Below are 140,708 nucleotides of genomic sequence, written 5' to 3'. Positions count from 1 at the left end.
TTAGCAATATAAAATATAATTCATAATAAAAGCCAAAACCATTATAAAATAAACCAAAGCAGTATAAAGCCCTCTCCTTACCACCACCAAATGAAAATATTTCAGCACAAAACCCAGTTGCTAAAATGATTGAAAACCCAGCAAGAGATAGTTTGGTATGAAAAACGGAAACACCAGATAGGTTGTGTCTGAGAGAGCGCTAAACTCTCTACATTGTGCCAAGAAGACTATAGCATGGTTGCCAGACAAGCTTCTCTATAGGACATTCTGTAATCAGGGCACCACCACTGAAAAAGCCCACTTAATATTTCTATTTATTCTTAATGTGCCTGTTTCTTGAAGAGAAATGGAACTCTGGGAAAAGAAGAGATAAACCAACAGACCCTCCAAGTGTCCCTGTTTTCAAGGGACACTCCTGGGCTCACAGAAGCTGTCACGGTTTCTGATTTGATCCCAGAATGCCCCGGTTTTCCTTAGGACGTCCCTATTTTTATCAGAGAAATGTTGGAGAATATGACCCCCGCGTCAAGGAGATACAACCATTAGAAGACATCTGAAGGCAGTTTTTAATGTTTAATTTTTTTAAATGTTTTTATATATGTTGGAAGCTGCCCAGAGTGGCTGGGGCAACCCAGTCAGATGGGCGGGTGTACATAATAAAATCGTTGTTATTAAATAGTAAATATCTGTTTTCATTGGAGAAATTTTGGAGGGTATGTAGAGCTATTATGTTACAGTCATATTTATTTAATTTATATCCCACCCTTCCCAAAGAGCCCAGGACCACAAAACAGATATACAATTAAAAACGTAAACAAAGCAAAAGCATTCTAAAGCAGATTAAAACATTCTAAAAACTATTACAATTAAAAACTCGGGGACATTATTTCAGTCAAACCACAATTCATGTTTTGCCAGATGGGCACATGAAGGAGCTGAGGCTCACAGAGCTTTCTTGTAAAAAATTCCTAGCGAGAACTCTCTGAGATAACTTCCTTTATCTTCCTTGACAGGAAGCTGTAACACTACATATTTCCTGCCTGCTTGCACATATTTTTTCTCTCCATCATGCTTCCAAGCTGACCACGTGTACATGTCTGAGCTCTGCAGATCACTCACCATTTTTGAACATATTTTTGTACTTTTGTAACTTAAATAGTACTTATAAACCTGTCTTCATTATGCCTTCATACCTACATATTATGTAGGTAAATACTACTTTTCTTTCTTCACAGAACTCTGTGTGTGATTGTTGTTTTAAGGTAGAGAAAAGGAGTAATATCCAATGTGCCTGAAAGCATCTCGCATTATTGCTTCTAGAAGGTTAAATCAACCTTATCTTTGCTTCCCAGTTTAAGCTGCGAAAGATGGTACTCTGCTGATCTCACTAACGTAGACAAGGAAAAGTACTAGCTAAATATATTCTTTGCTGGTGTCTAAATCCATTCCTACAAAAACAACGAAAGGCAGTTCCAGTTCCAGGCAAAGGTCTAGCTACCAGGACATGGCTGCCTTGTTCAGCAGCTACCCAGGCCTTCCTCTTAGAGCCATCTCAGGAGATTTGGAAAGTGAACATGAAAGAAAAGACCTTTCTGTTGTAATGTAGCAATTCAGCAACACCCTTCCAATTGAAGTACTCTTTGTCCAGCTTCCTTTTGTGTCTCTTGCTAGAAGTTGGAGATGTTTTTATTTTGACACATGTTTAATCAGCAAGACTCAGTTCTGTTGCTGTGTAACATTTTTTACTTTTGCTGCTGTTAGATTTTTATTTTGGGTGTAAGTGTGTATGTATGTATATGTGTATGTATGTGTAAGTATGTGTATGTATGTGTAAGTGTGTATGTATGTATGTATGTATATGTTATTTGCTATTATTTGTATAACCTTGGCAGAGTTAAGGTGTGAAGGTCCATGGTTTTCATGTAGACACAATTCAAGCCAAATGGCTTCTACTGTGAAACTGAGATTACAAAGTCCCCCTTATGTGAGGACTCGTGTCACTTCAGAAGGACATATGAATTTGACACACTGATGCAGTCATTTGGCAACCATAGCTGAGGTATACGTACAAAGCATTTTCATAAAAGAGATAATATAGTGCTTTCCTAAATGCCATCTGCAACTTTCTCTTTGTTATAACTTCATGTATAGGGTAAGTGTACTGCCTTAAATAGCAGGAACTGAATTGGGCTTTGTACACATGTTGTTAAAATTCTTAAGATTGCCTAAATTATAGAAAAAGTGACAGTTACAAGTGACATCTGCAAGTGCTTGCACTGTCGTTGAAAAGAGCATAATGTGTTTGTGTATCGTTTATGAGACTAATGCAACTAAGGACAGAAAGGGCCTTTTGACAAATGCTGTGCTACAATTGGAGATCTGTTTGTCAAAGAGACGGCTCTTTATTATTCAACTGGGTAACCAGAGTGTTTGGTCATCTGCCGAGTGAACCTCTGCAGTAGCTCTGCACAGTAGCTATTAACTCATAATCAAATCATAGCAGAAATAAACACATGGACTACTCTTCAGTACTGTGAAAGTCACTGTATAAGTTGAACGAAATACTGAAATAATCTGGTCATTTCTTGGGCTATAAAAAAAAGAGAAAATGAGAGAACAATGCTTTCATTTACAACTTAACAACTGTAATGACATTTTGGAACTGCAGTGGGGGGGGAGCAAATTTCTAGTGCTTCAATAAAACTGTGCTAGAAATATGCACAGTTGCCTGTATGTCACACAATTCCCTACACTTCATTTCACTGCTTAATTCTAAAAGGGAGAGGTACCAGGGCTCCACCTTGCTTGAAAGTGACTACCTCTGACTTGGAAATCGCTGTCTTAAAATACAGGTGTTTTCAAGCAGGGTGTGAGTAGTCTATGGTGGAAAACAACTCTGTGTGTGAGTTAAGGAGCCCTCTTTATTACTGCTTTAGAAGCTGGTGGCTGCCAATTTTGATGGACACATATTCTACCTACCCCTCTCCCCCAGTCTTTTGCCCTCTGCTTTGGACTGACATCAGGTAACTCAGAAGAAACTCACAGCTTGGTGCAGCTTGAGTTGTTTTCCTGTCAACCACCTCCACAGGTATACCTAGGCTCCCTTCTGCCCTTGGCAAGGAGCTGTATCAGCACCCTCTGTCCATTGTGCCCTTGGCAAGGAGCTCCATCAAGACTCCCAGAGGAGCCTGTGTGCCTCGCCTGGTCACCCAGAGCAGTGGAAGAGTGGTCTGGGGAGTGCACAGATTGGTGGATGGGTTCTGTTATAAGAAGAAGGAAAAAAAAACCTCCTTTTCCCTTATGGGGTACCCAAGGGCCCATATAGTGTCCTTTTGTAGGTTCTCTATCAGCAGGAGAAAATAACAGAGGGCAACCAGAGAATATTGAGAAGCAAAGCAGCTGGTAAGCCTGATCTTTATTAACTGTTGCAACAGGGTGCTCACAAACCACATGCTGGAGGCAGGAGGGACCCCAAACAATGGTGCGCAAACCCTTATATATGTTAGGATATTTCAGTTCCACCTTAAAAAGGGAGCAGAATGTTTTGTGTCACAGCCTGCATATTTCCTGTTCACAGGATGTTTCTGTTGTGTCTGTTGCTTTCGTTTCTCTCTCTGTGCCTGAGACATCGAAGTAGGCAGTCATGTTTTTTTCTTTGTTCTGACCAACGCTGAATAAACTTGTAAATATGCTCTCCTGAGTGCATCTTTCGCTGTGCGAACTCTGCTGATAGAGCGTGCACGAGCTCTGGAATGTGGCAAGTTATTTCTGAGGCTTCGTGTTGCTAATTGACTGATACTGTATCTACGGGAGATCGATGGATCGTCCGGCATCGGCATGGGGGCATGATGGACTTTGTCTCCCTGGCAGTATCCCAACAATATAGACACATTTGAAATTGTCCACCCTGGAGCCCAAGACCACCACCCCTCCATACATTATACATCAGGGGTCAGCAACCTTTTTCAGCCATGGGCTGGTCCACTGTCCCTCAGTGCATGTGGTGCGCCAGACTATTTTTTTTTTGGGGGGGGGAACGAATTCCTATGCCCCACAAATAACCCAGAGATGCATTTTAAATAAAAGGACCCATTCTACTCATGTAAAAACATGCTGATTCCCAGACTGTCCGTGGGCTGGATTGAGAAGGCGATTGGGCCACATCCGGCCCCCGGGCCTTAGGTTGCCTACCCGTTATACATACATCACAGAAGGGGTGTCTACAACAGAAATCTGAGTATGTTGTTTTTCTCCTGTCTACCAGGATACCTGATAATGGATCATTGATTGCATTACCTGGGCCATTTGGCCACTCTTTTGTGATGATAACTACTTAATTCCTGAATCCAGGTCACAGGCTCACCCTATTCATACACAGACACACCCTTAAGGCAGGATTTGTGAACAAAGAGACAATGGGGAGGTTTTTCTCATTTCCTCCCTGCTTGCAGAGAAATATTTGAGGTCAGTTTGGGAGAGACGAAATGGTTTCAGGACTTTTTCCTGTACTGTTTTCAGACATGTGGTATGTATGTATATATATATATATCTCCTTAAAATTATTATAACAGTTCCTAACCACTCCAAGCCAGAATTGAGAGGCACCTATGAGATTAATCCCACTCAATGGACCAGAATGTGGTCTAAACCCCCCTTTAAATCCATATCAACGAAAAGAAAAGAACTCACTCTGAAACTCACCTACAGGTGGTACCTAACACCAAGAAAACTAGCGCTAATACGCCCAGGAACCTCACCAAAATGCTGGAGAGGGTGCACCTCCACAGGCACATACCTCCACATGTAGTGGGAGTGCCCCAAAATCCAACTATTCTGGATGACAGCCATATGAGAAATATGTAAAATAACTAAGCAAGTATTAGACATCACCCCAGAAATGGCCCTACTAAACATCTTCCAAGACAACAATGCCCATTTACACCACAAAGAACTCATAACCCACCTACTTTCAGCAGCCAGAAACACCATAACCAGACACTGGAGAGACCTGTCAGGAGTAAGCATGGACCAATGGTACCAAATAGTATGGGAAACAGCCCTACTAGAAAAATTAACCAATAAACTGAAACTGACACGGGGACAAACAGAAGAAGACGCCTTTACCCCAGTATGGCTCCCCTTTATCACATACACAGCCCAACAAGACAATGACAATAATCCACCAACAGCATACAAATCAATATGGCTAACCTGATCCAAAACACCCACCCACCCTACTCACACACGAAAACAAAGATCACCACAGCCAATCACAAACAACCACACCCTAGGCCAACCCCAACCTCTCTCACTACCAAAGAAACACAAATGAACAGCACGAGCAACGCTGACACCAAACCCTACATACATTAAGCAAAATTGCCACCCTCCCCCCCATCTTTGCCCTCCCCCAATGTCTCAACAAATGAAATTGATTTGTAAAAATGTTACATGGAAAAATACGAGAGACATTACACATACTTCTGTAAAACAAGAAAATCTTTAATAAAAAAATAATAATTATAATAAAGAGTTGAGAGGCACAGTTTTTCTGCCACCACCCCTCCCACTGGCCTATGCCCTTGGCAGGGGCCAACTTGGTCAAACCCTAGGTACTCTCTTGACCACCTCATATATAAGCTACACATATTATTCACACCTTTTAAAAAGATGCTTAACCTGGCCACTTCTGTGTTGGAGAAAAAGCAACCTGATCAGGGCCCTGTGTTCATTTTCTGCTGAAAACCACCCCCTGGCTGCTATTTGCCCCAAAAGGCACTGTTTCCTGCAATCAGCAAAAAGCAGCAGAAGGAGTTGTTTCTGTGGAGTGAAAGGCACTACTCATTTGTCATCTCATACCAGGTTCCTTTGATCCATTGTGTTCCTTTAATGACTCATACCCCATCTCATGAGGATGTTAGCCTGGCTTAATTAGCCTTTAACACACGCTAATTTCATATTTCTAGCTTAATTTGCTTTTAATGCTTGCTGATTACAGGATTTAGAAGTGTCTAACACACAACTTAATACACCCAAGTCTGGCTTAGTACACATGTGTCTGGACATAGCTGTCAACGTTTCCCCTTTTTAAAGGGAAATTCCCTTATTCCAAATAGGATTCCTCGCAAGAAAAGGGAAAAGTTGACAGCTATGCATCTGGTACCCAGACTTAACACCTAGCCTTAACTCCTACTAGATCCAGGAATATAACAAACTCATAACAATATCCCTACTATCAAATTTCTTGGACTGTCACCATGCCTTCAGCGTTTTAGGCAGCAATCCTAAACAAACTATGGAGAAAGTATGCATAGTACTACGCTATCAGGATGTCTGAGTAATGAAAAGGATGGATTCCCCCCCTCTCCATGTTATCATGTAGGAAAGCATGCAAAAGATATTCAAAATGATACACATCCAATATTTATCATCTTTAGAAAAACTGAATTTGGAAGTACAACTCCATCCCAAGGGAAGTTTATTTCTTTCCACAACTTTAATTATATAATTAAGCACTGCTTCCTCTCTTCCTGTAGCTGCAAAGAGCAATCTGCAGAAAATTGCTTTCAGCTGTATAATATGGGAACAAACCTAGTAGCAGTATTTGCTCTTACTATAGCTGTTCAAAGAGCTCTTTCATAATAAGAAAATAATAATGACAAAAACAACCTGACACATGAAACAAATATTAGTTCAGGTTCAAGCAAAAAATAATAATAATAATTATATACTCTGGGTATACTCTGAGTGCCTTTGTTGTTGTTGTTGTTGTTTCCACATGGTTTCTGTATGAAAAGTTGCTTATTGTTTTTGTGTAAATGTTGGATAGGAAAAAGTTCCATAACTTATTAATTCTAGTCAACATTGTATTTACACTCTTGGACTAGAAGGCTGTTAATTCACCATCGTTCAGAAACGTCACCAATTGCAAGTGTGATTTGATACTTTATGAGCCTAGGATACATGCAGATAATAACTGGAAAATCAGTAAAGCTAGTTATTTATTATTTCTATTTATTTATGAATTGCTTCTTATGAAGCATCTCAAAGTGATTTCACAACATAATTTTAAAAAATGCATTTATAAAAGCAGTGGCTTGCATCTAATGCAGCCCTAGAGAAGTGTCCTGTCGGCACAAGGTTGTTCACTTTCCACTGGTGCCTCCCCTAAATCTGTTCTAGGGGTTCCCTTGATACTCTGGAGCAGATTTGAAGAGGGTGTGGGAGGAGCAGGGTGGGGAAAGCAGGAAGCCTTGCGCTGACGGGAGCTTACTTAGTGCTGCACTGGATACAAGCCAGTTAAAACAAACATATGAAAACAATTACATATACTGTTGAAACAATTTCAAGTCCAGTGCTGACACCAACTGGGATAAAAAGTTATCCACGTCCTGTGAACAACACAGGGCACTCAACACTGTAGCAACAACCCGTATGTGACAGTAGCATTTAAGCAATAAAAATGATCAGAACAATGATTCATGATACTTCAAAATATTCATTTTTTTACAGCTGCCTCAATAATATAATTGGTATACTTGCCACATGACTGGCTGCTTGCTGACTGGGTATTTCCGATAATTCATAAATTATGTTACACTTAAAAGTTCTTTTTAGCTTTCTGTTGGCGTACTTTGCCCTGTTCCAAACACACACACACACTTTCATTCTCTCTCTCTCTCTCTCTCTCTCTCTCTCTCTCTCTCTCACACACACACACACACTGAAATATACTTGGAGTTGAGAGTGGATTTCATTCTCTTTATTCAGCTCATAGTGGTGAGGAGGAATGGAAGTTCCCCCAGAATGTCTGCTTTATATACATTATTTACACAATGGGCCCCACGTGATTGGCTAATTCACCTGTAGGCCAATCAGGTTGCGGATTCACTTCCACCTGGAGCTGGATTGGGTGGCTCCTGTGGACCAATCAGACTGCTGCATTCTGGATCCTATTGTTCTAGGGCCAATCAGACTTCTGCATTCTGAATCCTATTGTTCTAGGACCAATCAGACTGCTGCATTTTGGATCCTATTCAACTCAGTACATAACACACACCCACACACCCACACACCGCATTACCATTTTAACCAGTGCTTCTGCCTGACAATCTAGCAGTGCAATTGGTTCCATGTTCTATCCACCCACCCCACTTCCCAGAAGCCAGGATGGCTGAGCTTCTGCTTTCGGGTTTAACAGCCAGCCATTTGACTTGAGACTGCCTAGATCAGGCATGGCCAAACTTGGCCCTCCATCTGTTTTGGGACTACAATGCCCATCATCCCTGACCACTGGTCCTGTTAGCTAGGGATGATGGGAGTTGTAAACCCAAAACAACTGGAGAGCCAAGTTTGGCCATGCCTGGCCTAGATATTTGATCCAGCATGTCATCATGTCAGCACCTTACTTAAAAACAGGATGATACTGCCTTCCTTTTCTGTTATCTACGACTCTTCTGTTTTCTGTGCCTGCCTTTCCTTTAATTCTTTCTTTGGACTGGTTTGTTTGTTTTTGGCTGCCCTTGTTTCCTTTCCCCTATAACTGGAATTCTTCCTCTTGCGACACGCTATCACAGGCCTTTTCCTTTAAAGTGCACGTTAAAAACCTAACTTTTTTTTTTGTTCTCCTTCCTAAATATGTTGGTTTTATTTTTGTAAATTGGAAAAAGAGTTGCCATTGATTGAAGTGCCATTTTCTACAAATCACCCCTTTTAACTTTTAAACATTAAAAAGTGCAAACGTAACAAAAAGAAAGAGAGCAAACACACACAAAATGTAAACCATAAAGAGCCACATCCTGGAAGGAGAAAAGTATAAAGATATAGCACAGCTCCAAAGGGATAGCTCATACAAAGATCCCTTTACAAATAACAAAGATATGTAAAGACAAAAGTATTCTCCATCTGTTAGTTCTTTATGTGCATTATTACACATAAAGGTTCTAAAACATCTTAGTTGAGCCAAACATTTGCATGTACTGGTGACACTGAGCGACTGTGTACCTTACAATTTGTATAAGAAATAAAACCATGCCATATAGCAGGGATGTCCAACTTCCAAGAGATTGTGATCTACTCCTACTAAAAAAAACCTAGCAGTGATCTAACCATTGTATTGACCAAAGTTGTTGAGCTTTTTTGGGGGAGCACTGATCATGATCAGGAATACGCAATCGACCAGGATCAACCAAGGATGCCCTGCAATCAACCGGTAGATTACGATCGACCTGTTGAGCATCCCTGCCATATAGCATAAACAAAAACAGTAATTTGAGCTCTGTTTACAGTGGTACCTTGGGTTAAGTACGTAATTCGTTCTGGAGGTCCGTTCTTAACCTGAACTGTTCTTAACCTGAAGCACCACTTTAGCTAATGGGGCCTCCTGCTGCTGCCGGAGCACGATTTCTGTTCTCTTCCTGAAGCAAAGTTCTTAACCCGAGGTACTATTTCTGGGTTAGCAGAGTCTGTAACCTGAAGCATCTGTAACCTGAAGCGTCTGTAACCTGAGGTACCACTGTATTTTATCTTTTTACATATTCTTACCTCCTCCTCCTGTCCTTTGTCTGAAGAACTTGCTGGATCTGATCCAAGGCCCCTCTAATCCAGCATCCTGTTCTCACAGTGGCCAACCAGATGTTTTAGAGATGCTTAGAAGGAGAACATGAACACAACAGCACTGTCCCACTTGTGATCCCCAACAACTACTGTTTGGAAACATGCTGCCTCTGATTCTGAGGTAGCATATAGTCATCATGGCTAGAAGATTTTGATATGCCATGAGTTTATCTCCCCTTTTGAAACCATCTGAATTGGTGGCCATTGCCACATCTTGTGGTAGCGAATCTCATAGTTTAACTATGCACAGTGTTTGAAGGCATCCCTTTTGTCTGTCCTGAATCTTCTACCATTCAATTTCATGGATGACACTGGCTCTTTCATGTCAGTGCCTAGACTGTCAGTCATCAGGCAGGAGGTGTCTTTGAAATTTTTTGATCCCCTTCACACCTCTTATTTGGCGATATTCATGTCTGTGAGTGATCCTGTTTGCATTCCTTGGAAATCTGGAGTCAGTTCTGCATATTTTTCTGTGCATGAATGATGGCTATTTATGTGAGAAGCCTAACCTAATTGTCTGTGAGCACATTTACTCCATATGTCATTTCAGGTCTCCAAAAATCTCATTTGATGTTCTAATTAGTTGCTTTCAGAATATGCAGCCATTATCTTAACAACATTCTAGATTTCACATGATAACCTGAGTCCAAAGTTTGCTGCAGGCAACAATACCCAGCATCTTTCAGAACAAATGCCTGTCAAGAACTTATCTGAAAAGATAATAATGTGACACTTATTATATTATTGGTCTCTTTTTTCCTTATATTGTTATACAATACAAGTTAAGGAACCATTATGTTTCATTTCTAGGATTAGAAATCAATCCACTAGGTGGAGAACTTGCCTCAAGTATGTATCTAACACTGAAGTATAGCCATATTAATTCAATGAAATTATATTTTTAGTAAGTGAATCTTAGTATGTCAGTCTTTTATCTACTGTATTTTCTAGCAAAGCGTTCTTGCAAGTTCCTGGGCAATATTAATTGATTAATTCCTGAATTATATGCATATAATAGAAGGCTTAACTGCTGGTGCCTAGGAAAAATTACTTGAGTTGTTATTTTTCATTTTTCAAGCATACTATTTGGTTTATTTACTGAAGATGTCAGACACCATCCAGCCAACATAAAGCATGTTGGAATCCAACAATATCTAGTTCTCCATTCCTGTTCTCTGAGCATAAACAGGACTCTGAATCCATATGATTGTGTTTACTGCTATGTGAACTTTCATATGTAGCTAGCATTATGGCGCTGAAAAGCACAGCGGAACATTTGCCAAGGAAAGAAATAGTCGCAAATTAGAATATATGTGTAATGAACTTCTTTACTTTGCAAAGATTTTGGCTGGCACCATCATTTTGTGCAAGGATAAATAAAGCCATTGCAAGAGTAAACTCTTAATAGCGTTGTCACTGAATTCATGTGGATACGAACAGCTAAACTGCAGTGAAAACCAGCTGGAAATGAGATAATGGAAGACAAGAAAGTGTTTCCCCTGAGGAATCTTGAATGAAAAAGTCAGTTATAGTGTGGGGTTTTTGTGGGGGGGGGGGGGGAAAGGCTTCTGGCAATTCTTAGTGTTAAGATAAAGCTCAGGTTGCACTCTCTTGGGAAAGTTTGAGAGGATAGCTATAGATTAAGGGATGTTATGTAGTATTTGCACATTTTTAACAAGTACATTTTTGCTAAAGAACATCTATAACTAGGAAGTATCATCTACAGCCTATCATCCCTGCATATTTGTCATGCTGGCTGGGGCAGATGGGCATTGTAAGGGCAGCACATTGGCTACTCCTAATCTAGAGGCATTAGGGAAAGGAAACCATATTAAGAAGGAAGGAAGCAGGGGCACACAATCTTAAAATTCCTTAACACTTAACTACACAATGCATTAATTATGTGGCTTGCTGCAGCAGTATCAGGTGATCTTTAAAAAATTAATCCCTAGCAATAATTAGCAATAATTAAAAATTTGATTAAAAATGAAATACAAGCAAGGTCATGAAATGGCACAAGGCTTATAGTGAACCAATGATATACTGCCCAGTGATCTTCGGATGAAGGGTGGTATACAAATTTAGATAAACTGCAAATGGCTCCCCACAGCAGCCATGTCACACCCACTTTTGTGGACAGAACACAGTGAGGTGTCTTAATAGAAAAATGCAATATTCCTGATAGTGTGGAAAGTGCAATTGTCCTTATAGCTTATAACAGAACAGCAATTATTGGGTAGTGCTAGGAGCCACATGGGCTCTGACTTCTTCTATGCTTATCTGTCAAAAGCAAACATGAAAGCCCCATTATCATTGGCTTTCGAGAGCAAGGAAGGTCCATTAATTACCCTGGCACTTCAGCAGATGACATCATCATTTCTGTTTTGGAGGAAAAGGTCCCAGAGGGAGCTGTTCTCGCCCAAGTTCCCCTTCCACTATACTGCTGTATGTGTAATACTGCAAGTCAAGGATCTCTTCTACCGTTGCTGAAAGTGGAGATTATTTTGTAGCAAGGAGCATTGCCAGAGACATCAGTTTAGCTGAGCATGTGATGCAAAGTCTCCAGGAGAAGCTCAGGATGCTGACCACCTCTTCCTCAACATGCTCAGGGTTGGATCCCAAAGGGTAATCATCCTTCATACAACATGACCACCAGTCTTCATCCACAGAGGGTGCCTGCGTGTAGAATTCCAACTGACACGTATATAACACAGCAATAGGCTCTGGCATTTTGATACAAATTGTTTGAAGGAACTAGTGAGGAAAAGCAAATCCGAATTACTCCCCCCCCTCCATGCATTTTGAAAAGTTTAATTCAAAGGAAAAAATTAAGGAAGTGCGCATTCAGTTTCAATTTTGCATTCTACAATGTATCCCAGTGTTGATACAGGTCTGTATCAAGCCACATTGCATGAGGAGAATATATGTGAAAAATAGGCCATGAGAAGGTCTGGAGCAGGGAAAGTAAATGAAGGCTTTATTACATATTTCTAACCTAATGTGGAGTCCACCTAGTATGATGAATGTGACAATATGACGATTGATCTAGTGATGAAGAGCAATGTCTTTTTAAGAGTGTTCCTATGGTGTTGATAAATATGCAGCTTCCAACCAAAGCCTATTCCTTTGATTTATTAACTAATATTAAAATGATTTAAATGAGGAAATGAGGTTAATATAAGCAATCAATCCTGCTGGATTTTCGCTTAATATTTCTGCTTCTCAGGCTGTGTTGGCTTGGAGCTCTTCTTATGACAAAAGCACTTTCTCATACTGAGCAGCCCCCTTTTGCATGCCTAACTCCTACTGGCAGGTATAAACAATGAAAAGTGGAGATGGCAAGACATCCCCAGAGACTGTGTGCATTGTCAAACCTGTGGTCACTTGCTGTATGAAAGAAATGCTACGGCTAACAACACCTTTGGCTATGCAGAGCATATCTATGGCTACCGTGCAATACGTACATAATGCTAAGAATAAAAGCAGGGGCTGCCCAGAAGTGAAATAGCCTCTGTTATGAATAACTAAAATCTTTGTTGGTCATGTGCGTCTTACACAAAAAAGGAGCTGTTCCCTCAAGTACACTGGTACCTCAGGTTCTGCCCATCACTCCCAATCTTTAAGGCCGATTTAAAATCCACAAGGGAAGGGAGGGGTTTAAAATCTCATCTGCTTCTGTAACTGAAATAAAATAAATTATTTTGACATTGAAATAAGCATGTATATAATGAAGTGAAGGAGTAAGAGCCGGAACTATACTCAGCTAATAAATACTGTATTTTGAGATATATAGTGACCTCAACGTAGCATTCCAGTTTGGCAGAACACAAACGTCTTCTGTTTTAAAATCCCATTCATTATGCCTATGGTTTCAAGGAAGATTACTTGCAAAAACAAAAACAAAACCCCTTCCCTTGGGGTCCTAGCAGGAAAGGTGGGGTGTGCTCTTATCTTTCTCACTTGCTGAATGCTTCAGTGAGCTGGTCTAATGCCATTAGGCTGCATAGATCATGTGCATGCCAGACATGAATGCTTCCTTTGTCTTCCTACAGCAGCAAAGCCTGTAAACCTGATAGAACTGCTTTTCATTGCTGAGTACGGTTGCAGTAGTGGAAAGTCACCCTCAATTTAATGTCTTCTGATCTTGCTCTTATTGAGGAATAGTTAATAGAAGCTAAATATAACAACTGTTAAAAAGCGTATTGTGCATGCCATGGTTAAATTGCTTCACACATCAGGGGAAAGCAGAGATGCACAGAAGCTGTTCTGGCAATCATTGTGTACTTTTCTTTTCTTTTCTTTTTTCTAAAGAAGGTTGTGTGTATTTGTGCAGAGGGGAGGCAATCAAATGAAAATATATAACTTGTGAAGAGGCAATTGTGATCATGGTGAACAACTCTGGAAATTTTGAATCAAGGGGGTATAGAAATGTATTAAATGAATCAATAGATTAGACGGTTAGATGAGTTTGAATCTGACCCTGGAACACTTCTAGATAGCAATTTATCCTGGAAGACATTTAAACAACTTCACAACTGCTCCAGGAGAGCCAGATGGCGCTGTAGCTTGAATCCTGCAGCATAAGAAGAAAGGCACCAGCTGCGTGATCCCTGTCTAGTTTGCATGGCTGACATCTACAACATAGAGTGTAGAGTATCCATGCAAGGCAGGAATGGGGAACATGTGGTTATCCAGATGTTGTTGAGTTACAAAACCATAATCTCTGGCCCTTCTGGCTCTGGACTCCACCAGCGTTTGGAAGGCTGCAACTTCCCAATCCTTGCTGTAAGTAATTGCCTCTTCAGTTTCAGCAAAGGGAAATTAGGAACCTTTTGCTTCTTGTCATGATGAAGAGGCAACAGCAGATGAAATGCTTGCAGAGAGATGTTTGCTTCAATTGGATGGATTTCTCCTATCTGCCCAGCCCTGTCCAATTGGCCGCAGAAATCAAAGGTGGCAATATAAAAGTCTGGTCATGTAAGCCCCTCAGTTCTACCTAATCCGGGGTTGTGAGTGGCTTTAGTCAGGGGCTGGCTGGGCGAAGAGGAGTGGTGGGAGGCAGCAGCGAGGGAACCCTCAAGGGAACCCCCAGAGGGGGAAGGCTCAGAGCCAGGGACTTGGTGGTGGGACACTGAGGAGAGTTCAGAGGGGGAAGATTGGGAGGAGGGGCTGGATGCTGAAAGGGAAACAGGGTTTACTGAGCAGGAAGAGCTAGTGACAGGGAGCAGTTCAGACTCGGAGGCTGAAGCAGAGGAAGGTGGTCAAGAGGCTGCTGAAGAATCCAGGGTGTGCCCCTCTCCTGCTGTGACAAGCTCTCCTCCCCCTGGGCTTCAAGAATGTGCAGAATAATGAGGAGAGCAGAACGGAGGTCGCGAACCTTCCTCATGCATTTTCCCCAAACTTTCAGATAACCCATCTAAGCTTTCCTGGCACCTCTGAGCTGAGCTGGACAGGAAGCCTCAGGTGGAGCTCCAGGTGCAGTTCACCCTTGAGCTCCTTAACTGCCACATCTGCCTGAAATGCAGGTATAGGATGTGATCTTCAGTGGGCACCAGTATTCCACTTTTGTGCCACCAATGCCAGCTATTTATTGTTCTTCTTCCTTTCCAAGGGCTGGTGGCACCCCGAGTTGGTCTGACTTCCCCATCCCGCCTCTGCACATTCCTCAATGTGATCCAGGCTATGGCAACATCAGTTCAAGGCCATGTGGTTTGTGTTCTCAATCTGTGGCTGTTTGTCTACAGCATTTGCCATGTCTCGGCCAAGTTCGTTTCACAGCCCTGCTGCAGTCTTGCTGGGTGAAAGGTGAGTGATTCTTTTATAAAACTGCTTTATGTCAATTGTGTGCTAGGTGTTGGTACACAAACGATTTATATATGAATACTGAGCACACACCCACACTCTAATAGCGCAGAAGCAATTTCTAACTAAACAGAAGCACAAACAGCTAAACAAGCATTGCAATGTGAACTGGCAAACTTTTTTCTGAAAAACAAGCTTGAATGTGAGTTGTTCTGAGTGTGCTTATGGGGGAGGAATAATCCTCCAAAAATAAAAATAGAAACCTCTGGCACCACTGCACACTAAAAAAAACTAATTCCCAGTCAAGTGTACAATTGTGCATATAGGGATTAAGAAGTGGTTGACAATCTGGCTACAAGTTGATTTAAACTTGCTTCTGCCCTCCTAGTCTCCACTGAAAACTTTGTTGGTGTGGGGCACAGAATACGTTGGAGGCTGTAGGGCAAGGATAGGAAAACTGTGGCCATCCATATGCTTCTAGACGACAACTCACATTAGCACCAGCTAGCTTGGTCTACGTTCAGGGATGATGGGAGTTCCACTCCAGCAACATCTGGAGGGCCACTGCCTCTCAATTCCTGGTGTAGTGACATTAGTGATGGACAGCTTTCTGAAGGAGCCCTTCCCTCACTTGAGTGCCTTCCTCACCATTTTATTCCACCCACTGTGGACTCACACCAACCCTGCTTATATATTTTTGTTTATGTGCATGTGCCATTAAACCTTATAGTGTGGTGATTTCATTCAGCCCTGTGAAATATGTAAATTAGGAGCTCAGATCTGCGAGTTTTACAATTTCCACATCTTAAGATGCAAGCAGCATGTTTTGACAAGGCACGCTGAACATTAGACACACTGTTTTCCTTTGCCTCAGCACACTACAAGAAAAGCAGTGTGTGAAATTAGTGCTTCAAAACAACAAGAAACGGAACAGGCAGGCTTGCAAATGTCAATTTCTCAAAGCTTTCATCACTATTTAGTACAGAATTGTAGTGTAGTTCTCATGGGCAACATGACTGTGGATATGCTATAGGTGTGTAGAAAGCACCCAGACAGGCAGGGCCTCTGTTCAGGATGCACCCTAAATGACATATATCACACTCTTCCTACCAGCCTGTCCCCACCCAGATGGCTATTGGAAAAGCACAGACAAAGTAGCCCCAAACAGTGAAACACCTGTTGGTCCTTCACAGCTAATGTTTTATACTCCCCATTTTACAAGGAGCAGGATGGTTCAAGAAGCAGATTTTTTCAACTTCCATTTCATTATGAGAAGACAATACAGTGGTACCTTGTGTTAAGAACTCAATTCGTTCCGGAGGTCCGTTCTTAACCTGAAACTGTTCTTAACCTGAGGTACCACTTTAGCTAATAGGGCCTCCCGCTGCCGCCACATGGCTGCCGTGTGATTTCTGTTCTCATCCTGAACTAAAGTTCTTAATCCGAGGTACTATTTCTGGGTTAGTGGAGTCTGTAACCTGAAGCGTCTGTAACCTGAGGTACCACTGTACTGGAATACAAGAGTGCTGTTTGTAACATCTGTTTATCTGGAAATATACAAGCTGAGCTCAGGGGAGGAGACAAGGATTAGCGGAGTACTGTTAAGTCTTCAAACCAGTGTCAGTTTCTGCCAAAGCAAACAATAAGAGTGTGCACCAACCACAGTGTAGGGTTTAGACTCAACTTTGTCACTTCATGGAGCACTCCACTTTGGTCTGAGGTGTTTTGACTTCTGCCCAGGGCCTAATCTGAGCCTACTTCATTTCTCAATACCACCTCTGCCACCTTTGGCTATTGAGAAATCAAAAATAGCTATAATGTTTTTCATTTTGGCAGAAGCTGATAAAATTTGCAGGCAGTGTCTCCCCTTCTAAATACTTGATTTTCCTTTAAGGGTAGTCAATGCAGTGTAAAAAAATAGAGAGAAATAAAAGAAATAACTTAACCTCCCCATGTGTCTTGTGAGCAATTGGTCTGTAAGGTGCCCCTGGAAAAGAAATCTGCCAAATTGCAGGCAGATAGGTTCACAAGCTTTTGAACTCAGTTTATTTGGGGTTAAGAGGAACTCAAAGAAATTCACAGTCTGGGTGAATTTATCCCCCCTTGACTACAAGCCAGGGCTATTAGTTGCAAAGGAATTCCCCCTCCTGCCTTCTGGTTCTTGTGTTTTCCTTAAACTCCAGTTGTAGGTATTAGTTTTGCAAAGTTGCTTCCTCCTCCACCCCATCCACACTCTGGTCTTTTCCTCACACAATAAGCTTATAAACTTAGAGACATTGTTTCCCTTTTAGTAGACAGTTGTCTGTAGCTTTTTGGAAAAAAAATACGGATTGCCTAAATCACCACAAAGTGCTTCAGGACTTTTCCTGCTTCAACTAGTGAAAAAGCATAAAGATCCTGCTTTGTCTTGGGCCAGCTCAAAATCCCTCTGCCTCAGTGCAGGATTTATTTGAATCCTCTACACATCCCTAGTAAACAACATACCCTTGGATCTCCTCAGGCTTCTCCTTGATAGATAGTTGTAAAACACCCCGTTTCACCATCTTTGCTTTCAGAAACTACAAATTGTATTTCTCCAGCTTCCACTCAAGCAGCTAAGGTGTGCTTGGTAGCTATAAGCTAAAAGAAACCCACTATTGCTTGTTTAACCAAGCCTTTTGTAGTTGTCAGTTCCCCATGAACTGACCCTTTTAGCCAGTCAGATCTGCAGAAAGCCCAGAGAAAAGGTAATATCCTCACTTCAGATGGCCATAGTAATCAAAGTCTTGAGCCTGGCTGAGAACAATGTGACCCTAGTGGACAGACAGTGTATAGCAGGGGAGTGACGGGTGATAAGAAGATCAGCAGCCCTCGTCCTTGTCCCCATTTGTATTTTAAGCCACCTGCCTTACATTCCAGCCCTCCTGCCCGCCTGCCTGCCTATGACTGGGGCAAAGCTGCATTTAGAGACATGGGTCTGCCACTGTCATGTGTCCCCTAACAACAACTCAGGGTGGGGGAGGGCAAGTACCGACAAAAATAAAGCAGGTCATTCACATGCCTATTCATTCCTAGAAATACAGTAACAGATTTGTGGTATTGTGTTCTGCACTGCTCACACAGATGCTAACAACAATTAAACTATGTTTCCATAGTAGGTTTCTTTGCTTTGTTTTACAGATAAAGAAATTTTGCAGACTAACATTTCACCCATTCGTAATCTTGGCTAGCTTGGCAAAGTCTATCAGCACTACGATTACCCCACCCTCCATTAAAGTTTGTTTGGTTTTTTTTAAAGAAAATGAGAGAGAGAGAGAGAGAGAGAGAAAGAAAGAAAGAGAGAGAGAGAGACAGAACGCAGCAGAAAGAACACAGCTTCAGTGAACATTGCCATTTGTTATATTTGTGGCACATGGCTCTTTCTGCCTTTATAGGGGTGATTTTCGGCATTGCCCTTCAGAAAGATAAGATTTCATTTCAAATTTGTCAACAAGAAGGTTTAATGTCACTTTGGAACTCTGTTCATTAGAGTTTTTTATATTACTTATAAATGCTGAGTACATTAATGTTTTGGAATATAACATCTCATCATCACACAGGCAAATGAAAAGAACCCAAATAAGACTCTCCGTACTTGCAGTTGCTCTAAATTTAAAGCCAGTTAACAAGCTAGAACATGAACAATTAATTATAAATGTTAGCAATAATATCCAGCACTTTAGTATTTTAGAGTGCTCAGAGGTACCCAACTAAAATGGAATTTTAACTGCTATACCAATTTACATTGTTAAGAATCCAAGAACTGAGGATTGAAGTATGAAGAAATGGTGTGCCAGACCAGCTGCAGGATATTCTGCCTCCCTGTTCTACAATCTTCTGTTTAGCATTTTGAGTTGTGCAGAAGCAATTTGTGTTTCACTGATGAAGCAGATGGTCCTCTATAATGATGATCAGGTTCAGAAGTAACACTAAAACATGAATAGGAAACCTGTGGCTTTTCAGAAGTTGGTTTATTACAGCTGCCATCATCCTTGACTATTGGGAATAACAAGAATGAGAGTCTGATAACACTTGGGAAGGGTGGACTTGGGTAATCTTTAGTAATATGGGGCCCTAAAAAGGAAAGAACCCCTGACAGTTAAGTCCAGTCACGAACAACTCTGGGGTTGCGGCGCTTATCTTGCTTTACTGGCCGAGGGAGCTGACGTTTATCTGCAGTTTTTCCAGGCCATGTGGCCAGCATGACTAAGCCGCTTCTGGCGAAACCAGAGGAGTGCACAAAAATGCTGTTTACCTTTCCGCTGGAGTGGTACCTATTTATCTCCTTGCACTTTGACATGCTTTCGAACTGCTAGGTTGGCAGGAGCTGGGACAGAGCAACGGGAGCTCATCCTGTTGCGGGGATTCGAACTGCTGACCTTCCGATTGGCAAGCCCAAGGCTCAGTGGTTTAGACCACAGCGCCACCCGCATCCCTAATATGGGGCCCTGTGTGAGGCCAAAATTTGGTGCCCGCAAATGGATCTTCTCAGTTTTGTTCAGCATCCTGTGTGGGGGAACCGCCTGCACTGCCCTAAATCTGGCGCTGTACCTGAAGAACCACAGGTTCTTCACTGAGCTAAACCATAGTTTAATGCTATATGTATGAGCCTGCTCCCCAGTTCCATCTCCTTCAGTGTAGATGCAAAAGAGGAGATGGGAAGCGTCCACTTCTGTTTTAAACTAACCATTTTGTTGTTGTGTTCAAACTAAAAGCCGTGGTTAGTTTTAATTGAGGTTTATCTGAACAAGGCAGGATCTTGGTTTGGTCTTGGCTTGTTCTAGCAAACCATAGTTCAGATGAAACAACGTTTGCTAGCTTAAAATGGGAGCAGATGGTTCTGATCTCCTACATGCAGAGGAGGAAAAGAGTAGTGGGGGAAACAGATGAGATTGAGGGTCATGTACATAACATTAAACTGGTTTATCACTGCATATCACTATATGTCCAAGGGCAACTTTTGCACATTAGCAAACAGCCCGATGAGGCAGAAAATTGCTTCATCTCAGCTAGGTGGGCCTGATCAGCTTTATACATTACTGTGAAGCACATCATATCTCTATGCTCCCAAGTAACGTCTGAGGAAGCAGGCACCACTGTGAGCTAAATGTCTCCTAATGGAGAAGTGCAAGCCACAACCGGTTCTTACTCGGAAGCATGAAAAGTTGTGTCGCTTTTTGATGCTTCTGTGTTATGTCCTAATAAGCAATATTTACTTGATGGGGCATCTCACCCTTGTTCTCACTACCTGTGTTATACCCAAAGTATTTTGCTCTCTTAATATGTTCAACAAGTGGGTTTCCTTCATTAAAAATGGTCAGAGACCATGGCTGTTAAATAAGTATTATGTAAACAGACAAAACAGGAGGCAGGCTAGGCAATAATTAATTCTAATATTTGAAATTCATTATTTCTTTGGTTTTCAAAACTGCACTTATATTATGTGACCTTTTACTCCAGCCCTTGTTTGTTCACATGAATTTTTAGCTTCTCCCAGCTCACTCAGTTATTTTAGGTAATATTTAATTTCTGACACCACCACAATAAATAAAAAGACCAACTGAAGCCAAGAGTGTCCCAAATGACCTGATTAGTCTCCCTAATTCTTTCAGGAATCCCTTCTGGCTTTCAACCTGATTAAGATTAGGCAAATGATCTTTCAGGACCTCATGACGGCAGTTTTTGTTTAGAAAATCTCATTCTATTCCTTTTATTGAGTTTGAGTTATGGTAAAGGCCATAGCTTAGTGATAAAGCACATACTTTTATTGCAAAAAGATCTCCAGGTAGGACTGGTGACTCCTGTCTGAAACCCAGGGCAGGTGCTACCTCCAGACAGCATAGACAAGCTACGTGGACCAAAGGTCTGATCTGGTACAAGGCAACTTTCTGCATCCTATGTTGCTGTGCATTTTGTATCCTGCATCTTTCCTACAAAGACATCATGGATGAAATTCAGCATCATGCTATGACAGACATTCCATTTGCATCAGCATTTCAGTTTTCCAAACAGAATGATCCTCGCTCTCCTCCCCCTGTGTGTTGTTCTGTGGTTTCTACTGACCCCCTGAGCCAATTAAGTGGAAGTCTCTGCACTAGTCTACTGTTTGGTTAATCTTGCTCCATATTGCTATTTCATACCCCTTGTTGTGTGTCATCCCCTTCCCTTGCTCTGCATTACAAAGTTCTTGTTTCCACTTTTGTTTTCCTCTTTGGCTAAACATTTTAGAAAGTCTTTCAACTATCTTGCCAAACTGAATTTTGTTGTAGCTGTAGCTTTCCCCCTCCCATAGTGTTCTTCAGATTTAGCATTGCCTTGTTAAACATGGAACTGAATCACTGCTTGTATATATGCATATTGGTAGGTCATCACACACACTATAAAGCAATGGATGTATCCTTCATATTTGATAGCCACCAGGGTTACTAGCCTGAGTCTACTAACCAGCAGTCACATACTATAAAGATAGCCTAGGGGTGTGTAACAGATTCCCCCTTTTCCCCTTTAGAAACGTAGCTTTGATCGACTGGGATCATGTGGGTCAAGCAGGGAAGACTCACAACCATATGTCTATTCCAAAACTCCCTACCCTTAATGTTCAAAATGAGTGCTTTGTGCAGGCAGTAACACTTCTGAAACCTCTTGGGAGAGCAAAAAAGGGCAATTTGGAGAGGGGTGTTGAGATGATTAAACACTGTTTCCCTCACATAATTCCTCCACTCCCAACCATCTCCTCCCAGAGCTGCTTTTCTTAAAAACAAGTAGAAATGACGGTTATCTACTATACGTAAGTGTACACATTGTGTAATCCATGCTGGTGGGCAGTACAATAAAATTCCCCCTGAGTTCTGGCCCAGAGACAACCTTGAATAAGCAATGTTACCTTCTTTATTATGGTAAACCCCTATTATATAAGGTATGCATTTCTGTTTTTGTTTTTCTGAAAAGTTAATCTTTCCCCCAAGCTTTGTTTACACAGCCTCACTGCCCTTGTGGCCATGTAGACTTATAGTTGGGCACATCCTTGTTTAAAGCAAATGTAGAAAGAGGAATAACCTTCTGGTCCCCAAAGGGTCAAATTAGATTCAGCACATTGACTCACTTCAGAGTCTTGCTCGTTGATCAAAGAACAAACAACAAAGGTCCTGCAAAAAGAAGCTTGTGTTGACATTTCTGTTTCAGGGTTTGGTGTTCTTTGTCTTCTTCCTTTTTGCACCTTCCTCTAATAAAAATGTACAAGCACAAAATGTAGTTCATAATTTGTTCTCATGTTTCTGAGCACCTTCTGCAGCTGTGTATAATGTGTCTACAATTTTCACTGCCAAGATGCACGCTAAGGGAAACTTTGGAAGTCACTCAGGACACTATACATCATTGCTACGAAACAGCCATGTTGAAGTCCATTTTTAAATGATGTTTGTGGCATGTGTAAAGAACTACTGGCAGGGCTTTTTGAAGGGTTCAGCTGGGCTTGTTCAGTACATCAGATTGTGTATGGCAAGCAATGTTGATCTGTTCCACAATAGGTTGACTAAGCAGTGGCTTCAGGATAGGCCCACTACCTGCATAGCCTGGTGTGAAGAGGCCCTACAGCACTGTATTTTATTTACTGTTGCTACTAGGAACTTCTCCTAAATTTCCAGTTTGGTTCCAAGGCATGCACAGCCTAAGATATGGTTATTAAGGTGTTTTCTTATAAAATTAACCCGGGAAGTCATCCTGCTCTCCACAGTGATCATTACAGGCTGGAGGTTTAGGATAATTGGTACCTAAGTAAAGTCCTGTCAAATTGGACATGCATATGAGTGTGGCAATTTAGTTATAAGACAATGAGCATTTGTCTTGCTCATTCATCCTGATATGCTTGTAGGGCCTTTACACATGTCTTCCCACTAGTCGTTCATTCACCCCACATGTTTCAGTGCATTTTCACCATCACTTTCCAAACGGCAAAAAGTCATGCTTTTTAAAAAATGATTTTGTTGCAGCAGGGTTTTAATCCGTTTTTATTACACAAACATAAACTTCAGATATGTACTTGAACCCCTCCCTCAAAACAATGAGGGTCTGGAATGCTTAGTAATAGCATTCTAGGGCATGAAAAAGAAGTAGTCTTCCTTTCTTAAAATGCAAGTGAGTCTAAATCAAGACAGATCGCTAGAGGCTCTCCAGCATACAGACTAAACTTGCTACTCTGGAGTCATGTGGTCAGTGCTTTGGTCATTGTGCCCCGGGATTTTGCAACATATCTTTCACCAGCCTTTCCACATAGCAATACAGTGGTACCTCGGGTTACATACGCTTCAGGTTACACACTTCGCTAACCCAGAAATAGTGCTTCAGGTTAATAACTTTGCTTCAGGATAAGAACAGAAATCGGGCTCTGGCAGTGCGGCGGCAGCAGGAGGCCCCATTAGCTAAAGTGGTGCTTCAGGTTAAAAACAGTTTCAGGTTAAGAATGGACCTCTGGAACGAATTAAGTACTTAACCCGAGGTACCACTGCACTTTGTTCTAACATGGGACAGTTCCTGCTCAAATGTTGTCGGCTTAGCTACAAGTCTAGACACAGCTGGACACACACGTCACAGTTCTCCAGTGTGGTTGTTTTCAAACAGGGAAGTTGTGGCCCTTCAGATGTTGTTGTCCCTTTCCATTGACCATGCAGGCAGGGGCTGATTTGAGTTGAACTCCAACAACATTTGGGTCCTCACCCCTGTTTTAGAGGCTCCTGGAGGCAAACAAATCCCTTCACCTTGTAGAGCATCTATCTTTCTTCACAGCCTAATTGTTTGCCTTAAATGCCTGGATTTGATTGCTCCACCTACCCACCCATCCCTGTACTGTATTATATTTCATTAACCCATATCATACACTGACTAATAATACCATCACATTTCAGGATTCTTTAGAAATGCATATAAAAGTGACAGGGGCCAAACAAACATCAACCAAGCTTCCTGACTCTCGTATTTGTTTGTTACACGCAGTCATAGACGAGCTGTTCTCCAGTGCAAGTCTCCAGCTCCTGCTTTGCACACACACACACACACACAGAGCCTGGCTGCCTGCGGAGAACAGACTTCCGCAAGGCAGCCTTCCAGAGACAGCCAGAGTGCTCAGAGGGACGGAGCTGCTGGAGAGCGCCTGGGAATGGCTGACAACTACATTGAGGAATCGGATCTCTTTCCTGAGAAAGAGGAGACTTTGGAGTGGGGTTATGAAGAAGGTAAGGAGGCTGGGGCTTGAAACTGTGAGCTGCTAGGTGGGCTGAGCGAGTGAAGCATTTTCATTGTGTGCCTGAGTGTGCGTGTGTGAGAAAGAAAACTTAAATATAAAGTTCACATTTACTCTTGTCACCAATATGCCTTGGAAATACTGTTTGAAGATCAGGTGTCATTTTAGCACATTGAAAAAGGGTGTGTGTGCAAACTATCGGGTTAAGAAAAGCATGTTATTTAATTTTAGGTTAAAAAAAAAACCAACCAACACAAAACACAGAAACTCTAGAACTGCTTCAGCAGTAAGCCCTTCTCTTTCTGAAGGCAAAGATGCAGCATTTCCACAAATAAGTTGCACATTCCCTCGCTGTGTTTGAAAGTCAAACACTGTAGCTCTGACAGCACCACTGGCTGTACACACAAAAAGCTGGATTGCTTTTGTTGCTTTTTACTGTCCAGTGAGCACAGACTGAGGGAAATCAAAAGGGATTTCTAATCTCCACACACATTTGATAATCCAAGCTGAATTTAATAACATGGGTACAGAAATGTTTGTGGCTAGGACTCACAAATGGCAGCAATGTGTAAATGAAGCACACAGTCACAGTTGTATATGAGTTGTGGAAATGATGGTCTTGTGACAGAAGGCTAAGAAAAACAAAAATTGCTGGTTAGATGTGTTAGCCCACTAGTGGGGGATCCTAAAAGTTAGCAGCTGGGTAATACCTCTTTATTGAAGCCAACTAAACCTTCACGAACTAGTGGGTGAACTTTCAAGCTTACGGAGTGTGTGGGGGGTGGGTATGGGTATTACCTGCAATGTTGCTTGGATATGGTGAAAAGATCCCAGTCTACATTTCTATGATGAAGTGAAGATGTTATGAAAACTTAATGAGATTAGTAAAATCAAGACCTTGGGTGCAAGCATAGTCTGACATTTTCTTCAATCCGAAGAAGCATTCTGGTGAACACAGATACTTGCTTATTTGCTTCATGATGTTTTATTTGAAACTGATTTTGTCCCAGCAAAGTTTCTCTTCAAAACCAGAACTGGGTTTCCATGATTTGGGCTTAACTGAATCAGATGCTGGTTAAAAAGGCATTGCTGTCCAGTTCAGATGGGTCATTGATCATGGCAAGCATTTTACATTTGCTTCTTGGAATATAGAAATGTTAATTTCTTTTATCAAATATATTTTGTCCCCTAATGAAACTTATTTGGCATGTTTCACAGCCACCTGGACCAAATTAAATGTGCCCTTTCATTTAACGTGCATGTTTTAAAAAATATGAATGGCAGGAGCTGGGCTGGGGGACTGCAGTTGATAGGTAGGAAAGAATAACCTGATGAAAATTGCTCTTTGAAGTTTCTGTTTTCATGGCAAATGTAAATTTCCTCCTAATGCAAACAGCAGCTTTCAATGAGTGTTTTCCCATCAGGACTGCAGCAGGGGAGGAGAGGGTTAAAATCCACTTCCCTATCTGCTGTGGATCTTATTACTTTTAGCACCCTAACAGTTTTAAAATATAGGCACAGTAAGTGTAAAGATTCACTTAACTAGTAGTGGCTAGGGTGGTGTTGCAGAACCACCCTCCTAACACTGTCATTACTACCATTTATTTGGATGGTGTAGGGAGGCAGGGGACAAGGTGTCACTGGTCATGTCAGGGCTGTGTTGGCACTGATGGAGCCAATCCTGCACTCCTGCAAATGTGCCTACACAGCTCCGAACATCACCACTGCCCTGCCCCACCAGTGACACTAGGGTCAGGAGGCCAACAACACTCCCCACTATGAGGACCGATTCTGCATTTAATATCATTCATATATATGTGTGTGTGTGTGTGTGTGTGTGTGTGTGTGTGTGTGTGTGTGTAAAGGACTCCTGACAGTTAAGTCCAGTCGTGAACGACTCTGGGGTTGTGGCGCTCATCTCGCTTTACTGGCTGAGGGAGCTGACGTTTGTCCACAGACAGTTTTTCCGGGTCATGTGGCCAGCATGACTAAGTTGCTTCTGGCGAAACCAGAGCAGCACACGGAAACACCGTTTACCTTCCCGCCGGAGCAGCACCTATTTATCTACTTGCACTTTTACGTGCTTTCGAACTGCTAGGTTGGCAGGAGCAGGGACTGAGCAATGGGAGCTCACCCCATCGCAGGGATTCGAACCGCCGACCTTCCGATCAGCAAGCCCTAGGCTCTGTGGTTTAGACCACAGCGCCACCCGCGTCTCCTGATATCACATATAGTTTGGCCTGTTTTGTACTTTGGACATCCAGAATGAACAGGATGATTTGGGCAAATCCTTTTAAGAGTTTTGAGAAACTTGCATCAGCATAAGGATGTAGATGAAATATATTTTAGGGCTCATGATTTGAAGAGCATATAGAAATACTTTAATATTTAATTTCAAACAAGTATGTTTTCTTTTGTCCTAGGAGTTGAGTGGGGATTAGTCTTTCCTGATGCTAATGGAGAATACCAGTCTCCTATTAACCTGAATTCAAGAGAAGCAAAATTTGACCCCTTGCTGTTGGAAGTATGTTTATCACCAAACTATGTTGTGTGCCGTGACTGTGAGGTCATCAATGATGGACACTCGGTTCAGATCCTCTTAAAGTCCAAATCAGGTATGCTTTCCTATTCTTTATTGTTTGCTTGGGGATATGTCCAAACCATCATTGCTGTCACATTTTTAAATTATCCTATCCTTATCAACAACAAAAAGCAGACAGTTTCATACACATTAGCTCAATATTCTCACAAGCACCCTGTAAGGTCGGTGTTATTATCCCCATATTACAGGTGTGAAGACTGAGGCTGAGAATGGCTTGCCTAAGGCCACCTAGCAAGTCTACGGCTGAGGTGAGCATTGAACAAGGGACTGACTGACATGCTTCACACTCTTAGCTACTTCAGACACAGGCTCCCATTTCATTTTCCCCCTTCATTGTGCAAGTCATAAACCCCCGACATACCCTTCTTTTTTCTTTATTGAAAAACTCTCAGAGAAAACTCTGTGGATGGTTGTTTGTAACATAAAAATAGTCAGGTACAAGTCATAAGACCGCAAAGAAGGTCCCAGAAGCGTTCAGGCAAGGAGTGCAATACTTCAAGCATATGTGCTTTCAGCCACTTTCTGGCTGCCTTCCTCTGGTTTAGACACATAAAATAGGGAGAAATAATGCTAGAATTGGCTTCTAACCAACAGAATTGTAATAATCTGTAACAGTGATGGAAACTGGCTTGGCAATAATGGGCAACACTTAAGATGCCCTCTCCATAATCATGGGTCTTTGCGTGCCTGTCCCATCCCCAAATTTAAAACTGTCTCTATGGTTTGTTTTTTTTACTTCTATTAAAAAGAGAATTCTCCAACTTGCCACTATATGCTGACATACGACACCAGCATCAAGAGTTAGCAATAGGAAGAAAGCCTTTTATTTATCATATTCTTGGCAGTCTCTAAATGCTACGAAGCAGCTGGGAGACCACAAGGAAAGTTCTCACTGTGTCTCTAGCTGGCTGGTCAGCAGGAAATATTTGTCAATGGACCTGGACCGGATGCTTGCAACTCTTAGGTTGGGAAGAACACAGGAAGGCGGCTCAATCCTTTGGTCTATCCAGCTCAGTATTGTCTGCACTTACCAGAAGCAGTTATCCAGATTTTCAGGCAGGGGGCATTCAAGGACTGAACCCAATACCTTCTGCATAGCTCTACCTACTGAGTCCCTACCTGCAGGCTCACAATTGAATAGACATGATTCCAAGGGGAAAAGGAATGGGAGGGAAGAGGAAAACCTTTGGCGCAGCTGCTCCTTCAGTGGCCAATGGATAAAGCCAGTTCAGTCTCTCTTCCCCTTGCCAATTTTCTTCCTGAGAGGCAGAGGGTGCTGATGTTACAAGAGCCCTTTATCCCACAGTTGCTGGTGGGGATATTTGAGGGAGGCTCCCTTTCTGCTGCTCTTCTTAGAGCCACTTAAAATATTCTGCAGAAGTGACAGGAAAGGAAGTACAATTGACTTGTGCTTCATCTGCCTGCACTTGCAGGCCATGTCCAAATTGGAGAAAAGCATCTAACTTGTATGGGAAAATATCTTCAAATTCAGGGCAGAATGCACATCCTCAGGGATGCGCATAGATTTCCCCCCAGCAATATTATCTGGAAGCATAGCAGATCCTCCTTCTCTTACCTTATGTGGAAAATGCCTGAAATGGTCCACGGTATTTCAATATCAGGAAGAGGGCTATAAAAATCCCTAACTTTTTCACTGCTGCTAGTATCTCATGGGAAAAAACCTAACATTTCAGACATTCCCCACTGAAAATGTCCTTACTGCACCTCTAGAACTGATCATTCATGTACAGTATATATCTACTTTTTCAGCAGAGAGCAAACCATGAATAGATAATATGGGTAGAGTTAACTTTTAATAGCAAAAGAGATGTGTTATATGGTTAAAGGTGGAAATGTGCATATTCTGTCTAGATATTCTATTCATGTTCTGGAGGAGCAGCCTTATTACAGTGAAGCAGATGAAGAGTCTTATAGCACCTAAAAGACTATCTGATTTGCTGCAACGTAAGTATTTGACAATGAAAGCCAGTATTCAGCAGTTCCTGCTGCAATAAACGAGTTAGTCTTTGAGGTGCTATAGAACTTCCTTTACCAGTTTGGAAATTTGCATTCAGTTTTCAAAGGGAGAAAAACTATGAAGAGGAAGCTGACTGTCAGCCTTAAAGGTAGCAGTTTTATATACAGGATCCAAGACAGTCTCGTGTTTTGCCACAGACTCTGCCAGTTTCCGTAACCAGGGGAACACAGGATCACTAATTGCTCATGTAATGGCTTTTCTATAGACCATCCTCTGAGTCTCAGCCCTGAATCTACCGGAAGCCATCCTGGATGAAGTGCTTCTAGCATGGGACTCATAAAATACCCATTAGAATTGAAAGTAGTTCTTCAAAGCCCTGTGCCTACTGAGTCTACAGGCATGTGGCAAAATAATGTCTTTTGAAAAGTCAGCCTTGGGAGATCTTCCTTACTTTCTCTGCTCTGAAAGGACTGAATCAACTCTCTGAAGAACGTCATGGTTACTTTTCTATTATCATCCATTCGTATCCCTTCCTTCTGCATATCTCATTACAATCTGTGTCAGTCAAACCTGGGTCACTTTGGTGCTTTTATGTAGACATGTAAAAAAACCCAGTGTTCTTGGCAATATTCCAAATATATAATGCTGTGACTTGTAGATCCAGGCCATATCACTGTAGATCATTCACTCAGTGTTCTAGTTCTTGTAGAAATTATATGCAGATATATATATTGATTTTCTTCTTCTGGGCTCTGACATTTGGATATGCTGGGTTTGTGAAAGATTAGCAAGTTTATACTTTTTTAAAAGCATGGCCATAGAATAATAGACAGTTTATTTCATGCATAAGATGATATTGCTGAGGATTCAAGCTTATCTTATCTATCTATGTCTGTCAGTTAGGACAAGCTGTTAGTTTGTTGGCCGTTATGGGCCCAATTCAGATGAGCATGGATGCAGCACCCATGTTCAGAGGGACCCTGCCAGGCTCAATAGACACATGTTTTCTCCCAACATGCTGGATGGGGAAAACAGGGCTCCATTAATCTCTTTAATGCATACAGGTGCTGTGACTGCACTTGACTAGACTTGGCCCATATATGACTAAAATGGTTGAGAATCTGTTTTGTTTTTTCATGTTCAGCTTCCTCACAACAAACGTAAGTTACAGAGTATGCACAGAACTCCATCAGCTAGTAAAGCTGCAGGCCTGATGTATGGATATGTACACATTCACGCTTAGAAGAGATAAATACAGACCAGAAAATTTTTCTTCATGAAAACTGCTCTGCCTCATCAAATTAAGAGCGCAACAAGAAGTGTGCAGCCATGGAGCACTGTTTGTCACATGTGACCTCTCTCTCATTCTCACTAAATGGAAGAACTATTGTTCTGTTGGCTGAGAAAATCTTCAGAAAATGGCAGGCTATGAATGTCACCTGCTATTATTTGTGTTCTTTTGCAGCGTTAGCAGGAGGACCCTTGCCTCGAGGGCATGAATTTGAACTGCACGATGTCCGGTTTCATTGGGGGAGAGAAAATCAGCGTGGCTCTGAACACACTGTTAATTTCAAAGCTTTCCCCATGGAGGTAAGAGTGGTCTTGCCCTTATCTAGCCTTACACTTTTCCTTTGAATTTGAAACCAATGTCTTAAAAACCTGTTGGTTTGATTTTAACCCTGCAGCTTATTGATTTATAGTCACTTTTAAAGGCTGTCATCTTAAGTATGCATTGGGAACTTATAATTAACGTGTATAGCATTGTGCCTCTGGTGCAAATTCTACTGCATGATTAATCGGTCATAAAGTTAACCTTCAGCACTATTAACTTCTGCATTAATAATATTCTAACAACCTCTGCTAAACTTAGCATTTCCTTGACTACTAGCTGGAACATGGGCAGAGGCACACCTGGCTTCCTGTTTTTTTATGGACAAATAAACGTAAACCAAGCCAAAATCATCAATGGATTTGTTCGTAAACAGTTTTCACTACTTAAAAGGAAGGTCTTGAATGGTACTGATCCACAGTGGGTTTCCAGTTTTTAGTGAAATGCAACTTTTAAAAACAGGTATAGGGTTACTGCAGTCCGCAATGTGAGCTATGCACGGTAGTCCAACTCCATGCGTGCATTTACGGTGCTGGTTGGTGATATTCAAGTGTTTCCTCATGCTATGCAGTTAATCTTTTTATATTATAAAAGCTCTTTCAGTGCATATTTGTTTGGCTTTAAATATTTTCATGCTATTTATCTTAATCCCCTTAGAAGCTTGAAAACAAATTTCCTTGCCATTTTAATTCTTTGTGGGATTTGTTACGAAGCACTGAGCTGCTGCGATAAAGGCTTGTTTTTAAGTACTATGCCAAAAGGATTTTGGGCCCACTTCAGACATTAGCTCTGCTCTGTCACTAAAAGGGAAACATTAAAACAGTTGAAAATCTGCACAAAACCTTGGGCAGTTAATTGAGAAAATTAAAAGTGGGAAGGGCCAGTTCTGTTCCTTTAGAACGTCAGGAACTTCATTGTCATTTGTTCTGAAAATGAGCATAAATCACAGTGCAGAGGTCTACTCAGGTGTAAATCCCATTGAGATCTAGGTAAGTGTGCCTACTCAGAAGTAAGTCCTATTGAATTCAGTGGTGCTTACTTCCAAGTATGTGGTGTTAAGATCACATCCTTGATGTATGATGTATGAAGGTGGAGTAGCACAACTGGCTTTGGATCTCTGCAACCTATATACACAGATGAAATTGCATGTTATCATCCCCCACCTCTGGGTGTATACCTAGGTACCTAGGGATGCGAACGGGATCCGTTCCGGAGCCCCGTTCGCATCCTGAAGCGAACGCAACCTGTGTCTGTGCGTGCGCGGGTCGTGTTTCGCTGCTTCCGTGCATGCGTGTGACGTCATTTTGACCGTCTGCGCATGCGTGCACGGTGAAACCCGGAAGTAACGCGCTTCATTACTTCTGGGTCACCGTGGAGCGCAACCCGAAAATACTTAACTTGAAGCACATTTATCCTGAGGTATGACTGTACTCATAATATACATGTAGGTGTGTACTCACTAATTTCATAACTTGTGAACCTCAGGTCTTCATGTATCTCTGTCTCCTCTAGTTGTACAAAAATTAAAAAGAACATTAGCTTAATTTACAGAATTATAGGCCCTAAAATTCCTAGCTAATATAGCATAATGTTAAAATACATTTCTAAAATACTTTTTTGGGGGGCCTTTGAAACCTGGAATATATTTTAAAGATTGACAATGAATAATCTGGATAAAGTTTTAAGGAGAAAGCTAATCATGTGGTACAAAAAGAGATTTAGCTAAATCTGTGAACAGCTTTAAGACGGGAACCGCAGGCTTTAGCTACTGAATGTTAGATATGTTAGATATCTAAATCTACTGAAGCCAATGGAGCAAATGACAAAAGATTCTAGCTTTGCATATTCACTTGCTTTTTCATTTTAGTTTCTGTCAGAAAGCTGCAGAATACCAAAAATATATCCATATAGAAACATTGAGAAGAATGTTATTATTATTTTTTCCAAAACTTGGAGAAGCTCAATACTGCCAAGTTCCATGTTATTTTTCATTTTTTAAATGAGAATAAAACAACATCCTGTATCTTTAAGTGAAACAATGTAATTTCATTCTTCCTGCATATCTGGGAAACTGGTACTCAAGGTTAGGACTTTTTGGTTCATGGCTTAACAGATTAGCTAACTAGAGGTTTCCAGTATGACCCCTGGAAACTGACATGCTCAAAATTAATTATTGCGTTGTCTATTGACCAACTCTCCTTATGAAATTCAGAAGTTGTTCTTGGTTGTATTTGTTAACCTTCAGTAAAATCTTCACAAAAATGCTCTGGACAGCTGCAGCCAGGCATGGTAGACCAGGGGTAGGCTGAAGGTAGATTGGAATCTCCTGGTAGACCTCTGGATGACTTGCAGTAGATAGTCAAGGGTATCTGCTTCCCAGTTGCTTACTCATAGCCACAACTAAAAAAGCTCAGCCCTCTCCCACAAAAATTAGCATGCTGACAAAGAATGCTTTACTCCTTTGCCCCACCATGGTCCCAATCAAAACTAGGACCCCCAGTACCTGCCAGTTGCTCCAGGAGGAAAGCTTCCATTCAGGGAAAGCTCCCCTCCCCCTGGAAAAATAGCAAAAGCTTGGTGTCCAAATTCAGATTAGAACTGGGTGGGGGACAAAGGGTTAAAGCTCCCCTCCTCCTCCCCAGGCCATTGTCCCTTTCCCATCCCACCCTCCACCCCTGTTGAAAGGCATTTTTAAAGTCACTAATGTAAGGGCTCATGACACACTTAATACCCCATCTTGTTTGACCCTTAGAGCAGGCATAGAGAACAGCGCAACAGCAGATGTTTCACAGTCTTACGTTCACAGTTGTTAAATGCATTCAATGTTTTCCTAGTAGCAGATTGTAGAGAATGGTAAATTGTATGCTTTATAAAATTGAAGTCTTATCCTTAACCTTCTGTCACAGAATGAAAAGTGTGTGTGTGTGTGTGTGTGTGTGTGTGTGTGGGAAGCAGTTGATACCACCTTTAAATACAAAGAAGAGGCATGAGAGCGTAGCAGTTATTTTATTATCTGTTGATAAGGTCTTCAGAATATTGGGTTTGTTTGATCAGGTTTTATTTGATGCAAGTGGTACATTCGCAGGGCCTGAGATGGACTTTGGTTTCAGGTAATTGAGTAATGAGGGTACTGAATACTGCAGCTGCTAATTAACTAAGACATATTAACGACACATATTACTTGCAGATAGAACACTTAACAACTTGGCGCTGCACTGCTGTCAGGGGCTGACCTGGGGCATGTTCAAAAACTGGTCTCCTTTCCTGAGAAATGTTGCAAGAAAAGCTAGGGTGGCCTCAAAAGCTAAGTCATCATCCAAAGAAGAGGACAAGGAGTATACAGATATGTATAACATGCATATATATATATATATATGCTAATTTATATGCATCGATGCTAATTTAAAATACTTCAAATAATATTTTAAATAGCAATATAATAGCATAGTGAAAAAGGCCATGAATTAGGAACCCATCTGCACTATACATTTAAAGCAGTATTATACCACTCAAAGCAGTATCAAACCCTATGGAAGTAAGCAGATCACAGAAGAGCTGAAAGTGAAAATACATATCATTTTAAGGCTCCATGTTCTCCATATTTTCCAGAGCTATTTCTTTGCACAGATAAAGACAGATGCTGCAAACCTACAGAGGCACACAGAACAAACAACAGATCCTTCTAACTGCTCTACGGCTACTTTTGAAACAATAACATTAGAATTTTGATCAGAAGTGGTGTGTTTTTCTTTCGATCTGTTCTGCACATAAAATTTAAGACGAGAGAGTGAGAATGATGCAATTTAAATCTAACACAGCAATATTGCCACAGCTACGCTGCTGAAATATTGCAGGGAATTGCAGAGCAGAGATTTATGGTGGTACCCTCACTGCCCCTCTTTCCCCTCTTCTCAACTTTTTGTGGCACCTCGGGTTTCTAAGCAAAACCAGAATAAAAGGGTTTGTGTGGAGGGATTAAAAGGGGTTTGTGGATGAATGAGTCATCTATCCTTCCTTCCTCCAAGTCAGGGCAGCAGGGCAACGGGGATATGTGAATGCAGCTAGTGAAGTGTGCAGACTGGCATGAAAGCATAACCTCTCTGTGCTGCACATTCAAAGAGGAAGCCTTCGGTGGTTGGCTGCCCTTCCAGAGGGACTGATTGTTAGGAGTAGGCTTCGTATCCTATCGCCATGCTCAGTGTTATTCCTCTTACATTAGCCGAGGCAGCAATGGGTCTGAAGATAAAGAAAGCAGTGGTGTGTAGCTTCTCATAAGAAGCCACACAGCTTCTGATTGCCTTCCAGAAGTGGATAAGGTGACATGAGACGTTTCATGCTTTGCTGAAAATTAACAGTGTGCTACAAAAGTAGCCGGAACAGATCTACCCCAGGGTGCTTTATTCATTAGACCATGTTGCCTAAGTCAAAAGCATAGTCTCTAATCTCATATTCATGAAAAATAAAATTTCCTCCTGCCACATAGTATGCTAGGCTGAAAACTTCTTTCCAGCATTACATGGCAGTCCCATTAGGTGTGTGCTGTACAAATTAAGCCGATCCACCCTCAGGAAATGGGAGCTGAGGAAAGGAAACAGATCTTAGGTAGTGCCAAAGAACCGAGACTGTGGAAACCTGTTCCCTGACAAGGTGTCTAGCCTGGACTGGCCTGGACTAGCATAAAACAGCTTACCATATTAAATCTCTGCCCTTGTGGGAAGTTCTTCTGATAATGCCATACTACTTAAAAAAAAATATTTATTCTGTTTGGTTTGAGATGAGGTTACTAACATGTACACTCTTTGATTAAAGTAAAGATATCCCACTTCTACTTTATCTTCCACAATTGTTTCCCTGCACTAGAACTTTTGTTGTTGCTGTTGCAGTTGTTAACACTGTACATAGAACTTTTCCTGAAGTGTTAAGAAGAGCGAATGGATGAGGTCAGTTTATTTCTTGAAATCTTTTGAATTTCAGGCAAGCATTCTGTCTGACCATTTGCTCCAAATCCACAACAAATCTTAACTTCATTGCCTGTAAAACTGTTGCAGCTGCTCTGTGGATAGGAATGGTGTAAATTCTGTGCTGTGTGTGGTGCTTAATGCCCCATTCAATTAAGCACAAATTAATTCCAGTGGTCTCTGAGATTTCCATATCATTAACTATTCATCGTTTCCCCAAAACCAATGTTCTGAACAAACACTGATTTGGCAGTATCCCATCAACAAATCCATTCTCTCAAACTGGCCATTTTTCCTATTCAGAGCTTTCCTGCTTTTGCCCACTTTATCATTCCAGACATATAATCAGCTTCATCTCACCGAGTTGCTGCTATGTTTACTGCAATAACATTTCACTGTTAGTTTGAGGCTTGTCTATTGTATTTGCTTGCTATCTCTCATTTCAAGTTGTAAGCTCACTCATGCCTGGCATTTCTGGGTGTGCGCTGCTATCTTTCATAATTTGGCATGTCATGGGCTTAGATCATTATACACGGCTGGGCTTACTTTTCAAGGGGATTTACTCCCAGGTAAGTGGGACGCAGGTGGCGCTGTGGTCTAAACCACAGAGCCTAGGGCTTGCCGATTAGAAGGTCGGTGGTTCAAATCCCCGCAGTGGAGTGAGCTCCCGTTCTTCGGTCCCTGCTCCTGCCAAACTAGCAGTTCGAAAGCACATCAAAGTGTAAGTAGATAAATAGGTACCGTTCCTGCGGGAAGGTAAACGGCATTTCCATGCACTGCTCTGGTTCGCCAGAAGTGGCTTAGTCATGCTGGCCACATGACTGTCTGTGGACAAACGCTGGTTCCCTTGACCTATAGAGTAAGATGAGTGTGCAACGCCAGAGTTATCCGCGACTGGACCTAATGGTCAGGGGTACCTTTACCTTTACCTTTAAGTGGGTGTATAGAATTGCAGAAGACAGGAGTGCCTGGCGTGCTCTGGTCCATGGGGTCACAAAGAGTCGGACATGACTAAACGACTAAACAACAACAACAACAACAACAACAACAACAACAACAACAACAACAACAACAACAACAATAGAATTGCAGCCTAAACAGAGTGATCTTTAGCAGGATTTCGTTATAAGTCCTTTGAAAACGGATAGCTTTTATATTCAATGGGGATCCTTTTCCTGCAAAGCTTTCAGTGAGTCAGGAGGCTGAGAACTTGTGGTTCTTTAAGGCAATTATTGGAAAGAGTTTTTGTGAGAGGGGATGGTGGCAACCTAGGGGCCACCCCCTCTCCTTACTGCATAGTTGGCACTGAAGCTCGATGCTGCCATGCCAGAGAGCAACTGGCTGTGAAGCATGCTGCTCAGTCAGCTCCAAACTGGCGAGACACTGTATGCATCTGCTTTATTGTAATGTTTAACTTTTTGTGAGCTGTCCTGGGAGACAAAGTATAAATAAACTGAATAAAATGCATAGTTCTGAGGATGAGCCCCAAAGTGCTGTAGGCTGGCAGGACTGATTGCACAGTAAGCTAGCCATCTACATGAGCAGTAGAGTTTTATCAGAGTTACTTGATCCATCTCTAAGGATAGGGGGAGAAAGTGAAGCAGACCGCCTTTCTTCTGCATCAATATTTTTAACTGTTTATAATAGTCTGTTCTTTTGGGAAGGCTTTGTTCATGTGTATTCCTCATGACAGTTTGGGAGAAGATTTGTATATCCTTTTTAAAAAAATCTATTTTTTTAAGGTGTGAACAATTTTTTGTTCATACATAACAACTCTTCAAAGGGCTCTTCCATGCTGGTGGGCTTTTTTGGGTGTGTGTGTGTGAATTTGGCAACATGTCATTGATGTACATGTGCTTTGATGTGCATAAATGTGAGATTATACTGGACTGTCTACAAATCGTTCCGTTAAATTGTTCTGCAATGCTTCCCCAATGAGACAGCATTATTGCTGTCTGGAGGAGGAGCACCATTGTGCTACAGCACAATGAAAGTGGGACAAAAGCACACCCCAAAAATATTTGTGGTATGAAAAGTCGCAGAGTTTCAGCAACAACTGGGAACAAAGCAGCATGTCTACCCTGAAACTTTTGTGAGCCAGAAAAAGTATTGAAAATAGGATTGCCTAGAATCCACAGGGATGCTCACCACTTCGGAGAGAAGTGATGGTGCAACAGAGGAGGTCAGTAGTTCCTGACTGGCAAGGCAAAGCTTTGGAGATGGAGTCAAGGTGTTGGTTCAGGACTACCAACTGTGCCCCTGAAGCTGGGGTCAAACATTCAAGTTGTTTTAGTGAGGTCTGGGAGCAACTGGTTGAATTTATTGGCAGGAATACATAGTCTTTGACTGGAGGCCTCACCGCTTGACATTTAAAGGCCTGGAACCTTCTTTTGTCATTCCTTTGAGGTGGGGAGCTGTGCAGTTCCCATCTCTGGGCTCTCTGGAGCCCCTAAGGAGTCTGTGGACCAGCCCATCAGAGTCTGGTGGCACCAATGTCTTCTCATGGCTCAGAGGAAGGGAGGCAGGCTCTGGTGCCTGCAGACCCACATTGTACAAACCAGGGGGTGGATCCATTTCCTCCTCAGAGCTGCAGCTGTTGAAGGACATTGCCTCCAAGGAGTCCTGGTCAATGGCCATGACAATGAGCACCTGTACTCATTCAGAATTTGAGCAGAAGCTTGAAATAAATGGAAGACATGGTGCCATAATATCTTTTGAAAAATTTCCCATAGACTCAATAAATGGCAATTATATGGAATCAAAGAGACACTTTGCCAGGAATCCAGCTGTAAGGTGGGATGGAGTCAGTCAGCCTACTACCCAGAACACTGACATGTTCAGATCGAAGATTTGGATTGCATAGGATTTTGTTTTCATAAAGTGCCTTGAGGTTCAGAATGGAACAAATTGTCCAGAGTTTAAATAAGATGATTTAGTTCCACTTAATTCCTTAGGATGACATGGGCTGGAATCTCTATTGTCCAATGAAGCAAAAACAATTCAAATTCTGCTACTTTGAGATGACTATATAAGAATACTTAATCAGGTGTTGAACCATGATTTCTTTAATTTCTTTTTCAGTTATAACCACTAACACTAAGATCCATATAATATGTAAGAAATTTCCAATGGTTTTACAGACTGGCAGTGTGATGTTATGCTCCCAGTTCAGCTGCAACACTTCAGGGAGGAACTTTGCCCAGTTGCAAGTTACATACAGCGGGCAGAACCCTACAGTTTTTCTCCACTTGCTTGTTGAAAATGCTTTGCTGCGATGCCTTTTCACTGGCACAGTGCAGGCAAGTTCTGGGAAAGTTGCCATGTAATTATCTATTGCAGCTAACAGAACAAAGATTCCCGTGGCCAGCTGGGAAAACTAACTAATTTATTGCAGCTTGAACTTTTGTAGAGTCTACAATCAATGCATCATGCATGGAGGCAGGGGTGCTCCGGTGGCTTTTGGAAAGCTGTAAGGAACTGTTGTTGGCACTGCAGTTTCCTTCCTTGTCCCATTTCCATGCTCATCTGTGCCATGTAGTTACTTAGATGGACTGCTGCTATAGTAATGCTTGTGGCTACAGCTACACCAGTCTTCTTCTTTGGCGATCACTCATAGCCAAGTAAGATTGTCTTCCATAAACACAGTTTTAACAGTGAGTCCATAAGTGGCTGTGGAGGCCAATTCTGGATCCACACGTCCTTCCACTGTGGAGGCATAGGTTTCCAGGTGGGAGTTGATCATGGTGAGGGTTTGCCAAGCATGCCTTCTCCCTTTTGTCCTGAGTTTGAGCATCTTCAAAGCCCATGACATCTTTAATAAAGGCTGTTCTCCAACTGGAGCGCTCGCAGGCCAGTGTTTCCCAGTTGTTGGTGTTTATACTACATTTTTAAAGATTTGCCTTGAGAGAGTCTTTGAACCTCTTATGTTGACTACCAGCATTACGCTTACCAATTTTAAGTTGGGAGTAGAGTAGTTGCTTTGGAAGATGATAATCAGGCATCCACACAACATGGCCAGTCCAACGAAGTTGATGTTGAAGAATCATTGCTTCAGCACTGGTGATCTTTGCTTCTTTCAGTACACTGGCATTAGTTCGCCTGTCTTCCCAGGTGATGTGCAAAATTTTTCAGAAACACCATTGATGGAATCTTTCGAGGAGTTGGAGATGACATTTATAAGTGGTCCATGTTTCACAAGCATGCAGTTAGGTTGGTAGTACAATAACTTTGTAAACAAGCATTTTTGTTTCCCTGCAAATGTTCCAGTCCTCAAACACTCTGCACTTCAGGATGAGAACAGAAATCACACAGCGGGAGGCCCCCTTAGCTAAAGTGGTACCTCAGGTTAAGAGCAGTTTCAGGTTAAGAACGGACCTCCATAACAAATTAAGTTCTTAACCCGAGGTACCACTGTACAGTGCTTGGAGACAGACCGTCAGATTGTGTATCCACAGCAGTGACCAGAGGAGAAATGACCACTGGGAGGAGTGCAGAGAAAACAAGCATCTGCCCCAGCTTCAACAAAACATGTCTCTTCTGTATTGGTCTCTACCCAAAGTGGGCACTGGAACTCTCCAACGATTTGACTTCATCCCCAAAGGTGCACTCCTCCATTTTCTCCCGAGACAGACAGATGCCAGCTATAAGGCCTACTATTTTCTACCTAGTGTCCCACAGAGAATTTTCCCAATTTTGCTGCATTTCAGCTGGAGAGATAATGGACTGAACTTATGAATACAAAGCACATGGTCTACAATTAAGCTATGAGTCCATCACAGCTTAGGAGCTTTGCTGATAATACTGGATTCTGTAGTTCACCAAAACAAAGGGTCAGGTTGCCCAATGGTTATTCTTTCCGCACTTCATAGACCATGTGGGCTTCAGTCACAGCCCCCTCTAATGCAACAGAATCAGTGTTGCTCCCACAGCCTGTAAAATATCTGCTGCCATAGAGAAAGGAGAACAGGAAAAACAGCCTACATTTCCCCAGATTTGCATTTGTTCAGTTTTATTTCTCTTTGGCTAAATTTCACTTTTAAAACATGCATCTTTTGTTCTGCTGAACTCTTGCCCCTTGCCATTCTCCATTTGCTCTTTGATGCAAAATGCTTTTTTTTTTGTTTTGGGCAATGCCAATATACCACTACGCTGTTTTCTTAAGCAGCCCACATACTGATTCTATGAATTTTAATTCTGTTCCTTTCGTCCTCCAGGCGGTTAATGGCTAACATATATTGTTTTAAATCACCTTTATTGAAATTGAATGCTCTAGTATCACCAAGTCAGAATGAACTCCTGTGAAGATATGGAGCTCAGTTATCATATCAGGATCCTTAGTGGCTTTCTCAATTGATCTAGATAAGTTTTCAACTTGGTACTGATGTAGATTCTTGTAAATTACTAGATGTTATTTTTATTTATAGAAGCTGGTTTTCCAACTTTACATTTTGCTAAAATGTTAAGTAGTTTATAATAGCTATTGATCAACAGATATAGCTTCCCACCATTGCTTCTATTAGGCTAAATAGCAAAGGCTTTTAAAATCACTGTAGCACTTGTAGGTTCAAGAGGTCATCTAGGTATTACTACTATGCTGAAGTCAACTCCTATATTTAGCTCAATAAGCCCCAAAGGTCTCCAAGAGATTTACTTACAATTAAAAACATACCATAGAAAAAATACTGTAATAGAAAACACTAACAGTTCATACAACAAACAATACAACCCCCCCCCCCCCAAGCAATGAGAAGCTCTGACAGCACACTAACAATAAAACAAAAACAACAGCATTTCAAAGTCCTGGGGAAAAGGTAAGATTTTATTTGGCACCAAAAAGCTGTTTAAGGTAAAGGACCCCTGACAGCTAAGTCCAGTTGCAGACGACTCTGGGGTTACGGCGCTCATCTCGCTTTATAGGCTGAGGCAGCCGGCACTTGTCCGCAGACAGTTTTTCCGGGTCATGTGGCTAGCATGACTAAGCCGCTTCTGGTGAACCAGAGCAGCACACAGAAATGCCGTTTACCTTCCCGCCGGAGTGGTACCTATTTATCTACTTGCACTTTGACGTGCTTTCGAACTGCTAGGTTGGCAGGAGCAGGGACTGAGCAACAGGAGCTCACCCCATCATGGGGATTCAAACCGCCGACCTTCTGATCGGCAAGCCCTAGGCTCTGTGGTTTAGACCATGGCGCCACCCGCATCCCCTGTGAGGATCGAACTCACAACCCCTCGTTTACAAGACCAGTGCTCTAACCACTGAGCTATGGAGCCACCCATACATGCTGTTAGTGCCCTGCAAATCTCACTGGGGAGAGCATTCTACAGACAGGGAGCTACAGCTGAGGTGGGACCTCCGATGACAATCTAAGGGTTTAGGTAGGTTCATATTAGCACACCATTAAAGTCACTTGTTTGCAATGTATTCCCAATTCAACACCTTAACTTGCAAGAAACCCAGCCTTATTAGCTCAAATAATAATGCCTATAGTATTAGCATTTATGCATCTACTTAAAATTTATCTGTTCACATAAGCTTTCCCTGAGGGGTGATCTAGTTATGTTGCTGTATTAATCTGATCTAGTGTTTACATGTCTTGTATTTGTTTTATGAATGCAATTGATTTTATGCTGTTCACTGCCACAATTCCCCCCCTTAATGTTGGCAGCACAGAATTTTAAATAAAGAAGTTAGAAAACAGAGTGTAAGGCAGGAATGGTGAACCTGTGGCCCTCCAGCTGTTGTTGGACTCCGACTCTAATAAACAAAGCTGGCTGGGGCTGATGGGAGTTGTCAAAACAACATCTGAAGAGCCACAGTGTGTCTATCCCTGGTGTAATGATATCTACCACAGAATAAATTTACAAACATATTTGTCCAGATGTGTTTCAGATTCTCCCTATACATTAAAGCACATCCAAGAATCCTGGGGACTGTAGTTCTTTGTTCGTTAAGGGTGCTGGCAAATGTATTTCTGTAAGGACAAAACTACAGTTCCCAGGATTCTTTGAGGAATGTCATGTGTTTTAAAAGTGCATTGGATGATCTTTGAATTTTTGTTGTGGATCTACCCATCATTTAACCGTATGATGCAAAAGGCAGAAAAATGTTTTGGAGCATCCAGAATTTTGTCATCCTACTTCACAATGGTGTATTTCTCAATAGCTGCTTCTTCCTACACCTATAGCACCAAGGCTATAGGTGTAAGTAGGCATATGCAAACTCGGCCCTCCAGATGTCTTGGGACTACAACTCCCATCATCCCTAGCTAACAGGAGCAGTGGTCAGGGATGATGGGAATTGTAGTCTCAAAACATCTGGAGGGTCGAGTTTGCCTATGCCTGGTTTAAGTGTATACACCATACGTTTAAAGCACATCACTTCCCCCAAAGAACCCTGGGAACCATAGTTCCAAACACCCTTAACAAACTACTGCTTCCAGGACTTGGGGGGGGGGGGAGTCATGTGCTTTAAAATAAATGCTGAAGGAAATGTGCTTCTAGGAAGAGGAAGGACCTACGATCTGAATCCTTCCACTAGTCTTGGTTTAGTGCAATGGGTGCTGAAACCGCTGCACTAAGCCTCTTCAGTCCATCTGGACTAATGGCGTGGAATTGCCGCAGACTTCCTGTGATGTGCTGGCGTCTGGTGCCCAGATCCAGGGTCAGTGTGTCCTTACCAGTTTCTTATACTTCTAGCAAATGATGTGAACCGACCTTTCAAAGGGGGTGGGAGAGAAACAGCTGAACTTATTGAGTCAGCTTCCTACCATAGTTTCTGTTTCATGTCCTGCTCATATACCATAAATGTGACGAAAACTCCTTGAGCTTGGGCCTGAATATTTATACCTCTGGGATTCTTAAAGAAGAGGTAGGCACCAGGACCCCCTGGAGAAGCACCCCCAGCTTCTTGTCTCCTACTTGCCTTTCCTCCAATACTCATTGCTTCCACGCAGTGTCTCTTTCCTCCATTCCCTTCAAATTCCAGGAAAGGAAAAGGAAGAAGCAAACTAATGAGAAGCAAACGTCTACCCAGGTCTCTCTTTTTTTGGCCAGGGGCTCCTTGGTGGTGGTGGTGGGCTTTGTGTCTTCTACCTGTGGTTTTTCTTTCCTTTTGTGTTTTTGCCAGCAGCAAATTTGATTCAACTGTCTCCATTTGAATTGCATCAATGGAACAAAATCTGCACCCCTTAAAACCATTGTCAGGGACAAATGCCCACACCTAGCGAAAGGGATCGTGAGCCTTTGTCCCACACTGTGTGGTTTTCTTTGCGGTAGTCCCTTTCTGTGCACTACTCTGAGAATTCCAGTGTCAAAGCTTTTGAAAGAGAGACCTTATTCGGCTGTACTAACTTGTCCAAAGCTCCCATGATCTCTGGCTGCCTGCATATTACTCTGCACCAGGCCCGTGCAAAGCTTGTCTGAGGCCCAAGGAAGGAGTCTTGTTTGAATGCAGTTATAAACTCAAACAGAAAAGCAGCCGGTTCCTGGCAGGACCCCCGTGGGCTTAGCCCTCTGAGGCCCAGGACAAGTGTACCTGGTTGTGTCCCACTCTGCACAGGCCTGTTTTGCACTGCTAGGAGACTTTAATCTCCTGCTTGGTGAAGCTGTCCTTTGAGGTGGTAGATCAAATTCAGATTGGCCTGGAAAGGAAGCAAGCTTTTTCCTGCATTCAGGGAAGAAATGCTTCCACTTGCTTCCAGTCCAATGCAGTGTGAGAGATGAGTGGCTCATCTTTCCCTGGGTACAATCCCTAATTGCAGAGCTAAGTATCAACGTTCTTGCCTTAGTGTGCAAATTGCAATATGCTTACATTTGTTTGGGGTGCTGTAGTAAGAGGAAACAAGCTGTGGCTTTTTCATAGGGCATTGCTACATAGAAGCTTGTCACAAATGATGTACTTTTCAAGAATGACGGAAGGAAATGAGAGAGGCGGGGTTCATATTGACCTCATTGCTCTTTGGAGGATATGGTCAGCTAGGAACAGTTTGGAGGAACAAGAGAGCTACATTTCAATCTTCAGTTTGTATTCCTGGATGTCTGAGTTCAGGCACCTGAGACAGTATTTCCTGGCTGGGCTTCTTGGTGTGTATTCTGGTAACAGGGTTAAAGTGCATGCTCTTAGATCTTAATATAATATTTCTGTTCTCTGAATTCACAACCTTTGCAAGCCCCGCATTAAAAAAATGAAACTTATTTTTCAAAAGCAAATACTGTCTAAATACCGTAAGCTTTGTTTTAAATGAGAAAAACTTCCCCTGAAACTTCATCAGTAGTACTGAGAGTCCATTTAAAGAACTGCTTTTCCCCAGGCCATTTTCTTTTGATATTGAAAATATGGTAATTGTTCTGTTATTCCAAAATAAAGAGCACTTCTAAATGGCTCATTGGATATTGCAAGCAGGTAAGTGGGAGCAGCATTTTTAAACTTGCCATCTTTTCAGAGGGTAAATCCAGATTAAATGGAGGGGGGGGGGAATGCAGGCTGGCATTTTGATGCCAATGCCCCCACAGAAATTCTGCCAAAATACACACACACAAAAAACCCTTTCATGCATGAGCAGCACTGATCCTACAATAAATCCTCATGTGGAAGCACCCATAAAAGTCTGAAGCCATAGAACTGTAGAGCTGGAAGAGCCCCCAAGGGTCATCTAGTCCAACCCCCTGCAACTAAAGCATCCATGACAAATGGCCGTCCAACCTTAAAAGGAAGGATTAAAAACCTTCAAGGAGGGAGAGTCCATAATCTCCCCAGGGAACTATGCTATTTGCATGTAATTTTTCTAAAGAAGAAACATTCCCCCCCCCTCCTACATTTCCAATTTTGTACCAGCCACAACTTGGATATTTAGTCGCTTAAAATTTCTTATTTCCCTGTATTTTAAACACAAACCACTGTATGGCATAGAAGACCCTCTCTCAAATATTGTAACCATTTTCTGTAAATGTTTGCTGATTCAGCCAAATATTTTTTTCAGAACCCAATCCACTTCTACTTGAAATAATTCAGTAGCACAATAGCTGTGTGGCTTTTTGTGTATGTTTTTGTTCCCTAGTAACTTTGGAGCTACTGTAAATCAAAGTCTTAGATTGAGCAACTTGTACATAACCTTCACTTGTTTTCCTGGTATCTCTGGCTTGTTTGTACTGTGAATGATGGATGACCCAGTGCAACATAATGGCAAATTCCTGGAATCTGAGTCTGCTATTTGAAAAGATGCATGTTCATATTCACATCAGTTATTGATGTTTACTAGCCATATAGTCAAATCAGTGCAATATGTATATGTGTGTATTATATGTGTATAATATATGTGTATTATATCTCCATGCATCCATGTTGCACGCCGCATCTATTCAAAGATGAATTGGATGATTTCATGAACAGCTGCAACAGGTTAAATATTGCTGTGAATTTCAGAAGGGTTGTACAGCTTAATTATCTAACAGACCCACTATCTAAAAAGAGGTGTTAGGCTAAGCTGTAGTGTCTGACAACCCCTAGAGCCGGTAGGGTGGCCTGTGCTCAAAGTGGCCATGTAGGCAGGGCCAATGTGGTCACATGGGCAGGCCAAAGTTCTGGTTTTCTTCCCATTCTCATTCTATGCAAAGGTGTAGACAAAACAGGCCTCAGTGCCTAACTCACCTGAAGAATGTCCAACCTTAACTATTTGAAAATGATTCATAGATGGTACCTAACTCCAAGTAGGTTGGCTATGATATATAAAGTACAACCAGATATGTGTTGGACATGTACAGAAAAGGAGGGGGCCTTTTTCATATGTGGTGGACATGTAAAAAAGTAAAAGAATATTGGGAAATGATTTATAATGAGTTGGAAAAAATGTTTACAATTACCTTCCCCAAAAGACCAGAGTCCTTTTTATTAGGAATAACCCAGACAGAAATTCCTAGGTGTCAGAAAAGCTTATTTATGTATGTAATAGCAGTGGTCTGTGTTTTGTTAGCCCCCAAATGTAAAATAAGCGAGGTCCCAGACAAAGAGGATTGGCAATTTAAGATGTTAGAATATGCACAACTTGCAGGTTTAACACATAGAATAAGAGAACAATAAGTACTTATATTTAAAGAAGAGTGGAAAACACTTATTGAATATATGGAAAATAATTGTACACAATTGAAAACGCTGGTTGCATTAAGATAAATTCAACAGTGTAATTAATGTTTGAATGGTGTAAAAATGCAAAACTGACTTGAATAGTTATAGTAAAATATGCAGGAATGGAAGATATATAAAATGATCTCTCTCTCTCTCTCTCTCTCTCTCTCTCTCTCTCTCTCTGTGTGTGTGTGTGTGTCCAACCTTGGTTTAGAAGTGGTCCCTGCTGTCACAATGTCTAGTATGGGATAATGGGATAATGTTGCAATAACCATATATTGCTCAGAAGTAAGCCCCATTAAATTCCATGGGGATAGCTCCCAGATAGGACTGGAGCCTGAACTGGTTAGTCTTAAAGCTGCCACAGAGAACTATTAACAAAGTCCCCTCTAAACTTTTATTCTTCCTGCCACCAACTTACTCACTTCTATGCCTCCTTTCCAGAATGTGGGGTGATAGTAAATGGATTAGAGTGCAGGAGGACAGGGTTAAAATCACCACTCATTTATGAAATCTCCCTGGGTGACCTTGGGCTATTCCCTGTCAGCCTAGGTCTCAGGGTTGCGAGGGTAAAATGTGGAAGAGGAGAGTCATGAACGCAACGTAAGTTCCTTGTAGGACAGAAATGAAATGGTTTAATTGGAGAACATATGTCCTCAAAAAATATTGCCTTACTGGCAAAATGAGGAATTAGGAAGGGGCCAAGTGCTCTGCTGGAGTTAGCAGAAGACCTCTCAAGGCCACGGATGACAAGAAAGATGTAGCAGAATTAATATCAGTAGGAAGAGGACCAAATGTTCTAAGTAGGATTGGGTATGCACACACCCACCCAACAGAACTTTATGTGCAGGAAAGGAAACCAGACTTGCTTGTTTTTAGTTGGTTCAATGTGGAATTTCTGGCCATGGGAGGGTAGCAACATGGACAAGCCAGTTACATTGGGTCTGTTCATGTATTAACTACATTTATATCACTTCCCTAAACAGGAATTCTCTGGGTGTGTCCCAAAGCAAAGCAAAACAGTTAAAACTGTAAATTAAAATCAAAGCGACAACCAGTGCCCATCTCAGTACAACGTTACCTGCTTAAAGCAAAGCTAAGAAACAACAGGATCGCTATGGTGACTAGCGCTTCCCAAACCAGCAGCAGGAGTGCCCCGGATGCAGATTAAACAGGACAGTGTATACAGAGCCTTACTCTCAAGTTTTTGGGGAGTATTATAAGTAAGTTTTGTGTTTCAGGTTAAAAGATAAAATGTGATTGCCCTGCACAAAGTAGTTAGGCTCTTTTTAATGGGGAGTGCAACATTTTCTCTCATTTATGGAGCACACACACAAACATACTTTTCTTGTAAGAATCCTAAAATAACTCCCAGATATATATTAGTTTTGGGGACTTTGGTGCGGGGGTGGGGAGGGAGTCTGCTTCAGATCCTTACCTCTCAAATGTGACCCATCATGAAAGTCGTGGTAGCTCCATCCAAGAGGTGGCAATGGCACTCAGGAAAGTGGTCACTCTAAACTTGGCTATTGTCCATTGGAGCATTGTTACAGCCGCTGGTGGCAAGGTATATGTTGACCTTAACAAGATAACAATAGGAGTGGAACTGAGCATTGTTTTCCCAATAGGGTCAGTAGCTAAGACGTTAACTCTTTAATTCAATGAGTTTCTTTCCATACATGGGGTTTCTTTTTCGTGCTGTATATATTATGCTCATACGCTCACAAGGCGGCATGAGTGCCCTCTTGTGGCGATCAAGAGCAAAAGCAATCGATAAAAGGCACAACCCTAGACAATCCATTCATTCAGCATTAATCTTGATTTCTTTGCACAAAGTTTTCCAGGAGATTAGATGCAGGTTGCTTCCAGATGGACCTGCTTATTAAGCGTGCATCCTGATTTCTTTTTGACTATTTAATAAGCATTCCTTCCGAATCATTTGCAGAGAGGTCAGATGACGGTCACTCCGGGTTCGTGTCTCCGCTCCTCCACATGCAGCTGCTGGGTGACCTTGGGCCAGTCACACTTCTCTGAAGTCTCTCAGTCTCACTCACCTCACAGAGTGTTTGTTGTGGGGAAGGAAGGGAAAGGAGAATGTGAGCCGCTTTGAGACTCCTTAAAGGGAGTGAAAGGCGGGATATCAAATCCAAACTCTTCTTCTCTTAGGCCACATGCACACCATACAATTAAAGCACTATGATACCACTTTAAAGAGTCATGGCTTCCACCAAATTATACTGGGAATTACAAATCCCAGAATTCTCTGTGAAGAGAGTTAAATCGCTCTGCACATTGCTCTGGGATGGGAAATGTAGCTTTGTGTGATCAGCACCTTTAAACTGCAGTTTGTAGGATTCCCTATGACACTGAAAGCAGGATAATCGTTCTTTAAATGTGTAGTGCAGATGTGACTGACACTGCATATCCTACACTTTCAAGTTCATTTCCCCATTACTTTCCTTGTCTGATTTGGGAGCAGAGGAGAAACTGGGTTTGTTCTGCAAGAGACCAAATCAACCGTAATTGTGCAACCTAAATTTGCCATTTTGTCTTGGGGCACCCATTACACATAGACTTCAATATCCCGCCTGAATAATGTGGTTTCATTTCTATTGCTTTTCCTGTAGAAGAGAGTGGGGCTGAAATGTCAACATAGGATCTGGTATTTAAATGGATAATTTAACATTAGTCAAAGGTAGAATTAAGTATGCTTGTAAAATTGACAAACAATTCAAAAGAGCAAAGTATAACAGCATAATTTGCTTCTTCATATTCATTCAACATGCCACACTTTCTGAATACCAAGCTGGGTAATAAGTACCTGATGTTTAATTGTATATTGTTTAATCTGAAGATATATATATATATATATATATATATATATATATATATATATATAAAACAAAAGGAAAGCATACTATGATTACAGGTGAAGATTTTTCATTGTCCAGCACTTAACTAGCTGGTGGCGAGTAGGGCCAGCCCAAGACATTTTGGTGCCTGAGGTGAACCACAAAATGGCGTCCCTCTCTCTGCCAGGAAAGTAGGGGCAAGTGAAGAAATACATCAGGAACGGGGGGGGGGGGGGAGACATACGATTCAGACTCCGCTGACCCAGAAATAGTACCTCGGGTTAAGAACTTTACCTCAGGATGAGAACAGAAATCGTGCTCCGGCGGCGTGGTGGCAGCGGGAGGCCCCATTAGCTAAAGTGGTGCTTCAGGTTAAGAACAGTTTCAGGTTAAGAACAGTTTCAGGTTAAGAACAGACCTCCAGAACGAATTAAGTTCTTAACCCGAGGTACCACTGTATTGGGATCTGTGGCCCCTGTGGCCTCTGTTGCCTAAGGTGGTTGCCTGAGGCAGTTGCCTCACCTTGCCTTTATGGGTGGATTAGCCCTGGTGGCGAGTACTTTAGAATTAGGCACTTAAATTTTGGAAGCTTGGGTTTCACTATTCATTTTTCATCTTGTAACATATACTTGATTAAGACACTTACACACCTTTATCACATGTTAACAAGACTTGCAAAAGATTATTGCAAATTCTGAGAGTGGATGCAGTGATATACTCTTCCTTCACACCTAGCAGCCAATTCCGGCCTCTGGTAGGCAGCAGCAGGGCTTAATGGCACAAGGGAGCCATTCCTGCATATGGACGCTTGCCTCTCACCCTGGGCAAAGCTCAAGGGGGAATGGGGCAGATAAGATCTGCACGTTAGCTGCCAGCTACTGTCGGTGGGACTACAACTGAGAAAGCCCTAAACACTCCAGGGCTGGATTTATGCTCACTCTTTAAATGTTCTTAGAACAAATTTTTTTTTATATCACTTTAAAACATAAGGTCTACCCACTTATTTGACGGGGCAAGCTCTGCAGCACCCTCTGGTGTCACATTCTGATAACACATCATTAACATTTTAAAGAACATTACAGTGGTACCTCAGGTTACATACACTTCAGGTTACAGACTCCACTAACCCAGAAATAGTACCTTGGGTTAAGAACTTTGCTTCAGGATAAGAACAGAAATTGCACGGTGGCGTCACGGCGGCAGCGGGAGGCCCCATTAGCTAAAGTGGTGCTTCAGGTTAAGAACAGTTTCAGGTTAAGAACAGACTTCCAGAACGAGTTAAGTACTTAACCTGAGGTACCACTGTATATGGCTATATCAGGGGCCAGCAAACTTTTTCAGCAGGGGGCCGGTCCACTGTCCCTCAGACCTTGTGGGGGGCCGGAATATATTTTGAAAAAAATATATGAATGAATTCCTATGCCCCACAAATAACCCAGAGATGCATTTTAAATAAAAGCACACATTCTACTCATGTAAAAATACCAGGCAGGCCCCACAAATAACCCAGAGATGCATTTAAATAAAAGGACACATTCTACTCATGTAAAAACACGCTGATTCCCAGACCATCCGTGGGCTGGATTTATAAGGTGCTTGGGCCGGATCCAGCCCCGGGGCCTTAGTTTGCCTACCCACGGGCTATATCATAACCCTTTAAAACTCAGTTTTAGCGTTAAAAACCACGAGTGTAGAGGAGTCCCAGGGCTAGGGTATCTGAAGGGTGTCCTTTTTCTATGTAAACTTGGCCAAATTTACTGATATTATTAGAAGGCCTGCTATAGCTTCCCGTTCCCTTTTGTGCTTAGGTGGGTGGCTACTAGACAAGGATTTTTCTGATGCAGCATCCCAAATTCCAAAAGAGTAATCAGGCGCAATCTCGGTTTTTTCAGGTGGAGCGGGGAAAAAAATATTTTCCCGTAAGGAGCGTGCTGATTTATTATGGCTTTTACAGTGTTTGCTTGGGTTTTTTTTTTTAGTATATTTGATGATGCTATATTACTGTTCCTGTGTAATAGTTTTAAAATTGTTTTGTGAACCATTTTGGAAATTCCTCTGCTAAGATAGGACAAAAATATTGTAACTCCCTCTCTGTTTCTCTCTCTAGCTCCATCTAGTTCACTGGAACTCCACAATGTACCACAACATTGATGAAGCAGTGGGGAAGAAGAACGGCATAGCCATTATTGCTTTATTTGTGCAGGTAACTTTCTGCTGTCTTTGTCATAATCATAATCATCATTAAATCCATTAGTTGCTTTTTTGCCACAGGCAGCTCATGACCATTTATCATGACTATTTCTTTTAAACGGTGTGTTCAAAAAAAATGTCATAATGTGTGCAGTAGAATATTATGAAATACTAGGTTTAAGAGAAGAAAGAGAAGGGCATTCTGAACATAGTCAAACTTAGGTTATAAATTGTCCCTGGAAATGAAAATGATTGTGTGGGGGTTATTAGTGGGCTGGTGAGAAAATAACATTATTTTTTATTTTGTAGTGGGCATTAGAACAATTCTACACTTTAGAAAGATCAAAATGGATCAGATTTAATAACTTGGTTAAAGAAACTTAGGATTTGCAGTGATAATATTTCAAATAAGGACAGCTGCAAATGGACTTATTTTTTATGATATGGCAGAGCTTATCTCTTTGCAGAAGAGCATGAATATGGTTTTCAAAGTTCAGCTTTGTGGCTTATTTGAGTTTGTAGATGACATTCAGCAATCAGAACAGGAATAATGCAATGAATGAATGAATGAATGAATGAATGAATGAATGAAGGCAGCAATTCCCATTCTGATCTGTTTTCATCTCCATCAGCACTGTTTCCATTCCACTGCACTTTGGTTTCTGCCAAATACTGTGTTAATCATCTTGCTGTCTGCTATTTAATGTAAGTTGGATGATTTGTGTAACTATTTATGTAACTTCCTTTCATTTCCACGTAAAGGAAATGCCAAAATGTTTTTTAAGTCATTAATTACGTATTGTATGTGTACTAACAAGGATGATGTGAACTACTACCAATCGCTGAAGAGACTTCTGTTCCTGACCACAGACAAACATGCAAACTGATGCCAATTTCCCTTCCTCTTTCCATTTTCCCCCCAGAATTCTCCAACATTCCTAAGTGAGAATGGCGTTTTATATTAAGATATAAATTGCCAATCTAAATCCAACTTTACACAAAACATGCTGCTTATCTATTTAAATGCTTGGAATATATACAGAGAAAGAATGGTTTGATTATGTCAAAGTGAAAGGGATGTGGGCAGTGCTTCCCCCCCCAAAAAAAAAATGTTTAGGGGTACTCTCATTTTCCTACTCATATTGAAATAATGCCCCTCAATGAGGCCAAACTTAGATTCAGAAAATGTTTAGGGGTATGCGTCCCCTGTGTCCCCCTAGAAAAAAGCACTGGATATGAGTGTAGTGGTCGTCTGAGGTTTCTGTGAAAAACAGCTTCATTCCAGAAGAATTCACGAGTGTTTATTGCTTTAAGTACTAGGCAAATGCTCCTTTATGAACCATATTTGTGCACCATGACCCTAACTATGTTTATGTGGAAGTAAGCCCTACTGATTTCAATTTACTTCCAAGTAAGTATGCTGAGGATTGCAGTTTTAGCCAGAACAAATTACGTTGTACGCTACGGAAGCAGAGTTGCCAAAGAAGACGGCACAAATCTTGTTCTAAGACTTCTATGCAGCCCCTCTGCCCTTCACATATTTTGAGCTTCAATTATAATAATAATAATAATAATTTATTATTTGTACCCCGCCCATCTGGCTGGGCCTCCCCAGCCACTCTGGGCAGCTTCCAACAAAGATGAAAGATACACTAAAATGTCACATATTAAAAACTTCCCTGAACAGGGCTGCCTTCAGATGTCTTCTGAATGTCAGGTAGATATTTATCGCTTTGACATCTGCTGGGAGGGCGTTCCACAGGGCGGGCGCCACTACCGAGAAGGCCCTCTGCCTGGTTCCCTGTAACTTGGCCTCTCGCAGTGAGGGAACTGCCAGAAGGCCCTCGGAGCTGGACCTCAGTGTCCGGGCAGAACGATGGGGGAGGAGACGCTCCTTCAGATATACTGGACCGAGGCCGTTTAGGGCTTTAAAGGTCAGCACCAACACTTTGAATTGTGCTCGGAAACGTACTGGGAGCCAATGTAGGTCTTTCAAGACCGGTGTTATATGGTCTTGGCGGCCGCTCCCAGTCACCAGTCTAGTTGCCGCATTCTGGATTAGTTGTAGTTTCCGGGTCACCTTCAAAGGTAGCCCCACGTAGAGCGCATTGCAGTAGTCCAACCGGGAGATAACCAGAGCATGTACCACTCTGGCGAGACAGTCTGCAGGCAGATAGGGTCTCAGCCTACGTACCAGATGGAGCTGGTAAACAGCTGCCCTGGATACAGATTTGACCTGTGCCTCCATGGACAGCTGTGAGTCCAAAATGACTCCCAGGCTGCGTACCTGGTCCTTCAGGGGCACAATTACCCCATTCAGGACCAGGGAATCCTCCACACCTGCCCGCCTCCTGTCCCCCAAAAACAGTACTTCTGTCTTGTCAGGATTCAACCTCAATCTGTTAGCCGCCATCCATCCTCCAACCGCTTCCAGACACTCACACAGGACCTTCACCACCTTCACTGGTTCTGATTTAAAAGAGAGGTAGAGCTGGGTATCATCCGCATACTGATGAACACCCAGCCCAAACCTCCTGATGATCTCTCCCAGTGGCTGCATGTAAATGTTGAAAAGCATGGGGGAGAGGACAGAACCCTGAGGCACCCCACAATTGAGAGCCCAGGGGTCTGAACACTCATCCCCCACCACCACTTTCTGAACACGGCCCAGGAGGAAGGAGCGGAACCACTGTATGACAGTGCCCCCAGCTCCCAGCCCCTCAAGACGGTCCAGAAAGATGTTATGGTCGATGGTATCAAATGCCGCTGAGAGATCCAGCAGAACTAGGCAACAGCTCTCACCTTTGTCCCTAGCCCGCCGGAGATCATCAACCAGTGTGACCAAGGCAGTTTCAGTCCCATGATGAGGCCTGAATCCCGACTGGAAGGGATCCAAATGGTCCGCTTCTTCCAGGCGTGCCTGGAGTTGTTCAGCAACCACTCGCTCAATCACCTCAATTCCCATCAGCCCAAGCCAGCAAGAACACGTTGATGCTGGTTGATGGGAGTTGTAGTCTCAAATATCCAGGGGGCACCAGGTTGGTGAAGGCTGCCTTTTCATAACTAGTTGTGCCGTTTCAATATTGTATGGATGGGGTGGGGAAAGTTGTCCTTTATGTTTCAAATTGATTCTGGGTTAGGTTATTTTTTTTTGCTTCTATTAATTTGTCATGTTTTATAATATGATTATAAATGCCTCCAAGACTGTTTGAATGTAAAAGTGTATTGATTATGGTCTTGATGCAGAAATAGGACCGTTAAAAATAATGGAAGCAGCTCTCAGTTCACTCGGTTTTGTATCCTAGAGGACTCTTCCATAATTGCTTCTGAAGCGGCCTTCCAATTTCAGCAGAACTCACCTTGGAGTTACTCAGAAAGTTATGTAAAATTGTTAAATAAAACTCTTTAGCTTAATAATCTTTCTCCACTTTTTCGATTCGATTTAATCAAGGGGCTCCCACCCACCCCTTTTTTCTTTTTTGCGTTGCTCAGTATTTTTATTTTAATTGAAAATGTTTCTGCACTGCATCCTTAAACTTGATGGAGAGTTGGGTGCCCTTTGCTTAATGGCCTACTAGAAGAAAGCCAACTTCACTCAGTGGATTTCATCCAGCTGTAGTTGTCCTGTTTCAGTCCCCAGCATCTCCAGGCAGGGCTAGGAGACATCTTTGCCTGAAATCCTGGGGAGCTGCTGCTGTCAGTCAGTGCCAGACAGAACTGAGCAAGATGAAGCAGTGGTGTCACTCAGTATGAGACAGTTTCCTACATTACATTGAAATATTCAAGGAATAGCTTTCTTATCAAGCCGTTGAAAAATGAGGAATATTGGTCAACACTGCACAAAATTAGAATTTCTTCTGGCCAATGAAAACAAAGGCATTCCTGGCACCATGGCTACTTTTGCCTTGACAGCCACAAAACAATGACAGATCCATTACAATTCTCATAAATGGATTGTAATCAAGAAGCAAGCTCTTAAAGAACTTTCTGTGTACATTTCAAAGTTGCTGTTTGTGTCTCTGTTCCCTGATAGCTGAGATTTATTTATTGCTTAAGTGGTTACTTTTGTCTGACATTTTTCTTGTTATGGCCTATGGCTTAAAGCAAATCTGATGCTAAGCTGAACAGATGGCAATCTGCACTGGTACGTCTGCACTGGCAACACATGTATAAGGTTGTTTAACCATACGGATCCCTCTTGCTGGGTTGGGGTGGATGTTTTGACACTTGAAATGCTTCTAAACATGTTGTTTGAATTTGGCATCTGAAACAAATTTATCTAAAGTAACAGAAATCTTCTCTTGGCCTGACAAGAGTCCCGTGTACCCTGCAATGTTGAGATGGGAGTGTCCTCCATTTACTTTACCATGTGAATGGATCCCTTCATCCTCATGAGGGGTGAGGGAAGGCTTGGTACATTTGAGTTTTCTTAGTTTCTAATTTTTATCAATCTTAAATTCAGTTCTCCACATTTGTCCAGCAAGTTGTGATTTTTTCTTTTTTAAAAATCCTGAAGGATTTCTCCTAAAAACCACAGTTCTGGATGCAGTTTTGACCAACATACACATTTTTGCAAGCAATTTCCCCTAACATAACACATTTCTGTAAGTTATTTTCACCAATGCATTCATTTTTATTTACATTTCCCCTGATTTACACATGTTCATAAGTGTTGTTGGGTTGGAGAATTACACTGCAAAATTCTGATAAGTGCAACTGCTGACGAATGTCTTTGATATGGTTCTCATATTATTATTATTATTATTTTGGAAAGTGCAAATTGGACAAATTCAATTTTAAATGTGAACTGATTGAATTTCTCCTCCAGCCCTACTCATGAGTTATGGAAGCCCCATATGTACACAGGACCCCCCCCAACATGATTGAGGTGACTGAAATGCTGGCTTCCTGGCCTTCTCTGGATACATGGTATAAGGCAGCTTTCAGTGAAACCATGCTGACTTCTTCAGCCACAATGAACCAGCTCTCTGTATAGACTTCTAGCTCTCAAAAGCCCGAGTGAGGTGTATGGTGTTGGCATGCACATTATCCTCATGGTTCATAGCGTATGGTCTTCAGCTACCTGTGTAGTAGTTAGTTGTGCTAGTTGTGTAGTAGGTTATATCAGATTTGAACTGGGGCTCAAACTCTGCAATGAGGCTCCCTAGGGTTGACCTTGGGCTAGTCACCTAAGGTGGTTGTGAGGATAAGATGGGGGCGGGGAGAGGATATACATATATATATATATATATATATATAGAGAGAGAGAGAGAGAGAGAGAGAGGCCACCTTGAACTGCTCAGAGGAAGGGCAGGATACAGTGCCAGGAGTAAAATAATTTACTCTTGCCCTCTTTGTAATGTGCAGATCCACTCAGAACAAGAGGAGCCAAAGATCTGAACTTTATCTGTGTACTTTTCAGAGCTGAGCAAACGGTAACCTTGCTCTCTATGTCACGCAATGATGCTTGATTATGACCTGACATATGATAATTACTGAAACATTAAGGCAAAAATAGGCAAGTTGGCTTATCCTGAAGTTTGATACCTTGGTACTCTTGTTTTTATCTTGTCCACTCTATTTACCTTTCTGTAAGTTACTTCATTCTGCATCTTTGCTTGAACTTCATGCAAAAGGCCATCCAATTTGGTGGAAATGAGTACGGAACTGACTTCACTTGTTGAGAACTTTGAAACCTGTGTTTCATCAGAGGAGGGAATACTGTGTGTTTATCTTTATTTATTGTGCATTATGTTTCAGATAGGAAAAGAGCATTCAGGCCTGAAGGCTGTTACTGAAATTCTGCAAGACATCCAATATAAGGTAAAGCTGTTAATTCTCCTTTCTAAAAATGTTTTGAAATGAACTAAGTATGATAGCTGCAGGCTGCATTTGAGTTCTCCGATTTATTAAGTAGCTTAGCTATATCCAACATAGGCGGCATCATTTTGTAAAAATAGAAACTTTTTTTTTTTAAAAAAGAGAGAGTTTGATAAATAATTTATCTTATAATTTGGTATTTTTATTAGATAGTCAATTGTTTCAAAATCTGCTCTCTCTTAAAAACTAGAGAGACAAGACTGATTTCTGTTAAATTTTCAGGGAAAGTCCAAGACAATACCGTGTTTTAATCCCAACACATTATTACCAGGTAAGTGCTTATTTGTATGCCACAAAACCATGCATGCACAAAAGACTATAGAGGCTAAGAGTGGTGCTGGCGGTGCCTGCAGCCAGACCCTGAAAGCTTTGATAGAGGCAAACCCATGGCTGTACCATGGCTGCTCTAGGCATGTTTCCTCTTTAGAAGGTAGTTACCTGGCCATGGAATGCACCTTGCACAATGATGGCAGCAAGCACAGGCTGACCTTCATATTTGACATGCTTAGACTGCCTGGATTTGGGGAAATCTGGGCTTTACTGAGGAAAGCCCTCATTATGGTGTTGCGCAGAGAGACACATAAACTGAGAAGGGGCATGCTAGTGAAAGCCCTTGCTGGTAGTCCGTGACGAGAGGAGAGTATCCCACGCCAGAGGGGATTGCAGCCCATCTTAGACCCTTCTTGGGAAAAGCATTCAGATGCAGTTTGCTGCAGTCTGATGTTCCATTCCACATCTCTTTGCAGGGATGTAGTTTGGGGATGAAGTGCCTGCAGCAAAGACTTGTTTTCCAACATGCTCCCCGCCGGCTGCACCTGGCACAGCTCTAGACTGAAGACAGGATTGTGCCCTTGATTTTGAAAAGAAAGATGGAGCATAATGGCAGGTTTTCAAACCAATCTCCTCCATTTAATTTCAGACCCCCTGCTACGAGATTACTGGGTGTACGAAGGCTCTCTCACGGTTCCCCCCTGCAGCGAAGGTGTTACATGGATCTTATTTAGATATCCTTTAACTGTATCCCAACTTCAGGTAATGGCTGTGCTTATAATGACCTTAGAATGTAATTCCCAGCGAAAGGTTATAGCGTGCAAAATATATTTCAGGGCAGGATACCTGCTTCATCTTGAAGATCTCATTAGATCAGTTGGAGCATGGCTTTTAAAATAAAGGTTAAATCTTTTGTGTCACTGAAAGCAATAGAAGGGTCAGAAATGGAAAAAAGAACTCTGTTGACTTTTATTCTATGCGCCAAATATATATATATATATATATATATATATATATATATATATATATATATGTGGAAAAGACAAAAAAAGATCACAGAGTAAAAAAGAAATGTAGTCCCTTGTTATTGTCTGCCTTTAAATAATTACTGCTAGTTGTTTGAACAAAGGCACACAATAGCTCTGTTTGTGCAGTGAGGGTTCCTGTGGGTACTGAACATGCCCGCCTGCTTATGTCTGACCCCCCCCCCAGACACAGGGCTCCTGTTCTATTGGGGATGCATTATGCAACATAGTATTGACAAAATAACAGTGCATTAGCGGTAGATTCCTTCAGCTTTACTTTGTTCTTCAACATTTCCGCAATGCTACCACGTTAATGGTATCCAGAGGGGCTGTAGCGCAACAAAACCAAAATTAAACCAGGATATTTGTGCTATAAAAAGCTATGGGATTTCAGCAGGGTGCTACAAGAGATGAGCTAATGTGAAATGAAGCAATGTAACCACCGCAAAATCTTTGCTGGCATGTGTGTTTGTGAGAGTGCTTCTACATTAAGCATTTAACTTCCAATGGTATCCTGCAACCTGCTGCACTTTGGGTGGGTGCAGCAGAGGCCCCCATGGGGGTGGCCAGTGTGGTCACTGGACTAAGGGGACTAGGCTAGTCCCCTAAATGTTCCCCTGGTGTCTCCTTTCCAAAGCCTGGGAAGCTTCTGCCCGGCTTAGGGAGGCAGGCGCAAGTCTCTGATAGGTCCAAGAGCTGTCCTGCCATCTTCCCAAAGCCCATCTGGCTTTTGGAAGGAGGCAGGGGGGTTCAGTCATCCTGTCAGAGCCCTGGCAGCTCCTTCACAAAGCCTGGGAAGCTTCTGCCTGGCTTAGGGAGGGAGGCATAATGCTCACGTGCACGACGTCAGGACGTCACAACATCCCACGCATGACACTGACCCCCCCATGCCCCTTGCAAGCTGGCACCTCTGGCCCTAACTGTTCCCCTATGAAAAATTTCACTGCGTGCCACTGGTGGTGGAGTCACCTCATCAGAAGAACCCAGTGAAGGGGCACCTCTGCCAGATCCTCCCCCTGCTAACCACCTTAGGATTTCTCTGCCCATTTATGTTCTGTTATGGTTGTCCGGAGTAAACAGTTGTTAAGTATATCTGGTATTTACTTCTCCTACTGAAGTAAGGACTGAGAAGTGCTTCCCACTGAATGATGTTGACTCTCTCCCTTATCAAAAACATCATTAAAATAAAGCTTTTGTTACAAGTGTGAGGCACTCTATTCAACATGCATTTATTTGAAGGTCTCCTAGTACTACTCAGAAGTACTGCAACTGTGATGGAGCTTTTTTCTCATCTCATTTTTGTTTGCTTTATCTCTCCAAGACTCCAAAGATTGAAACTTTTGAAGTGTGTTGGAAAAATCATTTTTTCCTAAACTGCAATGACATCAACCTATCTTAGTGAAGTTTCAGTTCAGGTTTCATTTGAAGCATGTTACCTCTCTGTAAGATACTCAAAATCTTACTATTCTTCTGTAAGATAGGTTTTCAGAGAAACTTATTTTTTTTCTTAATCCACTTAAATAGACATAAAATCAATGAACATCTTCACAATCTGAACTTTTCCTTTTAAGTATCTCCCAAGAACCTCCATCATCTTCCTTCCTTTCATCTCTTCTATGAAAGCTGCTCCATTCTGCCTTTCAAAGCTAAAAAGAAACAATATGGATTTCAAAAGCACTACTCTGAGGAACAATAATCTTAGCAACCCAAGCTGTTCATCAAATAAACAAGCGTATTGAAAGAAGTCAGTTTTGAAGTAGATGGCAACCATAATTATAGTTATCTTCTGAAATGTCATTGTCCTTGCACTGTACCAATGTGAAGATAAAACTTGAGTTGAATCTGATCCTACACTGACTTGCACACAGAGAAGCCTCCTGTCCCCATTCTTAAACCTTGGCAATATTTTCTATGAGGAGTAAAATTTGTCATCTGGGTAAGGGCAAGAACAGATTATTGTTGTTGTTGTTTTTAAAGCATGGGGTGTGAACGTACCTCCTGTGGAATATATGATACACCTAATAGAAATGCTATCTATTTTAGGGGTGATTTTCCCCCTTAATTTTGGGTTCAAAAAAATAGGGGTTGTCTTATACGTGGGGACTTCTTATACATGGAAAAATACGGTACAGTCGTACCTTGATTGTCGAACAGAATTCATTCCAGAAGTCCATTTGAAAACGTTCAACAACCAAGGCGCAGCTTCCGATTGGCTGCAGGAGCTTCCTGTACTCAGTCGGAAGCTGCGGAAGCCGCATCAGATGTTCGGGTTCCAAAGAATATTTGCAAACCGGAACACTCGCTTCCGGGTTTGTGAAATTCAGGAACCAAAATGTTTGAGTTGCAAGGCATTCGAGATCCAAGGTACGCCTGTACTTGCTTAGCATATAACCCACATTTTCATAAAAATATATCAAGAAGGTGTAAACCTAATAAGAATAAAATCAGAAAAAATGCATTAAAATATAATTGAAGATATTAATAAGAACCAAGTGGTTGAAAAGAGAAAATTCATATTGCAGAGGTTTGTCTAAGCAATATATATTTAACATCTCAGCTATTGTGTGGATCCCAAAGCAAATGGCTCATTATGGAGTGGGAGCTTTGGGAGAAAGAAGCTTAAGGAAGAGCTTAGTAGCAAATCACATGCTTTGTATGGTGAAAGTGTCAGGTTCATTTCCTGGCTTTCCAAGCAAAGTGTGGAAGGGAAGCACTTCTGAAGCCCTGGCAAGCTGCTGCTCATCAATGTAAAGAAGTTGTTGTTGTTGTTCCTGTTGCTTCTATACAACCTGGCTTCCCATTGGAACCCAGGGCAGTGAACATCATAAAAACAATCCATGAAAATGTGTTACAATACCACAAAAAAAACAACAACAACCCATATGCTAAAAGAATACCACCAGCTGAAATTGCAGTCAACACTCATGTCTCAAAGGCCCAGGAGAACTGATATGCTTTTCATTTGTGTTTAAAAGTCTGTATGGGGACAGACGTACCTTCCCAGGGAGGGAGTTCCACAAGCTGGGCATTATCACAAAGAATGCCCTGTCAAAATGCGGCAAGGCAACTTGTGGGATCTACTTTGGTTTTTTTAGAACCCTGAGATCTGCCAACCACAGTCTGGTGCAAAAGACACAAGGCACTTAAAGAATTCTGGGCCTAGGAATTTGTACCAGCACTGAACTGGTGTCACAGTCCTTCCATATGAAAACTCACTTGTAAACAAAACCCTGTTTTCTGTGGGATTTGGAGTAGGAATGTGTAGGGATTATAATAAAATTCCTGATTTTATAAGGTTTTCTAAAAAGAAAAGAAAAAAAGCCATAGCACAAATAGTAGAATGGTGGGATATAGTTTAGAGAGAGAGAAAAATAAACAGTATTAACATTTCCTTACAATGGAGCTGATGTATAAAACAACAACTGTTTTCTTGTTTTTATTAGATAGAAGAGTTTCGAAGACTGAGGACACATGTTAAAGGGGCAGAACTGCTAGAAGGCAGCGATGGAACACTAGGAGATAACTTTAGACCCACACAGCCACTAAGTGACAGAGTCATAAGGGCTGCCTTCCAGTAGCAAAGACAAATAATGAAAATAATCATAATGTAGGTAAGTAAAAACAAAATAGAAAGGGACATGTGGGAGTGGAGACCAAATGCAAAGGGGGCAGAACTCTTTAAGGTTTGTGTCCAACTTAGATTTTGGGCAGGTGTAGTTTGCTTCCATCCTTACAGGACAAGCTGCACCTGTCAAAATTCACTCTTCCACACAACTGTTGAAGGCCTACAGATAGAGGAGTGCTGTCTCCCCTATCATGAGCAGAGAAGAAAAGAGAGAGTCATGCATGTCATAGAAATAGCAGTGTTTCTTGCATTGGCACTCAGTTCAATGTGAGTCCCACATCTGAAGACTTTGCAGATGACTGCATAAGCCAAGGAGCCACTGCCCTCTCTTCCTGAATTTTTGCTTGTTCTCCCGTTGTGTGCCTACCCTTCACCATATTGGAATTTCAATTATATAGTACTCTTCTGCACTTTCAGTGGCGTAGCGTGGGTTGTCAGCACCCGGGGCAAGGCAAGCAATTTGCGCCCCCTAACCCATGGATTTTAGTAGGGGCAGAGAGCTGCGAGTGCGAGCGCCCCCCCAGATGTTGCGCCCGGTGAGGCCGGCCCCCCCTGCACCCCCCACGCTATGCCACTGTGCAGTTCCACAATATAATTACTTTGTTTTTGGAAGGAGTGATTTCAAATGCATCTGGAATCCTGCATAGAGATTACTTGAGAGGGAAGTCACAGACATACTCATGTAAATTTTATTTGTGAGAGAATGAATAATGTCCTAAGGCCACTGCCGGTAATTCAAATATCAGTAGCACCAAAGTTATTTGACAAGATGACTTTGAATTTTAAGCATGCAAGAGTTACTTCTAAAAAATATTGATCTGAAGTGGCAAAGCTCTTTCAATACACTTAACAACATCTAAAAATAATTATTGGGAACAGCTTTGTCAACCTGCCCATAACTTACAAGGTAATACTTAGATCCAAAACAATATAAGTGGGTATTCACTGGAAAGTTGAGCCAATTAAATAATTTAGGAATTTAGACTCAAAAGAATGTGTTTTGTCACACATTATTTTATCCCACGCAGCAATTTAGTATCCTTCAGATCCTGTTAATCTTTGGTTCCCTTCATCCCTGACTGACCACAATAAGCACCACATTGACAGGCGCACTGTGGTCAGCTTCCCAAACCAGGTAGAGAGTAAATAACACAGGACACAGGTGTGGGTGGAAACAGGCCACAATATTTGTTGACCAAAGTGAGGTAAATGGGGGTTGGCATGGCACTGGGTCAGGATTCATTAACCCCCTAAGATCTGTGCAAGTTGACCAGCATACAGGGGCCCAATGTGGTACACATCATGTGACTGGAATCCTGCTGGTAACCTGAGATGAATGGCGCTGGCTTTGGCCTAGACAGAGCTCAAGTGCAGAGTTGTGTGCCCAACTTAAGAGGGCCTTGAGATCCTACTCAATGCCATTTAAGCCCAAGTTATGATCAACAGCTATGTAGATGATGCCTAAGAGTCACCTGCTATCCATTGAAAGAAACCTCTCAACTTGAAGGCTAATTGTGGCTAAAGAGTAAGATTACTTTCCAGCTCTGTAAAGTAGCAGCCACTCAATACCTCAATGGAAGACTTTAAAACTGAGGACCACTGTGTGTGTGTGTGTAGGCTAGGAAACCCCACCTCCAGCCACAAGGTGAGGGAAGACTAGAATGGTCCCAAGATCTCGCTGGGCCATGCAAGAGGAGGAAGCCCCACAAGATCCCAGGGAGTATTGGTCCTTCCCCTGGCCATGGCTATATCACAATGCTGGGCCGACATTAATGCTGAGAAACTGGTAAAAAGTGTGCACCAATAGTAATCAGTACAATATTAAAGTATTCATGTTGTGTCATGACTGAGCTCTTCAAAGTGATCTTGAGTTAGGGGATCCTGCCCTGGGAATCCTGTGTCCCCTAGACTTACCTAAACAGATCAATGGGCAATACACCCCAAAGGCAGCACTTTCCAGGAGGACATGCTGCTGCACTCTGTTCTCAAGAGCAGTCAACCAGATCTTTCCAGCAGGGATTCTGAATCAACACACCAACTCACCTATTACTGTTTGTTCCCCTGTAGGCTCTCCAGTAAAGATGACTGGATGTGGAACATTAGGCCATTCATCAATGTCACAGAGCTAGGATGCAATCTGGAACACACTGTTCCTTTCAACCTCAGCTTAGACAGCCTTCAGATTGCACTGAACTCAGATGAATTTTAGCTTTTATCGGAGCAACTTCTGTTACCTGTGAAGCTGTTCTAAGTTTGGCAGACCTTTGGTACCCTTCTACACTACTTGCTCAGTTCCAATTACAAATTTCCACCAGCTGCTGGTAACCTCAAGCACCTGAGTCAGTCGTCCATGGCCTAGCCCAGGATCTAGAAGATGCCCACTGCATCTGGAATAGGACATCTTGTGCCTGGTTGAATACATGATTATTGCTTTTGCTGGAGGAGAGCTGAAGGAAAATGTATCTTGGAATCTGTTCCCATATAGGAAAAGTCCAAGTAGTTATTGTATCCTTCTCAAGTGTTATTTCATTTATGTTACTGTCTATTTTACTTCTGCAATCAGAGAATGGAAGAATAGACCTGAAGGTAATTTGAGGCATCTACAGGTATGCAGAAAGCAAGGTGTCACTACACCCCAGAAAAACATTTGCCATTTTTTTGTCACACATAGCTAACCCATTCTAGGGCCCATCTGCACTATGCATTTAAAGCAGTACTGTACCACTTTATGGCTTTCCCCAAAGAATCCTCAATACTGTAAGGTTGCTAAGGGTTCTAAGAGTTGCTGGGAAACCCCTATTCCCCTCAGAGAGCAACAATCCCCAGAAGTCCCTGGGGAAGAGGGGTTGATTGTTACTGTATTTTTCCATGTATAACACAACCCCATGTATAAGACTATTTTTGGGAGCCCAAAATTTAAAAAATTAAAAATTAAGGAAGTTGTTGAATATAAGATGAATCCCAATCTATTACTAAAAATTTTAAGAAAAAAGGTTGTCTTATACATGGAAAAATACAGTAAACCACTCTGAAATTTCAGCTCTTTGCGGGGAACGGGAATCTCCAACAACTCTCACCATCCGTAATAAACTACAGCCATGACTGTTTAGGTGGTATAATACATCTTTTAAAGTATTTTGCAGATGGGACCCTAACATCCTCTTGAAAATAAGAGTTGAAAAGTGCATAGTAAAACCTGTGTAATGCTGGTAAATATATGACTCCCTCTGTATCCTACACATTTTGAAGTGATTTACGATTCATATGCTTTGATAAACAATTATACATGATACAGTATATCCCTGTGAAATAAGATTGAATTAAATAAGTTGATTTCTGCTGGCTTGATGTTTTCTAAGAGTCCTTGATGTTTCGAGTCGATATGTATTTATTCTATCCTGATTACTAGAAAGCCTTTGTGGATTTCTGAGCCATACTAAGGAGTGGCCTGAGGGAGAGAAATATAACGTTTTAGAATTCTGTCCTTTTCCAGTATGTTAACTCAGTAGCTGGAATGGTCTTCCATAAGTCATTCTTCTCTCTTTCCTGTTTTTTATTTAATAATGTAAACATAAGCCTATTTGAAAATATGAATATTAATTTATTGAAAGTAATGAAGAAATAACAATGAGGGAAAGTCAGTATTTCTTTATTTTTGGAATCTAGAGATCAGACAGTCTCTACCAAAGGGATCAGATGTGCTCCTGCCAATATGAAGAGGCCTGACGGGAAAGATAAGAGACAGAGAATAAAGGATTCTCTAACACGAAGAAGAGAAAAATGGGACTTAGGAAGTAACAAATCTCACTCTCAGAATATTGAAAAAACACGAGCCCCTTTGAACTTGCTTCAATGTAATCTGTCCACAATATGTATTAGTACTAATTATTTGAAATATTGTTTACTGATCAGCATGCACTATAGCAAGAAGAGTATGCATCTCTATGTCAACCAAATCATAATTACATTTAAACAGCATTGCAAATGATGAGGACTGTCTTTCCCTCGATTAAACTTATTAATAACAAATGATACATTTCATTGGTTTTCCAGAAAATTCCTGGGTTTTCAGCCAATAGTTTCACAATTACATTTTTGGAAGCTGTAGAATAATCTCCAGTTAAAAGTAAAACAGACAATATATGTAATGTATTGATGGAAACCTGAGCTTCCAATATTCTGTAAGCTTTTTCTGATAGGGTTATGCTAATGTCTAATTCAATGAATGTCATTCAAGTCAGGACATCACACAGGCCTGTAATATTTATTTATTGTATGTATATGTTACCTTTTCTCTAAAGGTGCATACATACCCAGTTTTCTTCCCCTTCTGTTATATTCTCACAACAACCTTTTGAGGTATTTACAAAGAAAGAACAGAGCAGGCCTAATATCACCCAGGAGTGGGAATTTGAACCCGGGTCTTCTCTGTCCTAGTCCAACACTCTAATCATTGCACCACACTGGTTCTCATCAAATATAACATGTGCTATAATATAGGTGGAACATAAATAAACAAACCAACAAAAATAAATAACATGAATATATGAAAAAGGGATATAAATCCATATCCAAAATCAACACCTATTGTCGGGATGTGTTCATTTGATAATTTCTAATAAAACTTTTTCCTAAAGCATTTCTAATTTTCATATTAAGATTTGTTTTTATATCGAGACTTTTACCTTTAAGGAAAACTATAGGTCACACATTTCTTTTCAATTAACCTAATTTATAATTAACACGAAAAGCTGTTGGTGTCGCCTCCTGTTCAACACAGCTATAATAAATGCAATAAAACACGCCTTCACGTGGTTCCTTATAGTTATGTTTCATTTCTTTAATACAGTGTGTATATTTCACATGCTGGTACAGCTTAATTTCATTTCTGAACGAATATTCTGCTTGAACAAGTGAAAAGGGTATAATGTGTAAATTCAATTAAAGAGTAATTAGCTACTCAATCACTCTTACATCACACTTGGGACTGGCTAAGAAAGAAAAAAGCCACTGTTCACAAGTATATGGGAGAGCAGTGTGTTAATTAGTTTAGTGCTAATTGAAGCTGAGAAAGTATGTGACTGCCATGAGATAGATTTTAGCAAAAGCTGTCATAACAACAGTGCTTCAGTTTATTTCTGCATATTGTAACATGGAACTTTCACAGTAAGCCACAGCCCAAATTAAACTATGTGTTTTCATCTTCTCTGAGGAGTGCTTGCTTGGTGTGTGTGTGTGTGTGTAGACTGTGCTCACTTAAATCAGTACTGTACTAATTTTCTCATTTAGTCAATAGCCAAACAATGAGCCAAAGATTCCTGTAATTGTATCATTCTATTATTTACAAGAGATGAGCCTGATTCACTGAAGGTGACTTGTGATTTATGCAACTGAGATCCAACACAGCTCAGAATTTTAACTTCTATTAATATGACCCTTAATACAGTACATTCTTATTATTTATTAGACTTATTAGCTGCCTGTTATCTAAAAGGTTTCAAAGCAACTTGTAATATACCATGGCGAGGGGGAATAATATATAATATCAACATTTTCATGCAACACCAACAATTCATTCACAAACACCACATATCTACCCCCTATAACAGTCACACGAAGCTTTGGAAGCTAACAGCAGAACAAAACCAGCTTAGTCCCTCAAAGGCCTGGGAAGTGGTTAAATGGTTCTTTATCTCATTGTTTGACTGGTAATTCTTCGAGGACCGCAGGTGTGATTCTGCTTGACTTAGTCAAGTGCCTAGCAATGGCCTGTGATGCAAGCACCTATTTGGCTACATGGGTAGAGGGGAAAAATTGCTCACACTGACAGGTGGTTTGCACTTTCAAAGCAAATTTTGCCAATCATCTGTTGAGTGGCTACATAGGTGCAGTTGCACCCAGTTGTACCTTGTCAAAATATTATAGTATATACTTGTTTTAGACATTGTAATGGAAAACTGATACATGAGTCACTTAGCTGGGGAAACCCAGCCAGATGGGCGGGGTATAAATAATAAAATTATTATTATTATTATTATAGCTGAAGTGCTGTTAGTAAAGTCTGAAGCCAGTATGTAAACTATGCCAAAACTGATATATTATCAATATTCTAGCTCAGGGCCTGGCAAAAGTACTAACAGCTGATTATTCAGAGCATGGAAAAGACTGCGATAGTAATATGGAAAATACAATGTAAGTTTGATATAGAAGAATAATTTATAAACCTAAGAGCTTGATCCAGTCCATGTCCTACAGGTGTAGGGAGGAAGAAATCAACAGTAGGGGAATATCACACATGGAAAAGCTACAAGCACGAGTGGGAAGTAATTGGTTAGTGATGGATCATTCTGTAGGTTTGGATATAACACAGGACACTGGAGGTTATAATTAGAGGCTAGCAGAAAAAAGCAAAACCAGACTTCTCATCATGGAAGCAATAACGAACTTCTAGAATGTGAGCTACTGAAGAGATCCTGTAAGGTATAGAGAAGAACTGGGGACAGCTCACACTCCAAAGGTGGGGCAACAATCATCAGACATACTCAAATTAATACTTGTGAGATGCTCAGGAAAAGGAGTTTAGGCAATCAGCAAGCTCACAGGTGACCTTGAAGGCAGTGCAAGCAAGTGTGAAACATCTATTCAGTAAAAGCGAGAGCTGCAGTAAAAGTCAGTGAACAACAAACATCTTCACAGTTCTGATGATAAAAAATAGCAATTAGCAAAAACTCTGTGCAAGACTGAAAATAAAAGACATCAGTTGACAAGACATCTGTGGAAATCTGACTACATGCGCAAAATGCAAGGCTGCTTTCTCCATAATGCTAATTAACCATTCCATAATCATTAGAGTTTGGTGCAGCTTTCCAATTATAAGCTAGGATGGTTTTTTGTGTGTGTGCAGCAAGTAAGAAAATCTGCAACAATAGCTTCAGCTTCCAAATAATTCAAAAGTAAAGTTAACATGTCAAATCAAAGCCTTATACCAGTTCGACTATGTAGACTATGTGTGCCATGAAAGGCTGACTCCCCCCCCCAGCTATTCAGTCCACCCCACCTCTACCCCACTGCTGTTTTGAGGGTGCTGCTGGAGCAGAGAGATTCAAGAAGCATGGAGCCCTGCAAAGGAGAGGAGGGGAAGGGGAAGTTCTACTGTGTAAATGGAAGTCTGCTTCATGTGTGGAACAGCAGTGTTGGAGGCAGCGAAGTCCCACTTCATTTTGGGACTTACTCCCAAGAGTAACTTCTTGTGGAAGGAGAGCATGCTGCTTAAGATAATCTCTGTGCATTTGCTCTTACATGCTTATAGTATTCTTGGCGCAAAATTAATATCAGTAAAGAACACTATTAAACAGACTGATATAATCTATAGTTGCAGCTGGGAAGTTGCCAAGGAATTATGGGTGGCTATTCCTGACTCACCCCAGGAGTGATAGATCATTTGCTTTCGGAGCTGTGGGGATCTCATTGCCCTCTATGTGCACATCAAAATGAACTAAATGTATCATATTCAATGGGAACTTTAAACAACTGGACTCCTATTAGCTTTTTCCTTTTTAGTTCAGGAAGGGAAACTTGGTATTATAGTTGTACACAGAGGATTTGTTCAAAGCAAAAACTGTGGGAATTTCCAAAGTTCTGTGCACCATTCAAGACATTGCTGTTTTCTGTTTCTGTACAAAACATAAGGCTTTTAGGTTACATTTGGAAAGAAGGTACGTAACTGATTGAAAGTAATAAAATCCACTGTGCACAGAGTGGGGCAACTCGATGAAAATGTCAGGGATAAGTGAGACTTGTTCTAACTAGTTCCACTCCATTAGCATTAGTGGATTTTCTCCTGATTTACACTGCTGAGAGTGAGAAGAGTCAGGCCCACCATACTACTGAAGAATATATCGAGAAACCTCCACCCCTGCTGTCATGAAACTCCTTTCAGTTTTCACTGTCTCCCTGGCTGGACATAAACAGTCTTTCAGGCTCACTGTGGAATTTCAGTAACATAATTGTTCCATTCTCTTTTCAGAGAGGGGGAAGACAATGCCCCCACAGTGCCTTTGGATGAGAAATGGAAACGTTTGAGGCTGCAGCTTCAGTCTCGCCACAAAGCCTGCTTTGTCTGCCTTCATCTAATTCAGCCTTGATAGACAGCTATGACAGTTGCCCTGTCCACACGGTCCAGTGAGATTCTGGGAATGAGCTTTATATTACAAGGAGAAAACACATTAAAACTCCCAACTAGCTAGTCTTAACTTTTTATTGCTCATGACATCCAGGTTTTGCACTGCACTACTCTATAGTAGTCTGCAACTCCCAGCATGTTTGGTGGGAAAATGATGAGTGTACACAACACACCTCAAAGGGATTGTATAAATAATGGCAGCTCTCAACATCTTTTTTTAGTATTCTCCTCTCTTGCATCATTCTAGTATAAAAGGCGCAGATGCTCCATCATCATCATCATCATCTTCATCATCATCAGCCCACCTTTTCTCCTGACAGGACCCCCATTAATGGAAAGCAACTTGTACTCATTGACGTGATCTAAATGGAAGTCCCTTCTGCAAACAGAGCAAAAGTGACAGATCCAAACCACTGACTGCTTTTATATCCAGTGAAAAGTGATGCTGCAAAAAAGGAAGCTCTAACCACCACAAAGAGATTGAAAATGCTGGCTAGGCAAACCTTATAGCAGGCCATACTTTTGCCCAGATTTGTCCCCCGCAGAGAGCGCCAATGGGGTGCCTTTTAGAAGCTGGTCTTCAACTTTCAACATCCCAAACCATAGCTGGGACTGATGGGAGTTGTAGTTCAACAGTATCTGGTGAGTACCATAGTGGCTATCCTTAGTCTACTCTGCCTGGCAGTGGCTTTCCTGAGTTGCAGGCTAAAATCTTTCCCAGCATCTGTAGCCTATTCCTTTTAACCAGAGATACCAGGAATTGAACCTGGAAACTTCTGCAGCTGAATCACTGAACTAGGGTCCTTTCTCAAATGAGAACAAAATTTATTTACAGTTTAGATCTTGACTTATATATCTGGGTACATAGTTCAGTTCACTGCTATTCTTTACCACACTGCACAGATTTGACTGTACAACTGCAAAATATTAGTGCAGAACTTACACCTCCTCTTTTGAAGCAGCTAGGCTATTGGGTAGGGGATGAAGTCAAAGGCCTGGATATAGTGGCCAAAGCTGTTTCAGCAACAACAATGCAATCCTCTACATATTTACACAGACACAAGACTACAGTCGTACCTTGGTTTTCGAACAGCTTAGTTCTTGAATGTTTTGGCTTCTGAACATCACAAACCCAGAAGTGACTGTTCTGGTTTGTGAACTATTTTTGGAAGTCAACATCTGATGTGCTTCTGCAGCTTCCGATTGAGTGCAGGAAGCTCCTGCAGATAATCAGAAACTGTGTCTTGGTTTTTGAACATTTTCGGAAGTTGGATTCCATTCAAGAAGCAAGATACAACTGTACTGAGTTCAATGGGTTCAATGGGACTTAACTCCCAGGCAAGAGAATATAAGATTGTAGCCAAAAACATTATAGGAGTTGGCCAGAGATATCCCCTTCATCACAGGGAATATTAAGATTATATTATTGAGATTGGAAACCATATAAATCATATTTTTGTGATTGCGAAACAAAGGGAAAGCTGGTAAGACCAAGTTAAAATGAAACGCAAAAATAATAAAAATATCCTGAGGCTCACCATTCATTAAGACATCTGTAATTGTTATATATCTCCCACCTTTGCAATAGTCATTGATGCTAAACATCATATGACCTGCAAGTATGACATGTGCATTCAGTAACACACATCAAGCTCTCTTCCTGTGCAAACAGTCCTATTTATTTAATGCAGCAGAGCTGCTTGGTATAATAGTGTAAATGTAAACACCAGAGTCCAGATGAAACAGAGTTGCAGCAAATGCAACTATATATCTAGCAGTTATTTGGATTCTAGCACTGACCAGTAAACACACACACACGGGGTCAGGTCCAGAGATCTGTGAACAGTTCCTCTTCCGGAATGGGTGCTCTCAGCTCCCGCAAATGGAAGGAGGAAAATAATTTCTGCTGATTCCCTTGCACTGTTTGAAAATTTGCACATACCCTATTGGAGAAAAGCATGTTAGGTGATGTGTATGTGTGGGTGTGTTTTTACAGGATGATAGGGGAATAAACTAAAACAGCCCCTCCTCTTCCACTCATGGTAGTGATACTGGATAGAACCCATTCTATTAATGGAAGGAAAATTTACACGAAAATAAGGACTCTTCCATCTGCTGTATACACTTTTACATTTATATTTATGTAGAAACATGTAACAGTATAAGGATGGCAGCATTTTTCTTTATTTCTGCTGTGTTCTTTGAAATGTAGTTCTGAAGAAAGATCCAAAGCACCCCAACCCCCAGCTATGCTTTGGGCAACCAGAGGTTTTTTACATTTGGAGTAATCTTACCTAATCAAGTTTTCGTGACACCACTTCCATTTAATCTTAAAACCTATTACAAAAATTGAAGACTGGGGCTTTTATCCAGCAACATCTTTCTCTGTCCCTGATCCCATCCCTTTGGTTTGTTTCCATTTAACATGAAGCCTGGCAAAGAGTTCTGACTTTTCAGTTAATTCCAATAAAAGGTGTTTAGGAAGTTTATTGTGGTAATAAATCAAGACGGAATAAGGTGGCCACAGTGACAAAGTCATGCAAATGTAAGAAAATTCTGTTGCATTTTCCACAAACGTAGAAAGCTTGCCTTGTACCAGGGTTGAGCTAAGCCTAAGATTGTAGGCTCAGGCTCTTTGGCATCTTAGGCCAACACCATCAGTTGCTCCATCATACTTTCAACTGGGTTTGCCAGGCATTGAACCCAGGACCAATGAGCTGTTGTTGTTTTTGGAGTATTTATGCTGCCTACTAACTGAAGTTCTTGAGGTAGCTTATAATGTAGTTTAAACGCAATATAACCGGCAATGATACAATAGTCACTGGAGTTGGGCAAAGGTGTCTATAAGTTCCACCTTAGGCTTTAGATGTTCCAGCTGCCACTCTGCACCTGAATCTCAGGGCCTGGAACAGAGTGTTGAAGCAGCCTGGTGATAGCTCTCCATAGGCCAAAGTTTCCCTCCCTGGCTGCTGCTGATGTCTCCCATAGCCTCTGAACCTGGGGGCAGATGCAGGGGGTTCTGGGGCAGCAAAGATGTTAGAAGTTCCCATCTCAGTCCTTAGATGTCCTGTCTGCCATTCTGTTGCAGGATTTTTGGCCTCAGCCAAATAAATCAAGCTCAGACATGGCTGCCTAGGCAGCTGCATGTTAATTCTTTGCAGGCTCCTCTCCTGTAGGGGCCTCTTTAAGCATCCAAATGCCCCATTATTATTTTCTCATTTTTTAAAAGGAGACAATTTGTACTCCTGAAACCTTCAGGATATTCTTGTAAATAGGCTAGGACATTATTCTTTTAATATAAATCTGGTCATTTCAGTTCAGGAAGGAAGATCCATAGACAGGGCTAGGCTGCCAGGGTTACAAGTGATGCAGAGGCAAATGTCTATCTGGATATGTATCTGGGTAGCACAAGATTCATAAGGGTCCAGCATTTGTTGACTCAAGAAAATGTAACTTGATTCAGGACAGATGGCAGGGAACAAGGCTTTTTTATTTAAAAGGGGGCATTTTTTAAGGAAACATTGAGAAGAGTTATCTCAGATAGCAGACCATGTGTGTAGCATCCTGGGGGTTGGGGAAGGGTACTCACCGTGTGAGGAAACCTTGCAATGAGTCTGCCCAAATACTAGGAAGCAGCATGAATCAAGATAACATCAAAAACTATATTTATTAGTACAGAGTAATATTCAGCATAGGAGCCTGAACTTACAGGGAAGACTAAGGTTCTAATCAGTTCCCTCTGAACTATGGAGGGAACCACACCCACTGTAGGGTTGTCATATGTCCACATTTTCGTCAACATAACCAAAAAATCTCAGCTTTGGGAATTTTCTTTAAAAAGCTCTGGATTTTCAGTACTTGAAATATGGCAACCCAAGTTACAGGCCAAGCATGCTTCTTAAAGAGGCAGGCCATTTACCAGCTGAACTGTGGTGACATTTAACCAGCCATTTTTATGCTAACTTCACATTTTTAGTAAGCAAAACATGGCCTTTATTCTAGAAATGAATTTGGTTTTTTCATGTGGAGGAACATTTGAAGAATTCTTTTAACTGGTAGGTTTTGTTTTTGTTTTTTATGAGGATATTTTTTACCTGAAGGGCTGGAAATAAACAATCTGTCAGGGCCCTGTTAATATCACTTGATTTGATGTGGATGTGCATCCTTGTCCCAGGAGCTTCTCATTATCATGCATGACTAGCACTGGACCTGGGCCAATGTGCTCAAAATTAATGCTTGGGTAGTGATTGTGGGTTGTTGTTTTTTAAATACACATGTTGATCAACTACCTTTTCTCACTGTGCAACTTTTAGCATTGGAAATTACAGTGTTAAGGTAATAACTGAAACTACAATAAACACAGGAAAGGAGCACAGGAAAGGAAAATAATTGTTTCTTTAAAGGGGAGACATTACGTCATTTATTCTGCAACATATTCTCCATCTCATAGCCAATATACTCTAGCGCAGTCTTAGATAAGAAGCATGTTTTATTTGGGGAATAAATATCTGTTTAAATTATTTAACACAATTCTATACTACCCTCCATTAAAATAAATAAATGAGTTCCAGGGTAGTTTACAGGCAATGTAATCCAATCTCCATAAGATCAATACACGAAAACCACAATATTGGCAGGATCTAAAACAAAAGACTAAGAGCTTTTTATTCATAAACAGCAAGTGTGTTGGTAAATAAGTAGGTCTTTTAACAGGAACCTGGCATGTGAGAATCCCACATGTGCAATTTTAATTTATTTGTTTTTCACATAGCTATACTACTGTTTTGGAAAACATTGAGGGCACAAGGAGAAGGGGACGACAGAGGACGAGTTGGTTGGACAGTGTTCTCGAAGCTACCAGCATGAGTTTGACCAAACTGCGGGAGGCAGTGGAAGACAGGAGTGTCTGGCATGTTCTGGTTCTATGGGGTCACGAAGAGTTGGACACGACTAAACAACAACAACATACTACTGTTGTCCTGTCCATGCCACTAAGCGTTCTTGCCCCTCACCTCAATAATTCCTCTTTCACCCTCCACTACCTTTTCCTGTTCAGAGTCTGCATGCCGATATTTCTGAGTCTGAGCCATGGACATTTAAGCTATTTCTTTTTCACAGGAAGTATGCAAGAGCAAACATTAACAGCCCTTAGTTATCATGTTTCAAATTGGGCACAATGGAAGCTTGTGCTTTTTTGGGTGTGGTGAGTTAAAAAAAAATAGATACAGAGGTATTGTACAACAGTTATATTTAGCTTGCACAAGACCTCTGTATTAAAACCCTCTGTACTTGGGTTCTGAAGGGACTGCATCAAAGGAAAAAACCCCTCTATAGCTTCAAATGTATCAAGGTGCATGTTTACTTTCTTACAACCAAATTTAGGGCACAATCTCAAGCAGATTCAGTTTTTATAATGATGGAAGATTTAAATTTTGGAGCACAACATGACTGCTGGAAAATAAAAAACATGTTACTTATTTCCACAGTTAAAGAAATCAGATTCCTGTTTCATGTCTCTTGGATGCTGTGGTTCTTTTAAGCCTTTCATACACATGGAAGAAGGCATCCGAAAGGATGCTTGTGTTGGATTAAGCCACTTCTTCAGCTAAATATCCAGGAAACGGGGTATATATAGAAGCCAATCACCAGCAGAGAATATATTTTATGAGAGTTTCATAAACCCTGCCTTCTTCAGTGCATTCCTTTGCTGTGATATCTTTACACCCACACACCCACACCCACACCCACCCCCACCCACCCTGTAATTACTGTGAGTGGATGAGTGACTTTAAAAGAACATAGAAAGTTTCCTAATCCTTGACTCACAGCAGTGGATTTAAGATTCACAGAAATGGAAGCTGAAAAGACATACTGATTCCTCTTCTGTTTAAAGGTGATACTCAATTATTTGAGAACAAACAACCCAGACAGCTAATGCATTCGATTCCTGTTGACATTAATGGAAGTCAGTGGGAGCAGGATCCAATGGGAAGGTTTCTACACAAACCTGGTTACAGCAACCAAAGGGTATAGATGTGCAGAAAAACATGTGCTGCTTCTGTTCAGCTCAGTAGTGCTTGCGATATGTTCCTGAGATTATTTGAGGAATTGGAACCAAGCTTCTACTTTCTGTCATCAACATTTGCTATGCATGCAGGAGCATGCATGTGTATGGGCTTCAAACATGACCTTAGACACACACTCATGAGAGGCGGGAACTTTTGCAGGAGAAGCAGTCAAGTGCTGTTCTAAAGTGGGCCTACCTAACCCTTATTTAGTCCCCCAAACATATAATCATACAAGCCTTATTTAAAAAGTGAGATTTTTCATTACAAGAAAGAAAGCATTTATTAAAGGAGTGGCAACCAATGTGGAACAGCATATAGAAATACATGGAAATCATGAGTGCCTAACACACTCACCATTTATTTAAATGAAATACTCTAATCTACAAGAAAAGAGAGTGAGTGAGCATAATGTGAGTTCTGAACTCTGAAAATAGGGACAGGAGCAAGGTTATACCTTTCTCAGCTTGTATTAGAGTGATCCTGCACTTGGATGAATAAAAACAACCAGGACCCAAAGTTAGATTTCTGTAGTTGTGAGAGTTAAATTCTCCTTCTAAACCTGCAGGCAATAGAGCCTTTACCCATTTATTGGTCTGATGTCCAGGGAAGCATTAAAGTTGTTCTTGAGAGTGGTGTGGAGAAAGTGGAAGATTGTTAGAGGCACAATGTGATTAACTGAAGCCTTAAATGGGATTTTAGATCTCATAGCTATGCATGTAAAATGGGAGGGGGAGAGTTTAATTCATACATTGCAGGTGATGTGATATTGCACCTGCAAAGAGGCTTCCGGTGGTCTGTGCAGACCAACCACATCATGTGCTTGCAGCAGCCTTGTGTACTAGCTAGTCCTTGCTTATTTGGTCAGTGCTTGACCATGGCACCTGCTGGAGATCCATCCCAACATTTACCTTCCCCCATGGTCTGAAGTAAAAGTGCCATGGGTACACCTTACACCACCTTGTCCTGGTCATTAGAAGTAAGCCATCAGCCTCCTTCTTTGTCCCAGAACTTGCTTTAGCCCTTGGCATGGTAGTAGGTGAGTGCAGGGAAGGACCCTCCATGGCAGCCTCAATCAGCCTCTGAAAAATATCCGCCTGCTGCTTTCTTTTATGCTCAAGACATGTAGCAGAATAGAACCATTTGCTCATTCAATGGGTCATGTATAAATTGTTCTTAAGGAGCTCTTTACTAACGTCCACCTTCTGGTCGACTTAAAATACATAAAACTGGCCTGACGGAAGGGAGCCCACACTTTCCTTAGCAAATCATTAGTTGCATTTTCACTGGGCTTTCTGCTTTGCAACTTATTTTTGGGTGGAATAAATTGTTGTTTGTTGCAAATTGTCTTTTCTTATGCAAATTACTCAAAAAAAGTTGTCTGGCTGGATGTATAGAAATGTAGCAAATGAACAGTCAACCAAACAAACTCCAAAGACCTATTCTCATTTTTGACAAGTATGGGTCTATTACAAACACAGAGAATAAACCACATTTACTGTAACAGCACTGTAAAATGAAATGTGTTGGAGAGGACACACAAAGACTCTTCTTGCCAAGGACAACTCCATTAAGCTTAACTGTGCATTTATATCGTGTGTTGGTTTCAGTGAGATATAAGTATGCCTATCTTGCTCTGGATAGTGTCTGTTGTCTTCAGTAGAAGAGAGCAGGCATAACTGAAAGGTTGGTGCCAAAAGTGATTAGTAGATCATATCCATAACTCATCTTAACACAATAATACTACTGACTGTTGACGTGTCCCATGGGTCAGGGGGCTGGTGGGCAATGCGTGTAATGTGTACACAGATACTCAGAGGTGCATGGAGAATCAAGCCTGCTATCTTGGCATTTGACTGCTCCAGGTGTGAGGCGTATATTTTAGAAAAGAATGTCCGTGACTCTCCCAAATGCCATCTGTTAGATACAAAAGAGAGATCTGTTCTATTTCATTGCAGTGTGTACTGCTGGTATCTTTTTGGATTATTTCTTCTAGCTCTGAATTTCCAGTCACCCCTCATACCCTGCTCTTTGTCTGGCCCATTGCCAACTGACTCCAGCTATAGAGGCTGGCAAGGCTGCCCCAAACTCTTTCTCTGCCTGATGCAAAATACAAGTTTCCTACTTCCCACCCTTCAATTTCATGTACAGCAGTCAGCCAGACTTGACAGATGACTTCAGTAGAGGGAATGGCCAGGGAGCTCAAGGAAATGGCTGGAGTGGTGGTTGCTGCTTCCCCCCTGCACCTGCTACCTGAGGAGATTGCCTCTCTCTGCCTAATGGTGTGGTCAATCCTGGAGGTGCTCAACATTCCTGGAAACCACCTGCTTACTTCCTTGAAGGCCAGATTTCTTACTTTCTCTGGTCCACTTCCACCTGGTTTGGGGACTATAGCTACCAAGGATGCTACCAATTAATTAATGAATTATTTCATTTATTTATTCAGTGCATTTTTCAGAAATACAAATTGCTTGTGCAGGGCCCCTTGATCCAGATTGGGACACAAAATCTTGCCCCCCATGGTTCCTACCCAGATTGGGGACCCTGCACCTGTAATTTGCATGGAAAAAAATACCTGCCACTGAAGTAAACACGATGATGATGATTTTTTCTCATGCACTGACTGGATTGGGGTGTTGAGCTGGACCATAACCACTGCAGGGATGTGGTAAATGCTTTAAAAAATATTTTTCAAGATGCACTTTAATGTAACTACTTTGCCAAGCTGGCTTCGATACAAAATTAAATTACAAAACAAGCTCCCTACACTGATTTCTCAATCTGGATCAGGCCCTTTGCGTTGGCCATTTGTGTGTGAAAGAAAAACAACCTGTGCATTTAAAGACACAGAGACATAGCTAACTAAACATGTGATTTGGCCCTAAGACAGTGCCACCTTCATCCTCTGAAGAAATTACCTACTTAGATGATGTAACTCGTTTCAAAATTATGTTCACATATGACATGAGACTGCTCATGTCAGTAAAAGTATATATACAATTCAAGCCCATAAAAGTCTTATATGTTTTAAAGAGGATATACTTGCCACTTTTGCCTCCCCCATTATCTTTAAAACATATAAATATATATACAAATATATATACTTTTGCTGACATGAGCAGTCTCACTGCTGACCTGCACCTGGCAATGACAATATTACATATAAGAAAATATCTGAGACTCTTTTCCAATTTAGAATGCAGATTTCTTGGTTACTCAGTTGCTAATAGAGGTTGACCCAAGAACTTGCCAATGTTGTTTCTCTCTATGAAACAGCAGCATGCAATATCAGACCTGTGGAGTGATAGTGCCATCAGCTGTCCTGAAACTACATAGCAAACAAACACTTGCATATCTGCTGAAAGCATTCCTATGTGTTGTAGGGCAGCTGTCCTTCTGGCGCTTTGGGTTGCTTGTGAAATCTCTGTTTCCCATGCACACAGCAAAGCCAATGTTAAAGAAAAGGTAACACAAATGCATTTAGAGCATTAGGTCAGCAAACAGAAAGACAGGCATTTCCATATGTTGCCACCAGAGGATGTACAAAGCACACACATTGCTGGACCAACATCTAAACAAAAATGAAGCCTGATCTCCCAGAGGTACTATATTTCTAAAGGGATGAAAAATGTCTAAAATAGTCCATATGAACATGCTGGGGAGAGATATTTACTAAGTTAATTTACTAATGCATTTATCCCACAGTTTCTGTTAGCCAAAGAGTAAATAAGTATTAGTTAAGCTGTTTTGATGAGATACACTGCTAATGGAGATCAGAAGCAGCCCACCTTTAACTATATTCCTGGTAAACAGAGCAGTCATATTGTTCTAATACAGAAGACAGATGAAAAAGCTGTAGCAAATTAAGAAGACATGTGAATAAAGAGATATGTACAGGATAACGTATTTATTTTCCTCTGCCATTCCTTTCCTTCTCCTTTTGTTGTTTGTTACTCTTCTCTCTTCCTTCCATTGGCCCCTTTGTTGTGGAAACACCAGTGTGGAAACTAAGGGTGATACCCAACATTGTGCCAGCAAATGGGGCAGAATTTTCCCCTTCTTGCCCCTGCAGCTGCCTGTGTGACCCTAAAACCTGCTCTAAAGGGTTCCTCAGCTAGGGGTGGATGAATCTGTCAATTCTGGCTTCTCTCAGGTCCTCATTTTTCCATTCTTTAGTTCTTTAAATGTCCACATCCTTTTATAATTGTTTTTAAGAAAACCTTCTCACAAAATGTGTTAGCATTTCAGGTCCCTTCTTCACTTCAACCAGTACTTCAACCAGGGCCATGTCATTTTAAGCAGCCATGGCTCCCCTCCCCACAAGAACCCTGAGAACTTTACTTCCTTAAGGGCTCTGAGAGTTGTTAGGGTACTCCTATTCCACTCCCAGAGATACAATTCTCAAATTGGTTTAACAACCAATTCCTCTTCCCAAAGAACTCTGGGAACTGAAGCTGTTAACCTTTTTCACACGTTTGTTGTTGTTTAGTCATTTAGTTGTGTCCAACTCTTCGTGACCCCATGGACCAGAGCATGCCAGGCACTTCTGTCTTCCACTGCCTTCCACAGTTTGGTCAGACTCATGTTGGTAGCTTCGATAACACTGTCCATCCATCCCCTTCTCCTTGTGCCCTCAATCTTTCCCAACATCAGGGTCTTTTCCAGGGTCTTCTACACATATTTTTATGCAATTTCCCCATTCATACCCAAGTTTGCCAGGAAAATTGCCCTAACATATTACAGTGGACACTCGGGTTGCGAACGTGATCCATGCGGGAAGCACGTTCGCAACCTGCATGCGCAGGTTGTGATTCGGCGCTTCTGCACATGCGCAAGCGCCAAAACCCAGAAGTAACCCATTCCAGTACTTCCGGGTTCAGCAAGGTGCGCAACCCGAAACTGTGCAATCCGAAGCATCTGTAACCCGAGCTATGACTGTACATTATCAAAATAATAAATACATGTTTTATACACACCTCAACCTAGTACATGCATTTTTGGACACTATTTGACCAGAGAACTGTGTTGCAGAATTTGGAGAAGTGAAAATTTCAAAGGATGGCTGTGCTTTGTTCTTAGGTAGCTTTCCCTTTAAATGCAAACTGGACCAAATTCCTCCCCAATCCCTACACTCCACCTTCCACCCTTCACAGTAGATGTTAGTTGTACAGCGAAGGGCTGCAGAAGCAGGATGACACATAAAGAGTGTAAGAACTCAAGGAGAGAGTCTCTTTTTAAAACAGTGTACACTCTTTCCCCTCTGGTCCCTCCAATGTGTGTGCATGCAAACAGTGTTGAAAGAACTGCATAATACTAGATTGTAAAAAAATGACTCGCCAATCTTTGCAAAATGGCTGTTCGAAAAGAGCAAGTGTGCTTATTGTAGATTTCACGGTAATAGTTAAAACATGTATCTCACACTATGGGGATAGCTAATGTCCTCCAGATTTCTGGACTACAGTACAAGTTCCATCAGGCAGCATGACTAACTGGAGTTGTAATGCAACAACTTCTGAAGGGAACCATATTGGATATCGCTATCTCTACAAAGAGAAACATCAAAAAATATTGAATGGGCTGCTCCTGTGTCAGCAAGGTAGACTTCCTTTAAAAAGCTACATATTACCTCTTAAGATGGACAAATTTTCTTAAGAGAACTGCATGTTTTATGTGGAGGTTGCTATGTAGAGGTTATCATGGAAACATATAATTTCTTCTCTTATTTTACCATATGTACCTCTTGTGTGTTTTGTTCAGTATGACTGAACGAAGACATATTACTGTTGCGCTGCATGATCTAAGAGGTGTCATCTCTTGCAGTACCACTGAAGATGATAGGTCATGTTCTTGCATCATCAGTTGTTTCACCAATGCCCCTAAAGCAGATCACCAAAAACAACTTGTATTTGGTTTCCATTCCAAACCCTATTGCAGAATGAATAAAAGACACAAAAACACCACTCGGCCACCTCAAAAGTAAGCTATGTGCAGTGAAAACACTGTATCCAACCCATTAAAAACCACAATTTTCCCCTCTGCTCTTTGAATAAATTTTGAATGCAGATTATTTTCTTATTAGTTGCTGGAGAAGGGTTGGGAGAAACACAAGACACTTTTTTTTTTGCCCAGCTGAGCTTCAAACACTCCTCATATTTAATTTGGAAAGGTGAAGATATGGTGTCAATGACATTATGATCAGTCTGGAAGACAATCTTACTCAGCTATGAGTGATTGCCGAAAAAGAAGAAAGAATATCAGTCTCAAATCTGCTTCATCATAGCCACCATGGCAGAGCTGGAGAAACAGTTGCCCTCTAGATGTTGCTAGGCTACAACTACCATCATCCCCACTATTGACCATGCTGGGTGGGGCTGATGGGAATTGGAGTCCAACAGCATCTGGAGGGCTGCAGGGTCCCCGCGCTTGCACTATGCTTATCATCTATTCTATGCAGTTCTCTGACTTCCCTGCTTCCCTGTCCTTAGAGTAGATCTATGCAGCCACTGCTTTAGTTTTGTTGTTGGAGACTTACATAAATATGAGAAACTGTTCCACTCAGTGTTGTGAGTAACGTGGCTGAGAGACATGAAGTGAGTCTGTGTATTGAGGTATACTGAGGGTGAAGGACAGATCATAAAAAGGGAAATCAATGTGGCAATTCACATGTTGGAGTGAATGTGTGTAAAAGAAAAGAACTGGGTTGTGACTGCTGCCCGGCAATGTTTTGGAAAGAAATCAACAATATATTTTTCAGCTAATACAGGCACAATTCATGGTCCTTTCTGTATGTTGTGATGCAAACACAGAGAAAGTTATGGAGGGATTGTGAGGCTTTCTACAACAGAGACTCCTCATCGTGTAAACAGTTAATAAAGTATATCTTATGTTTATCTTATGTTATCCTGTATTCTGCATGTTATTAATCTAAGAATAATACATGATACCAGAAGTGGTCAGGTGCGAGTTGGACAGACTGCACTGAGCAACAAGGAAGGTGGAAAAGATATAAAAAAATCAGGAATAGAGGATGCTAAAGAAAAATAGATGGAACAACCCAGAACTCCAGCACCTCTTTCTCTCTCCAGAAATGCAGCAGAAAGCTGGAAAAGGTTCAGACAAGAATTTGACCTCTTTATGAAAGCAAATGGTGCTACAAAGAAAGATGATGAGCAGAAAGTAGCTATTTTTCTAAATATTGCTGGGTCAGAAGCATTAGATGTATTTTACAGTTTGCAACTGAGTGAAGAACAACAAACGAATTGTGAAACTGTGTTACTTACAGAGATTTCAGGAATATTGCACTCCTAAATTAAATGAAACCTTTGAGAGATACCAGTTTCATATGAGAGCACAGAAGGATAGGGAAACATTTGAATCCTTTATTACACATCTTAGACTGTTAAGCAAGACATGTAATTTTGGAGGACTTGCAGATTCATTCATTAGGGAGCAAGTTGCCATTGGAATTCAGGCTTCAGACCTAAGAAAAAGATTTCTTGAAGAATCTGACTTAACTTTGGAAAAAGAAATCAGAATTTGCCACACACAGGGCCAGGTCCTTGAAGGAAAGCAAGAAAATGCAACTGTGTACGGAATCCGACAATATTCGAACCAAAGGGGCAAAGATGGACTATTCCAGTGTGAACTGTTGTTTGGGAGAAAGCTAAGAACCAGATTGCCTGGTTAGTTGGACACAGACTTGAGGCACAAAGATTATGTAAATTCATGGAGGGGGGAAGAGAATTCCAGACAGAAATTCTATTATGATAGAGGCTCCAGTGACCTCAAATCTTTGCAACAGAGTGACAGTATATGTATATACAGTGGAAAAATGTGGGCATAGAAGGCTGTGGTCACTTGGGAAATAGCTTCTTGGTCTTATGAGGCGATGACTGAAGGAGGCCAAACACATAGGAGAAACAGAAGAGATTTTCAACTGATTCGTAAACAAAAGCAAAAAACAGTGTTGGCTGCAGATACAGCAAAATCAGAAGAGCTTGGTGGTGATCAAAGGCATCAGGCAGCAGAAGTGACCAACTGCAAGCAAGAAGCTGAAATACCAACTACAGTGGTACCTCAGGTTAAGTACTTAATTCATTCCGGAGGTCCGTACTTAACCTGAAACTGTTCTTAACCTGAAGCACCACTTTAGCTAATGGGGCCTCCTGCTGCCGCCACACTGCTGGAGCACTATTTCTGTTCTCGTCCTGAAGCAAAGTTCTTAACCTGAAACACTATTTCTGGGTTAGCGGAGTCTGTAACCTGAAGCGTATGTAACCCGAGGTACCACTGTATACCTCATAGATCTACAAGGCTGAGGAAGCCAACCTAGAGGCTAATAGAGAACTGTTGACTGACACATCCCTTTTTGGAGGAAGTGGGTGTCAAGGAGGGGATCACTTTCCCAAGTCCTCCCTCCAGACTACTAATCAAACACATGCAGACACCGAACGGGTTATCAGGCTTTATTGGCTTCTTCTCTGGCACCAGCTATAGAACATCAAACAGCAAGTCTAATACATTGTGTGTTCTCTCCCTCCCCCTACAGGTTAACTCAAAGATTTATAGGGGCTGGGGAATGCTGGCAGCCAGTCAGCCCCAATGCATGCTCCCACTTTGGGGACTAATTGTTACCACCTGCCTGAGGGGCCTCACCCAGTGATACTTGCTCACAGGATCACTACTTCATGATAGTGGGTTCCTCACTTTAAGTGGGTTTTGCCTAAGTGCATCACATGAGATGAGAAGGGGCCTCTGGGTAGCAGAATGATTCAGCAACAGAGAAGCTCTGGCTTTCTATAACAGGGACTCCTCATCTTGTAAACAGTTAATAAGTCTTACATTTAAACAGTCTTACATTTATGGACATCCTGTACTCTGCAAGTTATTACTCTAACAATAACACAGGGATTTTGTCTATTGTGATTAAAACTGCAAAGGTCATGGAGGCCAGAACTGAACCATGTTATTGAAATAATCAAACAACTTCCAAAAAGTGTTTCTGACAAATTGCTAAATTAAAGACATACTTATGATATCATCAGGAACATCATATTTTATTTTGTAACATCTACATGGTTTGCCCCATTCATAAGTCTGCTTAATCATAATAATTGGAACTGCCCAATGCAATTAGCCCGAAGTGAAAGTGTTGCCATTATATTAGGCTGTTTAACTTTGAATGTCCCTGCATGAATAGGTAAACACTGAACAATTCAGTGGGTTGGAAAGCTAGAGGTTTCAGGTGAAACAAAGTAGGCTGTGGCAAAGGGAGCTGCTTTCTTGCAGCAAATGAATGGCCTTTATACTAAAATGAACTTTCACAGATTTTACTTATTCACTTTCAATTCCTAACTAATCAACTTGATCAATGTAAGCAATGTATTTTATCATTTATCTTCTTCATCATCAAGCCCGCTTGTGGTGCTTATATTGTATTTTTGTTTTAACAATATTTTAGTTAACTATTCTGAGTTGCGAGATAAAAAGATAAGCTATGTAGAAGCAAGCAAGCAAGCAAGCAACAAACAAACCAAATAAAAAAGCAACAGCCTTTTTAGAGGTCTCTTATGTTACAATCTTATATAAACTTACCTGGGAGGAAGTCCCACAGAACTGAGTAAGGGCTTGTCCACACTTCCTCTTGTCCTCCTGCTTCTCTCCAGGAAATTCTTCAAAGGTCAGATGCATATGCTTTTCCATGCAACAGTAACAAAACACAAGCAATAAAACTTAGGTTCCAAAATGGTAAATGTTTCTAAATTATTTCTATAGAAACACAAAGATGGCTTGCTTAAATCACAGAGTCTAAGCTTAGAGCATTCAGCTTAGACCTCCTTACTGGTAGGGTTCACATGGTGGAATGGGAAGAACAAAGGCTTGATAACTCTTCCTTTCAAGGTGAGAAGGAGTAGCCTACCTAAGCCTGGCAGGACAGCTTACTCTATGGTCTTAACCCCTTCATGCATTAATCCAAGTTAAGCATGTTGGTTATATGAGGCTGCTTATCCCACAAAGTATCCATATAAAAAAAATGACCAACTCAAGCCCTTTGTCTATTCACATGTGGAGTCAAAAGCATTTGATCAGTGAACCCAATAATAATAATAATTCATGCAGCTGATCAACTAAGATTTCTTTAGTCAAGTGACCACCCTAATATACCCCAGCAGCACCCAAGTTGATCCATACATCAGGAGCAGTTTTTTACGCTGATCTTCAAAAGACTTGCCATGAAATGTTTGATCTGACGTTTTTCTGTTTTTGTGTAATAACAGAGAAATACCTTCCTTCCCCTCCCCCTTCTCCCACTTTCGAAGTCCCTGAAAAATTTGTTACACATGGCAGCTTTCAATTATAGTTATAGCATTCTGCTTTCTGTAATGGACATCTCCCCAGCCAATTTCTGGGGAGTAACTTAATCCACAAGTTTCCTTATTTGACTAGGACTTTTTGAGCTTTTCCTCAGCACAGGGCTGACAGAAACCTGTCTTGTTACTTGAGTCTTTCCCAGTTAAGTTGTAAATCCAAATGAGATTTTATGACAGAACTCTGGAGCATCAGGTTGATCTAAGATACAGTACTTGCTTGAAGACTTTCAAAATATAAAACAATGGAATATAAAGCAATATCCATTTCTGGTCTGGGCAGGAAAAAGTTCTATTCCAAAAAATGTTCATGGTACTCTTTAATATAAAGCAGCTCTCTTCTGCTCAACCTAGCAATTTGAAAGTTTAAGAGATAAGAAGAGCATTTATGTCAAGCGTGTTTAAAAATAAGATGTTCAGTCATTATGGCCACCCAAAATCTACTGCCTTAGATTTGTGGTCTGAAAGTCACAAACCCAGTAATGTTCCAACCTTGAAAACTGGGCTCATCCTGCTTCCAGTAAAGTCGATTAGAGTTTCCGCATTGAAATAAATAGGATTTCAGTAAGTTTTTTTATGGTAGCTTCATAGGAGTTTTTATAAGCCAAAAACCTTCTGCTTTCAAGAGACTAAATATTTCCATCTGCACTCAGCTGTCCGCCACATCTCCTGGAAAGAATTATAAGGAAAACTCAAGCATGTCAATAAATGTATCTCCGTAGTGGGACCTGGTTCTGAAAATGTGAAGGAAGGGTTTTACTGAATTGCATGTGCTCTCTATAATAAGCATCTTATTTCAAAGTCTTATGTCCTAGTTATGAATTTTACTATTGATGAGTGGATCCCAGAGATATGTTGGTGCCTTACTGACTACATGGGTGGAGGGGTCTTCTCGCACAGAGTTATTTGTGGTATCAGGGTCTCCAGGCTGGATTAGCCATTAAGCAATTTGTGCTTAATACAAGTATGAACCCAGCCCATTTAGAGCCTTCTTTTAGAGTAATTGGGATGAGGGTGGCGCTGTGGTCTAAAGCACTGAGCCTCTTGGGCTTGCTGATCAGAAGGTCAGTGGTTCGAATCCCCGTGATGGGGTGAGCTCTGTTGTTCGGTCCCTGCTTCTGCCAACCTAGCAGTTCAAAAGCACGTCAAAGTGCAAGTAGATAAATAGGTACCACTCCGGCGGGAAGGTAAATGGTGTTTCCGTGTGCTGCTCTGGTTTTGGTGCTATGTTGCACCAGAAGCAGCTTAGTCATGCTGGCCACATGACCTGGAAAAACTGTCTGCAGACAAACGCCGGCTCCATTGGCCTGTAAATTGAGATGAGCACTGCAACCCCAGAGTCGTCTGCAACTGGATTTAACTGTCGGGGTCCTCTACCTTTACCTTTTTTTTAAGCGTAATTATCTTTGAATGGCTGTGACTGGAGATAATTATTCATCTATCACAGAATTTTATTATAAAAAGTCAGGATGATATCTACATCGTATATTATACAGCTATGAGAAATATAAAGTCACACCAATTCTGGGCAAGACAAACTTAACAAAACAAGAGTACATTTTATTTATTTTTTGTTTGTTTTACATATAGGAAATCAAGGCTGTCAAAATGATGGAAGAACAAAACTCTTACATGCTCATTCATAAGTAAGCTACACTGTGTTCAATAGGACCTGCACCCTGGATCAGGTTTTATTATTGTGGTCTGAGGATGTAGACAAGAAGTGCAGTCAACCACCTATCCTCTTGACCCTTGCCCATCTTGGCTTCTTAAAGCTTGCTGTAGGGGAGTGTGTGTGTGGGTCTAGGGAGTGTTCAAAATTTCATTGGAGGATGGAGAGGTACTATCCACTTTGAAGGAGGTGATGGTTCATTCCCTCCATAAGAAGGTATCCCTGGACCCAGAAGAGTTGAACAACTATTATCAAGTGGCTAATATCCCCATTTTGGGGGCGGGGATTGAGAGGGTAGTGTGGCGGTCCAGTTTCAGGCAAAACTGATCCAGGATAGAGTTTTTCTCTTTTTCTTTTGCTGGGATACGTCCCTCCCCCCCAGACACTTGTTTTGCTTTTAAGACTGAAGCTAACTATTGTGTGCAATTTCATACCTAGATTTAAAATAAAACTTAATAACGGATTTGTGCACCCCATATAATCCCATCTTCACACTACATCTCAGAACTGTAACTGTAGAGCTATGATGATGATGATGATGATAATACCCTCAAATATAGTGACCATTATGGGTTAATATTTATAACTGGAAAAAGATCTTTTGACTTTTCTCTCAGTTTCTATCCAATGTATTTCAGCAATAAACAGCTATTTTCTTATTCCACGATAAAAGTGAGTCAGAGACATACCCAGAGCATCCGCTTTAGGAACAACTGCTATGTGAAAATTCACTTATCCGAACATGAGGAATTAGCATTTTTTACTACCTTGATTGCCTTTTGCTGGTTGGCTGAGGAATGGAAGCAGGGAGGGTGTCAGGCACTGGCAAAGAGCAGCCTGAAAATATTTCAGACCATCATTTTATTCTGCGAGATGCAGCAATCAAACGGCAATATCACACACAGAAATACTGGATCCACAAAAACATTGGGTGTTTTTGCAAGTGTGCACACTGCAAAGGCAGTGTGGACGGCTCCAGGAGAACGGTGGGAAGACAGGAGGTTTGCTGAAAGAACAGTACTGATAAATGCCTAGTAACTTTAAAGCACTTTGCATACAGAGAAGCATTATAAAATGCTAAAATAACAATAATGAATATATAGGAAAGTATGAAGAGCCAAAGCATTTTATACTAAATTTAGACAGATCTTTACGGTCTAGGAACTGGTATTTCCATTGTGAAATTTTAAGTTAATTTTGCCAGCAAATCCATAGTTTCAAATGGGCTTCTGGGCATTCAGCCCTTCTAGATTAAAATAAGAGATCCAAATAGTGTGTATTTAGAATTCTGCAGTATATTAAGTATCTTCCAAGCACAACTTAAAGCTTATTATGCCCTTTACGTTTTCCTATGAAGTTCATTGTTGTCATAGTAATTCTGTCTCACTTTGGATGAAGAATGTATTTCATTTATTTGGGAATTACTAAGGTTTGAGGTACAGTGAAGTGGTTAAATAATTGCCAAGTCACCATAAAGACATGACTCTGTTTAATGTGCACAATCTTAAATCCATTCAACTACAAGCCAAGCAGAACTAATCAAAATATTGAAGATAGGTCCTTACTGCCAAGCATCTCTTCAGCATTTGCCATTCCAGGCATTTACAAGACCAGAATACGAGTTATTTTATAGCAAGGGAATTGGATTTTTGTGTGTGTGCGTGTGCATGAAATAAGCCATAGCTTAAATGAAACAAAATAAAAATCTTCTAATATAATACTACAGAGTTAGAGGCTTGAGTTCTTTTTATTAAAAAGTTAATATAGCCAAAAGGAAGAGCTACTCTAATCTTGAGGCTCCCCACCATTCTATATTTCATGTTAACTATACTGTTACACCTTAAGTACCACATTCTGCTAGACCTAGTCTAGTATGAATATGAAACAGAGAGATAAAGAAATGCTTGTTCAAAATTTGGAAATTTCATAATCACAATTAGATTTTTCTCATTTGGAATGATAATATTTCTGTGTCTATTTATTTGTGTTCTTGTGTTTATTTGCATTACTTGGGAATAATCTATGACAATTATGATTGTTCTGGGGAAGAGAATGATCAGCATGAATGTATGGCAGGGGCAGCCAATATGGACTTCACACCCATCCCTCCTGATGATGAAGAAGACTGCCCACATAAATTACAGCTCCTCTACAGCACAAAAAAGTACAACAGCAATCCTAAGATTCCATCGTACAATGGGAGGAAATTTCATTCCTGCTGCAATTAAACTATTCGTTGCAAAACCAACAGCACAAATACTATACGGCGCACCACTCGTCTCCCTCTCTAATCTAGACCCATATGAAAAGATACAATCAGGTTTCCTTAGATCAATCCTGCAAACACCTAAATGCGTCCCAAACGCCGCCCTACGACTGGAAGCGGGCTTATACAGCATTAAAGCCAAAGTATGGATAAGAACCTTATGCACTTGGCTAAGACTTAACAACTCGCCGGTTGGACTACTTTCCCTGATGCTTCTTGACAAATTCCAATCTAGTTGGTTGAAGAGCACTCTCAGAAAACTGACTACATATGGTCTCTCCCCAGAGTATTTATTAAGTTTAGAAAGGGGAAGGGCCAAGAACATAATCAAAGAAAGACTCAGGGACATTGAAGTCCAAAATGACTTTAATCAACTTCCGATAACTTATAAACTTCTATACAACTCCCAAAGGCCCCACCTAGCAAACTATCTCAAAGTTCTAGACAACGCTAAACAGCGATGGGCATTTTCCAGGGCCCGCTTTAACGCTCTCCCTTCAGCTCTTCTAGAGGGAAGATACAATAAAATACCGATCGAACAAAGATTATGTCCCTGTAACAGCAACGAAATCGAAACCATTGGGCATGTCATCTTATACTGCCCATTATATCGAGACTCAAGAAAAGAGCTGATCGAACCGATTCTGAGGAAAATACCTCGTAGTACAGACAACACCTATATCAGACACCTCTTAGCTGACAAAGAGCCCGAAATTAACAGGTCCGTGGCAAAGTACTGTTACATTGCAACAAGAATAAGACGAGCAATGATGTCAACAACAGAGTTCAAATTGTAAACATCGAAGGAACGATAATAAACAGTAGCGACACCTGAATTGAATTTTTAAAACTTTAAAAGTCGAAACCTGGTCATAAATATAAGCACCAATTCTGTGAATTGGCCATATTTATACTGTTATTTGTAGTACAATTCTACTTTTAATGTCATATTTTTATAAATTGCTTCCTGGTCACTGACCGTATTAAAGATATTTGATTTTTTGATCAGCATGAATGTATGGCAGGGGCAGCCAATATGGACTTCACACCCATCACTCCTGACCTTCGGCTCTGCTGGCTGGGGCTGATGATGTTCAACAGCATCTGAAGGACACCATATTGACTACTTCTAGAATTCCACACAAATATTCCAGAACTTTCTCCACAGCATGTCTAGAAAACTGTTGTTAGTCTTCAGCCCAGAAATATGGGATTGCCAATCTTGGAAAGCTAGAATGATGAGGAAAGTGATGGGTATCAGGATGAGAAAGCATCCTTTTGGTCATTGAGTAAACAGTATCTGCTAAGAGCACAGCCTTTTCAGTGGTGGTCCTGCAATGTCTGAATGTCCTTCCCCAGGAAATCTACCTTCCTTCTTGTCATTTTCATTTCATCAGGCCTTGGGGCTAAGCCTTTTCATTCCTTTCCGGTTTGATTTTAAGGATGGGTTTTGTTTTGTCTTTACATTCATTTCAACCCATCATTGGTATATAAATATTGTTGCTAAATAAATTATAGGGTTCTGGCTTCTTTTTAAAATGAATAACAGTGCCTTAGATGAAAAGTGTACTTTCCTAGCTGTTCCAGTAAAACTCAACTCTTGTGTATCTGACGCAAAACAGAAACAAAGGAAGAGAATGATGGTTTAGAGCTTATAATGGTCCATATCTGGCTTCCCTCTTATGGTAGATGGCCCTGTCAACAGGTTCTACCTGCTTCAAGGTAGGCAGAAAACCCTGACAAACAGCTGATATTCAGCCACCTTCACTTCGGCTAAGAAAGCATTGTCCTAGAAGCGGAATATCTGTAGCCGTGAAGAGACTTAATGATATTGCTGCTGGGGGAGGTTGGCCCTAAAACATGACTCATCTGTATACTTCTATGGAATATTTTAACTTTCTGCCCTGTGTCTCTTAACTGTTAAAACAAATTTTGGATTGCATGTCTTTCCAACTACAGTAACCTCACATGTGGATTTCATTTGCTGTCAGTGATGGCTTGCCATTATGTGGCCCTTCTAATGAAGATTTCTTGGGGCGCTTTAACATTTCCCCATAATACATGTATGTCAGAATCTGCAGTGATGCCCCTTTATTTTGCTTCTAATAAAAACATGAAACATTGAAAGCACAGCTGATGGCTGGAGATCCATGCTCTCCTAACTGCTGCTCTTATTTAACTCCCTTCTTCAGAGGTTTCCTATGAATGCTCTTTCTCCTAAATGAGAAGTCTCCGAATATGTCTTCTTCTTCTTCTTTGGTGATCACTCGTAGCCGAATAAGATTGTCTTTCATAAACATGGTTTTAACAAAGAGTCAGTGACTGTGGAGACCAGTTCTGGATCCACATGTTCTTCCATAGTGGGGACATTGGTTTCTGGGCCGGAGTTGATCACAGTGTGGATTTGCCAATATGTAAATGCTGCTTGTTTAGAATGCTAATCAAAACAAAATGGAAGAAGCTACTTTCTTGGCTTGTTGGGCAAAATGTGCTGCTTCCTTAAGAATGGGCTCCTTTGGCATCATGTTGAAAGGCAAGAACATATCACTAAGAAAAAGGCCTGTATCTCCTTCTCATCATAAGCTTCATTAGTGTGGAATAAATAGTTGATTCATAAGAGATGGATCACATTTTGATAGGATCAGAGTCATACTGGAATATGCATAAAGAACCTTTCCCTCAGAAGCAGTTCCGTGACCGGAAGTAACTTTGGTGTTATCGGACTTGTAAGCTGTGGCATTGTTTGATGGAGCTCTACTCTGTTAATAACGGGATCAACACTGAAAAGCATCAATATTGCTGCCATTCCTGGCAGGCACTGAGTATTATGCACCCAGATTGGAGTTGCTATCTCATTGTGCAGATGCAGAGACCCGGATAATGTCCAGTTATTGAGACCCTGCAGTAGGAGGACAATGTTCTATTCATGGGCTCTGCAGAGCAAGGTCAGAGAATGAAACCTGAACTAAGTGTAAAGCTCAAATTAGTTTTGATGAGGACCTCCCTGTGATGAAGGGTTTGGAAAGATGGGCCCTTTCCCAGAGCTGCCTGCCAAAAATGTGGCCGACTCACCTGAATACACGTAAAGGGATTATTACAGACAATATACTTGGAGAGTCAGTGTAAAGCTTGCAAGAAGGATTTTTTTTTTTTAAAAAAATGTTGATCAGGCTCAATTTCCTATTTCTGGAAACACAGTAGCAGCTCTATCAGTCCTTTTATAGCAGGACCACTATTTTAGGAGATCCTTTGGAGGCTGGCGATAGAAAGAGACACAATAATATTTATGCATGGTTGGCTGGCTAAAACTATATTTACATGAATTGAAAAGTTGGAGCTGACAGATATAATCACGTACACACACACCCCTTAACATTGCTGACACCCTGTGGTCCTTCTTAATAGCTCTTCTTTATGTAACCGCAGCTTGCAGAAACAAATTTAGAAAACTCTTTTTTTATTATTATTTTGCAGAAGGCATAAAATAGAAACCATGTCATCAGCATTGGTTATCAGGAATAATACTAGACAACCATTCTGTACCATTAGGCTTCTGCAAAATTTTCATATAAATTGAAAATAAACCTATTCTAAACCATTTCTGAAAACATTCTTATTTCATGGGAAGGCCAGTCCCAGAGCTACTATAGTTTTGCATAATAATATTATCACATTGTGAAGAAAGTGTGACTTGGATAGACTTTTGTCACTCAGGGGAAAAACTGTCTGCATTTCCTCAATACATGATGGTCATACTTAGAGAGAGGTAGCCGGGTGGGAGAGAGAATCAGAAAAAGGCCTAAATACAAATTTCTAAATATAAAGTTGCATATCTAGGTGACCTTACCTATAACACAATTTCAATGTTATTAGTGGTGGTGGGGACCCTCAATTTCAATGTTGTTAGTGAGGTTAGAAGTGCTTGTTTATTATGGTTGATGTCTGTAGGCTATGCAGCTTCATTTACAGTCCCTCGGACAGAAATGTGTTGAACTCTGCTTTCAATATGCAACTTTTGGATAATGTTATTGGTAATTGCTTTTTAATCCAGAGCCTGCTTTGCACTAAAACAGTCACCAAGATCCAGATGGAAGCAACCTCAGTCTAATTCACCTTTTCTTTCTTTCCCCTGGATTTTTCTTTAAAATAACTCTTCACTGGCTTTAGATTATATATTAATACACACTTACTTTCATCCCCTCCCCATAATATACCTTTTCCAGGCATGCAAATGCCAGGCATCAAATTTGCAGATGCAGTTTGTGCTTTCAAATGCCCTGGATATAAAAGTGGAGAGGCTACATGGAACAGGAGGCCATCGTTGACTTTCAGCACTTGTGTTGCGTGTCGAGACCCCGCAGCCACCCCCTCGTTGGAAATAACTCACACAAGGACACAGATATTAGGTTTATGTTACTGGGCAAATTTTGGCCACAACTTTATTGAAATTACAGAATGTGAGCGGTATTGGCTTAGGCATTGATTGGACCCGACTATATCTGACTCCTGCCCATTGTGCAGGAAGTCCAGTAAGGGTAAGCCACTGGTAGGGGGAGCCCTGTTGATGCGAACCAACTCAAGCTCCCCCTGGTGTTCTCATCGGGGTCGTGTCAAGGCCTTAGCCCCCCAGCCGGGCTTCAGACCAGATCAACACCCCCGGGTTCCTTTAACGGAATACCCTTAAGCATGGAGGGGCAGGTGATGGCCACACCTCCCCTCCCCCACACAAGGTCAAACAATGCCTAACTGCCACAAGAGCCCCAAAGGCTTGCCGTCAAATACCCTCACATCTGTAACCAAAGCCTCAGGCACTCTGCAATGTCAGCCAGCCATATATCATTCCCCCAGTTGGAAAGGTGCACGCCATCGTCGTGAAATAAGGCCATTTTACTGAAAACAATGGAAGGGTACTCCTCTGCCAGTTTTCACACCACTTCAAGAAGGTACACAGGCATTATTTCATCAGCACCACCACTTTCACCATCACAACCACTATCATGTTTCTTGAAGATTGTATCACTTTTCTGATACAGATAAGCAAATATATACTGCCCCCTATCTGTCCGCCCTCAACACCACACCAACCTCATTTTCAACCTGAAGCATTTTAACAAGGGCACTTACAAATATAAACATAGGCATGTTCTTGGTGCTACCTTTCTCTCCAGTTGCAGCCTGTGTTTCTTTGAACATTTTCAATGCTGCTTTTCATTTGTGACAGTAGCAAAGCAGTTCACAATACAAAAAAACCCCAAAAACTTAAACAACACTATAACACCAAAATTATCAGTTAAACTGTCACAAAAACTGAAGCACCCAGGACCGGTAGTAGTGGTAAGGTAACTCAGGTAAAGAGATGGATTGGCAAAAGTACCCCTAAGTAGGTGCCCATCTAATTTCCAGTATCCATGTATTATATTCATTTCATAATTGGCAGCTTCATAACTGGTGCAGAAGATTATTGGAGGGGAGGGGGAATCCTACTTAACCATAGAGAGTGCCACACAAATAGTCCCAATAGCAAAAATACACCAACTTGAGAGTTTTATTTATTTATTTTCATTTATTTATTGAATTTATATACTGCCCTATACTCAGACAAAATAAGAACAATAATAACCCCCCAACAGCCACATCTTAAAAGGGTATAGGATGTCAATCAAGTCAACCAAAGGCCTGCTTAAAAAGGAACATTTTTGCCTGGCGCCTAAAGGTATATAATGAAGGCACCAGGCACACTTCCCTGGGGAGAGCATTCCACAGACAGGGAGCCACGGAAGAAAAGGCCCTTTCTCGTGTTCCCACCCTCTGGACCTCTTGAGGAGGAGGCACACGAAGAAGGGCCTCAGAGGATGATCTCAGGGTCCATGCCAGTTCATATGGAAAGAGGTGGTCCTTGAGGTATTACGGTCCTGAGCCATTTAAGGCTTTATGGGTCAAAAGCAGCACTGTGAATTGGGCCCAGAAGCTAATTGGTAGCCAGTACAGTCAGACACTGTGGGACGCGGGTGGCGCTGTCGGTAAAACCTCAGCACCTAGGGCTTGCTGATCGCATGGTCGGTGGTTCGAATCCCCGCGGCGGGGTGAGCTGCCGTCTTTCGGTCCCAGCTCCTGCCCACCTAGCAGTTCGAAAGCACCCCTAAGTGCAAGTAGATAAATAGGTACCGCTTTCTAGCGGGAAGGTAAACGGCGTTTCCGTGTGCTGTGCTGATGCCGGCTCGCCAGAGCAGCTTCGTCATGCTGGCCACGTGACCTGGAAGTGTCTCCGGACAGCGCTGGCCCCCGGCCTCTTAAGTGAGATGGGCGCACAACCCTAGAGTCGGACACAACTGGCCCGTACGGGCAGGGGTACCTTTACCTTTACAGTCAGACAAGGATCGGTGTAATATGCTCAAACCGTCTTGCACCAGAGCAATCTGGTGAGTTCATAACAGTTAAACACCTGAACAAGATGTACACCATAACATTCCCATCTCCAGTGACAGCTGCAACCGGCATGGACTACAGCTCAGTTGTTGGGCATCCAACTTTGCATGTAGAAAGTCCCAGGTTCAATCTTTGGCACCTCCAGATAGGACTGGGAATGTCCTCAGTCTGAAACCCTGGAAGACCTGCTGCCAGTTGGTGTAGACAATACTCAGCTAGATAGACCAGTGGTCTGACTGTGTATAAAGCTGCATCCTGTGATCCCAACTCCAGCTGTGCTATCAGGAGATGCTCCAGCTCACCTAAACATCCCTGGATGTTGTGGCCGGCCCCATTTACACATGTCCCTGCAGCAACGCTTCCAAGCCTGACCAGTCACAGTCATGCACATCATGTTGATGAACTTGTATTTTTCTCTCAGAGGTGCTCTGTTCTCCCTCCCTTTCTCCTGCACAAAGAGAACGAAAATATTAACAAGAGGCAAATGAAACAAGGGTTTTATACAGACCTGTACAAAAGTATGCAGACATGATTCATAACCAGGAAGCAACCTGCCTGCCTGCCATTATTTTAGGAAGGTTTCTCAGTAGGTATTTAATGAGCCTCAAATGCTATCTCGAACCAGCTTGAACAGGAAGAGGAATTATGTCTGAAACAGGTGATCGCAAAAGCTGTGGCCTAGTGATGATACTGACATGCACAGAACATGGATGCCTGTTGATCTCTGTACATGTACACAGTACAGTAATGTCTGCAGCAGCAATCTATTCTTCCCCAGTAGCTATTTGGTTGTGGTAGCCAACACGTACATAGGCCCATCCAATATGGATGTTGTTTGATGATGGCAGCAGCTGTGGATTGCAGCTTCCTTGGCCACTTTTTATTTATTTTGAAGTATTTACCTTGCATTTTGGTAAAACAAAAGGTAACACACTCAAAGCAAATATCAACAATAAGACAGTCTTTGTCCTTGGGTTTACAATCTAAAAGTCATGGCATGAAAGGAAGAGGGAGCAGGTTGGAAGAGGGGGCAAGCAAACTCAGACAGCGGTTCTTAGTTACAGAATTCTTATAATGACCAGTTGGAATGGAATAATATTCAAGGAAAGGAGGAGCCAAAAGCTGCTGATCTTTCAGAATAACCAGTGGAGAGACCCTGCAGTCTGTCCATCTGCTAGTGTTTTGTGCAATTAAATAATGAACACAGCAAAGGTAAGCTATTTGAACCTTGCTGTGAGTTTCTTTGCCTCGACTGATATCTGAAAGAGCTCTCTTTCTGACCACTGCTGAATTTAAAGAATTATATGGATGTGCATAACATGTTAGAGACTGTACATCAGAGCTTTCTTAATGATTGATAGAAATGCATTAATCTATCATTTCTCTATTGGCTTCGGTATTTCATTTTCTTTCTTTTTAGACATTTTGAATACAAATGTATGCTAGAGCATCACTTTATTATTTACTTGAATATTAATGTACCTCTTTTATTCCATGGGAAAAGAGAATCTGGCTCACAGTTGATGTAAACGTATTTCTAACCCTTTCTGTGAAGTTATTTCAACTGGTATCAGCTGAAGGTTCAGACGAGAAAAAGACCTCCAAACCTGAGCATCCATTGACTGGCCCCTCTGTATTTTCTAGAGTAGGTAATCCAATTGATTTGCCTTATTGATCTTAATATTTTAGTAGATCTGAAGGAGACCTGCAGAATCAAAACATAGTGTTTAAGACATATGTGTTTCCTTTCCACAGAGTACCAACAGCATACAATACCTAATTAAATTTTGTTCAGTGATAATGGGTACTATCAACAGCAAGAATATAATCATTATTAGCTAAAGGGAACTAGTGTGAAAGTGCTATCATGTGCACTATGGTTGAGGCCTTGAAAAGAGTTGTGGCTGTAAAATCAATCTAACATACCAGCAAGCAAATAGACTGCCAAAGTATCCTTTGTCCATTTAATTTGGCATTACAGACAAACCTCAGTTCTCAAAGGGCTCTGTTTTTTTAGTGTTTCAGCTCCTGAACGCCGAAAACCTGGAGGTAAATGCTCTGGTTTCCAAATGTTTTTTGGAACTCGAAAGTCTGACACAGCTTCTGTTGTTGAATGTTTCAGAACGGTCTACCGGAATGGATTACGTTTGACAACTGAGGTTTGACTATATATGAGAATCTGCCCTTTTCCACCTGAGGTTGCTGATAATAAGGTGGTAGCTAGGGATGAGATTCAGTCCCACAGTCCAAACAAATGATCAGTGACATCAGTAATAGTGTCAATAATCTGTGTTGTGGTAGTTGTGTGCATGTGTGTAGATGCTAGATGCAGATTCACCCACCAGCACCATTTTGAGAGCATTGTGGTACACTGAGAAGGGCAAGACCTTGCATAGAATTTCTGAGTTCAGTCTGCCCCTCCACTGAACACTCATCTCCACAGTAATCATGATTTAAGTTTCTGACATTCCAATGAAAGGGACTTGGAATTTCTTGTATGAACTGGAGCTTCAGTGCCAGAGGTACCTGAGCATCTCTACTATGCTGTGCAAATCCTTTATTTTACTCTGAATCCAGTTTCAGTTCATCTATATTAGAATGCAATGTGAAAATGGCATTCATTCAGCAGGTATTTTTTTTTTAAAAATAGTACTCCTAAAACTTTTAAACCTTGTAGATCAATAAAAAAGGGCTATGTGAACATAGCTTCCTAAAATTCTCAATACTATTTGCAGAGAGCGAGATTCAGGGGTGGGAAGGCATTTTCCCAAATATTCTCTGGAGTGGACAGAAATTGTTCAAAGGCTTGGGAGCAGCATGAAGAAAGAAAAAGTTCAAAATTTTGTATGTGTGTGTGGGGGATTCAAAGTAATTTCAGCTGAGACTTAAAAGAAAACCCACTCTAACCCCCTTGATATGAGGAGCAAAAGTCCCCCAAGTACTCTCAAAATACGAACAAATGACAATATTGTCCTATGGGGAAGAACTTTCTGTATTGATCAATTATTTCTCAGCTTGAAATGTGCTACTACTGTACATCTACTTGATTATGAGCCTTGTTAGCACATCCCCAGTTGATTCAACTTGAGTGCTTCTGACATTAGCAAAGTTACTCACATATTCCACCAAGCAGCAGGGAAAAGCTTGCTAATGAAGAAATAACAAGTTGAAGATTTGAATAAATATATAGCTGATTGCAGGGAGGCAGAGTTAATTTTTTGTTTTTATGCTGGCAACTAAGAAAACATGGTTAAGATGGTTGCTCGCACCCTCTGAAAATATGTTCTTGTGGTGTTACTTTTCCTGTGCCACAGGGCAGTTTCATTTCCTGATTCTATTATATACTAAGTGGCCACCTGAACCTGTCAATGAACTTGTTCCATTGTGTTTTTCTATTTTTAATCCTGAAAGAGTAAACACATTTCTCATCAGATGTGTTACAGACTGCTATACATTGCCGAGATTTATGAAGGTGCCACTGGGTTATTACAGAGCCATTCATTTATAAATAAGTGTCCATTCGGAAAGGAAGCCAGAAATGATAGCAGCATTTTCCATCATTTCAAAAATCTATATTAAAAAAATGATGCACTTTTTATGGTGGCAACAGCTCTATTGCTGTAATTTGGACTTCATGCTTTTCGACGTCTGTATGCTTCCAGACCTAATGTATGATTCAGGTACAAAAAAAAGAAAAAGGGTGAAAAAGATGATACATTAGATCCTTAAGAACACAGGCGGCAAAAATGAATGTAACGGCTGTTTCAATATTCATTTATGAAAGGTGGAATGCATTCAGCAAGCCTTGCTCACTCCCCATCATCCAAGCTGCAAATAAATACTGTATTTTGGATTTCAGGAACCCTTTGTGAACTTCTCTGTGAAATAACTTCTTTCACATGTTTTTCAGATGACACACTGGTTTTTTCCTTGGGAATAGTAGCAGCTTTCCATAGAGATGACAATGATTCCCCACCCGTCACCAGAATGCTACTGCAAGGTGGGTTACTGCAATATGAAACACAACATTAAGGGTGTGTCATCATGAGTGTATCCAACCCACTTGTGGGAGTGCCCACTTGCTTGCCCAATCCCATTGCTTGGGACGAGAACGAAGCAAATGACTGTGCCCACTCCACTCTTCAAAAGAGGAGCCCAGGGTGTGTGTCAGGTGTTGAGACAATGTTTTAGCTTGTTCCTAGTCATGTATTTTAGAACTCTGCTTTTGAACTTATGGACTGTAACCTGATCTGTGTTTAAGAAGTAGATTCGGAAATCCCCCAACCCACTCTAGTGCTCTCTACTGTTCTTACTGTAATTGTAAGTGATAAAGGTTATGACAGTATTATTCACAATACTAGTGTTAGTCTCTTTCTTCCCATATGCAGTTGTTTGCCCTGAGAAAAATGCACCATGGGAATCCATGAACATATGTTTTGGCATGCAACTGATCCAGCAAAAACTGCAGTACAGGCAGGCTTTGATTTCTTTGCTGAAGTGCAGGTGTAAAACTGTGCTACAAACGTCTGCATGAGGCACCCGAATCCATGTTGGATCAGCTGCCAAATGATACCAAATAGATAAATGTCAGCTTTATGCAAGATCCAGTTCCATGGCTTCCTTCACAGATGTTTAACACCAATCTGTTTAACAAGCACCTGTATTCAGATCGCCATGTATATCTATGGGTTGAGTTCCTAGTTACAAAAGTCAGGCAAACACAGGATAATTACTGTTGTAAGCTTCATGTACTTTATTTAATCTGAGCATCAGATGAATGCATGTGCTATTTTGTACCTTTGAGATTGCTGTTTAATAAAAAGCCAGGTGTCATATTTTTGACAGGTGTTTGGGTCTTTATTTTGCCTTGAATTCAGCGAAAGGGTCAAAAAGAAGACCTGGAGGCATCAGTCATCACTGCAGAGTTTCTTGTTTCCATTCAAAAATAATTTAATGGGATGTCTGGAAGGTTTGTAGTCTTTTGTTTTCCAAATGATATTAAACACTTGAGATGGTATCTTGGAGTGGTCGATGACTGCATACATAGATTAGGGAGGATGCCTAGCCCTGCTTAAATAAGATATTCATTCTTGATCTGCAAGTTTAAAATAAAATTGCTTATTCCCCAAACACACAGCTGAAAAATGCTGTAGGCTGCAATCCTATGCACACTTGTGTGAGAGTAAGTCCAAAGGAACTCAGTCTGGTGGTGCAAGACACCCTGAATTCTTAATTAAGGTTGGGATGTATTAGGATGTGTATTACGGTGTAGTCAGAGGTGTGGTGGATCCCCAATAAGCCTCTGTTGTTAGCAGATATGACAGCTAATTAAGTCAGGCAGAAGTCTTAAATTATGACCCCTCCTTAATCCTAGAAAATGAATATGAGTTAGGTGCTAATTAAGTCAGGAGAGCTTCCTGGAGATGGTAGTATGGGCTAACAATTAGGAAGTTCAGAGCATCAAAGGGGCTAAGTGTGAAAAGTGTAAATTGAATAGACTTCCTCCCTCAGGGGATAAAAAGTCAAGGATTTAGACCAGTGTGCTTGACTTAACAGGGATGTAAGCTGGAGAGGGGGCAGGGCCTGATGCTTGCTGTCCCTTTGGGTGCAAGGCTACGGCTATGGAAGAAGCAGGGACCTTCTGGGGTGCCCATGCTGTGAGCTCCTCCATCTAAGTTCAGGTTGCATATATATGTGTGTGTAAATAAACCATATATCATAATGACAATACAGTCTCCGCTGTGCCTCATTTGTCCAAAAGGGAACACAGACCCTTCGTTAAGGCATGCTTGCAAGTCCTGGAATCTCACCCTGCTTGTGGAGATTGAGATGGCAAATAACAGTATGATGTACTTTCAAGTAGACATGCCTAAGAATGTCCAAAAAGAAGATCTTTGTTTATTTCCATTGACATCTTAGGCTTAGTAAGGCAAAACTTGCTTACTGCAAATGCAAGAATTTACACCAGGCATCACAAGTAAAAAAGTTGACAATATAGAAACCATTGTTTCCCCTTTCATGTCATTACCTCCACTCGCGTTTTGCATGGGTTAATCTCCATACACCTTCATGTTGCTCTCAAAAAACAGATTTAATGCTTTGTTGGAGACCAGACCAATGAATGGATAATTTCTCTATTGCCTACTGGATTAAGAGAACCGAACTCTCATGGGCACTGAAATCTTGATCCTAATTTTGGGTCCTGATCTCCTTTCATTCATCCAAGCACAGGATTGCTCTAATAAGGAACTGAGAAAAGTATGTTTGTTCCCATCCTCTTTTTCAGAATTCCTTGCTAACATTATGCTCATTCACTTTGTTTCCTTGTAGATTTGGATCTTTTCTCTATTTCCCGCTGCCTGCTGAGTTCTACAAGGGCAGCACGGTGAGATCCATGAGGAGGAAGCAGACAGACAGGGCCACTCTTTGCACTGGTTGAAAGTAAGAAGGTAGACAGGTGAGGGATGGCTGATGGAAGATGGAGGTTTGGTCTAACATCCCAGTCTACACTGAATGGGCTAGATGAAATACATATCAATGACAGGTGTGGATAGCTCATCCGGTAGAGCACAAGCTTCTTAATCTCATGGACATGAGTTCAAGCCCCACATTGGACAAAAGATTCCAGCAATGCAGGGGTTGGACTAAATGACCCTCATGGTCCCTTCCAATTCTACAATTCTATGATTCTAAACAAAAAACAAGTTTGTATTATGGAAAATCAGACTAACCAGAAATAAAAAAACAGCTTGCGAACTGGAAATAACAGCTGATCTGTAAAAACTGTGGGGTTCCTGGTTGTGCTTAACTTGTACTCAGATTGGTGGATCAGACTCTTTCTGGGGCTGCCTTCCCCAAGTTGGCACCCTCAAGATGTTTTGGACTACAACTCCATCAGCCCCAGTCAGCTTGGCCAATGGCCAAGGATGATGGGAGTTGTAGTCCAAAATTTCTGGAGAACATCAGGTTAGGGAATGCTATATACTCATTTAAGTACCTGACTTTGCTGGTAGCAACATTGATCATGCAGGTCTGGAAGTTGGTGCTGTTTGGGGACAATTGACAAGGCTAGGTTCCATTGCCAGAGCAAGGGGACAAGAGGTAACTTTGAGATGACTTTCATGCTCTGTTGCTTATAAAGCAGAATGCATGATCAGGCTCAAAGCCCACCCTTTTAGCTCCCTTGGAGTACTTTCATAACATGCTGGAACTCACTATTCTACCTAAGCTGCATATTTCTACTTACTTTGACATACTCCCATTGATTCCTGAATAAATGATAAAACTATCAAAGCTGGCCAGATGCCAGAATGCATTGTGTACCAGTGCCATATTTTATTGTACTTGGAGACACCATAGATTTCAAAGACTGTCTTTCTCTGGATCTGCAATCTTTGCTATCATCCCATAACAGACTGCAAATGGTTATTTGCCTGTATTCAGTGATCCAACCCTCACACACTCGAAATTGCAACCAGCTAGCTCTAGCTCTGTTCATTTAACTCCCATTACCTAATACTTCCATTAAAAGGACATACTTAATAAGATTAGCAGTACAATCTGTGACTTTAAATCCACTGGGGAGTAAATAACAAAGACCCCAGCCAATGTAATGGCTCTTCTACACACTCGACTCTTAGATGTCTGCGTCCCTTCTGAAGTGGCATAAACAAAGAGCAGAAACATGGCCACAGCTGCCTGAAAGCAGGAGCATTTACTGTGCCTTGAAAGTTGGCCCCAGATGTTTCCAAGCATTGGCTCAAAAACTACACGGCACCTGGGATTTATTTAGTTTGTAATGTCCATAAAATTAAACCAATTAAATTAGTTGTAATTTACTGTAGTAGTTTTTTAAGTATATGAAGCCAAAGCGTGCCTCTGTTGAGGTCAATGGAATCCTTGCTGTTGAACGCAGGATTTATTGTGGAAAGGAATTTGGTGTAGAACCTACATGATTACAGGATTGGAGCTCCATCCATCTGAAACCCAAGCTACCTACAGCTCAGTTCTGATAACTATGGGTGGGTCTTCTCATGTGGAGCTTGCTCCTCAGCTACCAGTCCACTGGAAGAAAATGTGCCTTCTGGGTGCAAATGACCCTCATGGGCTGTACTGTCTTAAGCAGTTGAACTTTTCACAGAAGCCTCGTTCAGGAATTCAAAGGAACAGATGGGGGTGCAAACTGTGTAGAAGCACAAGGATGTGCAGGCTGGTTGCACCTCATTGTCATCACCTACTTCTCCATGCCCTCTCTTGAGCTTTCATACAGTGAGCACAAAGGTCTGCAGGAGATTCTAATATCGGAATCTGCAACCAGGAACATGCAGAATTCATGATGAAAGGGAGGGTTCTAACCATGTCCGACTGAATATGGTCAGAATCTCACCGCAGATCTTTGTTCTCAATGTGCAAAACTTTTGGAGAGGATGAAGCAGAATTAGTGGACATAGGGTTGTTTATTATAGGGACAGCATGCCCTACATCACGGGTGTCAAACACAAGGCCCGTGGGTCGAATCTGGCCCGCCAGACCTCGTCATGTGGCCCGTGTAGCCGCCGCCGGCCGCCAGCCTTCACCTTTTATTCTCGCTTTTTTTTTTTGACACAGGAAAGCCGCGTCTTCAGCACATGCACAGCAGCCTACAAGCCAGAGAACGTCTGCCCTCTAGCGGCGCCGGCCGTTCTACACAGGAAACCTCCACTTTACATGTCCTTTACATAGTCCTACAGATACAACCGGCCCTTTGAGGGTGACCAAACTGCTGATGTGGCCCCCGATGAATTTGAGTTTGACACCTCTGCCCTACATGGTTTGAGCCCTCACAATTTCTTTTGAGGGCCTTAAGACATTTGAGCTATTACCCCCCCCCCTTTTAAAGAATGTTATACTGTTGGGATACAGAATAAAATCCCCATCACCTCCTATATAAATCAAAACAGGTTCACACACACAGTTATACACACATACTTTACTATCACAATATTCTTAGTTGTCCATCTTGGAAAGGTACAGAGGAACTACACACACCCACACACCAAAGCTCAGAGCTTCCTTCCTTAACATATATTTTAAAGGCGCAAAACAAAGAAAACAGAATGATATTAATGAGGGAAGTGATTTTCATATAGAGTAGGAAACAATGTTTACACTGCAAGATGGGAGGAGCGACCCATGGAACAAAGGACTACTATTTCATTCATAGATGATAAATACTGGAGTCTGGGAAAAGAAAGGGAGGTTTACTTCTCACTGTCTATCCTTCAGATTTACAAGGTCGTAACATATGGATAAGAGTGAACTGTTACTTTCTTGTTAATTGCTTCTCAACAGGGAAGAGGGGCCTCATTGGGGAAAGTCAATGTGAGTCCCTCAGCAAAAATGGCATACAGATTCCTATAAAATGTTCATATTCTAATTTATGTGCATGAAACACATTTATAAACAATTACTATAATCTAAATAAGCTTATTAGAGTAGGTAAGACTCAACAGGTGTTCTGTGTGGCTGCTCAGTTTGCTGTCCAAGTGCTGATTGTTGAGTGACAACTTCAAGGCCTCTGCTGTTAATTCTTATGGATAACCTTAAACTGAACTCAAACCAGAAAACTGCAGACCTTCAGACACAGAGAACTGACCGCCAATGAAATAGAGGGCTGCCTCTGTAAAGTAGGACACAGGGCCACCCTATTGGTGGGAGCCTTTTGAGCAATGACAGTGTCCCTACATTCAATCATATCAAGTTCTTACTCTTTCACTGAAGAAAAGAGTTGTGCATCAATCATATATGTGAGAGTTATAATTGTAAAGAAAAGGCAGTGGCTGTGTAACCATCCCTCAGATGATGTGTGTGGGTGAGTAATGCAGTTCTGAAAGCAAAAACCTCATAGAAACATCATCGTATTTAAAATTATACGAACTGTAACCACACAGCTTGTTTATTTTTCACCTGTCACTAAGAAGCTTCTCAATCAACCACATGTTTCAGGAGGCATTGATGGGACTACATATAGTCAGCTTTTATCATCTTATTATTTTGTGATAGCACAGAAAGGCCAAGAGAGGCGCCAGGATCTGGAGTCAGGCATGGGTCAGCAACAAAACACTAAAGCACCTCATTGTTCTGCCCAAACACTGAAGTCCAGTGCTTTCTGGCGGTTCCCTCACTGCAAGAAGCCAAGTTACAGGGAACCAGGCAGAGGGCCTTCTCGGTGGTGGCACCTGCCCTGCGGAACACCCTCCAACCAGATGTCAAAGAGAAAAACAACTACCAGACTTTTAGAAGACATCTGAAGGCAGCCCTTTTTAGGGAAGCTTTTAATGTTTGACGGACTATTGTATTTTAATATTTTGTTGGAAGCTGCCGCCCAGAGTAACAAAACAGCTCGGTCCTAGTGGTCACAGCAACTCTTCCCAGTAGATCTTGCCCCAGTGAAGCTGTTGTGAGGACTGAAGGTCCCCACCTTCCCACTGCTCTCTAAGGCTCCTCCCCCTGGGTCCTCCCGGAGCAGCCCAAGCCTTTGTTGTCTTGCCTCTCATTGCTCCACCCTCTTCATTTCTTTGTGTGTTCTGGGAGACTGGAGGGAGAGGAGCTAGTTGCAGCAGGAGAGAAAGATTCCCTAGATTCTTCAGCAGACTGTCTCATCTCTGTCTCCTGGCCCCCTTCCTCTCCTGCCTCTGAGTCTGGAATGGCCTCTTCCTTCTCATTAAAGCCTCACTAAACCTCTTCAGCTTCCAACACCACCTCCTCCCTGTCTGCTCCCTTTTCTCCCTCTGACCACTCATCATCATCCCACCACCAGTTCCCTGGCTCTGAGCTTTTTTCCCTTGGGGGTTCCCCAGCTGATGCCTCCTACAAGTCCTCTGCATCCAGCCAGTCCATGACATGATGTCTATTTCCATCAAAAGAATATAAATCATCTCTTTTAAAAACATATGACAGCTCCACTTTTCAGAAATCCATTTAGTGGCAATTGAAGGAATACATTTCATTGTCAATTGCAATTTCTCAGCAGCCAGATTTCTGAATGTAAGCACAAGAAATATTTGAATAAGGAATATATGAAAAACATCTTTTTTCAGCTAGCAATGAAGACTTATCCCTTCAGCATATTACTGATCAGTAGTACCGTTCCAGAGTAATTTGAACCCATTTTTGCATTATTTGTACAAATAACATGCATTTTCTCACCCTGCCATCTGGTGTCTGGTGGTAAGATGCTCATGGATGTTTGGTCTATTTGGAGCAAAGGACAATAATTATTGTCTTTATATTATGGAAACAGTAGCCTGGGCACAAATTATATAGGATGCACAGAAATAGTTAATGGCCCTTCTTTAGTGTTTATATTACTAAGGAATGATAACGAGTAGACACATTGAAATTAATGAGCATGACTTAGCTAGTGGCATTAATCTGGCCTTGACCCAAATTAAATTTCAGTATCTAAAACTTCATTTGGCCAAATAAGTGCAATCTTCATGTCGTCTGAAGTGGACACAGAATTGCTCAAGAACTTCTGGTCTGTGTTTTGCATGAGAAGCCTATAGAATTGCAACATTCTGAAGTTGTTCCTGTTAACAACCTAACCAGATATGGAGGCCTGGTCTGAGACCAAGGATGGCTGCAAATCTTTCCTCTTAAATCAGCCCACATGGCCTAGTAATAGACATCACTGGGGGAGCAAAGGCAATTTCTGGAAAACACTGCAGGGACAAGACATTTCTCTTCTGAATATAATAATAGATACACCCATTTTGTATCTTTCTTAGAAAATAATATCATAGTTATGTTCAGTCTCATAAAAAGCCTCTCCATTTTATGGCACTATCTGCACAAAACAAGTCATTTAGATATTATAACAGTATTTTATATTATACCTTATACCAAAGGCTCTTTTGCCATAATAGTAGAAAAGCACAATATCGGGTTCATGAAATAAATACTGGTTTTAAAAAATTCTGCACCCTTGTTGTATTGTTGATGGTAACCAAAGCCCCGCATTTCAGTTCCTGGAATTGTTGCAAATTACTTTTAACATACTATATATTTCAATAATATCTAGTTAAGATTTTATGGTGACATTTTAGTCTAAAATATGATGTACTGTTTTTTCCATGTTTTCATAAAACATTACCGTGGGTGAGATTTTCACATTAACTACAATTGCAGGAATGACTGATGTTCAAATCTAAAGACAATTTCTGTCATTATTAAACTTCATTATAAAATAACGTACGTGGGTGGAATTGCGGTTTGATGCTTTTGTAATTTGCTCTACCTTTCCCAATGTACTTTTCAGTTACATTAACTGAATCATTTCATCTTACGAATGCAAAGATGAAGGAGAAGAACAAAAACATACCCATTAACTGAAGCAGTGCAAATGTGCATCGTTAATGGAAACCATTTTGACATATTGTGTTTGATTCCATGGTGTATCTACTCAAACAATTTCAATGGCATATTAAAACAAAATGCTACATTGTGCTCTTCACTAAGAATGCAAGTAATAGACTTCAAAAATTACTTTTCAGCTGAAACTGTTGGAAATGAAGAAATGTTTTACATTATGAAAAGCTAATGCTAGCAAAGGGGGAAAATGGGCTGGAATGAAAATTTGGGCTTGGAGGGTTTTGTAGTTGTTGTTTTCGCAAAGAACAAACGCTACATACAGTGGCAGAGTTTGCTTCAGAAGGAACACACTAGCATCTATTCAGTAATAATTAATTCATTGATTTTCTTACAATTAAAGCTTTCTTGGTGGGAGGCCACACTGAGTAATTTGACAGTATTCGCTCTGGCAGAGCCAAAAGCTAATTGCATTTAAGCATCATGATGTTTCAGAACCGCTGTTTCAAGCATGTCTCCACCGTAATTCTAATGCATACTTTGTTCTAGAAACAAATCTGGCAGCATAGCACATATAACGGGACAGTGCATAAATAAGGTTAATGGTGAAAGTATTTTCAGCTGAAAGCTCCTGTTGCTGAAGTTTCACATTTGACATTTCATAGAGCTGCCATTCTTCCAGTCCCTTAAAAAAAGTCTTTATAACCACTCCTCTGTGATATAAGTAGAGCTCTCGAGGCAGCTAACACTGGAATGCATTTGGGGAAGGGGGTAGTTCTACATATATGTTTCAGCTAAAGGCTAGTTTTGGCATTTCGATGAGATCTGGGCTAGGGAATTTTATTTTAGATTTGCAACTGAGTGTTCATTTGATGGATGAACTGCAACCTTCTCTGGGCTGATCCAGTGCAACAAAGAGCTTAAGCTAGACTTGCTTGTGCTGTTTGTCTGTCTGAATTGCTGGAACAGCCCGTTAGCCCAGGGGATGTCTGTCATGATACTATGATTAATATGCAACCACCAGTGAAAAACTAGCTGTAATATCCCTAAATGTAGCCCTTGAGGAGCTCTGCACAAAAATGATGCTTACGGACTTTTATTTTACAAGGACAAGAAAGAGGTAAATAAGTTGTCGTCTTTTTCTCTATCTTCCAAAATACTTGAGTCCAAACATACCATTTCAAGCAAATCAAACACTATCAATAAAACATACATATTACAGACCACAACAACTTCTTTTGTTGTTAAGCTGATATAGCTCTGCTGGTTTGTAGTCTATAGAAAAACAGCTTGAACAATACAGAAGCACATTCATTCCTCAGGCTACAAACCTGTGCACACCTATTAAGGAGTAAGGGTGCCTCTACACTAGGTATTTTGTGGGGAATTGCCATGCTTCATTCAATCACTTATTATGTGACATCCATATGATGCCATTGTCCATGTATTGTCATCCTGTATTTTCCCTGTGGTTCTTCCATCTTTTTTTCAGATTGCAGAAAGTCCAACTTTTTTCACTGGAACAGGAGACTAGCATGATATCTGCAGTTGTAGATGCTTTTAGTGCTACTCCTCAATCTTTTCAAAAGGGTTTAACTTTGACATGGGTAGTGATACATCAGGAAAGTGGACCTGTCCCAGCTCGTCACACATTCATTATAACAATTGTGATGATCAGCATTTCATGACCTTGTTTTTGGTTTTTCCCAATCAATCTTTCAATGATTGTTAAAATGTTTTCCCGGCCATTTAAATAAAAGAGAAAAGAGATGTACAATATTGCAACACCATAATGCTGTAACATCTTTGGAGTATGGTGTTACAGTGCAATCTCACCTTAATAAACAAATGTTATAGCAGTTACATCACTATAGCAGACTATAGCCATAAAAGTGCTTCAGCAATATTTGAAAACAATATAAAATGATACCCACAAGTGTTAAAATGACTATGTGCTGAGCATGGGCCCACCCAGTAGGGACAAAATACAGTGGGATGCACACAGAGATAAACAGACAATAACGTTGATAGTGTAGAAAGTCACTTGGGTCCTATGGTTTATAGCAACTATACACAATCTGGTCATGCATACCCTTTTCTTGGGTAAGGTGGTGGAGGGGGTAGTACCCAAGCAACTCCTGGAGAATATGAATTACTTGGATCTGTTTCAATCTGCATTCAGGTGCAGTTTTGGAACTGAATGGAAGACCTGTATAGCAGGACAGGGGAAGTGCGAGTCTGCTTCTTCTAGGAACAGTCTTTATCAACTACCACTGGAATATCAACTATGGTTGTTCTTGGACAAGAGTCGTCTGCCCATGGTGATTCTTGCATTGGTAACCTCAAGACTCAGTTATTGCAATGTACTTTATTTGGCGCTACCCTTGGGGTAGTGTTTTGCATCCAGCTGATGCAAAACACTGCAGCTAGACTGTTAATGGGCACAGACTATCACCAGAACATAACTCCAGTGCTCCAAAGACTGCACTGGCTGTCCATAGATTACTGGGTCATGTTCAATTATTTGTATTATTTTGTATTAATTTATAAGGCCCACCTTTGCGTGTACGGGGTGTTAGGGGAAGGTTAGTACCTCTGGTGGGGGAAATGTCATGCTCCTTCCGGGGTAGTTTGTCCACCTTTGCTCCCCACCCTGCACTTAACTCTCACCTGCAGTTCCTAGAAGCTGTCAGCATGTGACAGTGGCCACAGCCTGGGAACGGCTTTGACTGGTTGGGTTTCAAACCCTTGCAGGTGAAGACAAGCTCCAGCGGACTGAGTGGATAAGATCAATAGTGGGTCCAATGGTCAAGAAGAGGGTTACAGCACATGCTGTAGAGGGAAATGAGGGGTAGATGGGACTCATCAATCTGGGAAGGCAGCCCATGATGGAGAAGAACCCTGGTCAAAAACCTTGACTGCCTTGTGGCTATACTCATTCATGAGAAAGGCTTCAGGAGTAAACCCTGAGGAAAATTCCATGCCTGCTGCTTCGGGAGAAGAAAAAGCATATTGTCTGGGCAGCCCAGGACCTTTAACACACTGCCCAGGCTTACACTCCAGAGAAGTCACTACGGTGCTAACACAGCAAAAACAATGTGTGAGGCAGCAGTTATGAGTTACTGACCTCTGCAGCCACAGCAGTCACTGTGATTATCCAGTAAGGTAAAGGTAAAGGGACCCCTGACCATTAGGTCCAGCCGTGGCTGACTCTGGGGTTGTCATGCGGCCAGAATGACTAAGCCGCTTCTGGCGAACCAGAGCAGCACACGGAAACGCCGTTTACCTTCCCGCCAGAGCGGTACCTATTTATTTACTTGCACTTTGATGTGCTTTCGAACTGCTAGGTTGGCAGGAGCAGGGACCGAGCAACGGGAGCTTACCCCATTGCGGGGATTCGAACCACTGACCTTCTGATTGCCAAGTCCTAGGCTCTGTGGTTTAACCCACAGCGCCACCCGCGTCCCTGATTCTCCAATAGTTTGATTTAAACCACTCTGGAGGCACACATCATTGTCTCTCAAAACATATCCCTTCCCAGTCACAGACATCTTTGAGGGGAGTCACTGTTAATGGTCCCCCATGACTTGGATTCATGGCTGGTACCAATCAGGATCCATGCATTTAGTATTATGAAGCTCCCTTCTAGTTGAGGTCAGACTGGTTCCCTCCCAGCAGAACTTCAAGCAGTCATTTTAACTGAAGTTTGATTTTGTAGTGTTAACTGATTTTTGTTTTTTTTTGTGTTGTATCTTTCTAAACCACTGAGAGACTACTGTATTTTGTACTATATAATATCAATCAATTATTTAATCATGGAAACATCTAACATTTTGAGATATACAATCACAGCTGACTTTAGGAACGCACTACACCGTTGTGTAGTAGTGGGTGCCTGTCCTGGCTCCCGACTGATCTTCTGGAATTGTAGGATAGGGAGTTGGAGGAGGTGGATTTGAGTGTCAGTGGAGATCGGGACAGGGTTGACAGAATGTATGAGGTAAGTGTTATGATGGGAGGAAAGTGAGGTGTGGACAGGAGAATGGTGAAGACAGGAGGCAATTTTATTTGTATAGTTTATTGTGCTGTGCATGTTGAGAAGACTGTATAAACATAATATGTTAAAATGTGAATAGAATCTGGAGTTCCTGATCAGAATTAGTGTTGGTTTTCTGTACCTCAATGTTTCCATGGTTTCACTGCAGAAAAATTCTCTGCAGATACCAAATGAAGTTACATGTCACAGGGCTGAAGGGATAATTTCTGTCTAAATACATTTTTGATGAAGCTGTTAGTGACCTGGAACAGAGTTAAGAAATAAATATGCCATCCTCAGATTTGTGGGATAATGAGTGGCCTTTGAATGCTAAAAGAAATATAAACATTAATATAGTCCCTGGAGGAAAGAATTAAAATAAATCAATTAACCTTTTGATATAGTGGACAAATGATCTGTTGGATCCTTCAGACTATTAGAGTGTAACTTATGGTTTTAGCAGTAATTAGGAAAATCATTAGCAACACCTAGATTATGTAAAGGCAAATAGGAACAACAACAACAACAACAACCCCTATCCATTGCCAATTTTACAAACTACTTGTTTCCTTAGACAAACATTCAAATTCAGATCATCATGCCAATACAGAAGACTGAGTACATTAATTCAGTGCAAATATTAGTTTAGTTCTACCAAGCATAGCTCAGAAAATCACAGACATTTTCTCCAGACCCTCATTGTTGTTGTTTAGTCGTTTAGTCGTGTCTGACTCTTCGTGACCCCATGGACCAGAGCATGTCAGGCACTCCTGTCTTCCACTGCCTCCCACAGTTTGGTCATACTCATGCTGGTAGCTTCGAGAACACTGTCCAACCATCTTGTCCTCTGTCGTCCCCTTCTTCTTGTGCCCTCCATCTTTCCCAGCATCAGGGTCTTTTCCAGGGAGTCTTCTCTTCTCATGAGGTGGCCAAAGTATTGGAGCCTCAGCTTCACAATTTGTCCTTCCAGTGAGCACTCAGGGCTGATTTCCTTAAGAATGGATAGGTTTGTTCTTCTCGCAGTCCATGGGACTCTCAAGAGTCTCCTCCAGCACCATAATTCAAAAGCATCAATTCTTCGGCTATCAGCCTTCTCCAGACCCTCATATTCAACGCCAAAGAAACAATTCCCTCACCAGACCTTGACCCACATAGCTCCAGTTCCAGCCATAGGGAGCCTCAGCAGCATTTGGTCCATCATCCTTACCCTACTCAACTACATTGCACTGCACCATATGTACCTGTCTCAATCAGGCAGGGCTAGATGTCTCCACAGCTGCCACCTGTGGCAATTAGGGCTCCTAATCTGGCCAATCAAGCCACAGCTGGGCCACCCTCAAGGGCAGGAGTGCTCCTGCAAGGACTCACAGGAAGGGTTGGCTGCTCAAGGCCAAAGCTACACCTCAATTTTTCTTGTGCATTTCCCACTACATTAGGAATGGGGAAGGAATTTGATTAATGTCACATTTAAAGGCTAACCTACCAAATTCACTTTCTGAAACAATGTGTGAACTGAACTTCTCCAAATTTTGCAGTGCAAGTTCTCTAGCTTGGTAATGTGTACAAAATGCACATATCACGGTAAAAGGTATATATTTGGCAAAATTGCATACAAAGATATTTGCAAAAATGCATTGCATTAGAGTAAAGCTGGTTGGCAAAAAACATGCATATTAGGCAAAATTGCTTACCAAAATGTACTTATAAGGAGAAATTTGTACTAAGATGCTGGTGAATATTCTTGAGTATTTTTTTTTTAATTGCAGAATGCTGCAGAAAGGTGGAAAGCTGACTGGGAAAAGGAGATACAGAGAGAACCAAAAGTGACATATCTACCCATCCCTATCTGCTCAGCCCAGTAATTTGCTTTCATTACCAGAACTGAATGTTCAGCTTCTCACACAACAATGCCTTTTCCCTTTCTACACTTGCTGGGTCTCATTCCACTTAATGCTCCTTCCTCACCTGTACACTTTTCATCAAAGGCTGAAGAGAGTTTGGTTCCAACGAGCACTCCTCGCCTCCAAGGTATCTTAGCCACTCTCCACTTTCCACTGAATATCGATCAAATAGGTTCTTCCACAGAGGTTGGAGAGTTTCAAATGGTAAAAGAACGCCATGTTAATCACATCACTAACTCTTCATGGCTGTTGTTTTTAAGATAGCAGCCTGGGGAGGGGGATACACAAAATGGTTCAGACTGTTACATGAGGTTGGGGAGGACTTTAACCTTTCAATGGTGTCATAGTCCCAAGCAAGGGTGCCAATCTGATTTAAAAAAAATTTTGGGGGGAGGCCCAGGTAAGCCACCCCCTGCATAATGTTGGCAGGGGGTTGGACTCGACGGCCCTTGTGGTCTCTTCCAACTCTATGATTCTATGATTCTATGAATCTATCACAAGATGCAGTGCACACACACCATTTGAATGGTAAAGCCCATTATCTTTGGGGACTCCCAGCCCCCTCATTAGAGGGGGGTGATGGGACCTTGGCCCCTAGGAGTTGGCTCCTATGGTTCCAAGCCAAAATCACCCCCTGCACCTGCTATTTGTCCTGGAAGGAAAGCTTTCGTTGGTACCATTGCCAAATTTCCACCCAGGAGAAGGAGCAGACTCATCTTCCCTGCACCTGATTAGTATCAGGAGCATAGCTGGGGCAAAGGATAAATGATGATGATGATGGTGTTGATGATTTATATTTGTTAGTCACTTTATCTTGCCCAGAGTGATACAAAGCGACTTCCAACCAACCAACCAACCAACCAACCAACCAACCAACCAGACAACGAATTCAACATAGATACATTAAAACCAAGAGGAAAGAGAAATACCCCAGAGTCAATTCCTCACGTCTCTAGAAAAAGAACCCTGCATGAAACACTGGACAGCTGAGGCCAGACTGTGTAGGCAATACAGAGCTCAATAGTTTGAGTAGGCATAAGGTAGCTTCCTATGTTCTTAGCTTGAAGTTCAGGCATGCTTCCCATGGCCCCTTGTAAAGTCTACCTCCCCCCACCCACTTGCCCCCTGTACAGCAGGGATAGGTAGAAGGTAGATCATGATTTATGTAGACCTTTGGGTGATTTGCAGGGGCTCAGCAAGGGTTTCTGACTGCCAGTCATTTAATAACAGCAACAGCAAAACAACTTTCCCCACTTGAATTAGGCTGATGAACTGGACTGTGAGCTCACTGCAGATCTGATGCTGAAAACAAAATCCTTCAGGCATTCATTCTAACTGGGTGTCCCTTGCAGCTGGCTGTGACTGGTAGAACTTGGTGGATCTTGGGGTTCTAGTAAAGGCAACAATCTAGATCCAGCAACTCTGAAGTCTGCCTGCTGATATGGTGCTGATATCTAATTTCCATCTGCAGCACGGGATGAGAACAGCAATCGATGGGATTTGCTTAGGAGAAGTAAGTCCAATTGAAGACAGTGACAGTTACTTGCAAATAAAGGTGCCAAGGATTGGGCTGTTTTAAGTACTGCCATCTGAACGCTCTGAAGTAGTATATAAATGTTAAGTGTTATTAAGTGAGCAAACTAGAAGCAGAATTTATTTGCTCTGTTTCTTTCCATACTTCATCATGATCAGTGCAGGAATGATGTTGCACTAAATGTACTGCAACAAGAGTAGGAAGAGAGGGCTTTTTCCATTTAATAAAAGGACTGTTGAAGTCAGTGTAATGGCTTATTTAAAAGAAGCGTTCATACAATATAAGTGAAGAGCAATTACAGAGAAATGCTTATTTTCTTGCAAGTTAGAATGTTTGTAGAGCACCACAAAGTACAAAATAGGGCTCTTAATCTTGTTGGTTATCTTGGAAGCTTCAGTATTTTTTTAAAAGTATATAAATATGTAAGTACTATTCATTTTAGAGGGGAATATTAGAATGCTGTAAAATTCCCTTTTCATTTCAGCCTGTTGTAAATAAACTGAACCTTTACAGTAGGTTTTTGTCAGGCTCCCAGAAAGACAATTTTATTTTATAGCACATCCTAGACTGACAGCCAGAAACTGTTCTGCACCACCTCAGTACAAACAAAATTAGCTTCTCACAATATTTTTGCAGATGTTAAAGGTCATTAATAGAATGAAACCAGATGACTAAAGCAATACATTTGGAATGATTGGGTTTTATTTTTCTCCCTAGCTTAAAGACACAGAGTCCCCTTTTCATGACTACTTGGCTGCATTTCAATTTTTTTTATTAAAAAAAAGCCATTTAATGGTTTCCAAAACCATAAAAGTAAAAGTGTTGGTATATGTATATCTTGGCTTATATAGTCTTCCTTGTGTGACAGTTCAGGGATTTTTACAGGGATGGATATAATATTAACTGTTCAGACAACACACTGCTTTAACAATTGCTCAATCTCTATATTCTTACCAAGGTCAAATGTTCTTTAGTGATCCAATCAAACAGTATGATGCCTGGGATACTACTCAATGTAAAATTAAAGGAGAAAATCTATTTCAAAACAAGGAATTTCCATTTATGTAATTGTGCAATTGGGTTAAGGCTTTCGCAGAAATTCCAGATTCAAAACCTGCTTCAATCAGTGTCAGTTATTTTAACTATATTTGCTAATTGATCTGAAGCAAAAAAAAAATTAAACAAAAAACATTTCCCCTGCTCTAGTGATATCTTGTGTGGCTTCTGATAAACGTATGAAGGGGCCCCTCACAAGGTCTTTCAACTAAGATGGATGCAAGGAATGTGGTTGTCTTCTCAGGTGATCCTTCAGGTACCCTGGACCCAAGTTGTTCAGGGCTTTGTATATCAATAGAAGAACCTTGAATGTGTCCCAGTAGCACATGAGAAGCTAGTGTTGTTGTTTTTGAAGAGGCATCACATGCTGTTGGCTGTTTGCCTCCAACAGCAGGTTCAAATTCAGTTTATTGGCACTTACTCAGCCCACCACTGCATTAAGGCACTTGTCTAGGATGTGTGCAGCCACTGCTGATTCAGAGGTCAAGAAAAAACAGAGCAGTGCATGTCATTGGTATACTGGTGGCACCATGCTCCAAAACTTCCAATGACTGCTCCCAGCAGCTTGATGTTGATGTTAAATAGCATTGGGTGCAAAAGGGTGCCCTGCGGAACATGGGGAAGCATGACCCTACTATTTCTATTACAGTTTTTCCTGCTCCTCCCTATATAACTGGTTCCTGAAAGCAACAACTAGAGATGTTTGCTTGGTCCCTTGCCAGTTGTGCAGCTGAAATGAAGAAAGTTAACCAAGAGTGGGCTTTTGTGCGAAATTACTATGAGCTCCATTCAGTTCTCGTTCTGAAAACAAATTCAGTATGTTCAGAATGTGCTTACAGACACCCCTCAGAAGTTGTGGTTTGTAGATAGTTGGATGCTAGTAAAAAAGCAAAGTAGATCCAACAAGGCTGAAGTCTGCCCATGCCTGGGATGATTCCATTTTCTCAAAAGAAATAAGGCCAGCATTCTATGTTCTATATTGTCTATGTACAACAACTGGAGAGAATTATTCCAATAATATTAAGATACTTTTGTACTCAAGTGTGACTGACTAGATAGGACAGCTTTTGTAAAGGGGGGGGGAATTCTAGTCTCTAATTATCCAGATCAGTGGATATTAAAATTGGGAAGAGGGAAAGGGCTCCTGGAATAATTGAAAGTGATTTCCCTTTTTGCTTTGCTTTCTCTTTACATTTATCTGGAAGGACTGTGTAATGTTTGAATTCTGAGTAGCTCTGACAAACATCTGGGTTTTAGTGTAGATTTCACAATGGATGGAAAAACCAGGGAAAGATACATCAATTTAAAAGACTGGCAGCCAAATTCTACACAATGGTACCTGGGTGTAAGCCCTGCTGAGTTTAATGAGATATATTTGGAAATATGTATGTGTAGGACTGCAGACATGATTACATCATGGAATCATAGAATTGTAGAGTTGGAAGGGACCCCAAGTGTCATCTAGTCCAACCCCCTGCAATGCAGGAATCTCAGCTAAAGCATCCGTGACAGATGGGCATCCAACATCTGATTAAAAACCTCCAAGGTAGGAGTCCACAACCTCCTGAGGGGCCATGCAACATTTACAAAGAAAAAGATATACAAAATATATACGATGAGTTACAAAAACATTTTGTAAACTACAGTGGTACCTTGGTTTTCAAATGTCTCAGAAGTCAAACATTTCGGTTTCAAATGCCGAAAACCTGGAAGTAACTGCTTCGGTTTTCGAATGCTTTTCGGATGTTGAACATGCCACGCGGCTTCCGTATTGAGTTTTCCGTAAGTGAATGCTTCTGGAAGTAAATGCTTTGGTTTTCGAACGTTTCAGAAGTTGAACGGTCTTCCGGAACAGATTACGTTCAAAAACTGAGGTACCACTCTATTTTGTAACAAGTCAGGAACACCACACCTTAAAGAGGTCCCAAGTCTGCTGTGGTAGCACTATGCACCAATGTATCCTGCAGCAAGCATGTGAAATGTGAAGATAATCATGTACATGCATCAGGGGGCAAGCCAATTAGGGCTGGCAGTGGTGTGTTGTAGTGTTGCTTGTTTTGATAAATGTAAGCTGTCCAGAGAAATTTACAGGTATATCATGCAGTACAAAACAAAAGCAATATAATCACATTCAACCATACATAAAATGAATAGCAGCATTAAAAAGCTGAGTCAAAATTTATTAGCAGACAACTGAAATAAGTAAGTCTTAATCACTCTGTGAAAGACAAATGACAATGGAGGCAGGGAGATCTTCCTTGGAAGAACCCCATAGCTTAGGTGCCTCTACAGAGAAGGCCCGATCTGTTACACTTGTCTGCCTGCCAAACTTTGGTGGTGACAAGCAGGTTGAAACTTCCTAGATATTCTTCGTTTTAGAAAAGCTATGGAAATGTATGTCAGACAATTACCTCTTATTATTTTGAAAGCAAAGGGATTTGTGACTTTGGCATGCATGCAGAGCCAGACCACCTGTGAGGTGAGGTGAGGCAGCCATACCCTCCAACATTTCTCTGATGAAAATGGGGATGTCCTATTCAATAATAATAATAATAATAATAATAATAATAATAATAATAATAATTTCATTATTTATGCCCCACCTGTCTGACTGAGTGGTCCCAGCCACTCTGGGCGGCTTCCAACCTATATAAAAACATAATAAAATTATGCAGGGCTGCCTTCTGATGTCTTCTAAAGGTTGTATAGGTACTTCTGTCCTTGGCTCGGGTGTCACATAACTCATTTCTCCAATGAAAATAGGGACGTCCTAAGAAAAGTTAGGACATTCTGGGATCAAATCAGAAACCGGGATGGCTTCTGTAAATCTGGGATTGTCCCTGGAGCATAGGGACATTTGGAGGGTCTGGGCAACTGCCACAGGTAGCAGACCCACAAGAGGGGTACCCCGCCCATGCCACCATTTCTGCTGCTGTCAGAATGCCCACCTCTTACCAAGTTTCAGCAAGAGGGGAACGTTCTGGTGAGTGGTTTTGCTGCTCATCTTCCCCTCTCCTGGAGCACGGAAGATGAGTGGCAAGGCCTTGCAGATTGCTCTTCCTCTTGCCAAGTTCTGCAAAAGGTGGGGGAAGTGGTGGGGTGGGGGGCAGTACAAGTCCCCCCCCCCGAGGAACAGTCACAAGGGATCTAAAGCAGGCAAGAGAGTGATTTCGCCCCCCTTGCCATTTTTCTTAAATAGCATCCCTTAGCATGCAAAACTTCTGATAATAACTTCACAAAAGACTTCCAGATGTTTTCCCGCTTTTTAATTTATTATGTATTCCATTTTCATTGCTATGATAAATATGTGTTAAAAACCAAGTTTACTAATTTGTCAATAATAATTTGTTTTGCTTCCCTTATTCTCAAGACAACAGTTTGTATCCCAAATGATAGGTGTTGCATACTTTACAAACAGATTGTGGCTAATATGTATATTATAGATGTATGAACAGGACTCCACTAATGAATTGTCAAATGAAGAAATAGCTGGATGTAGACAGACCAAATATACCTCATTTCTTTAGATAGTTCACTGCATATTACTTTGTAAGGGATATACCAATTATTATATTGTTAGTGTCAGGATTATTTAGCTTACAAAGGAGATCAGTGTGAACTCATTCAGCAAATATAGTAGAAAGAAAATGTTTACACATTGTGATGAGTTCCAATTAAAGAACATGCAAATAATTGAGATAATTCAGAATTAAAACACTATGTGAATAATCCAGGAATTACATGGGAAAGTATATTATGTGTGATTGGAAACTTAATTGAATACAAGGTGCGAACTACTTCATGGCAATCTTGAATGAACTAGGATGCAAATATCCTTGTACATTTTTATGAATAAATATTTTAAGGCAAAAAGATGCAAGTAGTTTCCATTAGTTAGCAATAGCATAATTTTACACGATTAGCCCAATCCAAACCCAAGATCTGGTATCTGAAATAAGCAAATCTTGTGCTGTCCTGGCTGAGCTGGGGCAGAACTCTCTCATCCCAGATCAGCTGCCGTAATTTCCTGAACCTGGCTCAGCTATTCGAAACTTCTTTTGGGTCAGTCACATGACCTGACAACTGGGCAGAATGTACACTGACAAAAACAGTGCTGTAAGTCAAACGCTGCTAGGCTGAGGCTAGCTCAGCAGTAGCCCCACTTCTGAATGGAGTTTGGACTAGGGCATATTCCACCTGCGCAATTTACCCTGGCATAAATTATACTGGCTTCCTATATTTAGGATTGATCTGTATGAGCTTGAAATCCTGTGGAACGTAGTGGAGGTTGAACAGAAACAAGCTAGAAAATTTGCCCCCCGATGCTCTGATCGCTGTGGCAGATAGCTTCTTGAAATGCGTGTTTTGACGGTGGAGTTAAGCATGCTACATTTGGCTTCCCCAGCGTGATACCCTCTAGATCAGTGGTGTCCAAACTTTTTTCAAAGAGGGCCAGAAGTGAACATGCATGAGGGCTGGCCAAGGTTCTTGAGCTTTTTTTAGCAAGAGATTGCTTTTTCAAAATTGCCTGGCGGGGGGCCGTTTGAAACCAGCCCAGGGGCCGCAAGTGGCCCCCGGGCCAGACTTTGGACATGCCTGCTCTAGATATTTTGGACTACAATTTCCATCACCCCTGACCATTGACCATACTCACTTGGACTGATGGGTGTTGTAATTCCCCAAATCTGGAGGGCAACAGGATGGGTGAAAGCTGTATTACATCATCAAGGATGCTCCAAAGAAACCTTCTCTTGCGTGTTGCTCCTCTTGTCTGAAATGCATTCTGACACTTAAGCTGGGTTTGAACCCCTCCTTTTTGCTTCCCTACTCTTATGACCATTAGGCTATTCCACATTACATTTTCCTGGAAGCTACAGAAATGCACTTCCTAGACATGGCAAAATGGCTACATCATGCTTGTATGGTCGATGGCTCTTGTGGTAGGGCATGAGACTCTTAATTTCAGGATCGGGGGTTTGAAACCCACATTGGGCAAAAAAGATTCCTGCATTGCAGGGGTTGGACGAGATGGTCCCTTCCAACTCTACAATTCAATGATTCAATAAAACTGCTTCTGCATGTTTGCCTGAAGAAGAAAGCTTCTACGGATATCAATGGGACATTCCCTCCCAGGGCTAATAGCAGCCAAAGGAGAGGGGGCTTCACTGCAGTTCCAGCCGTGGGGAAGGGTTAAATGTTCCCTCATTGTCAACTGCAATCTTTGGGCTCCCCTACAGTGGATGAATTTATAAAAAATATTTTATATTATTGATAAAAAAAACCATACATGTCAACTGCTTTCACGCAGTTGACATCCCAGCTGGACCTTAGATTAAAAGCCCCACCTGCCCTATTGAATGGCCAAGGAAATGCTGTACTGCAGAAAGTGACCTGTATATCATCTCAACAGTTAACCTATATTCTACAGAGCTGAAACTTGCATGTTTCCAATATTTAAAGATGCTATTTATTCTGAGAGTTAACAAGAATGTTTTTCATCAATACACATGACTTTCCATGTAACTTGCTCAATAATATATATGCTTTTCAAACAGACTGTCAACAGCTTTACTGTGGAGACTTTTTTTCAATTGATTCTAGTACGAATCCTTCAGAATCACAAGCAAAGCAGCTGGAATCACCATCTGAGCATCCCTTCTTTTGCATTCAAAGCATTTATTCACTTAAGAGCTTGGAAGGAGCTAAAAGAGAAGAGGAGGGGAAATCTAATAAAGAAAACACAGTAGTGGGCTTGGTCACAGCACTACACTTTGTCTGGTAGCACTGTAGGCTACTAGTGGCACTGGAATGGTGTCTGGTAGCAGTGGATCTCTGTTTTCCAGGAATACTTACTTTTCACTTGTTGAGGGTGGATAAAGGAAAAACCTCACTTCCTGTTATGCTGCACTGCAACCTCAAAATGAGTTGCATTAGGTGTTCTTATAAGGAGAAAACATTTGACAACTCGAAGGGCTGTAACAGGTTAGTGACTACCAGCTGGGAAGACATTTCATTTATTCAAGAAATTTATATGTTGCTGTTCAAGTCTGTGGAACCAAGATGGAATCTCAGGGGAAAGCATAGCTATGAAATTTGCTTGTGTTTTGAGCAAGCTGGTCTGTTTATGGAGGGTATCCATCAGTGGAGGAGGTGAGAGTCAATTCTCAGCAATTCTCTCTTCCTCTGGATTCCTTAGATGAGAAGTGGGGTTGTTTTTTTGTGTTTTTTTGGCAGGTGGGGGTTTGAGGGAAATTGTCTCTTTCCCATTTCCATTCCTCCCATCATCATAGGAGAGAGCTCTACATACCACCCATTATCTTTTCCTCTCTGCTTCCATGACTCATCTGAGTTCAGCCACTAATTACCTAATCATCACAACACATGTGATTGCAACTGTCTTTAAACATATTGTTTTGGACAAGCAAAAAGAAAAGAAAAAAGAGTAACCACTGTACTAAATCAAGACTGCACAACACAACACATGCACACAGCACTTACAGTGCAAATACATGCACTGTAAATGTTGGTTAGTGTTTGGAAGAGGCTAATGCAACATGTCAGTGTTCCTGGAAACAGCAGACAACAAGGCAGAGTGCTTTCACACTTCCTTGATAGGATTTATGAAGGCCTTAACCAACATAACAGCAGTGACTCTGAATGCTGCTTGCTGACTTTCATCATACACTGCACCCCATACAAATAAAGACAATGAACCTGGCTCTGGCTAACTGATCCTCTCTTCAAGTGAGCAAACACAGTGCTCAGGAAGGATTGTATCAGAAACAGTGTCTGTTCCGCAGCAGATTATAGAAGCAAAAAATAATTCCGCTCTCAGCATGAGGCAGCTGGAAAAGAAGTGGTGTTGGAAATGCTCAGGACAGGGGGAGGGAGGGAAGGGCACAAAATTCAGTCCTGAAAGTAGTTACTTCTCCAGATAACGTCTAACTGATTGATTGATTGATTGATTGGCTGCATTTATGTACCACCTTCCTGCCAAGACAACCAAGGCAGCTCTCAATTTTAACATCCTAAAGCAAACAGATTAATAAAGCAAATCTAGAGCAGTGGAGTCCTCTCAGGCCAACTATTGACACGAGTGCCGAGGTGCGGGGTCTCTTGCTTCTGCCTCCCCTCAAGATGCACAGGTCTTAAGTAGTCCATGGGAAGGTGGGGTGGGCCTGGTTCTACAGTTCCATCAGGCCTTGGCACAGTGACAGGAAATAATTGAATAAATAGAATCATACCAGGAAATGGCAGGAGAGAGCTGAAGAATCCTTGTGACTCATGATGAGACCATCCCTGAAGCCCAAAGAGGGCATCAGCATGGGCAGAAGAAGCCCTGAAAAGACCTGAGGTGCAGTGTGGCTTTGTTTAGGCTGCTCCGCCTCCCTGCCTAACAGCTGATGCATGGGGTACTGCAGCAGCCACCACCACTTTCTTGCACATTCTCCAGCTTCCTACTAGCCCCAGAGGTTGAATTCTAGTTGAAAAGCAGGTGTGGAGAGGGGGGCAGGGGGCAGGGACTGTACCCCCTCCAATTAATGAAGAGCCTGGGCACTCTCAAAATTCCTCAGCAGCCATTCGTACACACTGCAAGGCATGCTCGCATCATGCACGCCAACCACAGGGCGTCTGCATGATACATCCACACACCCCACAGGGCACACCTGTGACAGCAGCATGCCATGGGACATGTGTACACAGCATGAGCACACCATGAGGCATGTTGATGTCATGCACACGCATTGTGGCCCTGGGCCCCCTCGATAGCAGGGGCAAGGCAGCACGCATGTTGAAGAGACAGTTGTATGGAGAGAGAGCTGAAGAGCAGGGGGGAAATGGGTATTTAGAGGTTTTTTAGAGGGGCTCCCCATTTTACATGATTTCACTTATGTGAACCGGGGCTGCAATGTAACCCCCGTGCAAATGGGGAAACATCACTTAATTCCCAGACCTTTTATCGCCTCCGCACATGTCATTCATCTAAAGATTTATGGGCAAGAGTCACAAACCTCGTAAGTCCACCTTAATTTCTTCCCTGAATTTTCCCCACCAGCTCTATTCCCTTCTCCTCAATTTTCTGCCATTCCTGATACAATTGTTACACAGTGTACTGTGATTCTGTGAATGGAACAGGCATATGGAGCTGTGGAAGGCAGGAGTAAGTACTAAGGAGAGGGCATGGTGTATAGGAATAATAACAACAATATTAATTTTGGCTGTATGATCCTGCTTTTGGGTTTGTGGGCCCATGCCCCATTTTAAGCACCTTATCTGCTGGCACAGCAATTCTTAGGATGGAGCAGTAATTACTTAAATAAATCATAAGACAGAGAAAGAGAGAGAGAGAGAGAGAGAGAGAGAGAGAGAGAGGGAGAGAGTCTGTAAGTAGCCAATGTGCCTTCTCCCAGAACCCACATTTGTGCAATGAAAACAAAAAGCAATACCAGAACGTCCCCATTAAGGTAGCATTTGTGCAACATGAGTCTTAATGAATGCTTTCAATAAAAGGTCTTATTTGCTCACTCTGTAAGTGAACAGTATTCCACTTTGCTGGGATTAGGAATAAAACCCAAACAAATACTCCTTTTCTCTCTTGCTCTATCCACATATATATATGCTACAAGACAGGCCATCTTGCCAAATGTCATCCTGCCAAAAAAACAAGTTAATGCTACAACATCAGAGTGATCAAGTTGTCAGTTTGTATGAAATGGAGCTTCATGCAAAAGGCACTGTTTGGAAATAACTCTGTACCAATTAGAAAAGACTGAATCAGAGTGCTGTCGTTTCACATTTCTAAATGTTAATGATTTAACTCCAGGAATATGAGGAGGGGGGTTGTTTAATATAAGAAAAAGATTGAAATTCTTCATATCATTTATAGAACTCATGATCAAAATGAGACCAAAATGGTTTCCTGTACCCCATTTCAGATGAACTGAAATGCACAAGGTAATTGACAATGCTACCTCTGAAAAGATCAAAGGTACAGTTATCTGTGTGCAGCGATTCAATTTGATATAGCAAGATTGCTAGTCAGAAAAGATCATTAATTTTTTTTATTGGCAAACTTCTCTGTTGAAGGAAGAAAAATAAAAGCCTCCAGAACATACTTTGATAATTCTATGTTTCTCAGTCTCAGGAAGGTTGGAAATTATTATATTGATTTAATTTCCTTTGAATAATTTTGCTATTTGGTGGGTATTATTTGAAATCTGAGTTGTGGAGTAAAAACAGAAGCCTCAAACCATATAAAGTTTTAAGACCCCTTTATACATATATAAAAAAAAGAACATGGGAGGACTTCAACTGAGCAAGTGATGGGAGCAGATCCAACCCATCTTCCTTCACTGAGTGGAAGGGTTGTATAATGCAGCTTTCATGATTCTTGGGAGGTGTCCATGAACAGTCTGCTGAATACAGTTAAAAGTACTTTACAGACTTTCCGTCTCAACATAGAAAATTTGGGAGAGAGCAGGTGCATGCAAATATATTGTGGGCAGGGGCAGTGCATTTGACCCCATCCTCTTCCCAGTTTCAGTCCCCAATGCATTACTTTAGAATCCAGTGTGGTGTAGTGGTTAAGAGCAATAGACTCGTAATCTGGGGAACCGGGTTCGCGTCTCCACTCCTCCACATGCAGCTGCTGGGTGACCTTGGGCTAGTCACACTTCTCTGAAGTCTCTCAGCCTCACTCACCTCACAGAGTGTTTGTTGTGGGGGAGGAAGGGAAAGGAGAATGTTAGCCGCTTTGAGACTCCTTGGGGTAATGATAAAGCGGGATATCAAATCCAAACTCTTCTTTTTTAGAATCCCTGAGAAAGAATTTTGTCCTGACTAATTTAAGCCCCATTGCTTCAGAAGGCACTTTAAACTTACAGAATTTGGCTGCATCAAGCCCAAAATATTTTGTACGTTCAGAGAAAACACCTGTTATTATTCTTAATTTGATTTATTACCTTCCCTTTGCCATAAGGGTGTAGCCAGGGTGGGATAGAACAATGTAAATATATAACATTAAACTAACTTAAACAAACAATTGATAGTCAAGATGGATAGATATATAATGTCAATGGCCAGGATAAATTATTTCAAAGTACAGTGGTACCTTGAGTAACAGATGCTTCAGGTTACAGACGCTTCAGGTTACAGACTCCGCTAACCCAGAAATAGTACCTCGGGTTAAGAACTTTGCTTCAGGATGAGAACAAAAATTGCATGGCGGCAGCGGGAGGCCCCATTAGCTACAGTGGTACCTCAGGTTAAGAACAGTTTCAGGTTAAGAACGGAACTCCAGAACGAATTAAGTTCTTAACCCCAGGTACCACTGTATAGGATCTGCAAAATGTTTTTCAAGTGTCACACTTCATTGTGCTATAAATTTTGTTATCCAGACAGCTCAATAAAATGTAAAACCTTCACATTTCTTTGCTGTAAAGATATATATATATGTATATGAGGGGTGGGGAATCAGAGGCCCTGCAGATGTTGCTGGACTACAGTTCCTATTATCCCTGACCATTGACAGTGTGGGCCGGGGCTGATGGGAGCTGATGGGAGTTGGAGTGCAACAGCATTTGGAGGGCCACACATTCCACAGCCATGCTGTACATACCGCAACTTTGTTTATCTTCCAAACTGTAATTGTGTCAGAACTGTGAAGCTTTTTTCTTGCAATAGCTCATTAACAACTGAAATGAGTAAAAGAAACAGAAAGTAACACCTCAGTTCTAATTGCTATATGTTAGGTCCTCTTGACAACTCTGTGTAAACCTATAATAACCTCATATTTTTCAGATGTGTCATTGTTGGTACAGTCATTAGCAGTGCTTTCCTCCCCTAGGTGCCTAATACTCACCATGTTCCTTTCCCCCCACCTTTTCTCTCTCTCATACACACAATCTCTCCTGTCCCCCCTCAATTAATTAAAGCCCCTCTTTGCACCCCTCCCCCTTCTTCAACCTCGCCCCCACCCTGCCCTGTCTGCTCTTCACACCCACCCAGCATCCTACCCTCCCTCATCTCCTTCTCCCCCCTTCCGCTCCTCCCAGCCACCAGCAACACCACCTGCGCTTGCCTCTATGGCTTGCTCCAGCCACAAAATGGAGGACAGCAGCGCTAGCAGCAGAGGCAGCTGCCTCCTCCCCCTTCTCTCTCTTCCTCCCTCCTCTGCCTCTCCCCCTCCTTGCAGGCATAAAAAGAGCAAGCAGAGATGAAAGGGAAGTGGCGCTTGTGCCCACCCGGCCACTCATGCGGCTGTGAGGCAGTGGCATAGCAGCATGTCCAGGGGGAGAGTGCGCACTGCAGGCAGCTGAGGGAGAGCGGTGCAACCTGTTGACTGGGAGTGGCTACTGCAGCCCTGAAAAGGGGCTTCCTTTTCCTCATCGCCGCCTCAGCCTGCTGCTTTTCGCAAACCCCCTTTGCTTGCTTGCTCTCCCCGTCCTCCATTTACCTTATCACAAGATTTGAAAAGAAAAATAAGGCACTTTGTACCCTTGAGTACCGCCAGAAAAAAGCACTGGTCTTTATACAGTAAGCTGGCTTTACTCGGAGTCCAGTTTGTATGGTACTAGCCTCTCATTTCATAAGAAGGAAAAATCTTAAATCTTGACATTTCCAAAACACTCTGTAAAAATGGATGAAGATCCCAGTTTTAAAAATTCACTCTGGTTTTGTTGGGCAATGTTTCTTGGAAATGCTCAGTTGATGGATCTGTCGCACACCAGAAAATGACACCTTTTCAAAACACTGTATTTTATTTTGGGAAAACAGAGAAGTACAAGGTTATGGCTCTGTAATCTGGTATTAAACTAGAGCATCAAACCCAGTGCGCAAGAAAAGACTACTGGGAGATGTCTACAACTGATCTCCCCGCCTTGTGAGGCTTAAGATTACATAAACACGTTCTCTTTCATTTAACCTCCTCAAAGCCTGTCTCTTTGAATCAGAACTCATGTTGGCCACTCCAAATTATTGAGACACAACTTATCTACAATAGACTGCTCCAAAGATTACTGACAAATTATAAGCAATTTCAGCTGCCTGTAAATGTTTCCTGTGGATCATTTTGACTGACCTTGAGATCAACCTTAAGCAACATGGATATTTGTCTTTTCATATATTTCCCCAGTGGATATGAATATCAGTTGTATTAAAAATGATGGATGGTGGCAATTTCCTATTAATTTTGATTTTTTAAAAAAACCTTTAACACTTTTGATGTTGAACACCAAAAAAGAATGACTGTATTTCAGGTGAATGTTTTGTCTGGCAGACTTTGTGTAAACAAGGTTTGAATGATCCCTTTGAATAGTTAGGGAGGTGGGGAGCACCATTGGCAATTGTCCTAGAATTACAAATAGTTTGAGAAGGCAATGAAATCACCTATTCAACAGAAGCGATTGCCAGACACTAGGAGGAAAAAGAAATGCCTTCTTTCTTTCCCCCTAAAAAGAGTGAACCCAACTGATACATCCTCCTAAGAAACCTGAGTTTGAAACATGTGTATGATAGAATTGATGCTATTTGAAAATAAAATGGCATTCACAATTTTTTTCAGTGCTCTTCAGCTTTGTTCACATGCTGGACAAAGGGACGTGGCAGGAGAGTTGCAGTTCATTATCCCTAACACACCTGATCTATCTACTCCCAGAGCTACCTTGCCTCAACATGTACATAACGTGAACTGATATGCATTCATTAAATAAATATTATATATGCTTATTAAATATAGGCCCAGCCCAGACCTCATTCAGGGGCAGAAGGGATAGAGTTCATGATTGTGCTATGAAAAACAGTTCCCTATGTTCAAGCGTTTCATTTTGCCAAATGGAACAATCCCCCCTGTTCTCCTTTCTGCACAGTTCTGGGGATTCTCCTGACCTGCACCAGAGCCAATTGACCAGAAGGCTCCACAGGCCAAGTCTGGCTGGTGGCTCATCTGAAAACAAAGCATGTCATGGCTATGTCATGGGGACATGGTGGAGGATGCCTTGGATTCATTGGACAAACACACTAACAAGCATGGTGGGAGTATACTGACCACACTGAGAACCAGCGTGGCATAGTGGTTAGAGTGGCAGACTAGGACCTTAGAGAGCAGAATTCAAATCCTCACTCAGCCAAAACGAGTACAGGGTGACATAGGACCAGTCAATGTCTCTCAGTTTAATCTATCTCACACGGTTGTGAGCTCAATAGGGAAGAAGACCCATGCATACCACTTTGGGCCCCTTGGAGAAAAGCTGAGGTGTCAATTTAATCAGAAATAACAGTAAAATAAATTTCCCTCCATTGAATCCAGTGGGATTGAACAAGGGCAGGGCCTGATGCTGAGAGCTGGAGGATCCCTGCCTGTGTGCAAATACTTCTTGATTGTTTTGGGTACATTTATATTGAAGACTAAACTGAGTATTATTATGCAGAACTAAAATATTCAATCTATGCTTTATATTTCCACCCCTCCTGGGGTTGATTTACAGTGCATTTATTATTTCAGAGGTTAATGACAACTGATGCTCCAAGCTTGTCATGGATCTTTGTAGTTTTATGGAGCTAATATGCGCTCTCTCTCTCTCTCTCTCTCTCTCTCTCTCTCTCTCTCTCTCTTTCATAAAAAGCTTCTTTTAAGCCTGAAGGCACAGTCTGTGATAAAATAAATGTTACAGACATAAAGCCCCAATAGGCAGGCCCAGAGTCATTGTGATGTATCTTGATAGTCTCTCAGTTACCTCTAATTCAGATATATTCATATACAAATATAAATGTACCACCTTCCCCAGAGCTTCAACCAGATATCGGAGAGTCAAGCTGGGTTCTTTCCCTTCTATGCATCATCATCAGTAATAAACTCTCTGCAGGCCAGATGAAGGCCTCAGGCCAGGTAATTGGAATATAACATTTTTGATAGCACATAAAAATGAATAGTATCTAGCTCATTTTCTCCTACCTGGGTTACTCAGCAACTAAGAAGACAAATCTCTTAAATGAAAGGGAAGGGGGGGGGGCACACAATGCAGAAGGAAAAATGGGTCCAATTTAAGAAATTGTGCTGCCTCTGAGGTCCAAATCATTTCTATATGATATACTATAGCATGTCATAGTGTAATAGTACCAAATGCCTTTTTCTAAGTTTCTCTGACTTGTGGGATTTTGCCACACTGCACCCCATTCCCCAGCCACACTACATCTCCCCAGGCCACACCTTTAATCAATTCTGCTTTTCACCATCCTTGGGTGCTTTTATTCGGCTGGCGTATGTCCCTAACTCTGACAGTGTTTGCCTGGTCCTAGTGAGGGGTATGTGAGAGAGTGTGTAGAAACCAGCCTACCATACAAAAGTAAGCTTTACAACTGTTGCTCTGCCCACTTTTGCCTGTGGCCCCCTACACCTGGAAATGCGGCCTCTGGACACTTGTCCAGAAGTAATGAAGCCTCAGGGTTCCCCACCCCATAACAGCAGCAAATAGTACGCTACAGTATGAGAACTTCCCTTCCATTGCATGATCCAGAAATTTCATGCCCTGCATCACCAAGCTGCAAGTGATTCGTTCAAAAGTGGCGCAGTGCTATGACGGGTAGAAGTGCGAGCAATTTAAGAGTGCCTCATCCAGAATACTATTACTGCACATAAACACTTGTGTGAGACTTGGCATTTACTAAAGTTGTAAGGAATCCTGGCTACTAATATGTATTCAACTTCCATGTTGTACCTCTGCATTCATGACCTTTGCCTGGTTGTGTTTCTCTTGATACTGCTGCTAAATGTGTTAATCTTTATGGCTATAGTTATATTAGAAGAATAATGGGAATAATGTCTTCACTAGACGTCTTTTTCCCTGGGCAGCTGCGTACTGACTTAGCAGCTATCCAGGCTTTCCAAATAGCGTGATTGTTTCAAGCTCAATGAGACAAGTTACAATGAGACAGAGGATGAAGCCTTAGCATGAAGACACGTTAATATTTTTAAAACCATTGCAGAAGTGGCTTGATACCATCTTTGAGCCCTGAAAGCAAGCATAGACATTCTTCTTGAGACAAGTTCTGGGGTAAAATTATATGATTTTTCATGTTTCATGCTTGTTGGGCATGATGGTACCTATTGGCTACCTCCTGTGAGATCACAAACATGCTACAAGTACCAATTCCTGGAGCAGTTTCCCTCCAGTTTTTTGTTTTTAATTATCATAGCCTATATCTGTGTTGGATTTGAAATGGTTTTTATATAAGAAATTATTGGACTGTATCCAACACGATAGCTCTGCTAACCTACTTTGAGTCGCTTTGAGTTGTTTCATAGAAAGTAATTCATAAATGGAAGTAAATAATTAATTAAAACAAATATTTTTGCAACTTTCAAGGGTTTGTGATCCCCACCTTTCCGAATATGAAGGTGAATGTGTATGCAGAGAAATGCCTCTTAGGTAGGCTGCATTGCCATCATTTCACATCACATGCTAGCAATACATGCAGGTATAGAAGAAGAGCAAGAGTAGCTGGACATTTTGGGGAAGTTTTGCCATTTACTCAGTGGAATAGGTGTATACCTTTTCATTTGAAACCAGCTTTCTTGTTCAGCCTAGTAATCCATTCCAGTAAACACTTCTTTCCAGCTGTGTCAGGTTTTGCCACCACCCTCAACAGATGCTTGTCTAGGACTGCATGCTTACTGAGTTGTAGAGAGAGGTCTAGCTACTGAATCCCATGTGCCAAACTCAGAATTTGCTTGTAATACCAAAACACACAAAGGCTTAAACCTGTCTACTTGATCGCAGTTACATTACATGCATCTGCATTCTAAATAAGGGTTTTTAATATAGGAGTCTGATGCAATAAAGTTCCATTCATGTTTGTAATTTAGTTCTAACAACATTAATATTTATAGCAAGAAATATAGCTGGTAGACGTTTACCCAGAATTACATGCTACACTTTTCTTCCCAGTCAGAGAAACCACAAATCAACCAGTATTCCCCACCAACCCCCCTCTGAGCAGCTTCCTCACAATTCTTCCATAGGCCATGCTAAGTTAATATATCAGTAGAACAAAGCTGGGCTTTATGATGCTATCCAGACACATAGAGTCTTTTGGAACAAAACAGAAATGAAGCCTGGTGTGTTATCTGGCAGCAACTCATAGTAACTGTTCAGTTTTCAGTGGACATAATTTTTTTGACAGAGCCAAAGAAATCCTATGAAAATAATCCTGCCATATTCTCGTTAGAATGTAACACAGCAGCCTCTGAGAGTTCAAACATAATGTTGCACACCACCCCAATCTCTGAGCAGTGTGAGATTTCAGGGGTACCAGGCACACTTAACCAGGGTCTGTGTTTCCTTTAGGACAATGAGGCACAGCAGAAACTGTGTTGTCTTTATGACATGTGGTTTATTAACACATATATACAATCTAAGGCCTACATGGAGAAGTCCACATCATTACTCCCCAAGAGGTTTCTGTTCCTCTCTGAACTGTAGCCTTGCAGCTTAACAGCAAAAAGTACTGTAATGTCTCTCTTGTTAAGTACAATTGTTTAATTGTACATTGAAATGGAAAACAACTCTGTGTATGTCTGTATGCATATTGCTGAAAGCATGGTATGGAAAGTTCCATCGAGCTAAACAAAAGTTCAATACTTAGTTGAGAATGTATATTTGCTAGCTCTCACAGGGCTACTTAGATCACATTGCAGATCTTCATTTTGGGTGTGTTAGTTGGTCTTTGTTCTGAAGCATCCGAGAAGAAAGGACGTGTGCTTAATCTCTCTCCAGGAAAACAGCCCTCAGGCTAATGGAGGCTGTTTGGAGAGACAGAGCTCTTGCTTTTTACCTCTGGATTGAAGAAATTAATATTTCTAAGATGTTTTGCCTGTGCATGGTATTACACAACTATTTGGCTGTAACATTATTTGTTTTATATCTGTTTTGAAGCAAGTTCTGACATTTCATTTTAACATACAAGTTATAATTATATCCCAACTTTAACTAAACCCAGGCATTTTGCACCCTCAAACTTATAACAATTTATACAATAAAGGGAGGTTGAATATTATTATTATTTTGCTGAACAAATGTGAGGAAATTAAATGGATTGTACCTATGAAAGCTGTTTGAGCATCTATCCTGTTCACATTACTAACTTATTTAGAGCAAATATTCTGGAACCAATAAAACTCTAGTTACAGAAGTCAAGGTAGTGATTGGATCAGCTATCCCTAATATTACAATGCAACCCTTTAATTACCTAAACTTCTCCCTGCATCCACTTATCCAGATAATATTTTGGAAAAATTGGGAGTTGCCAAATACTGCAAGATAGATACCTGGTTGGCTGTTGTATGTAAAGCAGGAACAAATGTCTTGGGAAGGCAGGATAAGCTGTAGCTGAACATTAAATAAATATACATTCTTCTAGTGCTCATTTCCCCCCCCCCCTGAGTTTATATTGGACTTCAGCTTACATGCTCATGCAATAATAAGCAATAGTACCATTTTAAAAATAACATTTTGTAATAAGCAAGGAGCCAAGGATTAAATGCTGGTTACTGAAAATTTCATAACAATTTTTATATTGCCTATTTCCACACATGTACACCATGCAATAATGTGTGTGTGTGTGTGTAAAGTTATTACCTTATGAAAAGAAACATTTCTTTGCATACCCAGAGGATGGAAGGAGGAAGGCAGTATTTTGTGTGGCCCAACTACCTTGCGCACGTCAACATTTGCCACTTAGGACTGGCTCAGACGTTATAGTCTTGGTCCAATAAACCTTCTATCAGATCAGATTTCAGGGCAGTGTAAAACTAATGTAAAAGTGTGTAATGTACACTGAGATATTGCATTCGCTTTAGCATGCCTGGGTAAATAAGTATTTCTTAACCTAGTGCCTTGGTTGTTGTTGTTGTTTCTGTAAAGTAGGCCCCAGATGCACCTCTCCTGGGAGGATATTCAAAAGTCAGGACACCATCACTGGGAAAGCCTAACACACTTACGTTAAAGAAAGCACTGTTGGATCTCCTTGCTTGAATCTTCTGACTTGCAGTGGAGCTACAGAGAACGGTGGAGTGCAAAAGTAAGAAACCCTGTGAATCTCTCCTGATGCTATGAAGGGGCACCTGCTGTTTCTTATCTGTGGAGAAACTTCACTTGAAGTGAGACATCCGGGGTAGGAATGTGTTTGGTGGCTTGGATGCACTCAACACTGTGCATCCAACCACTGTGATAGTGGATTGGTGGATCCTAGCCACCCTTCCAATGTGTCACTGATGCCAATGATTTCTCTCCAGATGCTCCCTTGGTTCTCCTAACATCCAGTTTATGCTTCCATGCCTTTATCAGAGGCAGCAGGACTCAGGATCAGAGTAATTACCAGAGTGCCTTTGATCTTTTCCAGAGAGACAGGGTCAGTGTTTCTTTCCTCTGTAGATACCAGACCAAAAATACCTCACCTTGGCATCCACCTAATTTGTGATCTGTTTGTGGTGGTGTCTTCCTATCCTCACTCTTGATCCCTGGTCTTTGAATCATCTGCAGGTGTGTGTTCAGTATTATTATTAATAACTGAGCACTGTTATATGTTTTTGTATGTATGTGGTTTTTTTTGAACTGATGCCCTATACTTCGAGCACCTGCCCGTGCATTTCAGGTTTCAGTCTGTGACAGGAAAGTAGCTCTCTTTCCCTATGCCAAAATGTAGGATGAGCATTAAGGTTTGCATTGATAAAAGTACAAATCTTTTAGCCACAGATTGTATGTTTATTTCAACAAAGACTAGAAGGAATGATGGTTTGTATGAGGAGTTGCTGTAGCTTAGTATTGGAGTGAATAGTTCTTATGGTTGAAATGCCAGTTCAGTCCCTAGCAGCACAAGATCTAAAGGAAAACCTACCCATATCTATAGCCTGATTACCCATATAAAACTTTGGAGGTGGGGCTGCAGAGGTGACAGGACCAGATAAACAGTAAATAGATAAATAGTAGAGGAGGGGAACCCACCCCCACCCACCTTTTCTCTGCTCCAAATGGCTTCCCTCAAGTAGCTTGAACACATATGAGGTTTCAGACATGTCCTTGCCTTTGTCAGCATGGACCTGGAACCCCACAGAGAAGAAAGCAGCTGGTGGAGAAGTCATATGGAGCAGAAGAACAGGAAGTGGGGAAAGGGTTAAGCACTACCTACCCCCTCTGCCTCTTAAGCTCTGAATAAAGATCCTGACCTTACTCCTATGTTGTTGTGTTTGGGATCTAAGTATTTGCTCTCTCCCTTGCTTTTTTGTAAATTGTAACCTTTTCTCCATAGAATATTAGATTTGACATTTATTATTTCCAGAATCAAAATGTCTCTTTGTCATTATCCAAGTAATATCCGTTTCCCATCAAACAGCAGGCCTATATATATAGAGAGAGAGAGATCGAGAGAGAGCATGTTCTTTTTCTGACTCCATGGTGAGTCACTGCTATCATTAGTTGTACATGCACATTTATCAATCTATATTCCTGAGTCATGAATATTGCAAAACAGCAAAGTCAAATATAGCCAAAGAGTGGCTGGGGAAACCCAGTCAGATGGATGGGGTGGGTGTATGTGTATATATATATGTGTGTGTGTGTGTGTGTTATTGTTATTAATGCTCAGAGGAAACGTGACTGAACATGAGCTAGAACCCAGTTGAAGGCCTATTCCATGGTAATGGAGGCAGCAAAGAAATAATTCTTCTCTGCCACCCTTGCAACTTCACAAAGTCATCTAATGGAGATATTATGGGTGGTCAATGGCCTATTGTCCATAATATTACAATTCAGACAACTGGATAGCAAAGAATTTGCATGACACTTCACAGACAAAATCACTTGAATTAGCTCTGACTTGTGTGGTAAGAATTCAATTCTACGCCACCTTGTTTGTTACCCACCTTTTAAATAAACCACAGAACCAAATATACTATTTCAAGTCCAGTATCCAGATTTAGGGACCTGACATTTATTATAGCGATTGCAATAAGACAGAGCTCACTCAACTCAACGTGCCAGTTAAAGTGCCTCAAGGCACTTCAGAACAAAAGCTTATATAGTTGTTCAAACACAGCAAACAAAGAGTCATAAAACATCTTCACATACATTAAGAAAGGCTACAGACCATGGAATAGAAAACATGTATGTCGTCTTCCTCCACTATCACCTTGGGGTTGACCAGAAGTGTGTAAGCCTTTTGCCCATTTTAGGTATCAGATGTCCCACGTTGTCCTGGCAACCTAGACGATGTCTTTACTGACATTCCTGCCATTTGTGCCACTTTCAGTGTCAGAGAAAGATGGATGGAATGCAACGTATGTTGGGGTTCCTGGATGAGACAGATTAGTTAGATTTATCTCAGGTCTGGTTATGGAATAGATGCTACTTTGGTCACCTTGGTAGATGATCTACACTGGGACTTGGACAGAGGGAGTGTACCTCTGTTGGTTCTGCTGGACTTCTCAGCAGCTTTTGATACCATCAGCCATGGCATGCTTCTGGACTGCATGTCTAGGATGAGGCTCGGGGCAGTATTTTACAGTGGCTTTGGTTGGTCTTGGAGAGGCGAGTGTGGTGCCAGTAGACTCCTTTTTAACTCTGTGGCCATTGACAAGTGGGGTCCCCCAGGGCTCCATCTTCTCCCCCATGCTAATTAACATATACTTGAAAGCACTGAGAAAAATCATCCTGATTTAGGGGGTTTGGTGCCATCAGTATGTTGATGATACACTGCTCTATCAAAATTTCCCTTTCACATATATTTTATTTTTATTTGTAAACATTTTTTGGGGAGGGATTCCCTATAGTTTGTAAGGGGCGGGGGGGGAAGGTAAGAGATTTCAGGGTAACAAGATTTGTGGGTGAAGCAATAATCCTTATTTGCACAAAACTGTTCACCAGAACTTTCCTGTGAAATGAGCAGTTCTGCATAGGTTAAAATTATGCCTAGTGTTACAGACACAAAAGTTGACTAAATGATATATAATCCATTTGTCAATCTTTTTAGTACAGTACTTTTCATTTCATGATCAAGAACTTTGGGACCTAAGATGAACTAGAATACAGGATTACTGTATTTGAAATGTGGAATGTAATTTCACACTTGTTCACTTTAGCTCATTTCATATGGAACTGTATCCCATAGCACTTTTTCTCAACCATGCCAAATTCTCAGTAAAAGTGAATAATGGGTAGTTAGTGGGGTTTTTCTTCTTCTTCTTGATCCACTTTTGGAGATGTTTTCATTTGAGCCAGTTAGTGCATTCAGGAATCCTGCTTTCTCTCTCCCAGGTCTTGATAATACCTGCAGGTCATTTATTATCCATTATCTCATCCATGATCAAGCTTTGCTTCCATCGATAGGGTATGTTAGGTGAATCTTACCCAGAAGGTTAAACTCAGTATTCCTCCCATTTGCAACTTCTCCAGAATCTGTGAAAGTGGAGGCGTTATAATGCTTACTGCGCTCATGCGAGGTTACCGATTACTACCTACCCACATGGGTACAGATATGATAGGATATGATATGGTAAACTTTTATGCATCTGTTGATTTGACTCCCAGCTATGTGTATCAACCCTACACCATTCAGATGTGGGGGGAGGGTGGCAAAAAAGAAAGGGAAATAAAACAAAATTTAAAAATGATGTACCATGAATTTTAATTTTTTTAAAAAAAAATCAAAAGGTGATGCAAAAATGATAAATTAAATAAAGGTATAGAAAATAATGATGTGATGGAGTAGAATGAGCACAACCATGGATTGTAGTTTGCCTTGGGCAGTTAAAAGGCTTGGAGCCGGCTCAGGGTATAAAGTCGCATTAGCATTAGATAGCAACTTGCAGGTGCTCACATCATATATTTTAATTATCTTAGCCTTTAGCTCTTGTATTCCAGAACTGCCATGTCTTTTGAAATGTGTTTACGACTTAGGAAGTACATCCTACTGTTGGTTACAGTACTTTTTATAATAAGCACATTTCTGATAACTGGCTATTTTTGTTTGTTTGTTTGTTTGCTGGAATGAATACTAATAAGAGGGCCATCTTATCCAGTTGTCTAA

General features: G+C 41.4%; 1 protein-coding gene and 3 long non-coding RNA genes across 8 annotated transcripts; 1 reads left to right on the top strand and 3 right to left on the bottom strand.

The window, feature by feature from the left end:
• Nucleotides 1-19,156: 19,156 nt before the first annotated feature.
• LOC310766692 lies at nt 19,157-22,607 on the bottom strand. The gene is made up of 3 exons (XR_014550364.1): nt 22,538-22,607; nt 21,198-21,365; nt 19,157-19,364 (listed from the first exon to the last, which is right to left on the bottom strand). It is a non-coding gene; the product is annotated as an uncharacterized lncRNA (long non-coding RNA).
• Nucleotides 22,608-24,418: 1,811 nt separating this feature from the next.
• On the top strand, nt 24,419-67,588 carry CA8 (carbonic anhydrase 8). 4 transcript variants are annotated; one of them, XM_083623126.1, is made up of 9 exons: nt 24,421-24,662; nt 27,094-27,285; nt 30,716-30,840; nt 51,896-51,991; nt 57,739-57,801; nt 58,081-58,129; nt 58,778-58,890; nt 62,597-62,764; nt 64,846-66,807. In XM_083623126.1, exons 1-8 carry the CDS (start codon nt 24,587-24,589, stop codon nt 62,729-62,731), a joined length of 849 nt encoding a protein of 282 aa, XP_083479252.1. In that variant the 5' UTR covers nt 24,421-24,586; the 3' UTR covers nt 62,732-62,764; nt 64,846-66,807. The 4 variants fall into 4 exon arrangements, with proteins under 4 accessions (XP_083479255.1, XP_083479254.1, XP_083479252.1 ...); XM_083623127.1 differs by having other exon boundaries at nt 24,425-24,662; nt 66,445-67,588; XM_083623129.1 differs by lacking the exons at nt 58,081-58,129; nt 58,778-58,890 and having other exon boundaries at nt 24,419-24,662; nt 66,445-67,588.
• LOC310766677 lies at nt 25,183-50,515 on the bottom strand. 2 transcript variants are annotated; one of them, XR_014550346.1, is made up of 3 exons: nt 50,439-50,515; nt 48,375-48,515; nt 25,183-25,302 (listed from the first exon to the last, which is right to left on the bottom strand). It is a non-coding gene; the product is annotated as an uncharacterized lncRNA (long non-coding RNA). The 2 variants fall into 2 exon arrangements; XR_014550347.1 differs by lacking the exons at nt 25,183-25,302; nt 50,439-50,515 and adding exons at nt 44,391-44,907; nt 49,089-49,795 and having other exon boundaries at nt 48,375-48,900.
• Nucleotides 59,344-86,868, bottom strand: LOC310766678. The gene is made up of 3 exons (XR_014550348.1): nt 86,620-86,868; nt 82,763-82,901; nt 59,344-60,799 (listed from the first exon to the last, which is right to left on the bottom strand). It is a non-coding gene; the product is annotated as an uncharacterized lncRNA (long non-coding RNA).
• Nucleotides 86,869-140,708: the final 53,840 nt, after the last annotated feature.

Source organism: Podarcis filfolensis, assembly GCF_964270895.1.
Source record: "Podarcis filfolensis genome assembly, chromosome: 7".
Lineage (NCBI taxonomy): Eukaryota > Metazoa > Chordata > Lepidosauria > Squamata > Lacertidae > Podarcis > Podarcis filfolensis.
This window is presented reverse-complemented; position numbering and strand designations above follow the sequence as displayed.

Bases quoted from the DNA above. Each gene is read 5' to 3' on its own strand.
- CA8 (XM_083623127.1), top strand. From the start codon at position 24,587: ATGGCTGACAACTACATTGAGGAATCGGATCTCTTTCCTGAGAAAGAG. The intron at 51,992-57,738 runs GTAACTTTCTGC...ATTATGTTTCAG, and splicing joins TTATTGCTTTATTTGTGCAG to ATAGGAAAAGAGCATTCAGG. The intron at 58,891-62,596 runs GTAATGGCTGTG...TGTTTTTATTAG, and splicing joins TAACTGTATCCCAACTTCAG to ATAGAAGAGTTTCGAAGACT.